The following is a 144,179-nucleotide window of genomic DNA, read 5'->3' as shown; positions in this document are numbered from 1 at the left end:
CCAAGCTATACTCTGTTGTTGTTGTTGTTTTTTTTGTTGTTGTTCTCATCTTCTCAAATCCTCTCCATCAATCTAGAATCCTTTGGATTCTCGAACCAGAATCAATTTATCACAAGCTAAAAAGAACTAAACACAAAAGGTGCATATCCCTCTTCTTAGGCATCAATTTTTCACAACTTCACAATGCAATTCATAATACATCATATGCACATTAGGTGCATATTCTGCTTCCTTACATGAATCTTTCTAAATCTCCCTCAAGAGATTTCTCTCCCTCATACATACTTATGAGTTCTTCTCCACCATTACTTAGGAAATTTTTTTAATGCAAATTCTCCCCCATTGACATCAATGTCAAAGGCCTCAAACAAATAAAAAAATACAAATTGTTACATACCAATTGTTATAACTACTTCTTCAACTCTTCAATCAGCTCAAGTGTCCAAAGACACTATTTAATGCCAAATACCAACAGTCCTTAATAACTCAATACATACCAAATACTCCCCCATACAGGAAGTATCAGCATTCAGTCCAAGCTAATAATAGTGCTCTATACCACTAGACTGATGAACTCTCTACATCATCTACTTAGAAGAAGGCAAGGGCATAACCCCAAGCATACCTCTCAAGTACTCAAATGTATCTTTAGGAAAAGGATTTGTAAAGATATCTACAATTTGATCTCCCTTTATGTCTCTTTCTCTCCTAGCACATGATACTTAATAGATATATGCTTAGTGTTAGAATGCAATACAAGATTTTGTGACATACTCATTGTACTTGTGTTATCATAGTAAATGATAATAGGTTCTTCGAACTCAAGTCTGATATCCTTCAACTTCTACTTCATCCACATAACTTGATTACAGTTATTCTCTACTACAACATATTTTTCCTCAATTGTACTTTGCGAAATATAACTTTCTTCTTACTTAGCCAAGAAACCAATCTTCCTCCAAGAAATAATGCTCCACCACTGGTGTTCTTTCTATCATCCATACTACATACCCAATCTGCATCATTATATGCACATAAAGTGAAATCACTCGATCTATCATACCAAATTCCATAATTAGATGTCCCTTTCAGGTGTCTAAATATTCTCTTTACTATTGTAAAATGATATTCCTTAGGATCAGCTTGAAATCTAGCTACAATCCCAACTGCATTTGCTATATTTGGTCTGGTGTGAGTTAGATACTGCAAACCTCCAATCATGGATTTGTACTTCTTCTGCTCTATTGTAGGTGTCTCATCTTTACTGGATAACTTGTGACCAATTAGCATAGGTGTACCAACAAGTTTACAAATTTCCAAACCAAACCTTTTCAACAAGTCTTTCAAGTACTTAGCTTGTGAAATAAAAATACCATCATTTTTCAATACAATCTACAATCCTAGCAAAAACTTCATCTCTCCTATCATGCTCATTTCAAATTCATTCTTCATCTCTTTAAAAAAATTATCACTTGCTTCATCATTACCTCCAAAAATGATTTCATCAAACAATAGTACAATAATCAACAAACCATTTTCAACTTATTTCAAATACAAGTTACTATTTTTTGTACCTTTAGCAAATCCAAGCTTTGCCAAATAACTGTCCAACCTTGCATACTAGGTTCTAGGTGCTTGCTTCAAACCATATAAAGGTTTCTTTAATCTGCATACCATGTCTTTGTCTTCTAAGAAAGGAAAACCTTTAGGTTTCTCAATACATACCTCTTCTTTAAGTTCTCCATTCAGAAAAGTTGATTTAACATCCATCTGATAAACCTTAAACTTCTTATTTGCTGCATAAGCCAAGAACATTCTTATTGCTTCCATTTTGGCTACATGCTCATATGTCTCCTCATAGTTTATGCCTTCTTCTTGTGAATATCCCTTGCATACAAGTCTAGCCTTGTTCCTCACAACTTCGATTTGTTCATTCATTTTGTTTCTGTATACCCACTTAGTTCCTATCACATTCTTGTCTTTAGGTCTAGGACCTAACTCCCATGTATAATTCTTTACTATCTGATCCAATTATTTCTTCATTGCTTGAATCTATAATCATCTTTACCTGCTTCATTTGTGCTCTTAGAGTCAACTTGAGATATCATACATATCTCCTCATTTACTCTATTCCTTGGCATCACTTCTTTGTCTCTTCTTCCAATTATCTACTTAGGAGGGTGATTCTTTGTCAGATTCCTATTAGGGGTAGGATTTGACATCTCAACTCTTATCTCTTCTCTGGGTTCGGATCTTTTTTCTCCTCTTTGCTCAACAGTTAGCACATCATTTTGAAAATCATTGTTAATCTAAATGAAAACTTTAGCATTCTGTCTAACAATTCCAAGATTATCTTCTTCTCCATTTGAATTATAATCTACCATCTTTTTCTTAGTTCTAAACTTTTCATCAATCCTTACATTTTCACATTCAACATTGTCTTAGTTCTATATTTGAAATATATATAAGCCTCACTTTTCAATGAATAGCCAAGAAACATACCTTCATCACTTCTTGGATCAAACTTACCAATGTCATCATCTCTTTTACTATAACATTTTCTCCCAAAAATTATGAAATACTTAACTAATGGTGAATGACCAAACCATAGTTCATAAGGTGTCTTGTCCATACCTTTTCTGACCTTTACTCTATCTAGAGTATTTACTGGTGTATTGACTTCTCTCCTAAATTTCTTAGAAACATCATTCTCAAACAACATCGCTCTTATTGCTTCTACTATAGACTTATTCCTTCTCTCAACAATCCTATTTTTCTTAGGTGTTCTAGGTGTAGATAGCTGCCTTTTGATTCCATTCTCTTCACAAAATATGTTAAATTCTCTAGAGGTGAATTATCCTCTTCTGTCAAATTTCAAACACTTTATCTTAACACTAGATTCATTCTCAACTTTATTCTTAAATATCGTAAACTTCTCAAAAGCTTCATACTTCTCTTTAAGAAATGCTACCCACATCATTCTAGTGAAATCATCAACAAAAATTATAAAATACCTTTCACCATAGAATCCTCTTGTTCTGGAAGGACCACTTGGATTTATATGAATGATCCCCATCTTATGTGTAGTAGTGAACTTCTTTCTAGGGAATGATACTTTCTTCTACTTGGCCAAAATACATTCCTTACAACATTAGTAGGTTTAACAATATTAGGCAAGTCTCTAACTACAAAAGTGCTACTAAACTTCACACTATTATAAAAGTTAATGTGACAAAATCTTCTATGTCACAACTAATTGTTATTTACTTTAGCTCCAAATATCTCATTTCAGTAGGATTCAAATGAAATACATTACCTCTGGATCTAGTGTCAGTTCCAATCATCTTACCATCTTTATCTTTGATAATGCAAGTCTTCTCAGTGAACTGCAATAGATAACCCTTGTCCAACACTCAACAAGTTATGCTTCAATCCATCAACAAAATAGACATCATCAGTGTTAGTTTTACCATCAAGAGGAATGGATCCAATTCCTATTATATGATAGGCTACATTGTTACCAACTCTAACAATACCTCCATCATGATTCTTGAACTTAACAAACTTATCCATATCACAAATCATGTGATTTGAACAACCATTGTCAATTATCCAATCAGACTTCTTTTCTACTTGGGTAACTAGAGCTCTTTCTTCTCTATTTTCTATATCAAGATCATCCTCCTTGATAGTCACAAATCCTAATTCATCATCACTTTCACTTTGACCTTTCTCATCAAATTCTTCATCTTCATTTGCATACAAATAATTTCTATCTCTATCTCGTCTAAGGTTAAATTTTCCCTTATACTTTTTTCTCTCTTTTAGGACATTTAGATGCATAATGACAAAATTCATTACAATTCCAACATTTAAAGATTTTCTTACCATCTTTTTCTCTTCTCACCAGAAGGGATATTCCTTCCTCGATCTTCTTGTCTTCATCAGCTCTGTTGCTACTAGAAAAATCTCCACATGTGCTTGCACTTATTGTCAAATTAGGTCGAATGTTTAGGGCACTAAAAGTTGTTTCAACTCTTGCAAGTTCGCCAAACTATCTCAAATCTACTTCTGCTAATTCTAATCTTCCGAGCAATGTTTCCTTTATGAAATCTTTAGTGCAGGGCATTATTAGCCAAACCATTTGAGCTATCGGTTTGAAAGGTGGTGTCAAACTTTTCAAGATCTTCCATATGACTTTGTCATCTTCCTTAGTTCCACCATGAGACCAAATTCCTACAACCATTTCTGATATTCTACCAATATAACTTCTTACAAATTTATCTTCCATCCTTCTAGCATCTTGAAATGCACATATCCAATTTTGTAATCTCATTCTTTTTGCATGATCATCAGCTTCAAAAGTAGATTCTAATGCTCTCCAAATTTTATAAGATGTTTCAAGTGACTTTACCTGACTGTACTCATTCTCTGGAAGAGTTGTTAGTAGTGCTTCTCTTGCTCTCATGTTATGCATCAATAGATTCTCTCTTCTTCACAACAATCTTCTAACTTTTCTTCTTCAACAATCATCTTCTTACTCTTCATCAAGATCCAATATCCTTGACCCATGCACAATAGATGAGTCTTCATCTTCTCCTTCCAACTATCATAGTTGGCTCCATCAAATCTAGGACTATCCTTTCTGAAAATATTTACCATTGATATCCTAAAGATGTTAAGCTTATACTTTAAGGACCTAATGCTCTGATACCAATTGTTAGAACATATAGTCCACTAATATAATTGAGAGGGGGGGTGAATTAGTTATCCAACTAATAACACAATTATCAACCTTAGACAATCTTAACCATATTAGTAACATAAACTAAAACCACAACAAGACACTCATACACAATAACACTGGATATGTTAACTAGGAAAAACCTTGATCAGAGGGAAAACGCCAGTGGGGATGGTACCCACAAGATGATTTACTAATATAAATATTCCTTTTTAGAGGATAGACCCTGTTAGGAGTCATTTATGACATTCAGTACATATGAGTCCTTGTTATGAGACTTTGAATCCTTGTTAAGAGATTCCAACCTTATTAGGAGTTGTGGAAGACAGCTAGACCCACTACCCAAACAGCTTCAAGAGAAAGACCAATGAACCCACTGTCCAAATGATCTATGTATTATTCCTTGTAGAATAATAGAATGGTATTGTAATGTTCCTTCCTCTTTCTCGATCCTGTCAACTAGACCTTTGCTCCTTCAAATCTTGTAACCAGATCACAAATCTCACATCCAATAATCCCTTGGATCACTTACATGCATTCAGTAAGCACTTTGCTCCTTTTCACACTTCAAACTTCTTGCAACAATAGATACACTTAACAATCAAGGAAAAGATCTTTCCTTTATACCATATCTTCATAATAATTCATTGAGTTGGTTGAGGCTTTCCCAATTAATTATAATAAGATAATTAATTAAATACAATTACAATAGCATTGTCAGATCAACTATCCTCTATCACTACCTGACTCTGCATCTCTTCATTACATCTCAGCTATAAGAAAGCCAACAACTACCAGGAACTACTTTCCCAATACACTATCTCTAGACTGCTTTCTGTAAATCAGGTACAACTGTCCTAACTCTACATCTCTTCATTACATCTCAGCTATAAGAAAGCCAACAACTACCAGGAACTACTTTCCCAATACACTATCTCTAGACTGCTTTTTGTAAATCAGGTACAACTGTCATACATCTTCGACTTAGACTCTGCACACTTGACCACATCATCAGAACATTGTGTTGGACATGTCCATAATTGTGCATCTTTAGACAGTCAAACCATTTTTTGTACCATCAAGATCTATATTTGTTACTCAACCAATCTTTATAGAAACCATGCTATGTTGACATCAATGACAAAAATAGCCATGAATGCAACATGTCAATACTCTCCAATTCTCAAGATATTCATCAGCATTCATCTTAACGAAGAATCAAGAATCTTTTACAATGATAGTGGAAGAAGTAACTCCTTGATCAATTGGAGCTTTAATTGCCCTCTATGAGTGTGTTGTGTGGATTTATGCCAACCTTGTCAACATTAATGCTTATCATCAACCTTGTAAGATCCTAAGTTTCATGCAATTCGAGACTCTAGGAATTTATATTTTTGGATATAGGTTAAAACTTTAGCTACTACATTGAATATATACATTTTCATCAATGTAGCTGCTAATAATTCTTGGTTAAGCATGGAAAATTCTAGCAAGTTGTATCCCCGCCCTTATTTGTAGTTGGGTGAAAATATCAAAGAGTTTGTCCAAGATGGTTGACCTTCCATCTTCCAAAAACTATCATGTTACAAAATGTTGTTAGCAACATTTTTGACAACATAACAACATTTTACAACCTTTTTTGTATTTTGGAATTTTATGCTACCACATGCCTACTTGGCACCTCAAATAGGTCCAAAAACTTAGAATGGACATCTTAACACTACATGTTAATCCATCTATGGCCTTACATGGCATTTTCCACCTTTAGGGTTTTTCACTCACTTTGATCAACATTGATTGAAACATAACCTTGGTCTACATGACCTTAATTGAACACATACATGAAATTGAAATAACTATTTCACTAATCCTATCATGACTTAAAACATACTAAAATGACTCAAAATTCAATGGAGATGGTTAAGGTGCTCCTACACCATACTCCCTTTTTTGAAAAAACTCAAGTCCCTTGAGTTTGTTGCAAGGACTTTGTTTGATGTTGATGTTGCCTCCTTGTTTAGTTGCTTGACACTTTGTCCAACCATTTTCCTTTGTATTCTTCATCTTCACATTGTTCAAAATGATCTAGATCTATTCTTTTCTTCTTGGAGGCTAAACAATGATATTTTTTTCAACCCTATCTTGGACTATAGAGCTAATCAAAATTGTGCCAATGTCTGATGGCTCTTTTATCTGAGATACATTAGCTCCACATGAACTAATCGTTTTCATCTTTACACAAGGTTTACCTTGCCTTGGTGAAAAAATATAATACTTCAAAAACCCTTTTCTAAGTGTCTTGGAAGATCTAATGGATCTATTTTTTCATCACTAAAACCCTATTCAATATTCTTTGTTCAACTTTGAAAGGAGGTCATAGATAACACCAAAATTGTCTCTTTTCCCCAACATGGTTCCTAGGTGTTGTTTTTCTTGAAATTGCTCTTGTCTTTGCAAGATATTAGAGGAGATTAGATTATGTTTCTAAAACTTTATTTGGATCACAAATGATCAACTATAACAATCCCAAACTCCTTTTCTTGCCCAATTTCCAAAATTGGTTGTTGCTCCTAGTAGCCCTTGGAATTAGTCCTCCAAACAAGGTTTTTGGACTTTAACTCACACAATTCCTTAACACTCTACCAATCTAACTTGCATCAAGATACCCATTTTTTATGGTTCATATTTTTTAGGAGGTTCCACATTTCAACCCTTCCCATACAACAAGAACTCAAAAATGGAGGGTTTTGAGGGTTTTTAAGCCTTTCTTGGTTGTATGCACTAAAAGGTTTTGTAATGCTCTTTAAAGGATTGAAATAAGCTTTCATTTTTCATGTAATAATATTTTAACATTTCTCTTTCCTCTTCACAAGAAAATTTTTCAAAATCTTGCTTCGTACACATTTGCCAAACACATTTCTTCAATGCTTTCTAGCCAGATTCATACTCAACCCACCTAGGGCTTGCTGGAAAAATTCACAAATAGATTTTCACTACTTCCAACCTTTTCCATCTTAATGTACATATATTCTACTCTTGTTCAACAAGGTGTCATTATTTTTCAATTGTGGAAACAGGAAAACTCCATATACTGAAAATTGTCCAATTATATAATAAAACTGGCAACACTTAGCAACTTTGATAAAATATGTACAAAAACCTATGAAAGATAATCAAACTAAATATAAAAATAGTTTTAATTGATAGATCTAATTCCTAATTACAAATAACTTGCGCCATCAATCAAGAAAAATGTGAACAACAGGCAAGAATGTAGCAAATTACTGGTGAAACTCGGTTTTCTTCAATTTAGTTTCCAACAACTTTGTTCTCTCATTTGAAAAGGTGTTCATGCAAGAGGAGATTGTATTTGGGATTTCTAATTTTAGTTGATGATTTGATAATGGATCCTGAGAAGGTTAAAGAAATTTTGGAGTGGCCTACACCTGAGAATGTGGGTGAGGTAAGATTATTTCATGCTTTGGCTAGTTTCTACACAAATTTTATTGGATCTATTTGTAATACTATAACAAAGACAATGAGAGGACATAAAAATGATTTCAAGTAGAATTATGGATCTAATAAGATTTTTGATACTTTGAAACAAAAGGTTGTTGAGTTACATGTATTAGCTTTGCCTAATTTCAATAAGGTATTTCAAGTTGAGTGTGATGCAAGTGGTAGTGCAATAGGATTTATGTTGATTCAAGAAGGTAAAATTGTTGCTATCTTTAGTGAGAAATTGAATGATACTAAAAAGATGTATTCTATGTATGATCAATATTTTTATTCTATTGTTCAATCCTTGAAGAAGTGGATACATTATTTGATTCCTAAGGAGTTTTTATTGTACACTAATCATAAAGCTTTACAATATTTGAGAAGTCAACATAAGTTGAATCGGAGACATATGAGGTGGGTTGAGTATTTGAAGAGTTTCACATTTGTGATAAAGAATAAGAGTGGAGTTACTGAGTTACACATGCATTGAGAAGAAGATGTTCTTTGTTGACTAAGATGAAGGTTAAAGTTCTTGGTTTTGATGAGATGGAGTTGTATGATACTGACCTTGATTTTTCTAAGGTTTGGAGAGAGTGCAGACCACCAAATCTATCAAATTAACCAAGTAAGTATGATGAGTATCTCATTCAAGAAGGTATGGTGTTCAACGGAAATCATTTATGTATACTAAGAAGTTCTATGAGAATTGATCTAATTAATGAAAAGCATTGTGGTGGATTGGTTGGACATTTTAGAATTGATAAGACATTGAGTTTTCTTAAGGATAAGTATTATTGGCCACAGATGTATAATGATGTTCAAAATTTTATAAGGAGTTGTAGAATTTGTGATGTTGCAAAGGGAGTAAGTCATAATACTAGATTGTATACACTTATTTTTGCTCCTAAGAAATTTTGGAGTGACATCAGTACGGATTTTCCTCTTGGATTACCTAAGATTGCAAGAGGGTATGATTCCATATTTGTTGTTGTGGATAGATTTTCTAAAATGGCACATTTCATACCATGTAAGAATTCATCAAATGTTTTGAATGTTGTTAAGATTTACTTCAAAGATATTGTTAGATTGCATGGATTTCCAAGAAAGTATTACTTCTAACAGAGACATAAATTTTCTTGGTTATTTCTAGAGGAATTTGTAGAAGAAGCTGGATACTGAGTTGAAGTTTAGTTCTACATTCCATCCACAGACATATGGACAAACAAAGGTTGTGAATAGATGCTTGGGTAATTTCTTAAGATGTTTAATAAGTAATAAACTGAGCAATTAGGATATGCTATTGGCACAAGCTAAGTTTTCATATAATAAATAATTCTGAGAATAGAAGCACTAGAAAAACACCTTTTGAGATTGTTATTGGAATGTGGCCTAAAGGTATATCAAATTTGAGGGGTATTGTTGGTGAAGAAAAGTGTTGAAGGGGAAATATTTTTTGATTTTATGAAGTCTTTGCATGAGAAAGTGAAGTTGAGATTGAAACAAAGTAATCAAAAGTATAAGGAGAATGCCAATAAGTCCAGGAGACATCATGTTTTTGAAGTTGGTGATGAAGTGATGGTTCATTTGAAGAAAGATAGATTTCCTGTTGGAACATGTAGTAAGTTGAAAATGAAAAAGTTTGTTCCTTGTAGAGTTTTGAAGAAGTATGACAGTGGTAATGCTTATGAAGTTGAGTTACCTGACGACATGGATATATCTCATATATTGAATGTTGTTGATTTACATAAGTATCATGAGTCAGATGTTGAATTTTTTATACCAAATGATTATCCTAAGAAGAAAATTGAAGAGGTTGAACAGATATTGGATCAAAGGTTGGTAAAATCACAAGAGGAAAATATTACTATGAATATTTGGTGAAGTGGAAGAATAGACCAATTGAAGATGGTACATGGATTCCTCAATTTGAGTTGGATTCAACTTAGGTTGTGAAATCTCAATGATTCAAGAGAATCATTTCTTTCAACCCTAGTTGTCTGATGCAAGAGCATCTTGGGTTGTCTTTCTATCCTACTCATCTTTGTTCATTTTACATGTTAGTGTCGAGTTTCAGTGGTTTTCGAGTTGCAGTTTCTATTGAGTTGTTTAGTGTTGATCAAGTTGTTAAATATTAGCCGATTTGGTCAGCATTGGCCAAGTGCTTTGGTGGTTGAGTGTTCATGTGCAGAGTGAACCTAATGTTTGTTGATGCTCATTTCCTTCTTTAACCGAGTTTGTCTATGATTAATTCTTAGTTTGAGCTGACTTATGTAGTTAATTTGGATTGTGAATTTAACATAAGGATCTTTTCTTGGGATGTGTCCAGACCATTTTAAGGTCAACCTTCTATTATGCAATAACCTAGAATCTTTTGTATGTCATTTTGGCAGGAATAAATAGGGGTTTTTAGGTTAGGTTAGATATGTTTAGAGCGAGAGTGAGAAGTAGAAGAGCTGGAAGTTTGAAAAGGATTTGTGAAATTCTAAGTCTAGAACTTTGTAAATATTGTTGGCCATAACTTGGAAGGAATTATGGTCGGGCATGTATACAGAGAATTCAATAAATTAATAAAGTATTTCTTGTTCATCTCCTTGGTGTTGTTCTTTGTGTTGTTTACTTTCGTTGTGTTTACTCTATAGGGTGGTTGACTAGTTAGGTGTGCCCTTAGCCCTAGCTTTTCAATCCGTCCTTGCATCAAACAAAATCATTAAAACCACTCGATCCATATAGCAACTCATCAGCAAATCAACTTAATCATTCAGCACTTAGCTCTCTGCTTAGTATATGTTGACTAATAGAAAATAAACATTGATAAATAGCATGCATCACACATTAAACATTCACACATGTTTGACACTAAGATTTAACCTAGAAACCCAATTTGGAAGAAACCACCAAGTAACATGCTACCACTTTTCACTCTTTTGAAGTGAGCTCGGTTAAGAGCCAAACCTATTAAAGGTTACAAAGCACACGATTAGGTGTGACCCTATTCAAGGATTTAATCATCCTATTAGGAGTGGCTTGGTTAGAGGACTTTGGATCATTCAATTAGAATGTCACCTTGATAAAAGGATTTACAAAATAATTGTTAGATAAACCTTGATTAAAGAATTTTGACAACCACAATGGTTAGAAAATAATATCTAGGTTTGATATGTAAAGATACAACTCACTCTGCAAATTCATATCTCCATTCGACTCATTTGTTAAGTCATTGGTTGGACTTCATTGCAATTTCCATCTCTAGTATGCTTGGAAACCCTTCAAGAAATCACACTTCACTAATCTCCTCCCTTTTCCTATACTACTTTGTTCTTACACAAGTTCTCCATAAAATTGTCAATCAACAAGGAAACAACCTTAGAAAACATCTCTTATGCCTCCTTAAATAGGTAGCTTTGATCTTTTGTCATTTAAACATCATTGTAGATCTTAGGGTTTGATTAGATTCAATGAATCTATCCATTGTTTTGTCCTTCTACTACTCCTTTGTTGATACTTCTAGAAACTTCTCTTTGTATCTTTTCCTTTGATTGCATAACAAACTTAATTCTTGCATTAAATATGTCAACTCCTCAATCCCTATCTTTTACACTTTTTGACCAAATCAAAAATTCAACTATGTTGACTTCAAACTCGATTCTTTCATAAACAGTTATTTTGTTGACACTATCATTATTGTGTTGTTCTACTTAGTCAACAATGTGTAGCTCAATCACTACTATTTTATCTCGCTTGGTTTTCACTGGCTTGTTTGATCTTCACTATGCTTGATCGCTACTACATTTTCCTTCACCACCTTTCTCAGCCATTACTACCACTCAACTTTTATTTTTTCTCCACTATCTCTTAAGTTCCTTAATCTTCTATTTCATTTCCTTCATTGACCTAGTGAAACTATCACTTGGTCAACCTTAGTGTTTTACTCAACTTGTCTTCTCTTCTACACATCAACTCAACTATCTTCTTCACTTCATTTAATGAATTAAGAAACACATTATCTTGTCAAAGACTAACTGGTCAAGTGCCCATTGTAATTCCAACATACTTTCTCCTCTTTACTTAACAGCTTCACTAGATCATCTAGTTATCTCTCTTTTCAAATATTCTTCATCAATCAATTGATATGGCAGTCTACACTGTTAGTAAATGTCTCTCCAGTAGGTTTGGCATCAATGCCAACATAGCAATTGTTCCAATTGTATTTTCCAACATATTCAATGTGACTTCTAGGAATTTTTTCAGAGAATGATTTATAAAAAAATTTGACCAAAGCGTGAAAAGTCTAAATGGACCAACCACAAATCAGGTTTCTCAGGAATCTCTGAAAGGTTGGTCATTTTTGCTTGAGTTGATTGGAGAAGGCTTCAAGTTTTATTTGAAGTAGAAATTCTTCCATGGTCATCTTCGAAACATTTTAAAATATTAGTTTTAATGATCAGAGACAAAAATTCCCGAAAGAATTTGTTCAAGTTTGAGCATATTGGATGAGAGGTGGTTTTTATGGGATGGTTAGTGAATGGTAGACTCAAGCTCCATATGTCAAGGGTAGTAGAAGTTTCAAATTCATTAAGGAAATTCCAAAATATATTTAAGGAGAAGGATATTTTAAGAATATATTTAAGGAGAAGGATATTTTAGAAGGGCAACTAGTAGCTTTGAACAATAAAATCATTCAAGATGGTATGGATGAGGTGGACTTTGAGACAAAAAAGGATTTAAAGAGAAAGTATGGTGAGATTTTGGCAAGGGGGGTGATTTACTAGAAATAGAAGTCTTGGGAGTCATAGTTGAGGGTGCATGATTGAAATACAAAGTTCATTCATTGCTCGGTCAAGACGCAAAGGTCATTGCTCGGTCAAGACGCAAAGGTCAATTAACATGTTTTTCAAGCTATATTCCCCTCAAGGGGAAAAAGCTACATATTCAGATGAGATTAGCAGTCAGGCAGTTGAGACTTTCTCTCAGCTTTGGACTGATGGGGCAAATGGCACCAGGTTGGAGAAAAATCAAATTGTAGATGTCATTAATATGATCTTAACAAATGAAGACAACAAGTTCTTATTGGCTCTTTTCAATATGCGAGAACTGAAAGAAGTAGTTTTTGGATTAGCAGGGGACAAATCATCGAGACCTTATGGTTTTCAGGCTTTCTTATATCACAAATTCTAGAAGGTAATTAGTGGGGGGCTGTTGGGTGTGGTAGAGAAATCAGGGGAATGTGGGTTTGTTTTAAGAGACTTCAATAACACCTTGGTGGATTTGATCCCAAAAAAACAAAAAGTGGAATCTCTGGAGGAGTTCAAGCCAATTTCCCTTTGTGATATTATATATAAGATCATTTTTAAGGTGGTTGTGAATAGATTGAAATAGGTTTTAGAGAAACGTATTTTTCTAGAGGAAAGTGGTTGTACTCTAGGTAAGAGCATTGCAGATGGCATCATCATGGTTCACGAGGTGATTCATTGAATTTTGACAGGCAAGAAAATTTCTATGCTCCTCAAATTAGATATTAGGAAGGCTTATGATCGGGTGGATAGGAGCTTCTTATTTAAAGCCTTAGAAAATTTTGGCTTTAGCAGTAGATGGATAGAATGGATTAAAAGCATGCTTAGTGATTATAGGGCATTGACACTATTTAATCGCATCCCTCTAGACCTCTTTCACCACTTCCAGGGGATTGTGCCAAGGTGATCGGGTTTCTCTATTTCTTTTTATTTTGCTGGAAAAGGTTCTTGGTCATTTAATCTCAAAGAAAAAGAGACAAGGAGTTTGGAAAGGAGTAAGTATAGCATATGGATTAGAATCTTCCTCTCACTCACACTTTGTTGATGACACTTTTTTTAGTTGGTGAGGCCACAATGAGGGAAGTGATAGTAATGAAGTAGGTGTTGGGCTCTTACAAAGTAGCCTCAGGTCAAGACATCAATTGGGCAAAGTCTGAAATTTATTTCTTTAATTTTGAGGAGAATTTGCAAAGGAACATTGCAAGTGTTTTTGACGTTCATAGGGGTCTCTTCTCAGTAAGCTTTTGGGAGCCCCCCTTTTGATGGTATAGGGATATCAAATCTTTGGAATTACTAAAGTGGACAGGTGCATAGGTCAATGGAGAGATGGAAGTCTCGGTGGCTAACGTTGGTATGATGATTAACATTACTAAAATCTTTGGTTGCATCAATTCTGATATATTCCATCACATGTAATTGCATTTTGTAGAAGACTATTAGACAAGTAGAACAAAGAATGCATAATTTTTATAGAATGGTAGCAATAATCAAGATAAAGTTTTGTTATTGGCTTGGGATAAAGTTTGTAAGCCAAAGGAAAATGGGGAGCAAGTTTGAGAAATTGGAGGCTAATAAATGAAGCTTTAGGGGCTAAATCAGTATGGGATATGTATTAGTGTCCTGAACAAAGATGGGTTCATATTCTAAACAAGAAATATTTGTGGGTGGTAGTAGGGAGAGTATTTTGACAATTGATGACCCTCTCAGAGGATCAATGCTTTGGAATTTATTGGAAGTTGTAGGGTGGTCATTATAGAGCATGTTTCATGGAAGATAGGTGATGGCAGGAAGACAGACTTCTAGGAAGATTTGTGGGACAATCGAGAGAAGATGGCAGCTTTGATTAATAAGGGGGAAGTGATTCAGATTGCAAAACTTCGACGGGGTGAAAAGGTAAGGGATTATATGGATATGGATTCTAAGGTGGAGGCAAAATCATTACATGAAATGATCTTTAAGGTTGGGTTCAAACAAAGTGTTGACTAGACAAATGGAAAACATGTTGGAGCAAAGGAACATCTCATGATTGATGAAGAAGCCCAAATCATTTGTTGTTCCAAGAGTGGAAATTACTTAGTTAATGAGGGGTATAAAATATTGGCAAATGAAGAGGCTAAGGAAAAGTGGGGCATTAAGGATCTATAAGCATCAAGTATGTCTTCCAAAAATTGGGGCCTTTACTTGGTCAGGGTCAGATCTTAACTGGGGACCGTCTCCAGCAGCAAGGACTTGTTGGACCCTTGAAATATTTTTTGTGTTGCAAGGAAAAGGAGAATATTGGTCATTTGCTCCTCAATTGCAAATTCTCACAAAGATGTTAAGAATTCGTACTAAACAAATTAAGGTGGGCAGATCCACTCCCATGGAGTGTTAGAGATTGGCTAGAATCTTGGCCAAAGGTAAAAGGGAAATCTACATTTGCAACTATTTGGGTGGTAACCTCGTTAACAATTGTTGGGGAGATATGGAAGGAGCCAAACCATAGAATTTTTCAACGAAAGGAAGAGGTTTGGAATCGGTTTTCTCAAAGGTTGGAAAGAGCCCTATCAGAATTGGTAAGTAATTCAACATCTTGGATCAATGTTTCTAAGATTCATGTTACTAGGAATGATTTGAGAATACAATATTGTTGGCCTTTCATCCATTTTGGGGTCGTTCATGGGCCTTTAAGGGTTAATCATTTCCTCGTTAATAATGAGCGTCTCAAGTTGGATAGAAGCTTAGGAGAGGGATGGCTAAAGGTGAACTATGATGGGGCTTCCAAAGGAAATTCGAGCTGTTGTACAGGTTGTGTAATTCGAGATGCTAAAGATAATATATTAATGCTAGGCACAGAGCAACTCTCAAATGGAACTAATAAGGTTACATAATGCTTGGTAGCCATTTTTGCTCTTCAATCGGCAAAGAAGTGTGAGGGAAGAACGATTTCTTTCTAAGGTGACTTATGGATAATGGTCAATTGGATAACTAAAAGTAAGATAGAGTCATTGTTTCTGGACAAATATATCAGAAGGATCAGAAGGCTATTAGAGGAGTTTTAAGAGTTTAAAGTCACTCGTGTCTTGAGAGAGGGAAATGTAACAGCCGACAGAATGGCCAATAAAGGTGTTAGTCTACATGATTAAGTTGAGATGATAGAGGACTTCAGAAAATTTTCAACTGAAATGGGCCCAAGTAATTGGCATGACCAACTTTGGAGGGAGTACTGATTAGAGTAATTATGAATTGGAGATGATACCCAAAAGGAGAGTGGAAAGGTGATAGATGACACGTGCGAAGACAATGGAGGCGAGGTTTGAAATAGAGTATAATTGTGTTGCGTCGTGCCTTGTGACACAAGGAAGGGAAGCAAAACTTTATAAAATGGGCAGAAAACATAAAAAGGCCCACAGTGGCGTGTCTTTATCAAGTAATAGCGACAATGTGAGCAATGGTGGGTTGCACAAAATGGAGGCCAATTTCTATTTGCAAACTTTGAAGAAGCAGACATCAGGATTTCATGACAAAATTTCTCAGAGATGATTCGTGGAGATTTTTAAGATAGACGAAGAAATATTTTATCGTCTGTTATGCAAGCTTTTTGGGACTAAATACATTAGCAAGGATTTTCATCCAAGGTTGAACGTTGACATTTCGTCTATGTTATGCACTTGGGCTTTCTATCTATAAGATTGAGGAAGAAGCAGGAGAATGATCAATATTTGTGTTGAGTTAATCTGGTGTGGGGCATCAAATTGGTGTTGGTTTTTGCACAAATGAAGGAATGTGAAGGTAGGTCGAGGGTGACAATTATGGAATCTAGTCGTTCATAGACTTCAACTACTCAGTCCTTGTTAGCTAACGCATGGGGGAAGCTCAACAGGCATGGGTGGAGTTATATTTTGTTGAGCAATGGGAAGTGGACAATTGCAGACTTGCAGATGACGGAAGAGGAAGCACTCCCTGCCCAAGGTGGGAGTGAAGAAGCAAGATGGGATCTCCTGAGAGGCAGGGCTAGTGACGATGTTGGGCAGAAAGAAAGGGAAAGTAGAGACAGCAGGAGTCATGCTAAATGAAACCGAGCAAGAGACGATGCTTCATTGGGGGCACAACACTTGATCCATCCTCTATGGCAATTTGGCAGTATTTAGATGTGCCCCTTTTCGATGTTGATGTTTGGTTTGTGGTGACGTATTTTGAATGGTTGCAATGTAAGGGCTAAAGGTTTCATATTGCTTAAAGCCTTTTTTGTAATGGAAATTGTATTCCATAAGTATTAATAAAAATATATCACCTATCAAAAATATATATATAATGATATTGTAGTATAATTATCATGAGTTTTTGTACTTTTTTGTTTTTCGAAAGTTCAATAAAAATATGAAAATAATTTGGTACCAAAAAAATTATTTATTTTAAATATAGATGATATGATAAAAGCATAGTACAATAATAAATTTAAAATGCTATTTATACATTTGAAAAATTGAAAGTGTGCATAAATCAAATCTATTTTTTTCCTAAGATCAAAAATAAAAATGGATATAAAATAAAATTAATAGCATAGCCTTTGTAGATTCTTTTCTTTCAAAAGTTTAATAAGGTATAAAATATAATAATAATGCGGTACTTATAATATTTATTTCGTAAAAGATTTAAAATATATAGAAAGAAGGGCATTAAATCCTATAACAATCTCATAGTATAATAATCAAGAGTTCATAACATTTTTCCTTTCTAAAGGAATTTTTTAATATAATAATAATTTGGTACTAAAAAATTAAATATTTTAAATAGATAATATGATAAAATAATATTAAAAATAATATCAATATGTTTGAGAAATTAAAAGTATCCTTACATCAAATTTATTTTTCCCTCAAGACCAAAAATAAGAATGAATATAAAATAAAATTAATAACATAACCTTACTAGATTTTTTTGCTTTGAAAAGTCAGTATAAAATATAATAATACTGTAGTACTAAAAATATTTTTACTTTTGTAAAGAATTTAACATATTTTAAAATACACACATTAAATCTTACTGATATTTTAATGTTAAACAATATCATAAAATAATAATAATTAAATAATTACAAAGTAATAAGTAGAATAATAAACAAATAAAATATATTTTTGAATTTTTACTTATATTCTTCTAAAAATAGGTATGCTAGTGATATCCAATAATAGATATAGTTCAATAGTTATTTTGAAAAACTTTTTAAAAAGGCCATTATTTGTTACTCCAGATAGGGTTCCATTTAACTCCCTTAATCAAAAGAGATTCCAAAAATATTCCATTTCGATTATTAGACATCAATTTCATTGAAGTTAAAGACTTTACAAACCCTGAGTGGGTCAAGGTCAGGCAGGCTAAATTTGCAATCTTGATGTTTGGTTCTGAATCTTTAATAAGCATTTTTGGATATTATTGGCTTCTATTATAATAAGGTGACAATGTGGCAGATATGCTTAGCTAGTTAATACCATACTTCATTCTTAATCTTTGATGAGCTTTTCTTTATATTAGTTGTGTCCATTACAATAATGTGAAATTGTGGTCGATATGCTAAAGAAATAAATATAACCATATCCAAAAATTCAATTAAGACACAGATGTAGATATTTATGCATACTGATTTGTTTTCATTTAGAAAAATAAATAAAAGTCAATTGAAAAGTTCAAACAAATTCATTACACCTAATTACCCCCTTCTACTTGGCACAAGTTATCATTTTCTTTTGCTTCTCAATGTATCTTTCAAAAAGGTGATTCACATGCAAAACGAACGAACGAATGAGGGAAAGTTAAACAATATAGCAAATCTAATGAACAAGAAAGATACTATAAAAGAACAGAAGTATAATCGACCTTGACAGTCAAATTTTTCAAGGTAGCAATTTCATAATAATTGTAAATATTATGCAAATTCTATTTGAACACACTAATATAAAACCTTCTTTTGTACTGGAGTTGAAGTTGATCAATTTAAAATGATGTATTTGACTATCTTAGTGAGATACAAATTCTGCAATAAATAATACATATCCTACTATATACTTGAATGAGGCAGAGGATGCTAAAGGAGCATACTTGTTCTAAGTTTTGTGCATCCTTATCCACATCCCTATCTCATATATATAGGGCACCCAAGAATGAGGTAGAGGATGCTAAAGGAGCATACTTGTTCTATGTTTTGTGTGTCCTTTATCCACATCCCTATCTCATATATATAGGGCACCCAAGAGTCATGTCCTAGGAAAGGACATAACTCTTCCTAGGTCAACCCCACAAACCAAATGGCAATTTTAACCCAGATCGTCATCTCATACATAATCAGAATTAGTTAGTAATTATACTAACATACAAAATTATATTTAGAACAAATTGTATGCTCTAAAGAGACGTCAATGAAGCAAGCGCCATAAGATATTTAAATAGGTTAAATCCTTCAAAGGATATTAATGCTCTGCTAGACCCATAAGGCCAACACTTCAGACCATTATATTATCTAAGTTATTTTAGGATTAACACTCCCTCTTAAATTGATAATCATAATGAGAGATAATCATATCTAGCAACATCAATTACAATGAATAAGCAAAGATTGATACTCTATATCTTTTGAATCTTGTAAGCATGTGGTATCACTGAACACATGATACAATGCCATATTACCATACCTATGATATGACTTATCACTTATGATAACAAAATTTGCATGAAATGCAATATACAAGATAAAATCTAGAGAGTAATAAAATTCTTCATTTATCCAAGTTGTGACTCATAGGTACTGATATTCCTATTCACAACATGACCCTGAGTAAAGATCTCCCAGACCACAGGATAAAATCCAAAGAATAATAAAGTTCTTCTTTTATCCAAATTGTTACTCAGACATAACAATGTCTACATCACAATGTGATCTTGAACTCCTCTAGATCTATCAGTAGAACTCTATTGTTTAGTACATTATCTAAGAGACCATCATCTCTCATAATGTCTTTTATACAATTGTTCATTATCTCAAAGATCGTCACCTCTTAAATAATGAATACAAATAGTGGAGCCCGTAACAGTCAATACCCTGACAATAAAATTATTTTACTAATAATTTAAAAAGTACAAAATTTATAATTCAACCATACGAAGTCTTTTTCTTAAAGTGATCTATCTTCGCTCGAGAGAGAGGCTTGGTAAGAATATCTATTGTCTGATCTGCAGTACAAATTTATTCTAATTTTACAATATTCCTATCTACCATATCTCTAACATAATGGTAAGGAATTTCAATGTGTTTGGACCTGTCATGAAAAACTAGATTTATAGAAAGCTTGATGGAACTCTGATTATCACAATGAATAATAGTAGGATTTGTGGCTTGACCAAATAGTCTCACAAGTAACTTCCTAAGCCAGACTACTTCCCGAGAGGTCATTGTTGCTGCAATGTATTCAACTTTTGTGGAACTTTGTACTATTGAAGATTGTTTTCTGCATATTCATGATATCATTGTTGATCCTAAACTGAAACAACATCCAAAAGTACTTTTTCTATCCTTAACACTTCCACCCCAATTTGAGTCTATGAATCCATGTAATCCAAATCAACTTTCTCATATTTGGGCCCAAGGTTAAGAGTGTCTTGTAAGTATTTCATAATGTGTTTGATTGCAACTAGGTGAATCTCTTTTGGCTCACACATAAACTGACTTAAGGTGTTAATAGCATAGCATATATCATGTCTTGTATTTACCAAGTACGTAAGGGACCCAATCATCTGTCTGTAAAGGGTAGAATCTATGGAAGGTTATTATGTTGTTGTTTCTTTAAGTTTATCTAGATTACTCTCCATTGGAGAAGACATAGACTTGCAATTCCACATTTCAAATCTCTTCAAAATATCTAATGTATACTTCCCTTGATTAAGTATAATGATGTCAAAAAAAATGTGTACTTCTAGTCCTAGGAAGTAATGAAGAAGTCCCAAGTCTTTCATCTCGAATTCTCTAATTAGATCTTTCTTGCATTGATCTATGAGATGATGTTAGGAACCTGTGTGTTCCTTCTGTTTATTTTGTTAGAGTAGTGTTGTTGGACGCATATGCTTTGTAAGTCGTCCCGTGAGTATATTTTATTATCCCACATGCATAGGTAGTATTACTTTTCTAGATCGTACTCAGTATATAAGAATAGGTTGAGGCCCTTGATGGGCACGGACGAATTTATTGTATTGAGCTTGCTCAAAGGAGGTTACCCCCTCGAAGTGGCCTGCGATCAGTAGATTCATTCTGAGTTCTGCTATCACTTTGTATTCTGTTATTTCGAGCATTCTCACGATATTGCTATAAGGAGTTTCCTCACATCTGGTATCAGAGCACTCTGTTGGGCTCGCTGGGTGGAAATTACATCAAATTTTTTTTTCTGTCGTGGCCTTCAGGTTCCTCTCACTTCTAATATCTCTTGTTATTGCAATAACTCTTTTCAGTTGTTCTGTCTGTGAGTGAATTTTTCTAAGTCGACTGTTCAAAAAAATTTTTTTTAAAAAAAAAAAAAAAAAGAGTAAAATTTTTTCTGTTTTTTAGTCGTAGCTTCCTTGTTTGCTTTCTGTTTCTGCTCATACTTCCGCAGAATGTCTGCAATATCATTTCGCATACTTCCTTCCTTGGCGACCCAACCCCAAATTTTACATATCAAAGCCCTAAATCCCTCATTTATCTAATTTTAGGGTTTGCCCTATCTTTTTCACCTCTCATCCAATCGCCACCAAACTGAGCCACAAGATTCAATTCCTCATTTTGCTCCCTTATCCCTCTTGGACTGTTCGCCTCATTTCGCCTCCCTACCCTTGAAACCCTCATTTTTCTTTTTCCCTTGTCCCCAGATAGTCTCCCACCACCCGTCGAACACCCATTTCCTATATGAGTTTTACCCAAATCCAAGTTTGCCGTAACTAAAAAAGTTTTTGTTTCTCATCTTCTACCCATTCCAAAAAAAAAAAAAAAAAAAAAAACCTTGCTTTATGGTTGTTACGCGTACAGGAGCAAAAATCATGGAAGAGGAAATTGCATCCCTCAAAACCAAACTTCAAGATCTGGATGACAAAATTCTGGGTCTTAACTTTCAGCAATCAGCCATGAGCCGAAACCATTCAGGAGATACTGGGTCCTCTTCTGGCAATTTCCGTGGACCAAAGCTTGATTTTCCACGCTTCGATGGTTCTGATCCGACTGGATGGATCTATAGGGCAGAGCAGTATTTCAGCTTGCATAATACTTTGGATAACCACAAAGTCCCCCTTGCATCTTTTCATTTGGAACATGAAGCTCTTCAATGGTTCCGTTGGTACATCAAGGCTAATGTAGGGCCAACGTGGAGAGAATTGTGCACCCTCATTTTGGAGCGCTTTGGCCCTAGTTCCTTTGATGATTTCACAGGAGCACTCACTAAACTGCGTCAAACAGGCACTGTAAGAGAATACCAGACAGAGTTTGAAAAATTAGCTAATTACACAGAGGGCTTGTCTGATGAATTCTTCCGTAGTTGTTTTGTCAGTGGTCTGAAGGATGCACTTCGCTCAGAAGTCAAAATGTTTCGACCTACTACAATGATGGAAGCCCTTGGGTTGGCTAAGTTAGCAGAAGACAAGATTAGTGCTCTACAACGCTCCAGATCTAATTTTGTTCCATTCAGAAATACAGGTTCTCACAACCCTCCAGTCATACCAGCTCCCAGAACTACTCCGATCAAGCACTTTTCTGAAACAGAGATGCGAGTCAGGCGAGACAAAGGGCTTTGTTATAATTGTGATGAGAAATGGTCTCGGGGCCATAGATGTGTTCAGCAAAAGCTCTATCTCTTGGATGTGGATTCTCCACCGGAACTGGAAGAATATGTAGATGCTCAGGAAACAGTGGATGATGAGGTTGAGCCTCACCAGCCTGAACCTCCTTCACCAGAAGCTCCACCAGAGATATCTGTCCATGCTTTGGCAGGAGTCACTACTCCACAAACCATGCGGGTCCAGGGTTTCTTCAAGAAGATCCCTCTTACTATACTCATTAATTCTGGTAGCACTCATAACTTCATTGATCCACGAATAGCCAAACAGGCTGATTGCTTTATCCATCCCTGCTCTAGCTTTGAAGTCATGATTGCCAATGGGGGCACTTTACCTTGTAAAGGGAAATGTCGCAATGTGCGTCTCTCTATTGGAGATTATAACATGCGCTTTGACATGTTTGCCTTACCCTTAGGTGGCTGTGATGTGGTTTTGGGTGCCCAATGGTTACGCACTCTTGGCCCCATTCTCTGGGATTTTGCTGAACTTTGGATGCAGTTTTCAGCCGAGGGGCACCAACACACTTTGAAAGGCTTACAACCAGGGTCTCTCAGCATCATCAGTTCACACCGTATGGAAAAACTTCTTAAGAAGAATTCACATGGTGTCATCGCTCAGCTCCATTCCATTCAGATGCAGCCATCAGCAGTCTCTAGCACTCCTGCCGATCTCCAACACATTTTGGACAAGTATTCTGGTGTATTTGCTGAACCTGTGGGATTACCTCCTTCTCGTCCAGAGGACCACCGTATTCAGCTCCTTCCTGGCAGTGTTCCGCCCAACATCAGGCCCTACCGCTACCCATTTCATCAGAAGACCGAAATCGAGATACTTGTCCGTGACTTACTGAAGCAAGGTATTATTCGCCCTAGTACCAGTTCCTTTTCTTCTCCAGTTCTGCTTGTTCGCAAAAAAGATGGGTCATGGCGACTCTGCATTGATTTCCGAGCACTTAATCATCTCACTATAAAGGACAAGTTTCCCATTCCAGTTGTTGATGAACTTCTTGATGAACTTCATGGGGCTCATTTTTTCTCCAAGTTAGATCTTCGTTCTGGGTATCATCAAATTCGGGTTAATGAGGAGGATATACCTAAAACTGCCTTCCGCACACATGATGGTCACTATGAATTTTTAGTCATGCCCTTTGGCCTCACGAATGCTCCTTCAACATTTCAGGCAGTGATGAATAACATATTTCGACCATACCTCCGGAAATTCATTCTGGTCTTCTTTGATGATATCCTCATATATAGCAAAACTTGGGCTGAGCATCTCCATCATCTGGAGCTTGTCTTGCAACTTCTCTCTGATCATCAACTCTGTGCAAAACTATCTAAATGTGTGTTTGGCCAGGAGGAAGTGGAGTATCTCGGGCATATTGTTGCACACCATGGAGTGCGGGTGGATCCTACAAAAATAGATGCCATGAAAACTTGGCCGCATCCTAAAACTCTCAAGAGCCTTCGGGGTTTTTTGGGGTTGACTGGCTACTACCGCAAGTTTCTCAAAGATTACGGGAAAATTGCAGCACCATTGACAGCTCTGTTAAAAAAGGATGCCTTCTCCTGGACCCCTGTTGCTGAGACTGCATTTGAACAACTGAAACAGGCTATGTGCAGTACACCTGTTCTCGCGATGCCAGATTTTTCCAAACCCTTCACTATTGAGAGTGATGCTTGTGGCAATGGATTGGGTGCTGTTCTCCTGCAAGATGACCATCCTATTGCGTTCACTAGCAAAGCCCTCTTTGGTAAGAATCTAGCCCTCTCTACTTATGAAAAAGAAATGATGGCTATTTTGCATGTTGTACAGAAGTGGCGGCCATACCTCTTAGGGAGTCATTTTTGCATCAGAACCGATCACCAAAGTCTGAAATACTTCCTGGAACAACGGGTATCCTCTCCTACACAACAGAAATGGGTCAGCAAACTCATGGGGTATGATTATGAGATCACCTACAAGAAGGGTAAGGAGAATATTGTGGCAGATGCTCTTTCTCGCACATTTGATAATCAAGCTTCCCTTTCCGCTATTTCTATGCCCATTCCCAATTGGTTAGCGTCTGTTCAGCAGGGCTATGACAGAAAGTTCTGGGTACCACTGTCAGAGCACAAACTACTCTCCCTGAAATGGATACGGAAGGATCCATTATCCTGGAGCCGGTGGCAATCATTGACCAGCGCACTCGCCAGCTTCGCTCTCGCTCCATCTCTGAGGTCTTGATTCAGTGGCATGGCATGCAACCAGAGGATGCTACCTGGGAACCCCTTCTTCAGATTCAACAACAATTTCCACACCTTAAGCTTTGAGGACAAAGCTTTTTTCTAAGGGAGAGGGGATGTTAGGAACCTGTGTGTTCCTTCTGTTTATTTTGTTAGAGTAGTGTTGTTGGACGCATATGCTTTGTAAGTCGTCCCGTGAGTATATTTTATTATCCCACATGCATAGGTAGTATTACTTTTCTAGATCGTACTCAGTATATAAGAATAGGTTGAGGCCCTTGATGGGCACGGACGAATTTATTGTATTGAGCTTGCTCAAAGGAGGTTACCCCTCGAAGTGGCCTGCGATCAGTAGATTCATTCTGAGTTCTGCTATCACTTTGTATTCTGTTATTTCGAGCATTCTCACGATATTGCTATAAGGAGGTTCCTCACAGATGATCGATGATCACCTGTTATTAGTAAATCATCAACATACAATATCAAAATTACCATATCATCTTTATCCCTTTTAGAATATAGATTTGGATCAGCTTCATTTTTTAAAAATCCTAAGCCAATGAGATACTTATCAATTCTTTCATACCAAGCCCTTGGAGCCTGTTTAAGCTCATAGAGAGTTTTCTTGAGCCTACAAACAAAAACGTTAGGATCATGAGTTTCAAATCCTTCAAGTTTGCTCAAAATATACCTCTTATGTAATCTTTCCATTCAAGAATGTTGTTTTTACATCCATTTGATGTACTTCCCATCCCTTTGATATTGTGATAGCTAGGACTTCTCTTATAGAGGTGTATCTAGCAACAGGAGCAAAAGTTTCTTCATAATCAATCCCTTCTTTTTGAGAGAATCTCCTAGCTACAAATATGGCTTTATATTTTTTAATGCTACTGTTAGCAGCGTGCTTTATTTTAAATATCCACTTGGAAGAAACAATAGATTTTCTTTCAGATTTTGGAACAATTTCTGAAACATCATTCTTCATAATAGATTGGTATTCTTATGTCATAGCTTCTTTCCAAGTTGTATGTTTAATAGCATCTAGAATATTGGTTGGTTCTGATTTAGACAAATCATTCATGTTTGTTGTATAATTAGAAAATCTATTGGGTCTTTTGCTTTCTCTGATTGTTCTAGATGGTGCAACAAAGTCTTGTGCTTCCTCTGCTTTTTTAATTTCCCAAAGTGGTCTTTTCTTAGAATTTTGAGTTTCTTCAAGATTAAGGTTTTGAATTTCATCTTCAATTTCTTACATGTTCTCCCTTTGAGACTTAGATTCAGTATTTTTTTCAGAACTAGGTAAAGGAGAGGGTTATTCAGAACTTAAGGCTCTTTTGAATGCTAAATCTTCTTCAAAAATTACATCCCTACTAAGTTCAATATCTTTTGCAGTAAGTGTGAAAATCATATATGCTTTATATGTTTCACTATACCCTACAAAAATGTCTTTCCTCCCAGAGGGTTCTAACTTAGTTCTCTTTTCTTTTGAAAGATGGATATATACAGGGCACCCAAAAATCGTAAGATGACTTATATTGGGTTCAACCTTAGTGAAGACTTCTTCAAGAGTTTTATCTCTAAGGTAGGATTGAGGACTTCTGTTTTGAATATAAACAGCAGTACAAGAGGCTTTTGCCCAAAGATAATATTTTGAATTTTGATCAAATATTATAGTTGTACCAGTTTCTATAATTGTTCTATTCTTCCTTTCTGCTACCCCGTTTTGTTGTGGGTTACAAGGAATGGCATACTCCCTCTTAATTCATGTTTCTTTACAAAACTTTTTAAACAAATCTGAAGTGTATTCCCCTTCATTATAAGTTCTAAGAGTTTTAATTTTATGTCCTGATAAGTTTTCAATTAAAATTTTAAATTCTTTAAATCTCTTCAGGATTTTTTTTTATTCTTTGAATTTTAAGAAGTAAATCCAAATTTTCCTAGAGATGTCATCTACAAAAAGTATTTAGTACCAAAATCCTCCAAGAGAAGGAACAAACATAGGTCCACATAAATCTGAGTGCATTAATTCCAAAACATTATTAGTTTTTTTAGTGCTATCATGAAATGGACTTTTGGTGTTATTACCTAGAGCACATCCTTTGCATATGCTTGAGTGATCTTTATTCATTTTAAGTAAACCAGTAATCATCTTCTCCATAGTTGATAAAGTTTTGAAATTTAAATGTCCTAACCTTCTATGTCATTTCATTTATATTTGCAACTTCATGAATTAAGGCTTGAATAGGTTGACTAGGTTCTAAATTTAATTCATACAAATACCCTTTTCTTTGACCAGTGAATTTTGATTTCTTAAACGAGTTCTTAGCCCAGGTTATTACTTTACCGTCCATGAATGCAACATTATGTCCATCATCTTCAAGTATTGTAACTGAAATTAGATTCTTTTTTATTCCTGGTACATAGAGTACTTCTTTCAGAAGAAGAGAATTTTCCAACTTTAGTTTCAAGGTGCAATTTCCAATTCTTTTAACGAAATGTGTTGAATTATCACCGATGGTGACTTTGTCATTAACCTTTTCTGATATAGAGTCTAGTGCTTCTTTGTATCATGTAATATGTCTAGAGGATCCACTATCAATCACCCATGCTTTATTTGAGACTTCATTTGATAGTGACAAATACAATACACGATTATCAGGATCATAATTATCTTCTTCTCTAGTTATGTTTGTATAGTTCACTTGTTGTTTAGAATTCTTTGAGCAATTAGATCTGTAGTGTCCAAACTTTTCACATCTGAAGCATTTTATTTTGGATAATCTTTCTTAAGTTTGTCATTCTTTTGATTACCCTTTTTCTTCTTGAAGTGCTTCTTTTTTTCTTTATAGGAATTTGTATTAAGAACATGAAATTCTTCATCTTCCGTTTTCAATTTTCTTCCTTTCTTTAGTTTTCTAGATTCTTCTTGAAGATAATCTCCCTTAAGTCTATTGAAGTCAGAAAGATTATCTCTGACACTTACTCCTTGTGCGAATGTTTCCCATGAATCCAGTAATCCATCAATAGCCATCAATGTTAGTTTTGTGTCATTAATGATGGTTTTTATACTTGCAAGTTCATCTCTTAGGCTAGCAACCCTTAGGAAGTAATTATTCATCAATTCTCCCTTCTTTATTTGTATGTGATTTAGTTATTTTTTTAGTGTGAGAACTCTAGTTGCATTGTTAACCTCATATGCATTTAGTAATGCATTCATCATAGGAAATGTTGTTTGATGTTTCATTAGTATTGGTACTATATAATTTTTCACTCCATCTAATATGATCTGAATGGCTTTCCTATTTCCTTTACTCCAGACAGTTTTATGAGGTTCAACGGTAGGTTGTCTGGATATTGAATCAACAAATTGTTTTGCATCATTTTCTTCAAGAATCATCATAATTATGAATTTTCAAGCATCAAAGTGTTCTTTCCCATCAAATTTGTCCTCAGGTCTGATTGTGTATGCCATTGAAGATAGATGAGTGATGCTAGATATATATCAAGTCTGATTATTTAATTTGCAAAGCCTAAGTTCGATTGCCAGAGCTCTGATACCATTTAAATATTCTGCAAATTCTAATTGAACAGACTAATATAAAACCTTCTAACCTTCTTTTGTACTAGAATTGAAGTTGATCAATTTAAAATGATATATTTGACCTTCTTAGTGAGATACAAATTATACAATAAATAATATATATTCTACCATATACTTGAATGAGGCAGAGGATGCTAAAGAAGCACACTTGTTTTATGTTTTGTGTGTCCTTTATCCATATCCCTATCTCATATATATATAGGGCACCCAAGAGTCATGTCCTAGAAAAGGACATAACTCTTCCTAGGTCGGCCCCACAAACCAAATGGCAATTTTAACCTAGATCGTCGTCAAATACATAATCAGAATTAGTTAGTAACTATACTAACATACAATATTATATTTAGAACAAATCGTATGCTCTAAAGAGACGCCGATCAGGCGAGTGCCATAAGATATTTAAATAGGTTAAATCCTTCAAAGGATATTAATGCTCTGCTAGACCCGTAACACCAGCAATTCAGACCATTATATTATCTGAGTTATTTTAGGATTAACAATAATACCAATGATGAGTACCTTGCCCTGCGATGCATAAAGATGAAATCAAACAATTACATAACATTCTATTAGCAAAGAAGTTCCATTATTAAGTTGTTAAATTATGAAAGCTAATATTATTTACGTTACTTTTAGATATTGATAAAGAGCACCCTTTGAGCTTTGTCCTTTTTTATGGACCCTCTTCGTAGGATAGATAATGAAAAACAATTTCCACTCCACACATTCGTTTGCCTTGGTTATGTAAAAATTTAACAAATATGCCTGTCTGTAATAACTTGTCTCATTATTTCATGGGTAAGAAATTATCCACAAGAAAATTCCTGTTTTGATTGGAGAATGGTAAACAGTTTCGTATCCAAATTAAAAGGAATTAATGGCTGGATCTTCGAGTTATTTAACAGATGCAGCTAAAATTCTTGGATCCGATGAACTGTAAATTGCATTAAAATAGCGGCAGAGTAGGGCACGTGGAAACATGGTGATCAAAGCATTAACATGAAGAACTAAGAGGAAATTATAGTTAGCGTACACACACAATTTATACGGAGGATAGACAGTATAAAAAGTGACTCCTATTCGTCGAACATAAGAACTTGCTTGACCGAACGGCCTTGATTCCCAAGTGCCTTTTGTAAAGCTGCACCAAAATCTTGAAAGGGGACTCTTTCCATTCTGCAAAATGAACAAAACTCAAGGATCAGATATTGAAATATCACAATGGAAAACATTTGTGATTGAAAATTGAGTTGGATTTCTAGTGTGAACATTTTGGTTGCTTCATTTCTAAAGTAAATTTAGTTTCACGTTATCATGCAACCTTGGGTTCAAATACAAATGTAGTATGACAATATATGCTTAAATGATGCCCTATTCTAATATGATCACTCCTTTATGCTTATTATTTAATTTGCTGATTTTTAACAGTCCACAGCCAAAGAGTATGCTCTATGCAGTGGTTAGTGCAATCATGTTTGAATTAGTAGAGTTCTATTCAGAGATCACTAAATAGTCCGGAAAACATGTCATTCCTTTCCTCACAAGCGTTCAATCACGACTATCAGGCATTTCAATGTACTTGCAAAATATGACTTTACAAAGGGCTTTAGGTGATACCCAGTCATCATTCAGTTTTTGTTGCTTTAGAACCACCGCATACAACAATAAAAGAATGCACTCTATTTATCATTGATATCATTCTTTTTCTCAATCATAAAAATGTGAAGAAGTTATCACACAACCTGTCAAAAGGGTGTTTGGTATCACCAATAATGGACACAACTTACACAAGCTTCTCCCGATCTCTCATTCTATCCTTGTAGATTCATTAGGATTTTTGCTATGCACCCCACAATAGGTTCTCTTCTTCTCACAATTCTTCCATATACCAGATATCAACTAATTACACAACTCCAAATAGTTGAAACATATTGATATTGTTGATATTTTTACTATAATGCAACTGGCTACAGCCCTAGCAATTATAACTTATCCTAGATCTTCTGATGTTGATTTAGTTCTGGACTACAGAAATGAATGACTTTCACCAGTTCTAATATTAAGTAGTAAAAAAAGTTATGCACTCTTATTTCTGAACAGTTGTCAACCTTATCAAATACTGCTAGTGACAGGTTTGTGTAAGAAGCTACACTAGTTGACTACTAGATTTTTACACTCTTTCATCACCAACTCTACAAAGAAATTTTGCCAAACAATTAGCACCATCACTGATTGTTTACCATATTTTGCATTTTGTCCACATTAGCATTTTGTCAATCATTTGTCATGAAGGTAGAGTTGCAAAGTTTCATTCGGTAGCATGCACATTGCAGGTTTGTTTCCATTTGTATTTAGTTTTGCCAAGTCTCGAGTACATTCACATTCATATCTATAAATGTGAAACAAGTATAGTCTGAACTGAGACCAATTTTAGAAATAATTCTGCATTAAGGGTTGGATTGCAAAAATAGATTACAATACTGACCTCTTATTTGCAGCAAACATTGAGCATGACATATACAGGTTTGATTAGCATCAACTCCAAAATTAGGAGTTCCACTACATATACTGGTTACATAATTAGCAACAATAGTAGCAAAATGAATCTGAAACTTCAGGTTCCAAAACTCCTGGATTTTGCAACGACAGAGATAAATATGCCTAGATTGCCTTAACACTTCGGCAGGGTAATTATTTCTTGGCAGTTAACAACCACGTCAATGCAACAAGAAGCGGATATACACCTCCAATTGGGTTGTGACTGCCATCCAACAGCTCAGACATAGCTTGTAGACCGTAATATAACTGGAACAGTCATCAACAAGGCAAATACAGTAACACTGACTGCTGCTGTCACTTTCTGTGCATGTGCAACAATGGGAGATTGCTAAAAGGCTAGTTACCAGATTCTCTACTGGACCTAGGAATTCCTGGTTCAATTCTCTAAAAAGTCCGGTCCTTATCAGATTCTGTCAGAAGTCTGCCACAGAGACAGAATTTTGTTGGGAATTCTTTCAAAGGAACCATGACAGAATTCAGACGACTTCTAAGTGACTTTGGACTCCACCATAGGAACCAGGGCAGAATTTGGTCAAAAAACACCTTTTGTTTACTTTTTCAAAAAGTTTTTAATGGCAAATTAGACTTAGAATTAGACTCAAGCACATGATTAGAATCAAATTACTAATCATATCTAATTTGAATTAAATGCTACTTGAGAAGAACTAGGATGAATAAAAGTGTCACATCTATTATGGAATGTATGTAATACACCTTAATTTGTGCATATAGGCTAATGTCTATAGAAAACTATGGATTGAAACAAATCTAAAGAGACCTTTGATGTGTTTAAATCTGGATCCAAAGCCTGCTTTCTTGGCTTCATCCAGTCTGGACTCTGATCCAAAGCTGCTTTCTTTGAATCATCGGATATCACAGTTAATGTGTGAAGCTAACAATATGGTACAATCACAACATTTGGCTTAAACAGACCTAAAGCATTACTTTTTGTACTTCTAATTTGCAACCACAGAATGATGATGATTCGCTTGATGGCTTTTTATGATATGTGATTGTGATGGCTGATTATTAAAGTTGACATTGTTGATTTTGAACTAAAACATTGATATGGTGTATTTTGCTATGTTTCTTTAATATTAGCATAGTGGTGTATGGACATATTTGCTGCTGCATATATGTACATATACATATTGTAAAACATATATTCTTGTACACATGCACACACATACCCACACACACACACTTGTACAAACGAGCCCCAAACGAATCTGAAACCAACCCAAAAAAAATTGAACAGATTTCAAACCTGAATCCAAACCAGCAACTCAGCTAAAAAGGTCATTTTACATTCCCAAACACCAAAAAAAACTGCAATTAGAACATCAAGATGGCAAAACAAGAGACCAGATATCTTCAACAAAACATAAGAACAAATAGACACAAAGATTTACCTTGGGAAAACCTTTCTATTCGAAGGAAAACCAAGCTACACTTGAAATATGATTATTTATTGAATAATAAATCTGAAAGATTGTTAATGCTTAACAATCTCACATAGAAGCCTATTACAATATAAGCAAAATCTGCTTGTTATCTAGAGTACACAGAAAGCCTTGTCTCACAGATACTAAACACAGAAATGATTCCACACAGGACATTCACAAGTGATGTCAGTAGCAGGCACAGTAAATGCTGTTGTGGATAATTTCTCATAGACACACAGAGATCGCTGTCATTCACATGCCTTATAAACATAACCTACAATCCTCAGAATTCCGTAATGCAATAATAAAAGACACAACTTCATATATCAGAATTGCGTCACACAAGAGTCCCAGACAATAGAATATTAAATGTCGAGAAAGACCAATGGTTCATACTAGACATGTAATAGAAGACTTGATGGTGGTTACACTTCATGTCATTCCATGATCCATCGATCATAAGAACCACATGGATCAAATATGAATTGAACCTTTTATCAGATATATTGAATCCCGAAGATAAAATAAGTAGTGATATTGCTATCAAGATTTTAACCGTGTGATTTTGAGTCAAACTCATTGACCCATGTTTCATGAGTAGTGATTCAACATGAATCCATCTCTCATGAGAATAAATGTAACACTCAGCACTCATTGGATCTAGGTGATGCTCACAGGGGTGAAGCACCAGGACTTCCCGGGAGGTCACCCATCCCAGTACTACTCCAGCCTGAGCATGCTTAACTATGGAGTTTCCTCCATGGTTAAACCCAAAGTTTGCAACCCCATGAGCATCACCTAGATCCAATGAGTGCTAAGTGTTTCATTTATTCTCACAGTGTTCCATTTATTCTCATGAGAGATGGATTCATATCACTACTCATGAAACATGAGTCAATGAGTTTGACTCAAAATCACACGGTTAAAATCCTGATAGTGATATCACAATTTGACTTGCTGTGGAAATTATCTCCTACTTATCATAAAATAAGTAATCCTCAATCTGTTGGCATCTAGCACACATGGCAATCTCTCGCGAGCATAATACTCGATGGCTCTTCCACTTCACTATGAATGATGATGGTTATGAGAAACAGATGATTCACTTTCGAGGCATCAAATATGAAGGCCATTTACAAGATAACGAAGAACATGGAAACATAAAAGCTTGCCAATAAATTACAGCTGCTTCCCAGAAAAATATGTGCATGATTGCAACAGTCATCTACTGTAGAATGGAAAGGCTTAACATAGCCGAAATGTGACAGCTTGAGAACAAGGTAGTCATCTACAAGGCAATCTCACACAAGCATAATACTCGACAGCTCTTCCACTTCACTATGAATGATGACGGTTATGAGAAACAGACGATTCACTTTTGAGGCATCAAATATGAAGACTGTTTACAAGATAGGAAGAACACAGAAACATAAAAGCTTGCCAATAAATTACAGCTGCTTCCCGAAAAAATACGTGCATGAATGCAACAGTCATCTACTGTAGAATGAAGAGGCTTAACATAGCCGAAATGTGACAGATTGAGAAAAATGTAGACATCAACAAGGCATTTACAAAACTGTAGCAAGAAAAATATCTCCTACAGCTACAAACATTAACACTCCCTCTTAGCAAAGGAGAGATTTCTCCAAATTCTCTAGTCATGGAGTCTCTCAACATGACAATCACACAGTGGCTACACCCCTACAACCATTGCAAGATAATAAGAAATATTATCATGGATTCACTCAACATGATGTTCACCATGGCTACTCCCATGTGTGAAATAAACATAAGCTCACATCGCGGAGTCTCTCAACATGACATCCACCTTGGCTACTCCTAGAGGGTAGATCCACCATAGCTACTCTTAGAGGGTTGAACAAGTGCTTTCACCCCAAACTCTCTCTCACAGAGAATAATGCATTAACAAGGGCTAGCACCTCAAACTTCTCTCTCACAAAGAAGAATGCATGAACAACAACTTGCACCTCAAAGGCTCAAACTTCTCTTACAGAGAAGAATGCATTGCAAGTGCTTTCACCTCAAATTTCTTCATCTAAGAGAAAAATGCAATACAAGGGCTTTCACCTCAAATTTCTCCATCTCAAAGGAAAACGCATCTAACTCGTAATAAAAGCAACTGAATGTTGAGACTCCCTCTTAGCAAGGACAACACCCTCAAAGCTTGATTATCACAATAATTTACAGATGACTTCAATGATTGACCAAACAAGGATCTTTTTCAATTGCATTGTTGCACAAGCTTGGTGATACTCTGCAAAGGGCTTGGCTCTCTACATTCGCCACTCAAACGCCCTCTAAATCTTCAAGCATTTGCATCCACCTCCTGACCGCCTCATTCAAGATTGTTTGCAAGGCTTGCAACTAAGTAATGATTTTCAAAACACACCTCTGAAATTCTAACATACTCAAGACCCGTACTATCCTAAACCTCATTCCAGATTGTTAAGATTGTAGCTTCAGTTGGATTCCTTCAATCATAAGATACATTATTGATGGTAAATCATCATTTAGACATATTATATATATATATAATGATGTTTAACCGTAGAGACATGTTCCTCCTCTCATATTTATAAGTCTTCAAATCTGCATTTGGAACACACCAATGACAATGGTAGTGTTATTACATTTGCAGAAAACGATCATTAAAACATTAACATGGTATCAGAGCCAACTGCAAGTGTAGAAGCAAACATAGTTATTGTGGCACATATATCGTAGATGATAATACATATTATGGAGGTTATTATACATACTAAGAGTGCATGCCAAACAGACTTGCCCATACGAACATCGATCAAGGTTGATCTACATCATTGAACATATAGACAAACATGAAGAAAGGTGACACACGTTCAAATAGGGTATTGGCTCGACCATAACAGAAGTCTTCAAAAACAAAAATAAAAATAAAAAAAGCCATGTCACCTTCAAAGGGAATGAAGGGACGATCATAAAATACATTTGCACGTCATCATTCGCAGAAGAAGTAAATCTTCAAATCATCATTTGAAGAATGAATACATCTGCAGAGACACCAATGAGACTGCACAGGTAACGTCCCTATTGGAAGCCATCATTACATGGGAGTTATATCTATGATAGAACAAAGACGAATACAATTTCCTTCGATATAAGCTGACGGAATCAACCAAAAGAATTAAATCATTTAAAACCATTGAATAATCCCAGCAGCACATACAAAAGAGCGACAAGCAATAGTCCATTCATCTCCACCGTGGCTAATAGATAAGGTAAAGCATAGACCAGTGTGGCAAGGTGTGTATTATGTTACATTCAAATCATAAAAGAAGGAAGAATACCTGCATAGTGACTGAAGCACTTACGAACATTGAAGGCGACCAATTTAATATTGGGTACTGGACAGAGATCTACCAATTATAATAGGCACAACCAATAGAAACCCCAAGGATAAGCATATGATTCCTAGATGTTGCAAACACCAGTAGTGCATAAGAACAGAAGTGGGATCAAGAAGTTAATCCAGGCGACTGAGATAACTTTATTAGATACTACATAGTGACTGCCCTTAGCAAAGGGAATACGCACTGAAAGGCACCAGACATATAAGAAAGAAAAATAATAAGAGAAAAAATGGAGATATCAATGTCAATGCCTCTTAACTGAGTTTGGAAAAATTGAAAAAATAGTGCACTGTTTTTATCAGGGAAATAAGTATTGAATGATATTTCAAAGGTAACGGATATACAATTGGGCATTATTTTCTGGCTGCCTTATACACTGAGTTGAATTTATGATCAAGGAGCAGAGAATATTTCTGAAATTTATTGGAAGATATTATTGACAGTGGAAATATTGGATTATTGTTCTAAGGAGACTATAGTAAAAAGTTAATATAGAACAGGGTGTAGAGTCTATAGACATCCATCGAAGCATAAAGCAAGGGAAGTTTCTATCAGATGCTGTAGCTGCAACTTCCCTGATAGGCATACATTCAAAATGCGGAAGCATTGACAAGCCATGTGAGCTGTTCAACAGAATATGTCAATGAGATGTTTACTCGCAGACTGCTATGATTGCAGGATATGCACAAATGGAATCGTTGAAAAGTTTTTAGAAGCTGTCAAGCAAATGCACTTGGAAGGTTTAAAGCCAAATTCCACAACAGTTGCCAGCATCCTTGCTGCTTGAGCCAAACTAGGAGCTTTGGAACAGGAAAGCCACAAACAGGGTTGGTCTGATTGATAGCAACGATTGCAGGATATGGACAAATGGTTTTGAAAGTCTTTCTAAAATTTCAAGCTGATGCAATTGGCAGTTGTAAGGCCAGACTTAACCTTTTCTACCATCCTCACTGTACCAGAAACCTCTTGAAACCCAGAATACTTAAAATCAGAGAACTATATACCACAAAGGCAAATCCTTGAAATCCAAACTCCATATTTCTGATATCATTCTCTCAGGATATTTCTGGCAAAATGTTTAATTAAACTAAAAAATACAATTTAAAGAATGCTATTTGCATATGAACTTACTGTGAAGTGTAAATATTTGGGCAAATACAGAGCTACGGTGGACCAGGGGAATAAGTGACTTGACAAAGGAATAATCTCACCAAACGCATTGCAGTGAGGTAGAAATAAGTCTCCAAATTATGCATATTGCTCAAACTTGATTCAATTCTTTTGTGCGGGACAGTGTATTTACTGCACTCTGCCAGTGGTATGAGCCAGCACCTTACATGTATGGTATTAAATTCTAATCAAGGTCAACATTACACACTTGAAAAGTTATTATATTATTTGATCCTGACTGTATGAGACCTTACCCTCTCCATTCCATTACCCCTCCTACAACCCCCCAGTACTTATATATAGACATAATTAATCGTACACCCATTCCTTAGTATGAGTTGTTGTTCCTGGTATGAGATAAAGGTTCAGGTACACCAGAACAGCATTATTTTATTTTCCCCTAAAGTCTATAATATGAGAAAGTTGAGTTTTTTTTCATGGTTCATATTTTGAGTTCATAGTTATGCATAGGTATTGTGAAAAAATATTGGGAGTTGCATGAATTTTACTTCAATCCATCTATCAACCAATTAACTGGGTAGGTCCCTAGATTGCTTGGGGAATAAAAATGGACCAAGAAATTTGTTTATGCATTGAAGAAACAAGTTTTCAAGGGGGATTCTTCGACAAGCGTCGGATAGAAGAAGCGTCTTCAAGAGTCAATTGAATTGAGTCAACTTTCATATTTGTTTGGAATGGGATAATTTCAATCTTTAAGTTCATTCTAAATACCACTATAACCTCTAGTATGGGATTTGCAAACAACTTCAACATACTTGGAATAAGTGGAAATTTTACATTATGCTGGGAATAATAACTAATGTTCCGTTCCCACTCGAATGGAGATGTAAGAGAAGGGACATCATCAGAGTTTCAAATCTGAATCATCTCTTGGGCAACTTGTATTAATGATGGTGATGTACAGATAAGTACTTATTTTACTTGTTATAGTCTCTTTGTCATTTGCAATTTTATATGTACTATATTAATTTTTTTTGCTTGATCTTTTCCTTTGTATCTGAAGTTGATCTTGCACGAAAAGAAGAATGGCACATTAAGTAGCTTATTATAGTAGCTTAAAAGATGTTGTCATCAGGTTGGATAAAGTGAGGCTCTTGAAGCAAATATCTTTGATGATTGAGATTATGAGTATCCTTCTACATTAAGAGGGAGTATGACACTTCTTTGAAGGCAATGCAAGAGCTTAGAAGATTGATACTCACAGGGAGTCTAGAAATACATGTGTGTGACTGCATGATTTTGATGGGCCTACTCTTATGTGCATCATGAGGAAGTATTGACTTCTCACTAGAAAATCGGAAGATCGATATTAGATTCAAAGTAAGTCTGACAAGAATCCTTGGGGGAAGAGAATCTCTAAGGAAGTAACTACTGGACTTGACTTCCCAAGATCATTATTCAAAGGGAGAATTTGAGGTGCAATCCTTTGTGAATGATATCTTCTCTATGAGGAGAAATTCTAAGTGAAATTCCTTGTAATGCATTCTTCTCTGTGAGAGAGAATTGAGGTGAAAGCCCTTGTACCACCCTCTAACTTGCTTCGTAGTGGTTACTATTTCGCATATGATGTGTAATGAAAGCTGATGATCTTTCATTGACATATATAAACAAAAGGTAACCATTGTAAGGTGACGGTCTTATAAATGGTAGACCCGTTATCCTCACAAACTTCATTAAGTTGTTGTCCAAGAGTGTTAGAAGTCGTGATAACTAACGTGTCATGATTAGACTTCATTATGTTGTCCCCGAGTGCCAGAGATCATGATACTTGTCATGATAGAGACCATGACATTGTGATTTCTTGTTATCTGATAGACTACATTAAGTTGTCCTAGAATGCCGGAAATCAAATAACGCATATCCTTCTAGGATATAACATATTCTTTTGGTAGGCGTCAAGGATTTGATGCCAGTTCACATACCAAAAGAATATACGTATGATGAAATCATATGATTGATATTTCTTGTTGAATCATACTTCGGATTATATTGAAACATAACATCTAAGTTGATGGATTTATGTTGATATCCTTAAGTATGTCATTCCAGGAATATCATATTGAGATGATATCTCTTCATATACTTGAGAGTATAATGTGAGCTATAGCAATCCTCCCTAGCTAAGAGGGAGTGTTAAGATTGTAGCTTCACTCGGATTGATTAGATCATAAGATACATTATTGATGGTAAATCATCATTTAGACAGATTTTCTTATATATATATACATATTACTGTTAATATATTATTAGTATCTAATGATGTTTTACCGTAGAGACATGTCTCCTCCTTTCATATTTATAAGTCTTCAAATCTGCATTTGGAACACACCAATAACAATGGCAATGTTATTACATTTGCTGAAAACAATCATTAAAACATTAACACAAATCACCCTATTGTGGAGCTTATAGATGTCAAGTTCAAATTGATTATTCAAAATAGATTTTTGCAGCTGAAGAGTCTCCCTCTAGAAGTCATTTCTTCCTCTTGAAATTGCATTATAGGTCCTTCCTCTTTAATGAAGTTGTGTCACCAATTCAATCCCATGGCTTCAATTCCCTATATAATCTTTCCTTGATCTGTTCGAGAAGCATTTTAGAGAGATTAATAACAGTTCATAGAATCAAACTATCTTGAGAAAATACAAACTAATGCTAGAAGAATACGTGATTCACTCTTTCCTATGTTATTGCATGAATTAATTAAATAAAAATTATGATTAATATTCGAAAATATAATCATAAAATACTTCTCTTTACTGTTGATCAATTTAGCAATGCCCTTTCATATTTCCATCTTCGTATCTTTCCTGCCAAGGAGCTTAAGTCTAATGATCCTTGAAATCTTTCAGCACCTCTTCCTTTTATCAATGACAAAAGAGTCAAACTAACTTCAACTCCTTCACTACGACGCTCAATCATAGTGAAAGAAATTATCTCTTAGCTGCTACAAAGTCCAGACACTACATCTCCTCTTTCCCATTTTTTATAGACAAGCATAATAATTTGATTCAACATATAGCTTATCTCCAATTTCAATGCATGCACACAAATCTTTGTTCAAAATCGCCCACATGTATGAAAGGAAAATGACATGCACACACCCATACAAATAAGATAATAAGCAATCAAACTTCTCTGGTAGAGAGTGTCGAAGGTGACTAAATCTTCTAGCCACGGTAACTTGATAACTCTAGCCAATACAAAGAAATGCACGCCTAATCCAATAGACTTTGATTATTTTGTGTTTGAGGGTATCGACCTTGGTTCTCCAGTTTGTGTTTGGCCTCAGCATATGATGATTAATACTCTCTTTCTCTCAGCAGAAAACACCACAGATATGAGATATGCTGACAACTAAAGACAGCCATTCACAATTAAGGATGTAACCTCATTCGTGATTGTGCCTGACCAAGCTCTGATACTATTTTAATGTTTTTAATCAGAACGGCAAAACCAGAGAGTAGATATCTTAAACAAAACACAAGATTTACCCTGGGAAGCCCTCCTACTCGATGGAAAAAACCCAACCACACTCAAAGTATGATTCTTTATTGAACACTCATCAAGTCTGAAAGACTGTTAACACTTGACAATCTCACATAGAATGCCTTTTACAATATAAGAAAAACCTGCTTCTCATCTACAATACACAAAAAACCTTGAGTATCTCACAAATACTAAACACAAAAATGATTGACACATATAATGGTTACACACAGGACATTCACAAGTAATGTCTATAGCAAACACAGTAAACATTGTTGCGGATAATTTCTCACAAACACACAAAGATCATTTTTATTCATAATACTTGTAAATAAAACGTACAATCCTCAAAATTCCATCATGCCATAATAAAAGATGACACTTCATATATCGAAATCACATCACACAAGAGTCTTGGCCAATAGAATACTAAACGCCAAGAGAAACCAGTGGTTCATACTAGCATGCAATGAAAGACTTGATGGCAATCACACTCCACGTCATTTTGTAACCCATTGATCATAATGTAATGTCTGCCTTTCTAGGTCATTAATTAATGATGTGTCATTAGCCCATTTCACCATGGTCCCATGGGTTAACCAAGACTTTAAAAGGATTGGAGTGAGAATTGGCCAAGGCAATTCCAATTTTAGGCCAATCAGAGTTGTTTCAATAGAGTGTCTAAATAATTACTATTTATACTATGCAAGGCTCAATATTCTTGGCATTTCAATGTTGAATTGGGAGCGTCTCTTTGAGACTTTCCAACGAGCTATCACACATGATTATCCAAGTCTATTTGATCAATAATTTCATGTCTAGAGATTAAGTAATTTATTAATAAAGTGACTATTAGACTAAGGTGCATTATATTATATGTCACTTTATTATTAAAAGAGCACTTTGTCCACTTATGAAAAATAACATTTTAAAGGGAAATAAACTGAGAAAGGAATATGAAGAAATGGGCAGAAGGGAAAAGAAGAGTCAAAGGGTTATGCTTTAAAAGAACAATGGGAGGCTTATTCTGATCATGATTGGATTATGATTTGGTATTGTTCTCTTGGAGAAATTGGAAGCTTTAGCTTTCAGAGGATTTGAGGACGAAAGCCCTTGAGCTTGAAGGTAGTCGACAAAAACCCATTGTTTGTTGGAGATGTCATAAAGATGTCTCACTTGTGCTTAAAATCTTTATTTCTTCTTATCCAATTTGTCTGTAATTTATGTGTCTACAATTGGATTTCTTTATTGTTCCACTGAAGATTTGAATGCAATATTATTTCTGAAAACAATTTTTATTAGGTATTTTGTATTTTTGGTTGGATATGTTGGAATTAACATGATGCAAATCTGTTGTTTATAATTTCTAAGATGTATTTTGAGAAATTTGGAAGAAATATATTTTTGAGATATTATAGTGGTATCAAAGCTAGTTTTCCTGTCAGCCTATGAGGATTTTAGGAGTGATAGAGAAATACAGTTTAAAGGCTAGAGAATGAGAGTATAAATTTGCAATACAAGGGTATTTGTAGGTATTTAGTATTTTCGGCACTAGAGAGATAGGTTATATTCTAAATAAAATTCGAGCCTCTCTAAAGTTGGGCCGATTCTTTCTAAAGCTTGGCTTTGAATTTTGTTGTCATCATAAAAGCAAGTCGTGTGACTATAAATATTGGTAGTGGATGAAAGTAAATTAATATTTTTCATGGGGTCCAAGATATTATTGCCTGGAGATTTTATGTTTATACAATCTTATTGCTTTGTTGGGCGACTTTGATATTATACTTGTGATATTGCTATCAGGATTTAACTATGTGATTTTGAGTCAAACTCATTGACTCAACATGAATCCATTTCTCATGAGAATAAATGGAACACTTAGCACTCATTGGATCTAGGTGATGCTCACAGGGGTGAAGCACCAAGACTTCCCGGGAGGTCACCCATCCCAGTACTACTCCAGCCTGAGCGCACTTAACTACGAAGTTTCCTCCATGGTTAAACCCAAAGCTTGCAATCCCATTTGCAAAACCTTCACCGAGTGCTGTGCCTTACGAACCATTCATTAAAAAGCCCCTTAAGCTCATCAATTGATAAGTAGGAGATAATTTCCACAGCAAGTCAAACTGTGTTATTGCTATCAGGTTTTAACTTTGTGATTTTGACTCAATGAGTTTGACTACTACTCTAATAGCGGCGAGTCCCCAGATTTCACTACTACTCTGATATCAGTGTAAGGACACCCCCTGTTCTGGAACTGATTAATTTTTTATTTTATTTTTACCCTTTCAGCTCATTGGCATTTTGACAAACAGTTTGCTTGCAACCCAAAAAGCGCTAAGATATCTTTTCTAACAGTATGTTGATGGTTTGTTTGTTTTACAACAAATAGATGTTGATTACTATTTTTTAATATTTTACCCTTTCGGTTCATTGGCATTTTGACAAACAGTTTGCTTGAAACCCACGTGCTGAAGTGCTAAGATTTCTTTTCTACCGGTATGTTGATGGTTTGTTTGTTTTACAATGAATAGATGTGTTTATCGCATGAACAGATTCAGGAAATGAAATAGCAACCATAAAATTTAATACAGAGAATCTGACTTGCACCGACTTATTCATCAACAATATTCAATCGTCTCCTTTTTGACACCACAGTTCCGATTACAGTAACAGCAATATATTATTCTTGGATATTTATTAACAGTACAATATAAAAAATTGCATACCAAACTTTTTCTAAGAAACAACAGAAGTTGTAGATCGTAGATGTCTCCATTCAACATGTCCTTGGTATTTGTGACTACATACTTCAGCATCTGGTTGTCTACAGTCTTGTACAGACAATCATTGACTGTCACCAGCTTGTACAACACCTTCAGATTGCTCTTTGGGATGATACAATTCTGTCCAAGAAGGTTGCAGACCACGTACTCCAATACCTTGCCTAAAACATCACCTTGCCAGATGATTTTAGGCCCCCAATCAGCATCTGGTTGTCTACAGTCTTGTACGGACAATCACTGACTGTCACCAGCTAGTACAACACCTTCAGATTGCTCTTTGAGATGATACAATTCTGTCCAAGAAGGTCGCAGACCACATACAGTGCCTTCTACTGATCTTCAGACTAAAACGTCAACTTGCCAGATGATTTTCGACCCCCAATCAGACTGCTGCAGTAATACTGCAGACTTGTAAAAACAAGTCTCTCATATGCAGTCTGCAATTGATTTTGCATAGCCCTTTCTTTCAGTGAGTATGCATTGGCAAAGCAATACAATCTTCAAATGAATCGTCCCTTGTGCTAAGAGTTTGGCATTCAAACTCAGCTCCAATCTTCCAATTCTAACCCTATGCCACAGAAAATTAAACTCTCATAAACTTTAGATTTTACCTTGAAAGAGAGCATGCCCAAGAAAGAAATCTCCGGCAGTTTGCCAATTTCATCAATATCCAAGCATAACGAAGCATGCTGAAAGAGGGCATTCCATCTCTTTTATAGCATTTTCTAAGAGCTTTTTTCACTCACCTTGACAATCTAGGATAAACAAAATCACTTTTTCTGGCCTGCACTATCACGATTGCTTTTTCCTTTAATATTTCCATGCCATTTAACTAGATTCTTCTTTACTTAAGTCCCCACTAACTTTTATTTATGATTCCAATATATTATAGAATAAAGGGGGTCATTTAATTAAATATTTGCCACATCTATAGACTATGCATTAATAAAGTTAAATAATTAAATTTAACTTCATAAAGAAATTTTATGAATGCTTAATAAATTATATCAATGATAAATAGATTGACTTATCAATACTAAACAATTGATCATCAACACTTCTGCCAATGGATGTTCAGCTATGCCCATAATGACTTACTATAAATAGTGTATCCAAAACTGTCTCAGATCACCTCAAAATGAAACATGGAGAAATAGGCTAGCAACAACATCATACAACATATGCTAGAAAAGAGGACACTACAATTGTTTAAGACAGATGAAGAATCCATCGATCATTTGATCTGGAAAGCCACAATTTAGATTAATGCTAGCCATCGTTAATGACAGATCAGATTAATGATTGAGAACAGTGATTACAAACTAATTAGTATCTATTATTAAGGATGAAAATATGTGTCTCATCAAGCATGAAGAGACGCAAACCTCAATGTGCAAGAGTATATTATGGCAATTGGATCCACTATATTAAGACAAGATTGGCATATTAAATTAAATATAATCCCTTGTGGATCGCTTTGTAGAGCGAACCCGATCACTGATAGCAATCGAAAGGTGTAAGCAATTATAAGCAATATCAGAGACGGCCTCATTAGCAATGCACATAAGATAAAGAAGGATCAGACACAGCCTGTGCATTGATATCTCTGCCATTGACATATTCTTCAGCCTGTAATGCAGCGTGGATAAACAGCATATATTAGAGACAGCCATTCAGGTTATGAAGCATGACTTATATTGCCACGTCAGAAACAACATTTATGTTTATTGTATGCAACCTTCTTATTAATATTGGAAGTGTATGCATTTGGAACTAAAACATATTCAGCGTATGCATTTGGAGTTATCAGTCATTTGCATTATAACACTGTGTGTGAATTTTGAATTATCATTCAGTATAAGCATTAATCCTTTCATTGAATAAGTCTGCAATTTTGAATTATTAATCAGAATTGTATAATTGTTTAGGTTAGGCATGTGGAAATCTCAGTGTCCCAAGACTTGTTATAAGGGACACTACAGTATGTAGCTAGAGATTGGTAAGGGAATCTAATGGCCTTCAGAGCAAAACGTTTGTGACAAAACAAACAACAAAGTCCAGGCATCATAGAATGCAGTTATCTGGCTAAAATATTGTCTGTGTCCCGACTCCATTTGGAAGCGAACTCACTTGTAATTGTTATTAAAGGTGAAATGTGAGCTTGGCATTTGAACAAGCTTGTTAGGAAATTAAATCTATGCTGATCACCTTTGTTGACTTCTAGGTGACTCATGTGAAGAGGGGATAATAAGTTGGCAGACACCCTCTCTAACACTACCATGTCATTGATGCCACATCACAGGGGGAGATATTTGAAGACTTACAAGATATCAAGGGTAAGGATTTAGAGGATTGCACGTCGTCGAAGGACAGAATTATTATGTGATGTTAAGGGTAGACAATGTGGTGACCACAGGAATGATTTACAAAAGACTGCATGAGGATTGATGCATTCATTTCTTGGCAAGTTGGAGCTGTGAAGGGGCACTAGAAGAAAAAACCATGAAGGCTAATTTTTCTCTGATAACACCCAAATAGCAATTGTGCTTCAAGGGCCAGATCGTGGAAAAACCCCTGAAAGGAGTTTTTAAGATTGAAGAGCCACCGTTTTGGCAGATTATTGACCTTAATTTGGGGGAGGAATGTATGTGAACTGGGCACCGTTATGGCTTGAATATTGATATCTCCTCAATCTTCATGGCATGGCCGGAGCCAGCTTAGAAGAAAGAGTCATTATGGGCTATGAAGAAGTGTGTGTTTCCTGAATGGTGTGGAGGAATGACTTCAATTCTAGCAATGGTCAAGCTTGGGGTAGGTCTACATGCTCAACACGGAGATTGGCAAAAGATAGTGGGTGTGGAACCTCAATTGTACTCCTCCTTGGTTTAGAGTGCAACAACAAATAGAGATGAGCTTTGAGTTGAAGCACAGATTAGGTGGACTTACTCAAAGATTTCCTGTATGCATCCTAGCTGGAGCTGGAAGAGCAGCTGGACCAAGAAAAGAAGGATGTAAAGGAGGTCAAATTTGGGCCAAAAGACTGCTGGTATAAATTCCAATGGGCAAGCCAAAACGGCAGTAAGACTGGTGCGGTCTTTTCTCAGTGTTTTTCGAGCCATTGACTTTTCTGCACTCTCTCAGGTAGGGTTTGGTTGTAGACAGTAAAATGGGAGTGCCTTTTTTGTTTAGCTCTGTTCTTTCCATGTATATGGGAAAGGCTTTTTGCAGTAGTTTTTAGTCTTTTGTAAGTAACATCTGCAGGAGTGAAAGGTGCCTGGTTTTGATGTATTTGATGGGGCAGTGGATAATGCTTTGTATTATCAACATTTAACGGTAGATGGTCTGTAATACGGAAGGCTTGGACAGAGGTTACTGATAGATAGTTTTGTATAGCCTGTCAAAGGGTGGCATCTGGTCTGTGAATATAGAAATGGCTTTTGAGGGCAGCAGAGTTTTCAGGATTGAAGTAACTCAATTTTTTGTGTACTTTTTACAAATACAATTGATAAAATCGACCTATTTACTGATTAAAAAAAAGCTAATCGTGAAAAATCTCTTTTGTTAATATCATTATGCATATCTGGAAAAATTTTGAAACCATCTTTTAGGTTAAAGGACAGAATTTGTGTTCATAATAGATATTTATCTTGATCATGGTTTAAAAACCTAGTCAGTTACAGCTAGGTCCAAGCTGCTACAATCTAAACCATTTGCTTGGGTTGACACATGTTCAAGCAAACAACTTACTCATATTTCAGCAGTCCATCCTTCACTAGTCCTAACAAGTAATCCGTCATGGTCTTGAATTCATTCGATGTATGCGAATTCACCCAATTCTGCATCCAATATCCCCTCAAATGTAGATCCTGCAAAGGCACACGTGAATATAACTCTTGATAAGTAAAACAGCAATGTCAAAGTAGCGTATCAATGTAATCAAAATACAAGTTATATGAAATCCATGATAACATTCAATGCACCAAGGCCATGAAAAAACCCATTTTTATCTATACATATGAGAGACATACCAACAGAAATTCTATAGCAGTAAAATTTGTTAATACATAAGCAAATACATTGTTTCTGCCAACATTTTTCATATTTATGTGTAAAAAACCCTGTAGCATTACTCCAATCATGAAATGGTCTTTGTATGCAAGACACATTACTCTGGAATATAACAATGAACAGTTCACAAAGACGAGGAAATATCAAATCTTTGAATAAAACTTTATTCCCCTTAACTTATTGGCTATTGATTAAAAAGGACATAAAATTATCTTAGAATTGATATGACTATGTAATGTCCCCCATCTTTTAGGCCCTCAATGGAGTTCTTAGCCTTTCATTCTCCAAAGGCTAAGTGGAGAAATAAGGAGAAATAAATTAAATTAAAGTCAATAAATAAATAAATCTAAAGGTGACTTTATATTTAATTAATTTAATTTTCTAGAAGCACAATTAATTATTGTATTGGAAAGGGGGAAGGTTCTAGAGAGTGCATTTTTTAGAAGCACAACTAATTATTGTATTGGAAAGGGGGAAGCTTCTAGAGAGTGCAATTAAATAATATTTTATTTCCTTCTAGAAGGGTGAAGGAAAAAAATAAATAAAGGTGAGAGCTTCATTGTTAGACATCCAATTATTGTCAATTGCATGTGAAATGGACTTGGGAGAAGAAACTAAGCATTTCTGATTTCAATTAGCCATTGGAGAGTGTCAATTCTTCAATGTTGCAACCATTTGAGGCGGTGAAATATCCACTGAATTTGGCATTCAGGAGAGCTTCATTTTGGAGTTCTATTTGTGCTTAAATAACCAAAGGGTTTGAAGAATATTGAAGGACTATTGAGTGCAAACCTGAAGATTCATTGTTGGCAGCCATCAGTAATTGTTTTTATCCTTGCTACTACAATACGCGTGAATAATGTCACGCTATAGTACCCGCACTATAGTGTTTACGTTTGATTCCAATTGCAACTTTCATCTCCATCCGTGGGCGGCACTATTATCAAGTTCCTCTTGCAACTATTAGTAGTTAGCATTATAATCTTAAGCATATAATTTTGTTGTTGTAAGTGATAACTCAGTATCAGATTTGGCATTGTTGTGGTCATTATTGTAAACTCATTTGTCTTGCCAAATTCATAGCAACATTGTACATGGGAATGAATTCAGTAAAGAAGATATATGTTGCATACCATTTGTTTGACGAAATGTCCATCTAATAGCATATATGATCAGCATAATAGTTGTATGCCAATTGTTTGTCAAAATGTCAGTTGGCTGTAGGTATGCATTCCATATCTAGTTTTCATGTATATGCATTGAAAATACCAAAAAGAACTGCACGTGCATATTAGTTCATTGTAAGAGGTATTGTAATATCATTTGTGAACATTCTAATTTTCTTAACATCATTCAAACTATATCAAACAATCTGAAACACAAAAGAAATCAGAAAAGAGAAAGGCAGCATAAAAGTGTTTGACAATATTCCTTGAGCTAAAATCAGTCAGTTTGGGCAAGGGATACTACAGACTAGCAGTACTCATAATGCCAATACTACAGAAATTGACGAAACATAAGTTATATTTCTTCAAAAAAGTACATGTCTATATATACATCTGTGTGACAATTACTGTTGTTGATGTAATCTATTATTCACTAATAGGTACCTTCTAAAATTTCTTTTAATACAGACCAATAGATGTATTCATTTATCCATCTTAGCAGATAAATGTAGATCCCGTAGGTCTACAATAGAAAACAATGAGAATCCTATTACCAACAGCATGAACTGCATCATGTAATATCATTTTTTAGGACGTTACCTGTTGGTTCCCAAAACCACAAATTGAAAATCCAAGAGCCTATCACTTCTCTGATAGGATACCGCAATCAGTTCCTCTGCACTTTAAGCTCCACTACACCCAGGCGAATAGACCTTCACCTCAAACGTTGATTGTTTGGTTCGAAGCTTTTCTATAGCGAAATTAAACTTTGGAGTTCTTTGGTTGGCAAAATCCTTAAACTTGATCAATTACACATTGAATGCTGAACGCTGAATGTTTGAATTGATTGAATGTTTTGTATATGGTTTTAACAATGGATATGAGGTTTGTAAGAGGAAGTTATAGATTTTCTGACTTCAAGTATAAATCCAATACTTCAATGATAAAAAGACCAGTGCTTTAGCTTATTAGGGCAACAGAGTCAACTAAAACGAAGATTATTACATACAACTTTATAATGTTCTATGCACATAAACTGTATACAGTTTAATAATCGAGATGCGACGGATCAAATATATATACACAATTCTAAACTAGTCCAGATTGCACTTTGACTCCTAAGGTAAGGGAGATAGATTGGACATAGATTTAGAAACAATCAAATATTTCACAATATCTGCGATGATCGAGTTTAGAATGCCATAGATGACCTCATCTACTTATCTGACATAAATTGTTTGTAGAATTTTTTAAAATGATTACAAAGGACAAATCAACTGCAGTTTAATTCTCCATGCCTTCAATATAAATAAACAAAACAAGACCTTTTATTTAAAATCAAATATTTGAATCCATATTACAAAATCATATTTTTAGCCCCTTCTTCCAACAAACAAATAAGTATATAAATATCGAATATCAAATGTCTTGTTACAATGTCTTTTTTAATGATAGACGTATTACTATTTATATATTCTTACATTCAAGGGCATGACTTTTCAAAACTGAAAAGTCATATCGCATACCATTTGATTAGTCCTTTTAATCGCACCCTTTTATTTTTTAAATAAGTTTCTATTAACTTTAGATTAACATGGATCATGGAGGTCTTTGTGTAAAATATTTTCTGCATTTTCCTCACCGTTCTACACATCTCCGCATGTGACATTAAATTTTCTGAGTGTGTCTTGCTATTGCTTCCAGACTTCCATTATTTTCATTGGAGTCGTCCTCTTTGAAAGAAGATTCTTGAATACATGAGGTGCTCTTCATATATCTTTAACTTGCGGAATGGTCACAAAACTCATCTACAGATTTTCATAGGTGCGAGAAAGGAGACAAGACTTTCCTATGCACAGATCAACTTTACCTCTGAGCTTTATTTCTTAGCATGCACAGATCAACTTTGTCCACGGTATACTTCTAATTTTCATAGGTACATAACAATACTTCTTAATAGCTTTTTCTTCATAGTATACTGCAGTTTTTACCCTTCATAGTTCTAATCCTTAATGCATCATTGCTTATCATCACTGTTTATATATATATATATATATATATATCACTGTGAAATCTGATGTAGAATAACTTGTATATATATTGATGTATGTGCTGAACTGTATTGCTCATATTATGCTATATTTATTTCTACATACTTGAATCTATTGAGCAAAAACACACCGATTCCTTATTACTACACATAAACTTAACTCAATACTACAACTTGATTTCCAAAAATCCCTTATCACCTTTTCAAGCCTCTTATGGTAATCTTCTTCTTTACATTCCATGATATCAATGACAACTTCATCAAAGTTTCCAACATTATTTTTCAAATGGAGGCTCAAATTTTTGCAAAAAATTAGAGCTCCATCATTACCAATAATACTTTGTAAAGTAAAAAGTAAAGCCCATGCAATTTATTACTAAAGTTTACCAAATGTACACAAAAGAGATGTTGCTCAAGTCAGGCTAAGAAGCATGCTTTAGCATGTCAATGTCATATTGCATGTGCATGTCTATGAAATACAACACCAAAATTGAACAATCATGTTCACATATATATGCACTCATGGGACAGGCTGCAATGTCACAACTAGAAACCTCTACTCAATTCCCTTTTACTAATAAATGAGCGCAGAAACTCCACATACTATCATGTCATCATTCATTTGCAGATCAGGGCAAGATAAGGATTTTCTATTTTTCTTAAAGAACATAGAAACTTTTGATATATTACCTTGAAAATAAAAGATGAGGTAGAAACTGTGATTGGCTTCTTTGACATCCCACCATATGTCACCATTGTCCCACCTTGCCTATAAAAAACTGCTTTAAAGTTAAAGGGTATATGAAAAAAGTATTCAGTTTAGAAAATTAAATGAATACAATATTTATTGAGAAATAGAGTAACAGTTTTTATAAAAAGCTCTATTTTTCATGTTTCTTGGGCTCAGAAAATTATATGCACTTAAATATGCTATTGTTAACTGGTGTTTAACAAGAACAGAAATACTACCTTAGGAATTTTAAGACCAAAGATGCAGAATTGCCACCAACACAATTAAAGCCAAGGATAGGTTCAGATAGATCACCCTAAAAAGCATTCCAAAACAAGAAAAAATCTGGCTTAGTTATTCAAGAAAACATTGAAAAGTAATCAAACTGGCTGGGATTAATAATAAGGCACAGGATGGTGACTAATTTCCGAAATGTACACAATAACAAAGTTGAGATGAGTACAAAAGTCAAACATGTTCATAATACATCACTGGAGAGCACTTGGTAAAGTAAGACAAAAGATAGGTATCAATTCAAATGAGGCTGAGAAGTTCACACCAGAAGACTCTTAACATTCTTCACTTCCAATTCGCTCTCTGAAAACACCTTCCCTGCACCCATTTCCTTGAGTCTCTGCTTAACATAGTCCAAGTCTGGCCTGTCAGAAAGAAAAACTTTATGGAATAATTATCTTCCAAAGGAAATTAGACAGAAACAGTTTTTAAGAAAATCTGATGTCACCTGGAAAAAAAGCTTTTAAGTTTTGAATTGTAATGATGGAAGATAAAACAACCTGTCTCTGATTATGTTTATTGTCTGAATGCCCCGTAGATGTGATAGTTGAATTACACATTGACCCACCATGCTTGTAGCCCCATTTTGCACAACCACATCTCCTGTCTCACAACAACGTACACATGTAGAATGGGTTCAAGCAAGTTTTAACATACCAAGCATAACAAATGTCTGTTTTTGAAACAAAGAAATCACACATTTCATCAAAATGGAAGAACTGAAGATAATTGGTTCATTAAGGCATTTCAAATTAGTCAGAATCCGAACCAGGTTTCAGTGATACAAAATCTTCAAGCATCCGAAGGGCTGTTGAGGGATTAACAGAGACAGTACAGGCGTACTCTGCTGGCACATCTTTGGGAACCTTACACCACACATTCTCCTCCTTTACAATGCATGTCTGCCAAGTTCCTGAAATTACAGATCAGATCATTGCATGGTAATGTGTGGGAATAGAATCTATCTATTAAGAAATCTTAGACCATGCCAGTTCAGTTATGTCAGAAATACCAAGGAAAACTTGTTTTGAACTTTATAACATAACAAAATATGGTAAACATATTTCTTGCTAGTATTTAATATATTATTCAAAGTTGCCAACCCAAAAAGCCTTCCAAGGATAAAGATAAGTGTTATCACGGTTGTACCAAATGATGGAGGTGATGGAATAACCCAGTCCCCAATAGATAGATATTTCACACCAGATCCCAAAGCCTTTACTTCTCCAACTCCTTCATAGCCTCCAACTGCAGGCAGTGAGGGGCGAACTGGGTAAACACCTGAAAATGTGGCGTGTTGTGTTAGTAGGAAAGAAGAAAACTTGGACAATGATATAATAAAACAAAACCATAGTTAAAAACATAATACTGATATCTAATCCATTTGTAAATTCAATAATAAGTCACTCGCGGTTGACAGTTTAAAAGGATTGTGTGAGAATAGAAGAATTAGTAGATTTATACATGATATTTGCTTGATGCCTAGTCAATAACTTGCAGCAATAATCTTAAGAGGAAAAAAGACCCAAAAATGCCTAGTCATCAATGTGTGGTGAAGCCACTGTTGAATGCTGATCCTTCTCTATTGAGTGACCCTAAGCCAGAGCCCCAAGTCTCTATTGTGCATCAATTGTGGATTCTTGCAGGCAGTTCTCTTATCATCGAGGATCCATGGGAAAATCTACAAATTGTAAAAGCTGGTAGTTAAAGAATTCAGCACCTACTACATGGAGGAATAAAAGAAAAATGGCTATGGATGCAAGCTTTGGTCATCCCAAAAAGTCTCTAAAGGTTGGATCGGCCACCATGAATGGGTGTTCAAACTTCAGACAGAAAGGAAAGTGCCAGTTTGGTTTAGGGTGGAAATAGGGTAATTTCCAAAGATCTTTGGAGCATTTTGGCTTTAAGCCATCTTTAGCTTCTAGGTGCTTTTACGGTTTCATGCACCTTGTTGATAGCTCTTATTTGGGATGCTCTTCAGTTTTAGCCTTTCAGCTGTTGTTTCCTTCTTGTTGTTTCTCCACTGTTTGTTGGGCTTTATTGCTAAATCTTATCCTGTTGTAAAGGTCCTTTCAAAACCCTCACCTTACCATGTATAAATAAAATAACAATATATTCAAGAAAGGGTATTATGGAAAACAAGAGTTTAATATGTTATAGGACCAAAAGCCAGAGAAAGAAAAGCATCCTAGTTTATTAACATTAAGGATCTAAACTGTGACACTATCATTCATAATCCTCAGTGCAAAAAATTAATGATAATTAGAATAATTTATATTGTCTATTATAGTTTCTGGATTTAATTGTGTAAAACTTTTTGTCATCAATATTTTGGATCATAATCTGTGATCCATCATCGGGATGCATTAACTTTTCTTCTCCTTATGCTCTCTTGCATAGTTGGAAAACTCGGACTCGGCAAAAACTCACCAAGCCTTGAAAACAGTTCGGAAAAATATCAGCCAGTTTTTGAAAAATCTCAGAAAAAAATTTTGGAACTTAAAAAATAGCTTAAATTTAATTAGAAATGTATTATTTTTTTTGCAAAATTCAATGAGAACGTGCATCCAATGAACTAATAAACGAGAACACAAAAGAAACAAGCTGAGTTTATACATACATACATACATAGATATATATATATATAAACACAAAGTGGGTACAAAATTGCATTCTCATGCACAATGTTGATGGCTGGAAGCAAAATAGTAAATAGTTTTTACAAAACTAGAGGTAAATAGACCATTACAATTACATCTTCCTCTTCCCAGCTCTACTAGAAAATAAGGGAGAGGATCTAGAGGATCTAGTCATAGAAATAGAAGCCTGCACTAGGCATGACTGTGCCTCCTCACTCAGTATCTCTGCTGATGTGTGCGGCTCGCTCTCCGTCCTGGATGTATCTCCTGGTACTGGCCTTAAATCCACTCAGAACCACCTCCAAAACTTTGCAATCACCTAACAAGGGCTTGGAAGCCCACTTTCCTCCTCCTCTCTTCACTCAAGTCGCTGTAAACTAAGAAATGAAAGCTAGCTGTGCTATTTTTTTCCATTTAACGCTGCCAGTAAAATGCAGGAGAGTTATTATTAAAACTCTCTGATTTTTTCTGTGATTAACTCGCTGTCTTGAAAGACTCGGCAATTAATCGGTGAATTTGACATCTATGCTCTCTTGCACCCTGATGATGGATCACAGAGCGTGATCTGAAATGTTGATGACCAAAGATCTTACACAATCAAAACCAGAAACTATAACAGGTATTCATATGGATTGTGGAAATCTAATATCTGTAATATACTTGAAGATGAACAGAATAGTCATTTCATATTGTTAAATGTGCACTTTGCATCACATTTTCAAGAATGGGAATTGGGTTTCACTTTTCTAATTCGAAACTTATTTATGGTACATTTCCTGGCCTTGATATCAGAGAGCCAAGGCAAATATCCATGTATATCAAACAAATTTGAAGTGAAAAAAAATTGTTACATTTTTCAAATTCTCCACTCAAAGCAAAAGCTAATATTCATTAACAGAAAATAAATTAGAAGAAATTGTATTTGCTGAATCTTTCCAATTCTCCATTTTATGCCACAGAAAATTTTCACACCAATGAATTAATGTTCATTATTATTTGCTGCATTTTTTCAATCCTTAAATGCTATTTGAGATCCGCATTCAATTCTCATTCCTTTAATTACTGAGTATTGAATTTTACATGGGCCTGAGAATCCTCAGAATTCTTGTAAATATCTAAGTAGAGAGAACATTTGAAGGCTTTCCAAAAGCCCCATTTCATCTGCAAGAGTTTCATTATCCCATTTTCATAGAACTGGATGGGACAGTTCAATCCGGCTAGCCGATAATATCTAATTCTCCCTTGAATAAAAGATGGCTGTGTGATTAATCTGGTACTTCTAGGACCAGCATGAGCATCTTCTTCCTCCATTTTCTTTTGATGCCCTATAATCAAGGGAAACCATTCTGTTAGTAACCTTACTCTCCTTGTAATTGGGGTCTACTTCATCAATATTGTTTTTCTGCTTTCTTTAGAAGAAGAGGTATCTGCTTCAGAAGAAAAAGCAAAGGCAGTTTCTAGCTTATGCCTAACCATGGCAGGTCAAGAGTATCATTCTTTTATATTGCAGATTATCAGTAATGTCCCAGCAAAAAGAAATCTTCAAAGTTGAATTTAGAGGCAGGTTGCTTTAAGAATCTATTTTGTATGTTCTGAAACAAACACATCTGCCAATAAATCTGCCAACAGAATTGGATTGGCAGTATCCTTAGCTAGAAAGCACAGAATTTGAACCAACATATGGAAATTTAATAGATTTTTCCTGATAATTCACTTATCACTGGAAAGTTGGGAACATAGATGTTGGTGGATTCATAAATAAAGTATAAGGTATAGATGTTGAGCCAATAAATTTATTTAATTTAAAGGAAAGCAATGCAATAATCAATAAAAAATGAGATATAACATATTAACATCATCTCGATCAAAAGCTGAGCCAACTTAAGAAATTTCTAAAAGTAGCCTCATGTCTTCAGCAAGTCAATACCAGGGTTGATGAAAACTTTAAAACTACAAAAGGGAACAATCTATCACTTAGCTGATACCTTTTGCAAACAATGAGAGCTCCTTATCAAGTAAATGAGATGTCAAATCTATGTTACCAAGGGACGCATTTCCGGCAAAAATTGACCCCGTCCCCATGTCCCCCCGTCCTGGAAACTCGGAAACTTCCAGAAACCTTTCCCTTGGCTGTCCCATAAAATTAATGTTTCAGTTTTGATTAATTTTTTGATTTCCACTCTCATGTGAACTCTAAAGTTAAATTATTTAACACGAACATTATATGTTAAGGTTCCATAATTTATATAAGCATGCATTATCCATGTTTTTATATGAATATTTAAAATTTTCCTATATATTTTAAATTTTCCCTACTTTTTATATAGCTGTTCCCACTGCTGTCCCCTGCTCCGAGGAAAAAAAATCCGTCCCGGAAACCCATTTCCCCGTCCCCACGTCCCCACGTCCCCACGTCCCGGAAACCTAGGGTAACATAGTGTCAAATAAACAAAACAAAAAAAGTTACTAAATGGTCAACAAAGCATTTTATTTCACAATAGTCCTCTGGATTGGGTGCAATGTAACAATATTGTACATAATCCTAGGTGTAATGTATATTACAATAAAATTTATATTATTATTACTTAGCTTCATTAAAAGCTAAAAACCAAAAAATGTATCTCTAATGTGAAACTAACCATGACTTGCAAATCATCAGCAGAGACATGCTGAGTTGACATGACTTGCAAATTATGTATAAATCAAAGCTCTCCCTTACTTGTTCGGATCTCTACGAAAAATGTGCCATGTTTCTAAAGAAATGCATTCTGAGGTTCAACCCGCTTGGCATGGAAACAAAAAAAACCCACATGCACATTTTATTTTTCATTTTGTTTTGACTGGAATTTTCGATATTCTGTCTCTCATTTCAATGAAGCAAAGTCGTAGGCAGCAACAAAGTGTTTGAAACAATTTTTAAAATTTCTTTGAAGCTTCAAACAAATTTTAAGTGCTTTCACAAAGGTATGTATCTATTTTTGTTTTCAACTCTGAAATGACAAATGTTGAAAACTGGGGATGACTATACCCTTTTCTTTTTGTTTTTCAGCTCCATTACTTATCCCTACCTGTAATGATCCCAGATTGTAGTAACCTGATTTTTGGCCAAAGTAACAATTCCAAAACATAATTTGTTTTGTGAGTAGTATTAAATAACTAAATTGTATAATAACTATTGAACTTTCTAAAGCAAGCAATAAATATCACATGCCTAAATGTATAGTTTCATGTTCAATAATCAACCGTGGTAGAAATTAGAGAGGAATACACGATAGAGCACCTGAAACATTTGCTGCAACTAAGCCCAAGGGTGTGAGATATCACCCCTTGGCCCACGAGTGGCAGGAATTCTTGTCCATCTAATATTGGGGTAGCCTACTTAAAGGGGGAACCCATATCTGCTCTCCTAATAGTGTATCCTTACTAACCCGTACATGATTACTTCTATTCTTTAGTCTTTTCAACAACCAACCATTATAGGTGTTGGAGAGGAATGCACAATTGGGCGCCCAAAACATTCACCACAACAAACCCCATGGGCGTGATATAACACTCCATATCCCACAAATGGCAGGAACTTCTTCTCCATCAAACATTGGGGTGGCCTACTTAGAGAGGAAACCTCTATCTGCTCTCCCAATTGTGTCTCCTTATTAATGTGTACATGATTGCTACTATTCATAAGTTTCACTTCCAAAAACCAACCATTGTAGGATTGGAGTCAAGATACAGCCTCTAGAACATTTTTCCGCAACTAAACCCAAGGGCATTATATAACACCCCTTGGCCCACAAGTGGAAGGAACTCTTGTCCATCCAATATTGGGGTGACCTACTGAAAAGGGGACCCATCTCTGCTCTTCCAACCATGTTTTCTCCCTAACCCCTGCATGATTGTTAGTGGATGAATAAATAAATTAAATCAATAATTAAAGAATCTACATAGATTAATGATTCTCCTTATTAACTAAATTTAAAAAACATTAAGAGATTATATACCAAAGGATATCATCGCATTGCCTACCATGATGCTATCAGTTGCATACTTTTTCCATGCAATGGGAATCAGATAGATTTTATTTTTCTTGCAGAGGGCTGTTTGTACGGCTTGATGTTGACTGACAGACATTAGATAAATTTGTAAGGCTTGTGAAAGTATCAATCTTTATGAAGAGGCATAGGGGAATGTTGTCAAAGATGAGAAAAGAACAATGCTTACTAATTATTGACATGTTCATGTAAAGTTTCTGCAAATTCTGTACTAAATCTCAGACTTCTATGATATCCTTCAATTGCTGAAGATAATTTTCTTAATGTTCTAAAGTTAGGAGGAGTTATCACCTTTAATTCTGATCTGAATTTTATTTATATCTGCAATATATTCGTTTAGGTATTATTGCTTGAGGGAGCAGACTTGTGTTTAGTGTGTATCCTCAAACTACAACAAAACCTAACCTTTATATCAAGACCAAAGGGCATGTCCCTTAAAGGGACATGACCCTCTCTAGGTCGGCCCAAACACTACTTGAAGAAATTGGTGCCTAAAGGAAGTTATCAAATGTTTAACTAACATTACAAATTGTTATAGTTAGTACAAGATATAATTTATGCCAGGGATCACCGCCCATCTTATTGCCAAGTCTAGTGTATATATAGGCTATCATATGATATAATGGGAGAAGACTAAGGTGCAGTCTGCACTTCTCGGACCAGCAAGATTATTAGGTTAATATTTAACACTCTCTCTTAACTTGATAATCATACTGAGAGATAACATATCTAGCATCATCAATTGCGATGAATAAGCATAGATTGATACTCTATATCTATTTGAATCTTCTGAGAAAAATGGTATCATGTAACATATGATACTGAGTCATATAACCATCTTGTGATATGACTTATAACTTGATACTAGTGACGTCAGTATTGCATGCAATACATAGGATAAAATCTAAAGAATGATTAAGTTCTTCATTTATCCAGGTTGTGATTCATAGGAACTAGCAATCCTATATCACACCTTGATCTTGAGTTAAGATCTACCAGAACACAGGATAAAGTCTGAAGAATAAACTCTTCCGTTATCCAAGTTGTGATTCATAGACATGGAAATGCTTATGTCACAAATGATCTTGAACTCACCTAACTCTAACAGTAGTTTTATACTGTTCAATACATTATTTAAGGGATCGTCATCTCTCATAATGTCTTTAACACAAGTATTCATTACCTTAAAGATCGTCACCTCTTAAATAATGAATATAGATGGTGGAGCCCATAGCAGTCAATAGCCTAACAAATAAAATTATTTTATTAAAAATTAAAGAATACAATTGAATTACAATTCAACCATACCAAGTCCTTTCATGAAGTGACTATCTTCACTCTAGAGAGAGGTTTGGTGAGAATGTCTTCTGTCTGATCTGCAATACAAATGTATTCTAATTTTACAGTATTCCTGTCTACCATACCTCTTACATAATTATAAGGAATTTCGATATGCTTGGACCTGTCATGGAAAACTGGATTCACCAAAAGCTTGATGGAACTTTGATTATCACAATGAATAATCGTAGGATTCATGGCTTGCCCAAATAATCCCACAAGTAATGTCCTCAGCCAAACTGCTTCTCGAGAGGCCATCGCTACTGCAATGTATTCGACTTTTATGGAGCTTTGTGCTACTGAAGACTATTTTCTGCATATCCAAGATATCATTGCTGATCCTAAACTAAAACAACATCCTGAAGTACTTTTTCTATCTTTAACACTTCCACCCCAATCTGAGTCAGTGAATCAATGTAAATCTAAGTCGACTTTCTCATATTTGAGCCCAAGATTAAGAGTGTCTTGTAAGTATCTCATAATGTGTTTTACTGCAACTAGGTGAATCTCCTTTGGCTCACACATAACCTGACTTAAGACATTAACAACATAGCAAATATCAGGTCTTGTATTTACCAAGTACATAAGGGACCCAATCATCTCTCTATATAGAGTAGAATCTATGGAAGGTGATTTTATTGCTGCTTCTTTAAGTTTATGTAGATTAATCTCCATTGGAAAAGACATTGACTTGCAATTCCACATTCCAAATCTCCTCAAAATATCTGATGTATACTTCCCTTCATTGAGTATAATGCTGTCAGAATTCTGTCATACTTCCAGTCCTAGGAAGTAATGAAGGAGTCTCAAGTCTTTCATCTCAAATTCTCTAATTAGATCTTTCTTGCATTGATCTATGAAATGATCATCACCTGTTATTAGTAAACCATCAACATACAGTATCAGAATTACCATGTCATCTTTATCCCTTTTATAATATAAATTTGGATCGGTTTCATTTTTGGAGAATCCTAAGCTGGTGAAATACTTATTCTTTCATACCAAGCCCTTGGAGCCTGCTTAAGCCCATAAAGAGCTTTCTTGAGCATGCAAACAAAAACGTTCGGATCATGAGCTTCAAATCCTTCAAGTTGCTCCAAATATACTTCTTCTGTAATCTTTCCATTTAGGAATGTTGTTTTTACATCCATCATATGTACTTTCCATCCTTTCGATGCTACAATAGCTAGGACTGCTCTTACAGAAGTGTATCTGGCAACAGGAGCAAAAGTTTCTTCATAATCAATCCCTTCTTTCTAAGAGAATCCTCTAGCTACAAATCTGCCTTTATATTTTTCAATGCTACCATCAGCAGCATGCTTTATTTTAAATATCCACTTGGAAAAAACAACAGATTTTCCTTTCGGCCTAGGAACAATTTCCCAAACATCATTCTTCAAAATAGATTGGCAATTTTTTATCATAGCTTCTTTCCAAGCTGTATGTTTAATAGCATCTAAAGTATTGGTTGGTTTTGATTTAGACAAGTCATTCATGTTTGTTGTATAACTAGAAAATCTTTTGAGTCTTTTGCTTTCTCTGATTGTTCCAGAAGGTGCAGCAAAGTCTTGTGCTTCCTCAACTGTTTTAATGGCCCAAAGTGGTCTTTTCTTTGAATTTTGAGTTTCTCCAAGATTAAGGTTTTGAATTTGATCTTCAATTTCTTCCATGTTCTCCCTCTAAGACTCAGACTCGGTATTTCTTTCAGAATTAAGTAAATGAGAGGGTTCTTCAAAACTTAGGACTCTTTTGAATGCTAGATCTTCAAAAATTACATCCCTACTAAGTTCAATATTTTTTTGTCCAGGTATGAAAATCCTATATGCTTCAAATGTTTCGCTATACCATACAAAAATGCCTTTCCTCCCAGAGGGTTCTAATTTAGTTCTATTTTCTTTTGGAACATGGATATATACAGGGCACCCAAAAATCCTAAGATGACTTATATTGGGTTTAACTTTAGTAAAAACTTCTTCAAGAGTTTTACCTCCAAGGTAGGAGTGAGGGCTTCTATTTTGAATATAGACAATAGTACAAGAGCTTCTACCCAAAGATAATATTCTAGATTTTGATCAAATATCATAGCTCTAGCAGCTTCTATAATTCTTCTATTCTTTCTTTCGGCTACCCCATTTTGTTGGCACTGGCTAAATAGCCACGAAAATGCACCAGCTATTAGCCAGTGCTGTGACTTACTCTGTCTCCGTCTATCAGCCCCTCTCTATCTCCGTGCATGGATATGAGGTCGCGGGTACGTACGGATACCTACACGCAAAGATGGGGACGGATTTGTTTTGGGTCGTCACAACTCGCATGGTCTTTATATGCGCCGTCAATGGATTAAGACTCCTGCGTGCCTGCACTGTGACAGTCACAGCGTACTACGGATGCAGTTGGTCACATAACATTAGAAGGATTGAAGTAATGAAAAAACACTAGGAAAAATAAAATGACAAAATGCAAGATTTGAAGATTAATTTAAGGGAGATTATTTCTAATTGCGAGTGTGTTTATATACACATGAAATTATTCTTAATAGTTGAGAGCTTTATACAGTAACATCAACTTTGGTTTTTAATATTTATATTCAATTTTAGTGTTATTGTATTTGCCTTAGTCAATATATTATTGCATTCACTAGAGATAATTATTTTTGGGTCATTTAAACATTTGTAAAGTTTTATTATTATTTATCAATTTTATAATTTATAGAAATTATTTTTCTCAAATTTAATTGGTTGATTTTGTTTGGTCTTATAGGACCCCATTTTGTGAGGCTTCCTCCGGCTTCCTTTAGGCAAAATTTTAGGTTATAGATTTATCTTTTCTACTTTAATATTATTAATTAACTATATTAAGTATTAACCTTATAATCTTATAGTTGTCATTACAATAATTATAATTTATATAATATATTAATAATTCAATAAGTTATACATATTATAGTTTTAATATTGTTAACTTATTAATAATTAATTTTAATATTATATTATAATATTTAATATTATTCATATAATCATTATTTTATTATAATATAGTTAATAATATTAAAACTATACTATTAAAACTAATTTAATAGATTTCTCTCGTTGTTTTCTCTCGTGGTGACCTTTTTGGTTCTCCTCATTTTTGTAACTCTTATATCTAATAGAAAAAATTTAATAGATTTATATATAAGTTAATATAATATAATATATTATTATTATAAATAAGATAATTTAATACTAATTTAATAAGTTGACTAATTATTAACTTTATAGTTATTAATACTAATATTAATAACTAGTAATAAACTTATATTATAAATCTATAAAGATTAATCTTTAAAATAATAAATTTATAGACTAGGAATCTTTAAGATTAATCTTATATACTAAGTTTATTAAACTTTATAATCATATTTCTCATAAATCTATATATATATATATATATATCAACTTAATAATATAATATTATTATTATCATATTATATTATATTAATAATATATTAGCTTAATATTAATATGATTAGTTATTAATATAATATTAATTAGTTAAGTTTAATTATCTATTAAATTAATTATAACTTAATTATAATTAGATAATATTATTAAACTAATAAATTAATGTATTTATTGATCTAATAATTAATAATATAATTAATTAACTATATTAAGTATTAACCTTATAATCTTATAGTTGTCATTATAATAATTATAATTTATATAATATATTAATAACTTAATACGTTATACATATTATAGTTTTAATATTATTAACTTATTAATAATTAATTTTAATATTATATTATAATATTTAATATTATTCATATAATTACAACTAGATAATATTATTAAACTAATAAATTAGTGTATTTATTGATCTAATAATTAATAATATTATTAATTAACTATATTAAGTATTAACCTTATAATCTTATAGTTGTCATTATAATAATTATAATTTATATAATATATTAATAACTTAATAAGTTATACATATTATAGTTTTAATATTATTAACTTATTAATAATTAATTTTAATATTATATTATAATATTTAATATTATTCATATAATCATTATTTTATTATAATATTAACAAATACAATAAAAATTTTAAATAATAAAAGTTTATTTATTTGTAAATATTATTTATTTATTATTTATGAATTTTAAATTCTAAATTTAAAATTATTACTATTAACTTATAATATTAATATATAAGTTAAATAAATATAAATTTTCCATATTAATATAAATGTTAATATAACTATTATTTTTATTATTAGAAGGATTGAAATAACATGAAGGTATCATTAGAACATGATCCAATTAAGATCAACAAGGCCATCATACATAGAGTAATAAGACACCCTACCCTAGATAGACCAAATTCAATAATATGTGCAACAAGAAATGAAGTCAAGAAATTGATAAAAGATAGATGAAATAGTTGAGGCTATTGGAATTACAATAGGTAAGGTAAACTTCTTGTATGGATGATATAATCTTTAGAGTTTGTTCTATAGATTTTAAAAATAATAAAAATAATAGTTATATTAACATTTATATTAATATATTATAAGTTAATAGTTATTAAATTTATTATAAATTTAGAATTTAAAATTCATAAATAATAAATAAATAATATTTACAAATAAATAAACTTTTATTATTTAAAAGTTTTATTGTATTTGTTAATCTTATAGTTATAATATTATAATAAAATAATGATTATATGAATAATATTAAATATTATAATATAATATTAAAATTAATTATTAATAAGTTAATAATATTAAAACTATAATATGTATAACTTATTAAGTTATTAACATATTACAGAAATTATAATTATTATAATGACAATTATAAGATTATAAGGTTAATACTTAATATAGTTAATTAATAATATTAAAGTAGAAAAGATAAATCTATAACCTAAAATTTTGCCTAAAGAAAAGGAAGACGGAGGAAGCCTCACAAAATGGGGTCCTATAAGACCAAACAAAATCAACCAATTAAATTTGAGAAAAATAATTTCTATAAATTATAAAATTGATAAAGAATAATAAAACTTTACAAATGTTTAAATGACCCAAAAATAATTATCTCTAGTGAATGCAATAATATATTGACTAAAGCAAATACAAATTAATCTTCAAATCTTGCATTTTATTTTTCCTAATGTTTTTTTCATTACTTCAATCCTTCTAATGTTATGTGCCCAACTGCATCCGCAGTACGCTGTGATTGTCATAGTGCAGGCACGCGGGAGTCTTAATCCACTGACGGCGCATATAAAGACCGTGCGAGCTGTGATGACCCAAAACAAATCCGTCCCCATCGCTGCCTGCAGGTATCCGTGCATACCCGCGACCTCATATCTGTGCACAAAGATAGAGAGGGGCTAATAGACGGAGACCGAGTAAGTCACGGCACTGGCTTATAGCTGGTGCATTTTCGTGGCTATTTAGCCAGTGCCCATTTTGTTCTGGGTTATAAGGAATAGTATACTCCCTCTTAATTCCTATTTCTTTACAAAATCTTTTAAACAAATCTGAGGTGTATTCCCCTCCAATTTTATGTCCTGATAAATTCTCAGTTAATCTCTTTAGGATTTCTTCTGATTCTTTGCATTTTAAGAAGTAAATCCAAATTTTCCTAGAGAAGTCATCTATGAACAAAATATAGTACTAGAATCCTCCAAGAGAAGGAACAAACATAGGACCACATAAATTTGAATGGATTAATTCCAAAACATTGTCGATTTTACTAGTGCTCTCATAAAATGGACTTTTGGTATTCTTATTCAAAGCGCACCCTTTACATATGCTTGAGTGGTCTTTATTTAGTTTAGGCAAACCAGTAACCATCTTTTCCATAGTTGATAAGGTTTTTGAAATTTAGATGTCCTAACCTTCTATGCCATATTTCATTTATGTCTGCAGCTTCATGAATTAAGGCTTGAATAGGTCAACTAGGTTCTGAATTTAATTCATACAAATACCCTTTTCTCCGACCAATCAACTTTGCTTTCTTAATTGAGGAGTTCTTAGCCCAAGTTATTACTTTACCGTCCATGAATGCAACATTATGTCCATCATCTTCAAGTGTTATAACCGAGATTAGATTTCTTTTTAATCCTGGTACATAGAGTACTCCTTTGAGAAGAAGAGAATTTCCTGATTTTAGTTTCAAGGTGCAATTTCCAATTCCTTCGATGAAGTGTGCTAAATTATCACCGATGGTGACTTCGCTATTAAATTTTTCTGATACAAAGTCTAGTGCTTCTTTGTATCTTGTAATATGTTTAGATGATCCACTATCAATCACCCATGCTTTACTTGAGACTTCATTTGATAGTCACGAATACAATACACGATTCTCAATATCACAATTATCTTCTTCCCTAGTAACATTTGTACAGTTCACTTGTTTAAAATTCTCAGGGCAATTAGATCTGTAGTGTCCAAACTTTTCACATCTGAAGCACTTATTTTTGGATAGATCTTTCTTAGATTGTTATTCTTTTGATTTCCCCTTTCTTCTTGAAATGTTTCTTCTTGCCTTTATAGGAGATTGTATTAAGAACATGAAGTTCTTCATCTTCTGTTTTCAATTTCCCTCCTTTCTTTAGTTTTCTAGATTCTTCCTGAAGACAATCTCCCTTAAGTCTATTGAAGTCAGGAAGTTTATCTCTGGCAGTTACTCCTTATGTGAAAGTTTCTCAAGAATCTAGTAATCCATCTATAGCCATCAATGTTAGTTTCATGTCACTAATGATGGTAGCTATACTTAAAAGTTCATCTCTTAGGTTGGAAACCCTTAAAAAGTAAGAATTCGTTGATTCTCCCTTCTTTATTTGAATGTGATTTAGTTGCCTTTTTAGTGCGAGAACTCTAGTTACATTGTTAACCTCATATGTATTTAGTAGTGCATTCATCATAGCAAAAGTTGTTTGATGTTTTGTTAGCATAGGTACTGTTGATCTAATATTTTACAATATAAAATTTTCTCAATCTAGGTGTAAAAAATCAGAAGTCTATTGTTGGACCTAGGGTTTCTGCTTTTTGTCTTGCATTTTTGGTACCCTTTGAAAATCTTTGTCAAACCCTAGGTCTTGTTACTTTTGAATTTATTTGGGCGCGAAATTTTTTAAGAGGGAATATCCCATACCCGCTTAAATTTTGTTGTGTTGAGTGCCTTTTTCAAAGTATTTCCCACCATCTAATCTTGACAAGATCCACGGCTGTCGTGTGGTCGCTATGAGAAAGTGCAAGGTTATTTGCTATAATGACATAGCGACTGCTAGAATTTGAAGTGCGGTGTTGTAAAATGAAAGCCAGCGCCAAAAAGGTGTTTTGTTCCAAAGGGGGTTCAATCATTAATTCATGACAAAAGTCGTCAGTGTCAGAAAAGGACGCACGTGGAACCAGTTGTAGTTGGCGTTACCAAAATTCAAACCGTCTAACGAATCGCTAAGTCGCAACTGGAAAATCTATGCGCCATGCTGGTAGCGACATAGCGCTTGGCCGAATAACATAGAAGATGATGCTCTCTTGAAATAGACGGTGACTGTGAAGAGCCCAAGGAAGATATTATGGAAAGTGTGCCTTTATTACTATGTCAGTAGTATTGATTGTTGTTATCATGCTCGAGATTTTTCCCTAGCACCGGATTTTAACTGATCACCGAAAGTCGCTATGTCGCGACTGGAAGGGTGATGGATTTCACCAGTAGCGAGATAGCGACTCATCGAAAAACGATAATGCAGCAATAGTTCCAAAAGGTGGGTCCCAATGAATGCTTTGTCAGAAATGAACCATGCAGTCCTGTGACACGGTGGCATCCTGCTGGAAGTGTGTATGTGCTGGAATTTTCAAAACCGCCAGAGGTCACTATGTCGCGACTGGGAATTTCTCGCGCATCGTCAGTAGCGATATAGCGCCCAACCTGAAAATGAGAAAAACAACAAGGCCCAAAAAGTGATGTCACAAATAATGAATAAAATATTGAGGTATATGCCAACATGACATGGCTTTCCCACGTCATCAAGAATGAGGACCCACACCTAAGTTAGATGTCAGATGAATAACCTACACCTAAGTTAGATGTCAGATGAATAACGATGATCATTGGATCAACGATCATCACCAAGTCGTTATAAGAAATTATGCTTTGTTTACCCATAGCGACTTGCCGACTGGGGGACCCACCACAGTTTGTGACTAAAGTGCAATTTCCTCACCTTGAGATCAAGTAAGATCTACGGCTATCGCATAGTCACTATGGAGAAGTGCTCGAAGTTTAAGGATAGTGACACAACGATTAAAGCAAGTGGAGAGGGGACCCACCACATTTGTATTAAATAATGAATTAAATATCCTCCTCTCGATCAAAATAAGATCAATGGTTATCGCTATCTCGCATAGGTGATATGCTCACTCTTTATGCATAGCGAGATAGCGACACAGTGACACGTGTCCTCGAAGACTAGTGGGTCTAGTTTGAAATGCCAACAGTGAAAGAAAGGTACACGTGGAGACTTTTCATTGGTTTGACTGCCAACATGTCAAGAAGAAGATGAGTCATCCTTGTTTTCACTCCTAGATCGTAGGATTTTCTTAGATCAATGACGCAAATTTGAAAAAGGAAGGTGGTGCCACTTTGTTTTCCCTTACAGTTCATTTATGAGGTATGAAGGCTTCGCGTGCAAGAAAAAACGGAGTATATTGAGAAGATTGCACCATTTTCATCTTACGCGAACAAGAATTCAAGCTTTCTGAACAGGCGAAATTACTGAGAACATTGTGTTAAGCTTGATTGGAACGTGAAGCAATTTCTCCATTGTTCGTGAGCGGTTGTAGAATTACAGAGAAGTGCAAGCAAAAGACCAAGTACATATATACTATAACCTTTGTAACATTTCAATTTCTGCAAATTATAGTCAATATGCCTCCAAAGGTGGTGTTTTCTGGGCAAGAAAACTATTTGGATAGGAATATCCATGATGACTTGCTTGAATTGCTCCTTGAATCTACCACTGAACCTGTGCAGGTTAAAAAGCTAACCTCGTTAAACCCTACGCTGAGAATCGCAAACGGGTTATATGATAAGGGGAACTGGGTCAGGATGCCAATACTTCTCAAACTGGTCTTTATTTATTCAAGAAATGGTTTTCAGAGAGAAATTTGTTTGCCCCACATGCCAATGTTTGGAACTTTGATTTAGGGAAATTAGTAGTTCCAAGTGTCTTTATGGATTATGACCTTGAAGCTATTGCAAAGAATTATGATCAAGCAGTCTGAGTAGTACGAAGAACTGATGGTGTGCCTTTGATTACAATTAGCCCTGAGGAGATTAGAGAGGTATTTGGTCTAAAGCCCTTGACAGATTATCATGTGCCCATTAATTTACAAGAATTAGAAAAGGAATATGTGTCAAAGAAGGATGTAATTAGGAGGGGTGCTTTGAGGGCCCAAATTGGCACAATCGGGAATTTGCCAGTAATTACAGCAGCTTCTAGGGAACCTTTCAAGAAAGAATATTTCACTTCCAGGGCAGTAGAAATATACAAGACTTTATGTCGAGTTTTTGGTGAGGACGAACAGAATGTCATGCCCATCAGTCTTATGTACATGATGGTTCAGATTGCTTCTTTTGGTGTGGATGTTATTTTTTACATTGCCTCCTATTTAGCAGAAGAAATTCATACTGGCCTGGTAGGAATTGCAAAAGGGAAAGTAGAGAAGACTTTTGGCCATTATTCTTTGTTGATGCATATGTTCTTGTTTAAAGGAGTAACATATTTCGGTAAGGAAATGGACTTAAATAGAGAACAGGATGGAGAAGCACTGCCAGTCCAATTATGGAGTGCAGACATGACCTGGGATGCAGACAAGGCTAGCTTTGGCAGGTTTGATAGGTACTTTGCATCAAAATTGAGGTGCCTCATATTAAGTGACAATCCCAGAGTGCCTAGGGCACTGATGAGTCTCATTAGGCCTATGGATAATCCTATTGGCTTGAAAGTTTCACATAATTGGAGAGGTATTATCCCATACTCTGTTTCTACTATCATTAGGGTTTATGGTTTTAAAGGCACCCCTCATGCACTGCCTTACCAAGTACCTCTAAAGATAGGGATGGCTGAATTTTTGTGGCAGCTAGGGAGACTAGAAGAAAGTTGTTTGATAAAAAGATCAAGAGGGTCAATATTTCCCACTTGTACTATAGCCCATCAACTTGTGATTACTAAAGGGGGTTGGCTTTTTCTACATAAAATTTTGGATCAGTACAAAATGGCTGTATCTCATCCCCGTTTTTGTGATACAGAGGGATTTTATAACTTGGCTTTTAGGCACAGGATTAAGTTTGGCAAAATTGACCATGAATTTTATTACCCTAAGGACATCATAAAAAATTAGTTTTCCCTGCAGGAGTAGGAAACTAAAAAAGAAAAATGGAAAGTTTACTCAAGGGTTTTAGAATTTAAACATTGTTTTGATAAAGCTTATAGTCCTCTAGATAATGCCATAACAAAGGCAGATGAAGATTAAAAAGTTCATGAATACTTTTTCTGCAATAATGGAGACTATGAATGAGAAGAAACAATTCTTTATTAATTCTTACCTAGATAAGGCCAGGGAGGTTATGAGGAGGTTGGCATTCACTCCTACTATAGAATCTGGACATTTGACTGTCCAAAAGAGGCCAGGTTATACTATAATTCAAAATAAAAAGGCCACTATAGATAAGGGCAAACAAATAATGGAGTCCACCAGTGTTGTCATGGAAGAGAGACCTGATGAACCTTGTCCTAAGAGGCAAACAATAATGAAGGAACAGGGTCCTCATATTGAAGAATATTCACCTACACAATCCCCTTTGCGGGATTGGAGAGGAGCAACTCACTAGAGAGCAGATTGAACAAATGGGGTCACAAGGAGATGGTTTTATTACTTGAGTAGAATTGGATGAGGGAGACCCTCAAGAGCCTCTTGTGCCAAGCCTTGAATTGACAGTGGCAGATTACAAAGGTACGGAATTGGACCCTGTCATAGAGCAAGCTAGTCATCAATTTTTATCAGATGATAGCTTTGTTAAATCTAGAGTTTTCCACCAATTTGCATGGCCGGCCAATATGGGCAAATTTGAAGAAAGATGTAATAAACTAAGAACAGAGCATCCATGAATGGATGAGATTGCCTTACAAAATTTCAAAATATAAGCCCTGAAGAAGGAAGGCAGATGGTAAAAGCATCAAACATCTTATTGCTACCCAATTGGGACATAGCTGATGCTTTGGTTTTTAATTCTGTTTCAAACAAATTGGATCTACAAGATCAAGATAAAAAGGAGTTCCAGGGTACTGCATTCAGTGAAGACCAGGCTGCCCTAGTTATTTGGTCATTAAGGAAGGGATCACGAGCTACCTCATCACAGTCAAATGAATCTAGATTGATGGGAAATATTATTGTAAGAAGAGTAGCTGATACTTCCCATCTACAAGCTGCACATATGAATGTAGGGACATCTCAGTTTGTTTTGGCCACTGCAGAGAAAGGGGAAAAAACAATGTTTGAGCTGCAAAGTAAATATGAGAGTGTTTTGGAGGCCTATAATAAAGAAGTTCAAAAGAGAATCGAACTTGAGAATCTTCTTGATGGTGACTTCCCTTGATCATTTATTTGACATTCCTCTTAGCGACACCTTCCTGCCATCCATCTTGAATGAAAAGTCCATCCTCTTGAAACTTTGGGTGTACTAGTGAAGGGTCTCCATCCACTGGATGCCCAATATAATATCAGTATCAACCAAATCTATGACAAATAAATCATCTGTCAAGGTAAAGTTTCCCATGGAAATTTTTAGTCGTGGAATCACATGAGTGCAAGGTAACAAGGTTCCTCCAGCAACCTTAACCTCAAATCCTCCATGCTCTACTGCATGCAAGCCCTTCCTTACTAGTGACCAAAGATGAATTCATGAAATTGAGTGTGGCGCCACTATCAATCATAATTGTGACTCGTTTCCCGTGAGGTGTGCCACGAACCCTGAAGATACTACTTCTACCCATTGTAGTGAGGTAGCAATGGAATCCCCTTTTTGTATCAGAGCATTTATTCTCTCTTGTTGGTTAATTGCTTCATCAGTCACTGTAGGTACCTGTCCTTCGTCGTCATTAAGAGACACCTCAATGTAATGAATCTTTCCCTTCCCAAGGCAGCGATGACCTAGTCCCCATGGTTCCTTGCATGTGAAACAGAGCTTTTTCCTCTGGAGCTCTTGTCCAGAGTCTTCATCCAACGGAGGTTTTTTCTGAATTGGCTCCTTGTCTTAGTCTTATTGTGGGGATGGTGTTGGCATAGCTGCGTGAGTCTTGGAGGAAGATGCGGCCATGTCACGCACCTTTTTAATAGCTTCGTTGAGTGCGCACAAGTTGAACCCTTTGATCTAGCCTCTCAAAGGCTCTCTCAGCCCATCCATGAATAACACGATTCGACGTCTTTCAAAGATGTCTATAACTAGTACTAACAACCTTTGGAACTCAGTGATGTAATTGGCTACCATACCTATTTGCTTTAGCTGAGCTAGATCTTTGAAGTTTAGTTCAAGGTCCTTCCCATCAAAACGGTCAATGAGTCTCTTAGTGAATTCAATGTAAGAGGTTACTTGGTCGTGGCCGAGAGTGACCAATCCATGGTGCCACCACTCTTGCGCCACTCCTTCCAGATGGAGCATTGCGCACTTGATTGCTTCCTCTTCGGGCATCGGGTTGAGTTGGAAATAGGTGTCTACCTTCAGTACCCATGTCTGTGCAGTGATGGCTCTAGATCCATCAAATGGTGATAAGTTTACTTTTCTAATTTTTCTCTTGAGATCATCATTAAAATAACCACGATTTCCCCCACCTGAATATCTCATTCTTAGATCAACATAGTCTCTGTTAGATATATCACCTTCCATATTCGCGTTCCTCCAATCTTCCTGAAGTTTTTTTTGTGTTTCCTAAAAAGTGGGCTCTCTTTCTTTGTGTGGTGCTTCCATCCTTGGAAGGAAGATGGGTATCAAGGGTCGAGAGCGAGAGGTTTTAGAGTTTGTTCTTCTCATAACAGAGTTGTCACTATGCCCATTTTGTTCTCCTGTTGTCTTTCCCTCGGCCAATTTTTGTAGTGTTTCCTGCATAAGCCTTTGAGTTTGGTTGATCTGCATTTGGTTTATGCTGAGCTCCCTTTAAAGATTCATGAGTTCTGTCATAGGATCCTAAGAATCTGCCATTCTACCAACAAGATTATTTTGCTTTCTCCTTTGGGTATAAACTTGCATTCACTTCCACAAGTTGGCAGAATCATTGGCTCTGATACCATTGTAATGTTCCTTTCCAGCAATGACCAAGAGTGTCCTTCCTGTGTGTCAAAAGGCACCTTTGGAATCAACTTTTGCTACACCGGGAGGCACTTTCCAATGTTTGTACGATTCAGGGAGGGTAGTGGTCATATAGTTGTAACCAAACAAGACCGTACGGTTGTGAATTGTAAGTCGTACAATATCAACTAGCATGGGTTGTACGGTTAGGGTGCAAGTCATACAATGTAGCAAGGTAGGGGGTTGGGTTGGCGACTGTATGGTGGTGACTAGGAGGTTGTACGATATGTGGAGATGACAAGGTTGTGCGGTAGTGCTTAGGGGTTGTACAGTGGTGAAGGGAAGATGTCGTGCAGTGATGGAGATGTACAGTGAGGTGTAAGAGGTCATACGGTGACAAAAGTGATGCAATACAGTGTTGTTTCTCCGATTCACTATTGCTAAGACCTCCAAAATGGAATTGACAACTTGAAGGAAAATGTAAAGAAGACACAAAAGTATATTGAGATAGTAACATATAGATATATTCCAGACAAAAATGGTTTTCCAGATTTGTCAGGTCTGAAGCAAAGAAATACAATGAATGGAATAGAGTGAGGGTTGATTCCCACCGAAACCGCAAGAGCCAAGTAGGGAAGATCTCTCACTTCTGAAATGGCAAACAATATAAAACTCCAACAAGAATTCGCATACAATAAAGTAATCCAAATCGCATACCTAGTACTACCTACATGTCATGCTTAAATACCCTTCGAAGAAACTTCCCAACAGTTTACAAAGATAGCCGACAACCCTACGTACGAAAAATAATTAAATAAAAATGGGTCAGAGATATACTAAATCAATCGGCCCATAAACAAAGGTTTGATTAAATATTTATTTTATGACGGGAACATTACATAGGGTAAGATTATCTATGTGTTTATTGGGAAGTGGCTTACAAAGGGGGTCAGAGCCCTAATGTGGTTGCCTGGGGAACTCTTTATAAGTAGTGTTAATAAGTGATAACATGATCATTAATGGAGTTTTAAATGAATTAACAAGATGTCATTTTGATACCTCGTCCATGCCTTGAGTGCTAGTATAGACTAGGATGGGAGTAGAGAGGATACATGGTTGCGACCTTGCTTCATCAGTATGCATTGTCTATATGAAAGGATATTGATGCCACATACAGTCACTAGGCGGCCGGGGTCCAAGAGGCTACTAGGGTAACCTTAGAGTTGACTCATGTGATGACAATTTGCCCATATACATATTAGATTTCCTACACATCTTGTTGCCTCTGGGATTAGATGTTACCACATGTACATAGTACCCTTGTCATAGACTACCTTCAAGATCTTGATACTTAGATTCTCGTTGTGATCTTGGATTGTTACCCGTTTGGGACTTGAGATTATCTCCTCTGCACGGTAGGAGTGGGGCCACTTAGGTTCCACACAGTCGGTAGGTAGTGATTCTTTACCATTGAGGCCCATCAGTTGGACACCGTTGTTAGACATATCATTCAGGCAATTGTTCCATTCTTTCTACCTGATGACTATGTTGGATGATCACACATAGTATGTTGTTCTTCAAATATTGAGATCCATACCCTACGACATGTGTTGTGGATGAGTATGCACCACTATGTACTTGTATGTTTTTTTATGAGCTTTACTTATGTGGTTAATATGATGGCATGGTTATGATTAATAGTTAAACATAGACCTAATTAACTTTCACATGTGATTCAATGTTATGGAACCCTTGAGGAATGCAACTCTTATTGCTTTACTTATATGTGATGTGTATATGATGTTAATTGCTTACGCATTGTTCTCTTACATGTTTTACTCTTGCAAAAAAAATTGTTGAGCAAACTTAGTATCTTTTAGGTTAGTTCCTCTTGGGTTCTCTAGCAAGGCGTTACAACTCCCCAAATTGATCTCCCTTAGATGTCCTTAAATGAAATATTCTCCCCTTCATATCTTTGAACCATACTTCCTTGACTCAGACTTGGCTATGACTCAATAAGGTGGACCCAACTTGTGACTCGGCAACGACTAGGCTATGACTCCATAAAATGAAAAAACCCTTGAAATTTAGAGATTTTTAACGATTTAAAAATTGTTTCATACACCCGTTATTGAATGAAACTTAAAGACACTATAACATCATCAAATAGGAGCTAATTTGATCACATACATCTATCACATAGGAACAAAAATAAATTGTAAAGAAAATAGAAAACATAGATATGCAGAATTATATATATTGCCAAATCAAAATCTATACAAAATCCATGAAATCCATGGCATCAAATGTTCTCAAACATATGCGTAAACAAAAACAAGTCTATAGCTCAAGCTCTAGCTCAGTCTCAACCTCACAGTAGTATGTTTGCCTCCTATAAAGGCATCTAAGGTAGATCTTGGATGACTGACAAGCCATAGTCTCTGTTTGTGAGGTGCCACTTTGATCAATGCCAGCTACGAGGGAGCTTGATCATGCTCTATCCTCCTCTGCCATAACTACAACCTCAACCTCTTTGTCTGCTTGGTCAACCCACTCATGGTCCTCAATGAAGACAAGATCGGTAGACTCAGTGAGTCACTCGAACTCTAGATCAATCTCAGCTAGAGTGGTCCAAGAGGATTCAATGTCCAAAATCTGTCTTGTTCCAAGACAAAGGTTATACAGAACAAAGACAAGATCATTCAACCTCTCCATAGTCAATCTATTATGCCTCTACAAAGTTTAACACTTACCTCTTTCCAATGAGTGGAGAAGTCGTGGACTAGTCGCTACGGACTCCTTGATGCTCTCAATGCAAACCTATGGCCTCGCCAATGTGATTTGTGGACTCTTTGATGCTCTTCTTCCCTATTGGTTGCAAACTTATTGCCTCTTTTTTTTCTTCCTCTCTCACTTTTCCTCTCTTTTTCTTAACAAGCAAATAGAATGTCTTTTCGGGAAAAATAGAAAACATATATTAAGAAAAATCGGCAAACATTTTATTTTGTTAATGTTTTTTGGCAAGTGCAAACCAGACTGTTGTGGCACAGGTCATGGCCTATGAGTCACCGGGTCATGGCACCAGGTCATGTAGACTCAGTGGGCACTCCACGGCCCACAACTCGTCACTACTCACACAACTCACAATGAGTTATGAATAACTGCTTTGAACATAAAGGAGAGACACACCTCTTCATCATGTCTACCCTTTGCAATGGTCACAACCTTTCATAATTACCCCCCATAGAAAGAGTCACAACCCTTCATCATTTATGCCCTTTGAGAGAGTCACAACCTTTCATAATTACCCACCCTTTGGAAAAGTCACAAACCCTCATCATTTCTGCCCTTTGAGAAAGTTACAGCCAAACATAACTACCACCCTTTCAAAGAGTCACAACCCTTCATCATTGTTGCCCTTTGAAAGTCACTTCCTTATTTTCTTCCCATTCTTTTCTTCTAGTAATCCTTATTTCATATGCTCCCTTCTTTCTTCATTCCTCCATATCCCCTTTCTAATGAAGTGTTTCTCTTCCCCCTTTTGTATCTCATGTTTGAGGGAGTCATAACTTTTCATCTTATAACTTCTGACCATTCCTTGAACTTAACTAAATTCAATTATGTTATGTTTTAACTTTATTCTTTTATATTTTTATTTAAATTTGATTTTTATTCATTTATATTTTGATTTTATTATTAAATTTAAATCCTACTTAAAAAAGGGGATATTACAGGCAAGAGCCTACAACACAACGGTATATTGTGAGCCTCTTATAAGGGAGGTCTTGAGTTCGAATCTACTCGAGGTTAATAAATAATAATAATTAATCACAACACAATAATTATAGTGAATCTTGGCATCGGCCTCTTACTGATCCAAAAAAAAGGGATATTACACTAACACATGCAATTTCATTCTATTTCATCTTATTAATATTTGCAAAAGAAAATTGTAAACCTACTGATTTCTTCTTCTATGTTAAAATCAGCATTTGTAAGGTCTAGGAAAAGTAGCAACAAGAAAGACACAACATAAAAGCATCAGACACAAATGACTTCAGGAGAAAGGCTCGCTATAATTTTTGTGAGCTTCTTGTGACAAAATTATCAATAGATTAAAATAGCACCTTGTTTGGATACCAAAACATGATGTTAGCACATGTGATGATGGACCCAAAGCATTTGTGCGAGAGATCCGTGACTCAATTGTTTGTTTTGATATTGAAAAACTGGACAAAGGAAGGACATAGTAAGCAATGGCAGCAGTGACGAGTGCCAATACCAATCATCTCCAAGTTCATTTGTTACCCCACAAGATCATCATCCACTTTCCTCTACTAGAGAATCCATAGAGTTGTATCCTACTTTCTCTGTATCACAAACCTTTGAGAAAAAAAGTAAGATACATAATCTCAGCATCATAAATGTTATAGACATGATGGTTTTTACGAGCACACTATCCTGTTGACATCGTTGGGAAGTGCACTAGAGATGTCAACATTGTTTATGACTACACTAACCACTGTCTAAGATTATGATTCCAAACTCAAGCTCTGAAATGAAGAAATTGAGAATTTGAACTTTAAACTGGATGTGAGGACTCAAGATGGTAGTTAGGGTCTACATGGCCTAAATTGCAGCAGAAAACCTTATGTAGAATTGCACTAGGGAAGGCCAGACAACCATAACTATCACAGGAAAAAAATCATCACTGAGCAAATATGATTAAAACTGTACTAGCATCAGTTGATTATGGATTAAGAATAAATAGAGACCACGTGTGCATAAGAGTTCGTGTCAATGAGCTTTGCAGATTGACCTCGGTGCCTAGAGAATTCGCTGGCTCTACCTAGAAGGAAATGTATTGACATATAATTGTAAGTGGCATACAGTGACCTATGTTTTCACTAAACACAATTGGCTGCCCTTATTGAATTAAAAATTTATCTCACTGACAGTCAGACCCTCTTGCCAAATCAGTTATAGTGAAGAACAAAATACAGCAATGCACAAAGGCAAAGCAATTTCACCTCAACTAGCATAGTACACCTCTCACATCTCTGATTGCAAGAAAATCAATAGCTCAATGAAATCAAGTTTGAAGAATCATCAAAAATGAATCTACAATGCACATATTGATAATGAACAAGGAAACCATACCACACAGGAAGAAAAATGAACCCATTAAGCTCGTATTACTGTATGAAAAATACAATTCTAATATTTTATTAGATAAGCTTAGTATTGATAAAACCTTCTATTCTATTGATGTCTGATGGATTAATAGGAGCAGCAAGCATCTTTACACACACTTCATTCTCCTTAAGATCGCTTACAGGAAGTTCAACCAACCTGCAACAATTGCAATTCAGTTTTCTTATTTTCAGGACAAGAAATCAACTTCAAGGAATTAAAACAATCTACAACCATTAGAATGCATTTTGCATATATTTGGGGCAAAAAATAAAATCCAACAATATGCTATACAATACAGGATACTCTGTATTTGTTTCTTATTCTTACAAATTAAAAAACAGTCACCACTGGTCTCTGAAACATCAAATATTCATACGCTTATCTCAGAGGTTTCCGAAGTTATCATCAATATCTACTTTCTCTCATTAGCTAATATGATAACTGTTAGTCCAGCTCAAAAACACAAGTTCTTGGTGAACAGAATAAAATAGCAACTTAGTACTCAGATGATACAATAATTCAAGTTTAGAACATATAAAATTTCTGCTGCTAGCTTAAAGGTTTAGAAATAGATTTGCTAATATAATTCGTAATTACTATTTCAATGGAAAAATAATAATCTTTCAAACATGGTCAGTATTTGCCTTTTAACTAACAACAAAAAAGCTGAAAGGCAAATGCTACAATTATAGATGTAAAGCATTGAGCCAAGTAAAGAGATGCTCTTCCGATATATCTTGCTCATTATTCCTGTTGGGCTAACTTTCATGCAACATCTCTGGGATGATTTAAATATCTAGGATTTTGTATGTTGACAGTAATCACTTGGAAAATGGTACTACACAACCATACAGAATGTTCAATCTCAGGGGGTGTCTCTACAACAGAGATGAATCAACATTAAGAAGAAGAATAGTAATCAGATCACTTGTGTATAGTCAGTACAGCTCAATTGAGTTCATTCCTCAAAGAATTGCAGTTTAGAGGATAAGGACAAGATCTAAGACAATAGGCATGGATATCTTATAAGAGGATATTTGAAAAAATTTAAAACCATCAAATGCTCTTCCATTTTTAGACTTTCTCCAGCATTAAATTTCAAATAACTTGGAATATATGCATTTAAAAAAACATGGATTTTAATCTTTAGCCACTCTTGCATAAAATAGGTTATCACCAATTAGATGTATTAGTCTTATAGCTAGGATCAATAGCTATCATTAAGTTGTTCATAAATGCATGAAAATAAGGTATTTCAAGCAATACCTCCTCTACATAATGATCCGCCAGAGGACTTACACTGAGGGGAAATATTTCCACAAATCTATAACTTCAGCTAGTCCTAAACTATTCTGTCTGATTATAAACTTTATCGTGATTGGCCCTATCATAGTCAAGGTTGATTTTTCTTTTTCATATAGTCCTCATTCTTTTAATACTGTCTGCTTTAAAAACCTATAGGCCAAATTAATTTACAAAATGGCAAAAACCTAAGTAAGTTCCACCGTTTCTAATTTACAATAGGCAGTTATAAAGGAGGCGCACATTTTTAACGGGCCAGACAACATGTTTTCTCCTCCAAGCACACAATTCAGTGGTTTAACCCTAACTAACTTGTATCATATAACAAAAAATTACACTATGTTTCAGTTTTGGGTGAATTGCTCAAGTTTATTGTACAGGGCAGTGTATGTGTACTTGAATAGCTACACGACGCACCTGCAACTTACATTTGGAAATTTGGACAACTTCAGTGAATCCCTTCTTTTATATGTCTCCCATGTAGCTATTACCAAGTATGCCTTGCTTTAGCATTCAATTTAAAATTTTGAGAATTTTATATGGTTGTTTATAGAGCTTTCTTTTCTTTGACTTTATGATATTTGAATTTTTAAATGTTAGGGTTCTGATTCAGTAAATTAGTTGTAGTTTTACTTTTTATTTATTTTAATTTAATTGTTACATTAAAAAAATTATACTTAAAATTAAGATTTAATATTTATAATTTGTTCATTTTTAATTGTAATTGTAAATTATTTGACTATAAATTCTAGTCATTACTTTTATGTAAGTTTTTTAAATTTTTTAATGTATAATATTTTATTTAAGCAGATTATAGAATATGCATACATTTAACATTTCCAAAGTACCCGTCTCCTGTTTTTATAAAATGGTGTAACGACACATGTACCCATCTCTCAAACCAATATCAATACCAATCTCCTAGAACTATTAGTTTCGTACTTAAAAAAGAGATATCAAACAGTAGGGCTTGAAATATCCAAGAGACACTTATGTCAAAAGAGAAATCAAGATTCAAGCATAGAATTGGAGGTTTTTGATATGAATGATTGTAGTTTGATAAATAAAACATATCGGGTAGTTTGATAAATAAAATATATAGGGCCAATCATATCCAAGTTGAGAGGGTGACCAACATCAGCTAATTGTACTATTTCCTGTAGGAAAGAAAGATAGGATGTGTTCCAATTTTCTATCAATCTTCTTGCACATCTTCTGTAAGAGTATATTGATTGAATTGTTGAAGCATTTGTTTGTTGTATCTTAATATTTAAAAAGCTTTGCCTCTCCCATATTCTCACACCTAAAGGATAAGTCTATGCTCCAATGGTCAACTTCGTGGGCTAAAGGAACAAGGTGGCTCCTATGCCAATCATTTACACATTCCCAATTAGTTATCTAGACCATAGTTGAAAATATCACTATCGATGTTGTTATATGGAGCCTAATCAAACTTAGAGGTTACTTTTTTCCCACTTTTATCGGCGTAGTTTCCCCCCATAGTTTTTTCAACGAGGGTTTGGGAGCAACACCCCTTGCGAGGTCCAAAGGGTTGTATCGAGAGCCAATGCCCCACAACAAAGCTCAATGTACTTTTATTATTGTACCAAGGCATTGGGATATATTTTTCTATTGATCGAAATATTCTAACCGAATCTTTGTAACCAACATAAGTCTTGTTAAAATGGCTTAGAGTTAGGGCTTCTCATATGAGAATTTGGTGGCTTCTTACAGCAATATTTCGATGCAAGCGATTGTAGATAGGAATTAGTTTGATTTAATGGATAATAATATTGGACACTTTGTTTGGTGGATGTAGCCTGAGATTGGGTGAACCGCACTAAATCTTTGTGTCTTCTTGTTCCATTTTTCTGTGTTTTTATTCCTCTACTTTATTAGATAAATCTGCATTTAACTAACAGATATCTATCTATCTAGCCCTAACAATAGGCAACTTATCACCAAGGGCAAAATAATTAGCGAAAATCAGGGATTAATTGACAACTTATCAACTAAAACATTAGCAACTAAAACAATTGCTTAAATTTAAATAGAAATGATTTTTATTTTTTTGGCAAAATTCGATGAGGAGATGCATCTAATGAGTTAGTAAATGAGTAAACAAACCAAACATGCTAAGCCTAAATTTATTAAATGCAAATAGACTACAAATGGCATCCTCGTGAAATGTTGATGGTTGGTAGCAATAGCTTGATAATCTAAACTATGAAGCAAACTAAAACTAGCAAATTGGTTTTGTAAAACTGTAAATAAATACAAGTACAACATCAAAATAGTCTACATCTTCCTCTTCCCCTTCCCATCAGCTCTAATAAAAATACTGGAAGAGTAGAGGGTCTAGTCCTCTACACAAATGGTTGCAACTCGACCTCAATCTTAGATGTAGATGGTGTTGGCACTAGCAATGACTCCTCATCATCCTCAACCTCCTCATCCTCCTGAATGTCATCCAACCCCACTGTGAATCCGCCCTACTCCATAGCCTACATCTCCAAATCATAGATCTCATTATCTTCAAACAATGGAAGTTGCTCTTGTGCTGTCCAATCACACTAAGGATCCATATCATCCAAATCAAGTGGGCCAGCTAGTGTTTTCTCTATCTTCCTTGTGCGCAATTGAAGGTTATATTGCACAAAGACAAGGTCATGCTAGGGTTTCAAAATCAAGGCTGTATATGCAACGTCACTCCAATTTTTCAGAATCAAGGCTGTATATGCAACGTCACTCCAATTTTTCAGAATCAAGGTTGTATATTGCTCTATTTTATTGTTTCATAATGACACACTTACGTTTAGCACTTATTCTTATCATCCAGTCTATCCAGATTAATTCTTCTCACACACACTTTCATTCTATGAATGAACATAATATATAGAAGTTGTGGATGCAATTGTTTTCAACTATCTCTAAAACTTCCTCCACACATAACTCCAGGAACATATTAAGTAGTCAAATAAAAGAAATTGCCGCCTTAACAAATGCACTTTGACGTGGCGAAGGATATGTTGTTTCAAACTAAACACACCAATTATCCGCTTAAGACAATCGGGCATATATTGATTATGTTTGTAATATAACATGCTTGACCGCTACCGATAAATTATTAGGACCTATTTGGGTGCTTTCCTGCCCGTAACACTTTATTAAAAACACATCATTGTTAAACGTATACACTTGATAACTCAAAATGTGATGCCACATCTCTGCTAAACAACAAGAAAAGTTCTCCTGGATTTCGAACAAAACACTTTACCTTATAAGCAAAATAACCAATGTCTCCAAGGCACCTATAACAATATACCATATCGATCCAAATCACCTATTGACAAGAAAGAATCGGTAGAACAAATATTATTAACGCATGTGTTTTCCCTTGCTCGATCTCTAAGCTTGGTGAATATCATGAAACTATTACAATAATAGATAAGATGTCTATTATTAGTTAATGGTTATCTTGTAAATATCTTAAGCTTTAGTTTGCTTTCGTTTTTTGCTTTCTCTGGAATAGAATGTTTCTATTCTTTACGATCATTTCATAAGGAAACATCGTCTTATTCTTTTGTATAAATTGACCTTTCGGTCTCTGTTAATTATAAGCAAGTATTTACCAATTACCTTGTAATATAGTATCAGAGCAAGGTTGAATTTTTTTTTGAAAATAATAATTTCTTATTGAAATTATCTGAACCTTATTTTCGAAATTATTCATTCTCTAAATTATTCAAGCTCGAATCTGCAAAAAATGCGACTTCAGCTTGCTCGCATCTGTTATGTTTTGCTCGTTTTTGACTGGAAATCGCGAGCCGTGTTTTGCAGTCTTTTTTTCCTGAATCTGCAACAAAAAATGTGTCTGTAACACCATTTTTTGGTTCGAAATCCTCATCTCTACTGCTCTATCAGTCCATCAGTCCCTATTCTGAAAAGAAAAGTCTGATTTTCACAGAAAATCGACATTTTTCTGCAAATCCGACCTTCAAATCCGCCGACTAGGGTTTTGCTCGAAATCCTAATTTTTTGGGGTCGAAAAAATATTTTGTTTGCAGATTCTTTGTGGGTTTTTCGAGAGCTCAACTGGGTTGTCGTCCATTTTCTCTGGGTGCCTCAATTTTTGTGCCTCGATTTTCGAACCAGCAGATCCAGAAAACGACAACAGATTCCTTCTGCGTTTTTCGAGCTCTCTTCTGGGTCATTCTCTGATTCTTCTGGGTCATCCGTATTTTTGCCTCGAAGAACGTGCCTTCACAAATTTTCACAATTTTCATTGAAAAACGTGCCATGGCATCTCTGACAAATATTTTGCTCGAACATAATTCCAAATTCAATGGTCGCAATTATGGAACCTAGAAGCAGCGCATCATCGCAATCTTCGAATATCGCAACACCACTCAACTTGTTCTGAGTGTTACGCAGCGTCCGACTTCTCCGGGTCCTGATCAAGATACGATCTGAACAATCGAGAGGTAGTAATGCTTCTCAAACTATCCGTAGCTGATGACCAGCTTTCTCAGATTCCATTCGGCAAGACAGCGGCCGAAATCTGGACACATCTAAAAGGTCTTCATGAGACTTCCGACAAGAGCAGAGCCTTCTTTCTGAAAAACACTCTGTTTTCTATTGTCATGGATGAGCGCACCTCACTCCAGGCACACCTGAATCGGATTCAGGAAATCCGTGATCAGTTACTTGCCATCGGTCGCAAGATGGAGGAAGAGGATATTGTGGTAATCACTCTTCGGAGTTTACTAAAATCCTATTAGCATTTTATCGAGACTCTCAACATCACATCTACTGGTGTTGATCTAAAGTTCATTGATCTCTGCACCCTGCTGCTTCAGCAAGATCGGTGGAAACAACAGTTTGGTAGCAGGTCCAGTTCCACCTCCACTGAGCAAGCCTTTGCTGCGAAATCCTTTCAGAAGGATAAGGGCAAATTTCAGCAACCATCTCAGCAGAAGTCTTCTACTCCAGCATCCGATGGTACCAGAAAGAAGAACATTCAATGCAACTACTACCACAAGTATGGTCACATGAAGGTTGAATGTTGGAAACGCTTAGCTGCCCAGTCTAAGCAATCAGGTTCGCAACCCAAAGCGAACAGTGCAGAGCACACTGAGCAGGCGGAAGCTGCCTTGTACGCCTTCATGGCTAAAAGACTCGCAGATCATGTGCAGTCATCTGCCTGGTACATTGATTCAAGTGCCTCTCGACATTTCACTCACTGCAGAGACTGGTTTACTGACTACCAGCCTTATTCAGATTCTGTTATCTTTGGTGGTGGAGAAGAGTACACGGTTGTTGGTAAAGGCAACATTCAAATTCAGTCTGTTGGGAGGAAGCTCATATTCCTTGATGTGTACTACGTTCCAGGGATGGAACTAAATCTACTTTCGGTCAGTCAGTTGTTGCGACATTCTCCACACTTGGCAGTCACTTTCAGTTCACATCAGTGCATCATCATTGATCGGGCGACTAAGTCTACTGTTGCAGTTGGTCTTGAGGATCATGGTCTTTTCAGACTTATTGATTCTAGTGATTCTCGGGACTTAGCTATGGCTGCTCGGTGATCTTCCATCAACACACTTTGGCATCAGCGGTATGGGCACTTAAATGTGCATTATCTCTCACAACTTGCTCGGGATGAGCTTGTTCTTGGTTTGCCAGAGATTCAAACCCAACACCTTGGAGTTTGTGATGCATGTCAGGCTGGGAAGCAACATCGCACACCTTTCCCCAGTGGTGATTCTTGGCGAGCTTCTCAAGTACTTCAGCTTGTTCATGCTGATATCTGCGGCCCTATGGTCACTCCTTCTGTTCTTGGGTACAGGTATTTTTTGTTGTTTGTAGATGATTTCAGTAGAAAAATGTGGGTTTATTTTCTTAAAAAGAAATCCGATGCATTTACTGTATTTCAGAAGTTTAAACCCTTGGTTGAAAATGAGTTTGGGAAATCTATTATTACTCTTAGATCAGACAATGGGGGAGAATTTTGTTCTAATGTTTTCTCCAGCTTCTTGGATACACATGGCATCCAACACCAGTTCACCACACCCCACACGCCACAACAGAACAGTGTAGTTGAACGTCGAAATAGGACAACCACCGAGATGGCTCGTTCCATGCTTGAACACAGACATGTTCCGAAGCGTTTTTGGGCAGAAGCAGTTAACACTACAATTTATCTATTGAACCGGTCACCCACAGTGGCGGTCAAAGGTAAAACTCCGGAAGAGGCCTGGTCAGGTCGCAAGCCTAGAATCAGTCACCTGAAGGTTTTTGGCTCTCTTGCTTTTGTTTGGATCCCTGATGCTTCACGCACCAAGTTAGATGCCAAAAGTCAGAAACTGATGCTTGTTGGATATAGCAGTCTTCACAAAGCCTACTGCCTTATTGATGTTGAGACATCTATCTCATATACAGCCGCGATGTAGTCTTTGATGAGCAGCGAGGACCATTCATGCCTGTTTCTCCTGTTCCTGATCCAGCAGACCAGCCTATGCAGGCTCATGATTTGGGAGTTCGGTTTCCATTAGGTCCACCTAATGGGAGGGCTCCAGTAGCTCTTGTAGCTCCAATCATGCTAGTGATACTTGTACAAACACCTTCGGCTTCTCCTACAGGATCACCTCATTTTGAAGATGCTTCACCTGAGTTTGATCCAGATTCTTCTGATGAGGATCCTGCTGATCAAGCATCTCCTAGTACTACTGTTGGTCATTCTCCTCTCCGACCTAAGTGGTGGGCTAAGACACTTGTTGATCTTCATGATGATGAGCTCATTGATGGGAGAACTGCTCGGAAAAAGAGCAAAACTACAGATTCTGTTAACTTTGCTCTTATGGCCAACATTCACAGTGTGTTTGAACCTCAAACATATTCCGAGGCTAAAGGAATTCCAGAGTGGGAACAGGCCATGACATCTGAACACCAGAGCCTGCTGAAGAACAACACTTGGGTCCTTTCCGATCTTCCACCAGGGAAGAAACCCACTGGCTACAAATGGGTCTACAAAATCAAATACAAATCAGATGGTACTTTGGATAAGTACAAAGCTCGTTTAGTGGCAAAGGGCTTTTCTCAGCGTTAGGGCATTGATTATGAGGAGACCTTTGCTCCTACTGCAAAGATGAGCACCATCAGATTAGTCCTAGCCATGGCAGCACAGTTTGGCTGGAAGGTCCATCGGATGGACGTAAAGAGTGCTTTCCTAAATGGTGATCTCCATGTAGAGGTCTACATGATGCAGCCTCCTGGTTTCAAAGTTGCTGGTAAAGACCATCAGGTTCTTAGATTGGTAAAAGCTGTCTATGGTTTGAAGCAGGCCCCTCGGGCATGGTACATCAAGATTGATACGTATCTCAGTGATCAAGGCTTCAAGAGGAGTTCTTCAGACTCAAATCTGTATATCAAGACTACTGACAATGACATCATCCTTCTGGTTATCTATGTGGATGATCTGATCATCACTGGCAGTTCAGCATCTTTGATTCAGGGAATCAAACAACACTTATGCCAATCTTTTGATATGACTGACCTTGGCCTCATTCATTATTGCTTAGGTGTTGAAGTTTGGCAACAGTCTTCTGGTATATTCATCTCTCAGTCCAAATATGCCAGGGCCCTGTTAGACAAATTCCGAATGCAAGATTGCAAACCTGCATCTACATCTATGGAGAAAGGTCTCAAGTTATCAGCCAAGTCTGATTCTCCTTCCGTTGATGATACTACGTATAGACAACTAGTAGGCAGCCTCATCTACCTATCTGCTACTAGGCCTGATATCAGCTTCGCAGTCAACTATACTTCACGCTTTATGACAGCTCCTAAGGTTGGTCATTGGATAGCAACAAAGCGTGTGCTTCGTTATGTGAAGGGCACTTCTGATTATGGACTTCTGTATTCTCGGAGTTCTAATCCTAAACTCAGTGGGTTCACAGATTCAGATTGGGCAGGCTCTGTTGATGATAAAAAGTCAACATCTGGATATGTGTTCAGTTTGGGATCTGGTGCAGTCACATGGACCAGCAAGAAGCAGCAGGCAGTTTCTCTCTCTTCTACAGAGGCTGAATACAGAGGGACTGTTAAGGCAGGATGTGAAGCTGTCTGGCTTCGTCGGATGCTTGGGGATATGCAGATGTCACCAGCAGGACCGACTACTCTGTTTGTTGATAACGAAGGCGTTATGAAGTTAGCACGGAATCCAGTCTTCCATGAACAAACCAAGCATGTGGATGTTCATTGTCATTACATACGACAGTTGGTTGAAGACGGGACTATAGATCTGCAGTATGTTCCTATCACAGATCAGACTGCAGACATTCTCACCAAGCCTCTTGGTCCTAATAAGTTTGTCAAATTCAGAGGACGGCTTGATGTGTTAGATAGATTAACCATTAAGGGAGGGTATTACAAGAATAGATAAGACGTCTATTATTAGTTAATGGTTATCTTGTAAATATCTTAAGCTTTAGTTTTCTTAAGCTTTAGTTTGCTTTCGTTTTTTGCTTTCTCTGGAATAGAATGTTTCTATTCTTTACGATCATTTCCTAAGGAAACATCATCTCATTCTTTTGTATAAATTGACCTTGCGGTCTCTGTTAATTATAAGCAAGTATTTACCAATTACCTCGTAATAGAAACACTGCCATAGAGCACAAGTAAAACTCTTGATATATCTTAAACTTCATAAATGTTAGCCACAGAAGATTATCAAAATACAGCCCACCGCGTTGGATGTCAAGATTTTCAATTTCTATGTTTACAAATATATCTATGGAGACTCTCAATGTGAAAGATCAAAAGAACCTTATAGAGTGATGTTCATACAACCATGTTGCAACAGACATATACATCTTGAGGTAAGTATGTTATTTATTAATCAATTCATTTAAATAATATCCGTGCTCAGTCCTATTATAAAATCTAGGCTAGAAGGAATATATAGGGATACAATATGGGGAAGGCCTATATAAATCCAGCCAACGAGTTATCTCGAGATGAGTAAAGGGTCTATGTCCCCAAAAATGCCTTGAGGACATGTCCAAGATGGGCTTAAGTGCTTGGATCCACAAATACTTGAGGGAGACTATTGAGTTTACTGTTAAAGTGACCTATTGTGTCTCATCAATCCTTCTAAGCCAGAGTTATAACCAAGATAGAATGACTTTTTCAATTCACATATATTTATTATTAACTTACCTTTACAGGTAGCCTCAAGAGAGAGAAGAAAGGTGTATTCAAGGAGAGGCTAGTGTAAATCCACCCAATCGGTTGTTCCGAGATGTGTAAGGAGTAGCGTCCCAAAGATGCCTTGAGGACACATCCTAGATGGTCTTAAGGGCTTGGATCTATAAAGCCTTGAGGGAAACCATTGAGTTTGGTGCCTACGCAATTGGTTTACATTCTAAGTGTTCTTCTTGACTAAGAACAATAATTAAAGCAAAGCAAAACAAGCATCTCGCTAAGTAGGCCACCTCGTATGGATGCGTAAACACCGCCACCGAGGGCAAGGGGACCAAAGTTCCACTCTTGGACTTAGTATGGAATTGGCTTGGAGTAATTATTTGAAAGTTATGCATACACATATGTACTAATAATCACTTGTAGTTGCAGGATTCTATTGAAGAAGTAAATTTTGTAAATCTTTTCTTAACCCTAGCTTATTACAAATTGTAACGCATTAATCGAAAATGCATGCCTCATATGTGTGCATCGTGTCTACTTCATGTCTTCATGCATTCATGTGTCTACTTTGTGTTTCATGCACTACATGTTTACTTTGTGTATGCTTTGCATTTTCATGCATCCAATTATATGCTTCTGAGGACAAGCAAAATTTGAGAGGGGAGGACTGTGATATCCCCGTCAAAATAGGGTATAAAATAATAATAATATAATATTAATAATCATGTTATAATATATCAAAATATTGAGAGTTCAATATTATTATAAAAAAAGATAAAACATTATATTTAAATTAATAATCATAATATATACGTAAATATATTATGCCTAATATATGTAATAATATTAATATTAATATTAATAATAAAAAATATAATTTATATATTATTAATATAATATACGTTATTAATATAATATAACTATTATTTATGAAAGGACAGGACTCTAAGAATGAAAATTATATATAGGGAGTATGAACATTAAAAAAATGACATGGAGAAAAACAGAAGAAAAAAAAGGAGATATATAAAATATGGTCTGCAAAAAGTTCAGTATGAGGAAATTGAAACAACATTACATTGGTAGTCAATTCCTACTATTTGGGGTTCTCTGATTAGTATTTGGCAACATTGAATTAAGAATCATGAAATCAAGAATGTTGTTACAATCATGCTTCATGCTCAAAATCGTATAGCAGACTGTTTGCAAGGTTTTGGGAAAGTATGAAAAGTGCACTACAAACCTGGAACGTGCATCTTTATGTCATTTGTTAGCAATGCATCAGAGCTAGGCTGGCTTTGTGTTGTTTTGGGCCATATGTGGTAGATTTGGTGCATATTGGAGGTTGTGTCAAGGTGCCATCTTGCTGTAACAGACCTATAACATTATTGGAACTGCATAGCAGTCTTGTTCATTTAACATTATCAGATTTCCACAATCCATTAATAATGAGAGCAATGTTTCTGGATTAGATTGTGTGAGTTTTTTTAGCATCAACGTTTCGGATCATATTTCATATTCCGGTTGTCTCTCATCCTGATGATGGATCATGTAGTATGATCCGAAACGTTGATGCTAAAAAAACTCACACAATCTAATCCAGAAACATTGCTCTCATTAGTCTTGTTCATATTAAGATTAGTCCACTTAACAAAGAATTGGAGCTGTAGTTTTGGGGCTGTAATGGTGTAGCCCCAATTTATAGATCATTGGTGAATGTGGTCTAGAATGAGAAGAAAATTGGGAGACATATACTTGATCCACTATCTGTAGCAGCCCTTCTAGAGTCAATGTCAAACCTGCAACAGTCAACTCCAACACACTTTCCAAGGTTTTTCATGTTACTATTTCATAGGAATGTTGTCTCATGTTTAGGCACTAATGTGCAAATGATTGTCTTTGAAAGCAATTATAACACTATGCATAATGAGTACAAAGAGAATTTATATCAGACTTAAATGATAGTAGTATGCTTCAATTTGGCAGGTGGTTTATTGTTATTGTTGCTCTTGACAACAAAATTAGAATTATGTTCTTGGGTGTATTCAATTTTGTATGCTATTATTTTAATAGTACATACATATTGACAATGAGTTCCAAATTATGAATGCATATATATTGAGTATTGAGTTTGACTATTGAAGTGTTGTATGTTAACGTTCTATAATGTTTAAATGGCATGCTTTATCCATGCTTTCATATGAATGTAATCTATCTATGCCGATTTCCCTATATATTTTATAGTTTTCCTATATTTATATAGCCGTCCCCTTTGTTATCCCCTTGCTATACCCCAAACTTGGCAAAACAAAATTGTCGCCCTGGAAACTCGTCCCCCCATCCCCTGTCACCCTTGTCTCGAAAACTTGGGGTGAGATTAAAAAAATTAAAATTGAAAAATAAAATTGAAAACTTAACTTAAATCTGATTTTGCTTTGAAAACCTCTTCAAGTCCACTAAAACTTGCTCTTGATCCCTGCAAATCACATTTCAAGAGCTTGAAAGCTTTTTTTGGGCCCAAATAGCAACATACAACCAAGGTAACACCAGTACTAGGGTATGTCGAGACAGGGGGATGCCGGGACGAGTTTCCAAGATGGGGGGAAATGGGCCTCATTTTTGGAACGGCTAGGGGACGACGGCAGGTGGTGGACAGGGTAGGTCCCGTATTGTACAGTATACATATAGAACTTGAAATGCTAGTTATGAAATAATTTTTCAGCATAACTTAACAATTTAAGTACTCAAATATGGCAAAACTGCAATATGAACTAGAGCCATTGAACATTCAACATAGTAACATATTACATACCCAATACTAACAATCAAAAATCAAAATTCAAATAGAAATTCAAGTACTCGTCCCAGCGGCATCATGGTTGTGGAATGGTGAAGGTGAGGGTACTTGGATACTCAAGTACCCAGTGCAGGGATGTCTCGAGGACAGGTACTTCGAGGTTTGGGAGGGGGGTGCGAGTCCCCATGTTACACAGCATACAACTCACACATGCTTAATGGGCTTTTGTTTTGCCATCAACGGCCTATTAACTGTGGGCAATGTTTTAAGTGTTTACCACCAATTTATCGGTCATAAGTCAGCAACTTATCGGCGATGAAGTGTTGGGATATATCATCATCTGGAATTTATCACAATAAGTGACACTATGATCTGGACCATGCTAACCCGCGGGTCTACTTGGCACCGCAAGCTTGCTAAATGATTACTTCAAATTTTATCTGGCTCAACTTGAAGCTAATGCCTCAACTTGAAGCTAATGCCTATTTGAAACCATAAGTTGCAAGAGCAATAAAAAAAACTAAGCAGGCCTTTTAAAACGACGTCAATTATGAGCAACCTTGAAACATTACCATGCAAGATATCTCTGTAGGTTGAATAATCTAGAAGCTAGATAACAAATGAAGTGAATTTGGTAGCTAGTACTGACAGCCATGTTACCTGGCTACTACTAGTTTCCCGTACTTCATTTTTTGTAAAAATGTTACCACGTGGACGCAATTTAATACACAATGAGTTTTCAGAAGAAAGAAGATCGACATTGTAGTGTCCATTGAGTGTTACAAAATCATAGTCAAAATAAGAAGAGATAACTTCTATCTACAGTATTACATAAGCCTAGGTGCAGTGGGTAGAAGCAAGTGAGAGACAAAGGCAACAAGAGCATCAATTTCCTACACGCGTCAGATGCTTATGCCTTGGTAACGTTGTTTTATTTGTTAGATTATCAAATCTTCTAGTCAAAATTTTCCCTATTCCATGGCATGCCTATTATCGCTCATGCATATAAAAAATATCCTCCAAGCTGAGCTCTAATTCAGTCTTGTTTATACAGATGAAAGTGAAACAAATTCTGCAAGCTCACTCATAGAAGCGTTATGTGTGAAGACTTTGTCAGTGACAAAATCAAGAAACTTTCTTCACCAATTTAAGGATTACTGCAACACATATAGCCCTCTTACTGCTGCATAATTTGCATGGCTTGATTATTATATAGAAAAATTGCCTGGAAGTAACTCAACTATTGCGTTCATAGGGTCACTAATCCCGTTCTGAGAAGACAGAATAGGAACTTACTGTGTCGAAAACATAACATGAACAAACAGTTTTATAGCTTGAGTTAGTTATAGTGTTGAGTAATCTAACATTTATATTGGAAGGGGACCTACTTCAAAAATTTCCTGGTCACTAAGAAAACGAAGTGGTAATTGGATATGGTAGAATAAAAGAATGGTAAATAGATTCTTACGGTTAAAAACAGCAACCATTTTCATCGGCTTGACGAAGGCTTCCATCACACTGATCCCAAAAATTGGATAGCTACTCTTAAAATAAAAATTTTACAGGCAGACCAACAATTAATAAAATACAGAATCAACTCATTCAATTTTATTTTATTTACAATATTTTCTTCGAAAAATCCCAATTTTTGAAGTGGAAAACGTACGATCAAAAAAGTTTCGGGCATCAGAGAGCCCCAGTGAAAATTTCGGGCCATACCATAAATTGAAAGATAAATGATCCCCACTCAGTTGCCCTACACTGAGTAACGAAAATAAAGAAATTTGAGACATAATGTAGGAAAATGAAACCTGGTCACTTTGTCGGGAGGACCGTGTTCCTCGTAAATAATAGCCCTCGAAGATTGGCATACAGAGGAAGCAAAGGTGCGCAATGAAGTCGTAGCAAACCGTCTATAAGAACCCCTTCCACGTCCTACAAGCTCTGCTACAGACAGTGCTTTCAAAGCTACTCTGAAATTAGTCATCGATTCGGCCCTGCTCATCAACATCAGTTGCATAATGTCTTGCTCGAAGGGAGGGGGCTTAATTAAGACAGCAGAGAAGCTCATTTCACTAAGAACTCAAAACATTTCATAAATGAAAATACATAAACCATTTACATCATAATGTGAATATTATTCCATAATTTGGCATGGTATACCATGATCCCACATAGTCAAAATAAGGACAACCATATTCTAAACATAGGTCAAAGCATTCATATCATCTCATGGATGCATCAATAAAATCTAGGAAATAACAAATAACATCCTACCCATATGCTTGTTCTTGACAACATCACAAATATGGAAAACAAATTGTCACTCAATAAATTTCAAATGGAAAAGTATTTATTATGGTTCATAGCTAAGATCAATCTATACATAAAATGGTAGAGTCATATAAGACAATCACTACTTGAAATGACATATATTTTAGGTATATGTAGTATTAATCAAAATCTAAAAGGCAAAGTAATTAATAATTAATTTTGCAGGTATGATATCTCAGAATAAAATGAAAAGAAAATAGTCTTGTTGGTAAAATAATCAATCTCTCGCTAAGTACTCAAAATCTGACCCTCTGAAAAGAAAAACATTTGCCCTCTTAAAGAACCTACTACAAGCAAGGCTCAGTAATGTTGTAAGGGCAAGTTTAAAACAAAAAGAATATTTGAATAAAGGTGTAGACTTTGTTAGTTTACAAATTTGTCACATAATCTATGACAATTGAAACTACCACTTAGATCAAATATAATGATATTTTATACTAACCCTCCACCTATTTTGCAAGGTGTAACTATTTGGTTGTGAAATGGAATCACTCAAATAGGGCAAATGCCTCCACTTCATGTGCAAAAGAATTAAATATGTATGTAGGGAGAAGGAATATTCCTAAGCACAATCCCTTGTGAATTTGAATTAGATTAGCAACACCCAAATAGAGGAAGAGATGCCAATACTAAATTTGAATTACTAAAAGGAATGTGATGCAAAGAATTACTCTTTGTCCTATCTGTAATATGTGTAAATGCAAATACAAAATTGAACTAATTGATTAAGTAAGACATGAAATGGAAATCTAGATGTTAGATATATGCAAACAACTCAATTTAGATATGCAATTATGCTTATAATAAAAGTTGAAATGGAAGATAGAAGAATAACCTTGAAATGTGTAGGAGAAAGTGTGTTTGTGCTCTAAAAAGTGAAGATCTAGCCAATTTTTGTAATTTTGTCCATGGATTCTAGAATAAAACAGAAAACCTAGAAAATATTTTTCCTACCAAAGCCTTTGGAATAGGTTGACTTGGAGGAAAATTGTCTAGACGTCATTACATGAGGTCATTGTGTTCCCAGGGCCCTGTAACTAGGTCAACTCATATTTTTTCGAAGCTTTTAGGGAGTTAGTTCTAGGTTTGCAATGAAAAATTCACTATAATGTTCCTATGCACACCAAATTTAGATTTTTATTTTTGGGTGGATGAGGGCTTACCTTGGTCAAGCTCTAAATTGAGGAGTCAACCTAAATTGAAATGCATATGCATGTAAAGAAAATAAAGATAAATGTAGGAATTCACCTTGCTTGAAAAACCCTTGTCAATAAGGTTTTTGCACTGTTGTATATTATAGATGTTGAATTCGTTATGTAGAAAGTAGGATATATCCATAATTGCAATGGATCTACCAAAACTGCATCATAGAAACATGGATGCAAATGTGCATCAATGAAGAATATGATCAATGCCTCAATTTAGATCTCCTCCCTTGGTGACCAACATATTCTCACTGGTATATTTGGGGGTAAATTCTGATGACCAACTGCCAAAATCCCAACAATTATCCATCAAAATTTTGACACAAGTCGACATTAAAGTTATTCCACCAAAAAATGTGACAGAAGGGGTTGTCATCATTATTATAACGACAAAAATCATCAAAAATTATGAACCAGTCAGAAGAAATATCATCATATAAACATTAAAAAAATGGTCAAAAAAATTGTACCACCATCATAATTCTTATGACATTGTCCACTTCACTACTAACTGGTTTCTGATGGGGTGGTCATCAAGAGTACAACAACAATGCTATAAGAATCTTTTCTCACAAATAATAAGTTGTCATCAAAATTCTAATAGCTAGTGAGCATGATTTCTAATGGGGAGACAGTCGAGACTATAACATCCCCTTTAGAAGTCTTTGTGGCAAATATTACTTGGCCATCAAAATTCTAATGGGATCATATTTTTAAAAAATATAACTAATGAAGTTGATAACCTGATATAATAATAAGTTGATAACCTGATAAGACTTGTATACTTCAATAACCTATAATGTATCATCAATTTTTTCATTATCCAAATCAAGATGCAAATATAAATTATACATGCACATTTTTAGGATTAAATCAAGACTAAAATACACCATTTTCTACATACTTTGTTAACGATGATTTTTCTACAAATTGCACAACCTATTGTACATAAGCAAAATCTTAGGCAATAAAATAAAATAAAATAATATGAGAAACCCAAAACTAACACAATCATATTATAAATGACATTGTTTTTTTTCTTATTCTAAAGGTTGGCATTGATATATTTATAGCAGTGATAAATCTAGAGATTCAAAAATTTTGCATTAAAATAGATCTAGCCCTGTTAATTTCAAAACCTCAATATCATCATCAAACAATGCACCTTGAATTCATTTCACACTGTGTTCTAATTACCATAATTTTGATATGTTGCATTTCTAACATAATGGAAATGGAAAAACTATTTAAAACAAGGACATCCATCATATACCCTTGGTGGATATTGCTAGCTCATTCAAGGATTTAAGAAATTTTAATCTAATCTTCCTTGGATCATCTCATTTTCATCAAATAATTTAATAGGATAAGGAATACTTACATCTTTTGTTGCTCTAGTTGTAATGTTTATGAAAGATGACTCTTTTGTCCTGGAATATTCAAGGGTGAATTGATTAGAAATGTATAATAACATTTACCAATAAAACCCTTCTAAATATAATCATTAATGCTTTCAATTTCCATGCAAATCAGTTGATTGTGAAGTATGACATCATAATAGCCTTTGGAAGATATTGAAGGATGAATGAAGTAAATTCCATATTCATAGTTAGTCAAATAATTAAATATTTTCCTTCTCCATCATATCCAAAAAAAGAAAAATGATAAGTTATAAAACCTTTGAAAACATAATAAGATAAATTGTTAAATAAAATTGCAAAACTAAAAGTAGGCAAAACTAACTAATGAGGTAAAAACTTAATTCGTGTTTAGAGCAACTTTCCATAGACTTGGTACAAGATTAGCCTACACAATAGATCACTAGTTGCAACACAACATATACAAACTTCTAAGGAACTAAAAAGGGTTAAACAAGGTCAACGATGAGCTCACATAATATGGATTTGGAAAACCGGTTCAAGAGAGATGATTGGAGTACATGAAAATCCAAAACCAAATTATCTATGGAATTCAAACCATGTTAAGATAGATCTTGATTGAATAGCAAAATTGAAAACATCACTTACTCCAATCTAAACTTGACAACAATGAAATACATAAGAAGAAGATGCAAGGGTGACAAAGAGAATCAATATCACAATACAATCAATGACAAATGAAAATAAAATTATAAGTAACTTATTACATAATTAATTATTATAGAAGTCCTAAATTTAGTTGTGTTACAAAAATCTAAATGGAAGTTGTGTGCTTATTAATACTTCATTTTAGTCTATCTTATTTTCTCTTTGTTCTAGCCCAATTTGTACATTTGACCCTATTTACTCTGATAATCAATCTAAGAAATTTCTATGTGGGTCCCCCTTTGTAATGTGTTACAAAGGGTGTTCATTTAAACTATTTCTATCAAAAATTCCTAGTGTGATATGTTGAAAGGCACTTTAAGGGTCAATAGCCACTTTTAAATGTGCAAAACAACATTAGGAGCCATTAAAATTATTTTCTTAGGTAATTTTTTGGGCAAGACATCAAATTTATTAGGTTTAGTAACTTTTGTAACCAATCCAAAATATATATGTAAAGTGACAACTTGAATAGGGGTATACTATGCATTAAGTATGGATTGTATCAAGTTGATTCTCTATTTCATGCAATTATATCATACCCAACACCTTAAGAAATCCCCTCTTCATTTAATGAAGCCAAAAGTTAAAGAATTTTCATTCATCTAAATAAATCGGTCCACCTTTTCCCAAATTGAACATAAATTTGTGGTTTTCTTCCTAAATTTGACATCCCTAGCTCTTGGAAGAAAAATTAGCTTTAAGGATTTGGGGCCCACAACTTTGGGAACTAACATGTTCTTTTGTACACCATCCCACAATAAGAGATTTGGCTCCTAAACAACTACAAAGATAATAACTCCTCATTTACAATATGATTTAAAAAACATCCACACCTTATTTGTAAGATTAAATGGCATCGGGACAAGTCCTTAAGTTAAGGTAGCAATGAACAAGTAGATATCTTCCTACTAGAATATGATGAAAGAAGTATAGATGCAGATAAAAAGGTGTACTAAATTTACTTAACTTTGAGTTCCAATTTTTTAAAATTTTCATAATCATCCTTAAGTTTGATCTTTTTTTTATTTGTGTTGTTAGAAAGGCTTCAAAGCTATAAGTCTTCCTCAATAACTATCTTACCCATATTCTATGATTTTTCCAAACGGTTCTCAATGTAATTTTCATGCAAATCATACACCCAATTCCTAAAGGTGCAACCTCGTAATGTTTCTACTTTGATATAAGACACATCATGGTAAAACTTAGAAATGTATTCATGAGTTGGACCACATCATACAACATACTGAAGTTATGTAAACTGGTAACAAGATAGCAATCCTCCCTAAAGTTAAACATTACCTCACCTAGGAATTCACATCATTTTCTAAACATAGATTCTTCAAATAATTTTGGGTTTACCTCTGTCAATCTAAAGAGGGTGCAATTAGTTACATGTTGCACTAGGGGATGGGTTATCTAGACTAAATATGAATTTCTTAGATTTACTAGTATGAATGTGGTTTATTTCTACTAATCATCACAACAAAGTTAAATAACAATTAGGTTCCTTATATTACCAAATAGCTATGCAAGAATAACTCTTTGAGGGCTGATATCCACATACACATTTGGCCTTGTGTCTACTAACTTTGAAGAGTCTTCATTTTCTTTAGACAATGTAGTTCTTTATATATATTATGTTTAAAGTTAAAGACTCTTTCAATCTTAATATGCTCAACCATAAGAAATAATAGAGATCACAACAATAGACAATGTGGAATATCTTTGCATATAAGCATATATATCAACATGATGCATATAGCTCCTACAACTACCTAACTTTAACATTTTGCATAACACATAATTAGAGCATAACACAAGCACTACATAACCAAGGAAAACCTCAAAAAACTTGCGTACCAATTGATTATGACATCAAAATGATGGTTCCATAAATTCCTTTCATAGATACAAGACTTGTCAAAAAAATTCTACTTGATGAGGCATGACAAGATTTGAGGTTAGTAGGGCTAAATAAGTTATTCTTTGTGTGCCTAATTAAAATCATTAAATCCAAAACTCCCAAAAGGACTCCATCACTTTTAAATGTTATTCATTTATTTGTACACACAAACAAAGAGAAATCAAGAGTACTTAAAGCTAAAATACAATCTATTTAAGAAAAAGCTAGAAAACATAGTTAGAATCCACTTATTGTTGCATGTCTGTGACACTCATATTTTTTGAAGAGTTTGGAGTCTCAACTCTTGGCACTTGGTTATAAGTGATAAAATTATGAAAAATGATATTATTGGGAAGGTTTTTGTGGTCTTATATACTTGAAGTTGGGCTTGGTGGTAGGGATTTCAACTGGTAATCTAGTCTTGTATTATAACAAGGAATAATGCACAAAGGTACCTAACTTTTGGTGTTGTAATAGTTTTTTTTGCCATCATTTTTTCTCACCAGGGCCCAATCTATAGAAATCAACTTCTCCCTATTAAAAAAAATACCCATAATTATTACTGACCATGATAAGAAAAAGAAAATATTGAATTTCAAAGAATAAACGAAAATACTTTACTATATATGATTATTGAAACGTTTCAACCATCCACAAACTCAACAATAATGACTATTCATAGGAAGTTTATAAGAAAGCTTAATATTTTATTGATTAAACTTCATTACATTGACCAACTAGGAATTTCCCTAACACTTACTCCCTATACAGACTCCCCTAGATCTTCTAAAACCAACAACCCATTCAAATCTATCAAGGAAATTGAGCAATGCCAGTTATAACTAATTGTTATGCCTAATTTTGTAATTTTAAAGATGTAAGAATGTTGTCAAGTTGACAACAATTTGTCAACTTTGACAACTAATCACTTGATGAACTTATTACAATTATGGATGGTTTCAAATGACCTTATAGATGAAGCAAATTCTATGATTCAGTTCCTAGGTTATTTAAAGAGAATAGAGAATGTGGAAGGGCATTTTTGGTCCAAGATAATATCAGAGGAAAATTTAAAGAGAAGAAATAACAAATGGAAAAAAGTAAATTAACTAGTGGATATATAAATTGTTAGAATATTTATAATAACACAAGGGGGGTGGGAATCAGTTATCCTTAGGTCCAAATGTACCAATTCAACTTTTACTAACTTCAAAAACTTAAACAATTTCATTAAATCAGTTAGTCCATATAATATATCATCAACAACTTAATATTTTATTCACTATTTAATTATTTCTTCAATATGTGTCAACCAACAGGAAATATTCACTAGTAAATAACATGCATCACACATATAACATTCACACATATAACGGGTCAGCTGATTAATTGGAACAAAAGCTCGCTCTTTTTCATCAACACCTCTGAGTTTAGACAAAGAAAAATCGCCAGGATTCTGGGTTGTGGGGTAGGCTCTTTCCCCTCTACCTATCTTGGTCTCCCTTTGGGATCCTCACCCCCGGAGTCTTTTTGGAATGGTATTTTGGACAGATTCAACAGGAAGATGGCTGGTTGGAAAGGGGTCTCTCTTAGTCAAGCGGGGAAATGCCTCTTAGTCAAATCTTCTCTTCAAAATCTGCCAATCTACGCCCTGAGCCTCTTTGGAATTCCGGGGAAAATAGCTGAAAGAATGGAGAAAATCCAGAGAGACTTCCTTTGGAATGGTAATGAAGGGAAGAAAAGATACCCTCTTGTTGCTTGGGAGAAGTTTTGCCTCCCTAAGAGGTACGGAGGTCTGGGCATTAGAAAGATCACCCACCTCAATAAGGCTCTCCTAGCTAAACAAATATGGCGGATCTTCAGTAGCACCGGTGAATGGAGGGACACCCTGGTAAACAAGTACCTTAGAAGACCCACTCTTCTTTTCACCCTTTTTAATGAAGATATCCCAAAAGGATCGAACATTTGGAATGGGATCATGAAAGCCAGGGACCTGGCTAAGGCCAGGATATCATGGAAATTGGGAAATGGGAAGGACATCCAGTTCTGGTCGGATAGATGGCTTTTCCAAGATCCACTTATCAATAACCCTATTTTTGAGAGATGGATGCAAGCTTGTACTAATCAAATTGGGTCCAAAGTTTGTGATTATTGGAATGGCCAGGAATGGAGTGACCTATCCCTCATCTCTGAGGACTTGACTCCTATAATGCTTATGCTCAATTCCATGATTCTTATCAATTTGGGGGATGAGTTGGTCTGGAGGGATAATCCCAATGGAAGATACTCTGTTGCCTCAGGCTATAATTCCCTTTGGAGCTTAAAAGAGAAGGCCCCTTGGGCGGAGGCTTGGATTCCGGGTCTCACTCCAAAGATCAACATTTTTTACTGGCTAGCTCTTCAAAACAAAATCCTTACTCATGACAATCTCATGAAGCGAGGACATGTTATGCCCAGTAGATGTCCCTTGTGTAAGAATCAGGCTAAGACCGAAAATCACATTTTCATCTTATGTGACTATGCCAGGGAGGTGTGGAATGTCATCACACATGATAATGAAACCCTCTGGTGCAAACCGGATAATCTCATGGATTTTTTCCATCAGTGGAAAGGTCTTTGTAAGATTGTTGGTCGGTAGGATCACTCGGACTGGATTTTACCCCATTTTTGCTGGGGAATTTGGAAGGAAAGGAATAATAGAATATTTAGAGACAGAGAGGAGCCGACTATAATCCTTGGCAGGAAGGTCTCGAAGAATATAAAGGAAAATCTCCAAGTGCTGAAGGAGGAAGAAGAAGAAGAAGGGGACAGAAAGATAGCTAAAGAAAAAGACAAGAACCTCAAAAGGCAGGATGCTAGCTGGCTTCTCCCCCCAGATGGTTGGTCAAAAGCCAACTTTGATGGGTCTTCTAAGGGTAACCCAAGACCTTCAGGTTGCGGTGGAATCATAAGAAATAGCTATGGGGAGGGAATAACTGCCTTTGCTTCCCCGCTGGGAATCCAGACTATTCATCTGGCTGAAGCAAGAGCTGCGAGTAAGGTGGTCAAGTTGGCTTTTGAAGCCGGGATTACTAAACTCTGGCTTGAGGGGGACTCCAAAAACATTATTAATACCATTAATGGTATTTCCCCTCCCTCGTGGACGATTGCGAACATAATTGCTGAGACTTGCGCCACTCTCACAAAGTTCGATAAGGTCCACGTCACTCATGTTTACAGAGAGGCAAACCTAGTCGCTGATTGGTTTGCTAATAAAGGGGTTAACGCCACCAATAACCTGACCTGGCATGCCGGAAAAGATTTTTCGGCGGAGGCAAAGTTGCTTATCGACCAAGATAAAATCTTGGGAAGGACGACTCAAATCCAATGCAATTATGGATAATAAAGATTGCTTAATAAATGGTAAGTGCCATTATTGGCATCGTGATTTTCACCAGCAAAAGGGGTTTCCTCTGACATTTTGACACGTTCGAAAGGACGATACCATTATTTTCAGAAAGGGGTATATTCACGGGTATCATAAAAGTAACATCACCATTTTTTCGAATGCAAATAACTTGCACAGTTCAGAGTTCATGAGAATTGTGGAAGTTGGTCAGGTAAACATGACGGGTGAGAGGAGCAGAAAGGAGCCGGTGGGGGAAGTTCAGAAGTGGAAGAACAAGGCCAAAGTTTGGAGAGAGCTGGAAAAGGGTGGGGTTACTAATTTCTTCGAGAAACTTCATGGCTCGGATCCTGAGATCACTAACAGCATGGTGAATTCGTGGAATAATGGTAAGGTTAAGGTGAACGGGGTCTACTTTCAAATTACTGAGGATGTGGTTGCTGAAGTCATGGGGATTCCGATGGAGGGGCATAAATTCTTCAGAGACAAGAAGATGTCTTCTAATGCAATCAAGGATTTTGTGAAAAACACTGAAGAGCTGAACAAGCTGGGCAAGAAAGAGACGTTTTTTGTAACGGATACTATAAAGAAGCTCTGGAGGTATGTTCTCTACGTTGTCATTGAATATATAACCCTAGACCCCAGGTTTGATAGGGTTAGGACTCACCATTTTGTGATTCTAAATCATTTTCGCCATGGTAGTAAGATCTCCTTCCCGTATTATCTTTTTAACTCGATGAACAAGGCCATTTCTAGTTTTAAAAAGAAAGCTACCGTCAACCCGGCCCTGCATGAGGGTCTTCTGCTTCTGATTCATGAGCATTTCCACGCTCAAACCATTAGCAAAAACCCTATCCAGGGGGCGGATATTGACAAGAGCAGCTCCAGTTTTTCCTCAGATTCCGACGATGTCAAGAGCATCAGCTCTGATGAGGTTTTTGAGCATTCAGGTAAGAAGACTAAAAGCCATAAGAAGGATTACCCCTCTATCAAATTACCCAGCAGAAAGAGCCCTAGAGGTCATACCCCAGCTAAAACTGGCTCTGCTGAGGTGGAGGAGGAAATGGATACTGATGATTCTGACAAGGTTTCAAAGGAGGAGCTGGATGAGGAGAAACTGAGAAAAAGACAGAAGAGGGAGGGAGAGAGCATGGAGCGCTCCAGTAGTCAGGGAAAGGATTCTCTGCCCATTCCCCTCTCCCCTATACATCCTCAGCCTCCTTTGGAGGAAAATGACAACTCTGGACAGATTGAAGGGGAAGTGCAAGTTAATAACAGAAGGAAGGCTTGGAAGAACTTCAATGTGAGAACGGCCACTATGGGAATCTACAGAGAGGCGATGAACCCCCAACTCCTGGTGGACAACCTCGAGAAGCCTAGACTCAATGAGCTAATTAACCCGGCTATGGTGGCTATTTCTGATAATGCAAGAGAAACGGGCATGAATCTGTTGAACAATGCCCGCAATAGCATGATCGACAACTTCAGATCAATTAAATGGCTTTTCCATGAGCTCGAGGATGTCAGAGATAGGGTTTCCCAAATGGAAAAAATCAAGAGCAAGACAGGTGCAGAAAGCCAAGGCGACCAGAACAGCTGGGAGACTCTGATGGAGAGGAGAGTAAAAAATATTGAGAACTACAATCACAACCTGGCAAGTCAAATGATCTCCCTCCTCGCTTCGATCAACGACAACATCCTCTCTCTCCTGGAAAATCTCAAAGACAGGAACCAGATGGAGGAAGATGATAAACAGAACAGAGACAAAGATAGGCTGGATGTGGATAAAGCCAAGGACAACACTATGGAGCAGGATTTGACGAACGCCCAGGATCATAAGGCAGAAGAGCAACAAGAGTGCGCCGAAGCTGCCCAGACCATGCTTGAGATGGAGAAGTAGTTTGCTAGATTGGGTCTCTGTCCTTTGGTTTTTGTTTCTCCTGGCTTTGGCTTTTTGTCTGGTCTCTGTTTTTCTGGTTGGTTCTCTGGCCTTTTAGTGGGCAGTTGTTTCGGGCTGGGCCTTTGGGCTTATTTTCAGCCGTAAGGCTTATGTTTTGGCTGGGCATTTTTTTGCTTATTTTCAGCCTTTCTTGTTGTTAAACTTATGGGTTTCAGGACCCCTTAAAACCTGTTTACCTTATCAAAAACATTCACACATATATGACACCAGGATTTAATGTGAAAACCCAATTCTGGAAAAAATGCTAAGTGAGCCAACCCTATTAAAGGTTACAAAACACATTTTTAGGGGTGACCCTATTAAATGATGTAATCACCTTGTTAGGACTAGCCTGGTTAGAGGACTTTGGATCATTCTATTATAATGCCACCTTGATTAAAGGATTTACAAAATGATTGTTAGGTCAGCCTTGATTAAAGGATTTTGACTACCATAATGGTTAGAAAGTAATAGCATGTTTGATCTATAAAACACAACTCACTTTGTAAATTCAAATCTTCGTTCAACTCATTTCCTAATTCATTGAATGGACTCTATTAACATCTCCATCATTGATATGCTTGGCAACCTTTCAAGAAATCACACTTCACCAATCTCTTCACTTCTTATCTGCTACTTTGATCTTCATAGGTTCTCCTTAAGATCGCTAATGAACAACTAACCAACCTTAGAAAACATCTCTTATGCCTCCTTAAATAGGAAATTTTGATCTTTTTCCACTTGAATATATACCATAGATCTCAGGGTTAGGTTAGATTCAAGGAATCCATCCATCTTTTTGTCATTCTATTCCTTTCTTGGTACTTCTAGAAACTTCTCTTTAAATCCTTGCCTTTGATAGCATAACAAACTCAATTTGTGCATTTAATATGTCAGCTCATTAACCCTTATCATCCACACATTTTAACTAATTCAAAAAAATTAACTATGTCGGCCTTAAACTTGATTCTTTCACAAACTATTATTTTACTGAGACTTGGTCAACATTGTGTTCTTTTGCTAGGTTGTTATTGTGTAGCTTTTTCTCTATTATTATGTCTTTCTTAGCTTCTACTGGCTTGCTCAGTCTTCATTGTGCTTAGTTGCTACCATATTTTGCTTCTTCATCTTACTTGACCATAACTTTCACTTGGCTAATATTGTTTGCTCAGCTATCTCTTCGGTTCCTTAATCTTTTGTTCCAACTTCATTGTCCAGCCACATTTTAGTAAGCTTTACTTGTGTTTAACTCAACACTTCTAAACTTCATACACTAAGTAAACAATGCATTATCTTGTCAAAGGCTAAATGATCAAGTGCCCATTGTAATTCCACCATACTTGCTCCTCCTCACTCAACAACTTCACTAGTTCATCTAGGTATCTCTCTTTTCAAATCATCTTCATCAATCAAAAAATATGGCACTCTACACTATTATTAAATTTCTCTGTAGTAGGTTTGACACCAATAACAACACAACAATTGTAGTTTCCAACAATCTCTCTTGTTGGCATTGATGGCAACACCTCTAGTTACTATGCAAATGCAAAAGACATTCTCATGATTTGTCAGTAACAACTTCCTCTACAATTTGACACAGATCTTCATTGATATCCTTAGTTTCATTTTGATTCTCATCTTGCACTCACTTACACTTCTCCCTCTATGATATCAATTGCAAGCTCTTCAATGCTAACACCAATTATAATACCAACTATATTGGCTTCCTCTTTCATATCTCTTCTTGTGATTTAACTTCTCCATCTACTAATGGATGGAAACTCCTCTAGTTATATTCTCCCTGGTATATGCATCTAGCTTCATATGTCTCCCTCTTATGTCTCATCACATACTCTTCATATGAATGGTAACTTGGTAACATACTCTCCCTCTTTCATTCAAATATAGGATGGTAACTACATAACTTCTCCCTCTTTGACAATAATGCCAAAGACATCAACCATTCACATATATCATCTTCACTTTGTCACTATCTGCATGATATAGAAATATTACTTTCTTTTTCATCTTTACCTTGACTCCTTATAGTCTCATATACTCATGCTTCAATCCGCATCTTCATAATCTTGAGGCAGCTCCTAAAGTGAGACCTCTTGCATCATTGTGTAAGATATTCTGATCATAACATTTGATACAATGCAACATCTCTTCTCAGCTCTCTTGACATAGGGGAATCACCCCTAACTTACCTCTTATACACTCAAAAGCATCCTTAGGTAATGTCTTCGTGAATATTGTTGGAAATATAAGAGGAGTAACTGAGAGGGGAGGGGTGAATCATTTACTACTAAAATAAATCCAAAATCCCTTAGATGTGAATATAAAATGCAACTTGAAAAACTGAATACTGTTGAAGCTCGGTAAACACACATAGAGTGTTGTAACTCGCTAATAACTAAATTAGCTCGGTAAATGCTTAACATATAAACCTTTAGATGTTGCATGTGATTAACATTACTTTAACTAAGTTGCAAACACATAATAAAAAATACCATGAGCATAGTAGACACCAGGATTTAATGTGGAAACCCAATTTTGGAAAAACCACCAATTGCAACTAGTTACTATTTTTCACTCTTCTAAAGTGAGCCATGTTAGGAGCTAACCCTATTAAAGGTTATAAAACACATTGTTAGGTGTGATCCTATTAAAGGATTTAATTGCCTTGTTAGGAGTGGCTTGGTTAGAGGTCTTAAGACAATTCAATAGAACTGTCACCTTGTCAGAGGATTTGCAAATGGCTATTAAGCCAACTTTGTTAAGAGATTTAGATCACCACTACAATGGCTAGAGAGTAACAATGAGATGACCTAATTTAAATGCAAATGATTTGTTGATTATAGATCTCTATTCTATCTTGTACTTGATCCTTCCTAATCGAATATATCTTTGCTACTCCATAAGGATATTCTGCTTATCCTTCAAATTCACTTCCTCTTCTCATCACGAGCTCTTCAATGACATCATCATGAAAAATACACACTTTGAAATCACAACTTTACCTTATACTTATATCTTCCACTTTGTCAAGTCAGCTCAAATACAACTTAGAATAATCAATATTCATCACATTAGTCAGTTGGAATCAATAGATAAAACAATTAAGCTTAGTACAATAAAATAAGAGAGTCCTTCGTTAGTTAACCCAACTTGGTAGAAAATGACTCAGAAATAATTTCCTTTGTTAACCAACAGAAGCTCAGTTAACATTGCAAACTTGCAAAAATCCTTTGGCAACTGAGTGCTCAGCTAGTCTTGGTTCCATCCAACTTTCCTTCATTAATCAACTGAGCTCGGTTAACACTCACTTTCTGCAACTTTTCCTTTGATGCCCAAGTGAACTCGGTAGACACTACCTTTTGAACTAGGCAAACAGTGGAACACTTGGTAGACAATGAGAACTATCTTCACTACCTGAGTGACCTCGGCATATACTGACTAATAATGATTTGACATTTTTGTAAAATCAAAGACAACACACAATTAATCAATTATATCTAACAATCTCCCTCTTTGGCATTGATGGCAAAACAACATGTCATAGCACAATGAAATTTTGGATTTAGACTTGACCCTCTGTCAATATGAGCTCTTCTTTTTACTGGATTCTAGCTTCTATCTGTTACCGAGTTCATTCTTAACATTCTCTCTCTTACAACAAACTTCTTCTTTAGAAAACTTCTCCCTCTCTAGTTCCTTACTTTATTCTAGTTCCAAAATTTTCTCAGAGATATGGTAGTAAAGTTCTCCCTCTTTGACAACACATGCCAAAGACAATAATTCTAAAAATACCAATGTACCTTAATTACTAATTTAGCTGCAATATGCCCTTGCTAATTCCGCACCAACTGATTGATCTTCAATAGGTTTTGGTTGATGCATTCACTAAACTTCATTTAGTGAATTTCAAATAGGGGAATGACCCCTAGCTTACCTCTTAGATACATAAATGCATCCTTAGGTAATGGCTTGGTGAAATATGTCTACAATCTATTCCTTTGTATTCACATATTCCAATCCAACTTCTTTATCTTACACTAACTCTCTAGAAATGATATTTTATAGCAATATGCTTTATTTTGGAATGCATTACTAGATTTTTTGATATGTTGATTGTACTGGTATTATCACAATATATGACTTCTTGATCTTTGATCTCTACCTTCATTCCTTCCAATAATTGTTTGAACCAAACAATGTTAGAACAATTGACTGTTGCTGCTACATATTCTACCTCTGTTGTGGATTGAGATGTACAATTTTGCTTCTTATTTGTCCAAGATACTAGTCTTTTACCAAGAAAGAATGCTCCACCACTAGTGCTTTTCTATCATCAAAACTTCCTGCCTAATCAGCATCAGTAAATACTCTCAAGTCTAAATTACCTCCTAGTTTATACCGTAAACCATAGTCTTTAGTACCTTTCAGATATCTCATGATTCTTTTGATTGTCATCATGTGATTTTCCTAAGGATTTGTTGAGAATCTTGCCACTATTCCAACTGCTAGAGCAATATTAGGCTTTGTGTGTACTACATACTATAATTTTTCAATCATTGATTTGTATGTGGTCTTATCTACTTGTTTGGAATCATCATTTTTGGAAAATTTATGTCCAGTAGACATAGGGGTTCCAACTGGTCTTGAATCTTCCATTCCAAATTTCTTCAGTATTTCCTTGATATACTTAGGTTCAGTGATGTAGATACCATTTTTGTTCTGTTGTATCTGCAGTCCAGCAAAGAATTTTATTTAACCAAACATGGACATCTCAAATTCTTTACTCATTTCTTCTAAAAATGCTTTGCACAAGTCATCATTTCCTGTGAATAGAGTATCATCAACAAATATTTCTGCCAACACAATCTTCTTGTCTAGTCCCTCCTTGATATATAGACTATTGTTATCATTTGTCCTTTGAAAACCAATTTGTACCAAGTAATTATGGAGTCTTTCATACCAAGCTCTAGGAGCTTGTTTAAGACCATATAATGCCTTGTATAACTTGTAAATCATTTCTCTTTTGCTAGGATCTACAAAACCTTCTGGTTGTTCAATGTAAACTTCTTCATTAGGAATTCCATTCAAAAATGTAGATTTGACATCCTTTTGATATACTTTAAATCCTCTATGTGTTGCATATGCTAGTAAGGTTCTAGCATCTTCTAGTCAAAGTCTCACCATAGTCAATACCTTCTTCTTGAGAATAACATTTGCACGCCAATATTTCTTTGTTTCTTGGAACTTTCCCATCTTCATTTAGCTTATTTCTAGATACCCACTTTGTTCCAATTACATTTTTATCCTTCAGTCTAGGAGCAAGAGTCCAAGTTTTTTTCTTTTATATCTATTATATCTCTTCATTCATTGCTTCAATCCAACTTTCATTTTTCAGAGCATCCTTAACACTTATAGGTTCAAATTTAGCAAGTAAACATGTACCTTTTAATTTTCCTCTTGTCATTGTTCCATTTGATTTGTCTCTAATGATCTAATCAAGTGCATGATGTCTTCTGACATATCTTGCTAACATAGGCTCTTTGGTCTTTGAATGAGTTCCACCATCTTCTTCTTGAATTTTAGTTTCAAGCTCAAGTTCTTCTATCTATGACTCGGGTCCATCAAGCTCAGTTTGAACTAGCTCGGTAGCCTCTGATTGTGACTTGGGTCCTTGTAGCTTGGGTTGCACTGTTTGTAACTTGGTAACTATTGGTGTTTCTAGGGACTCGAGAGATGAGGCTTCTTTTCTCTCAGTTAGATTTGGTAGGGTATTAGGTTCATAGTAAACAAATCTCATGTAATCTTCTGGCTCCTTGTTACTTTCTTCTCCACTCTTTTTTGCAAACTCATCAATTTTGACATGTGCACTTTCTATGATTTTGTGAGTAGACAAATTCAAATATCTGTATGCTTTACTTCTACAACATTATCCTAGAAATATGCCTTCATCACATTTTACATCAAATTTTCCTTTTCTAGATTCTTTCAATATATAACATTTGCTACCAAACACTTTCTAGTAACTTACATTTGGTTTGTAGCCATACCATAGCTGATAAGGTGTTTTGTTTCAATCTTTCTTCAACTAAACTCTATTCAAGGTATGAACTGTAGTGCTAATAGCTTCCTTCCAGTATTTGAGAGCAACATTCTTTTCAATCATCAGGGTTATTGCACAATCCATGATAGATCTATTTCTTCTTTCAGCTATACCATTCTGTTGTGGTGTACCAAGGGTTGATACTTGTCTTTTGATTCCTCTTTCAATGCAAAAATTATCGAATTCATGGGAGATGAATTCACCACCTCTGTCTAATCTTAAGCACTTCAACCATTTTCTAATTTCCTTTTCCACTCTTGCTAGATACCACTTGAATTTTTGAAGGGCTTCTGATTTTTCTTTTAGATACATTATTGTCATCATTCTAGAATAGTCATCAACAAAAAGAATGAAAAAAATTTCTCCACTGTAGCTTTCTATTCCAATAGGTCCACATAAGTCTATATGAACAATTTCTAAGACTTTTTCTAACTGATAGTCTTTGCTTTTGAAGCTAGTCTTTCTTATCTTACCAATTTGGCAATTCTTGCATAAACCCATGTCAAGCTTTTTCAAGCTAGGAATACCTCTTACTCTTCTATGTTTGCTTATCTTAACCAAATTATCAAAGTTCACATGACATAATCTTTTGTGCCATAACCAACTTTCCTCTACTTAAGAAATAAAACATGAACAATCACTAAGATCAAGATAAAATAGATTACCTTTTGTTTGCTTACTAGATCCAACCAGATTTCATTTTCCATCCAGTAGTTTGTCCTATTCAGTCATGAATTCTACTTTGAATCCAATTTTATTCAGCTATGCCACACTCAGTAGATTATTCTTTAGTCCTTCAACCCAATAGACATTGTCACATACAAGTTCTTTAGTCAATAAAATACATCCTTTTCCTTTTATGTTACAAGGTTCATTGTTTCCAAATCTTAGACTACCTCCATCATAATATTCCATGTGCTCAAATTTTGTTTTCTCTCTAGTCATATGATGTGAGCAGCCACTATTAGTAATCCATATATCATTTTTGCTAACATGAGAGATAAGTGCCATCTTATCTCCTTCATCATCAGATTCATCTTTCACAATAATATATATCATTTCATCTTCATTGTTATCAAAATCTTTAGCTATAAAACAAGATTTCTTCCCTTTATCAGTGTAGTTCTTGTAGTTCTTGGAGTTCTTCTTAACATTATGCTTATTTCTTTTCTTCTCATCCTTGATTTTCTTGTTTGGACACCTAGCAGCAATGTGACCAACTTCTTCACAAGAAAAGTAGATCAAAGGAATTTTACCTTTGTATTTTCCTCTACCTTTAGAATACTATCTTGCAAGTAGGGCTTCAACAACTTCAAGATCACTATCTGAACTTTCTTCTAATGTCCCATCTTCTTCAATTCTTAATTGATTGGACTTTGACTTTTTACCCTTTTCTTTGAGTGCGAGTTTAGCTTTAAATGTAGATTCAATATTCTTTGAAGTAGGAACATAGTTATCATAGTTATCTAATTCAAAAGCTATCAATCTTCCAACTAGTGCATCCAAGCCTAAATTGTTATTTGGATTAGATCTCTTTTCTTGAATAATAGACACTCTAATTGCATAAATAGGAAGAAGAGTTCTGAGCACTTTACTTACAATAGTCTCCTCCTTAATGTCTCCTCCAAATGCTTTGATTGCACTTACACAGGCCTTGATCCTGTCCACATATTTTGCAATATTTTCATATTCTCTCATTCTCATTTGATTAAATTTTTCTCTAAGGCTTTCTACTTTGGCTCTCCTTACATTGTCATCTCCTCCATAGATATATTTTAGTTTGTTCCATAATTCATAAGAAGTTTTGCAATCTTTTACCTTATCAAATTCAACATAACTGAGAGTAGATGCAATATCTATCATCATGATATTATGATTCTTCTTTTTAACAATATCTCCAATTGATAAAGTTTCAGTTGTACACTCGAAAGTGTCCCACTCTAAACCCTTCTATCCAAACGATTCAATGAGTTTGAAATGCTTGGATGCCAGCTTAGAGCTCCCTATCCATGGAGTGCAAGAGAGTGTATTTAAAGTTTAAGGGCTCTTAGATGAGCTTTAGAGATACTCTTCTTGCTAGTAAACCATGCAATGGGAGGTTCCAAAGACAAGATGCAAGAATGCAAATGTCCCAAAGAGTTCCTCAAGGATGCAATGCAAATAAAAATTAAGCTAAGATGAGAATGCAAAATGCAGCTATTCTAAGCATGGATGAGAGTGTTACAATACCATTATTAAGCTATGTGAGATTAAGCTACATGTAAAAATGAAAGCTATGCTAAGCTAGAATGCCATGATGCCATGGATGAGAGAATGTAGACAAGAAATAGAAGTTCTCCATAAAGCTCCAAAGAAACCTGTTAGAAAACCTGCAACATAACAATATTCAAAATGAGGATGGATCCTTTGAGGGGGAAAGCTCTCTCCCTTTTAAAGTCATACGGACGGTAGAGATCAAGATGAAGATGATGGATGATCAACGGTGGAATTCGAAAAGAGGAGTGATCCATGTGCACACACAAGTCAACCAATAGAATATAAGTTGACTTGTCACATAAGACAAATGTCTCACAAGCCTTTTCTTTTAATTGTAAAATAGAAAAAGGAATTTATGTGTGCACTTTAAGTGGGTTAGAAGAATGGGGTGTTTTATTTAATTAAAAGGGAACATGTTCTTTTAATCAAATAATGAACTTAGGATAGCATAGTCAAACTATAGGTTATAATCAAATAAATTGATTATTAGCAATTTGGTCTAGATAAATGATTAAATTAATTTAGCCAAAATGCTAAGAAGGGGGATAATAGTCTAGATGACTATTTTTAGGTGATTACATTTGCCCCTCTTTGACTAATGTGTGATCGATCTGGAAACACATTATGTCAAAGAAAATCGAAGCCAAGTAGGCAGTGGTAGATATAGATGTCTGATTTCGAAGAGTGAAATGCAGAAATAGATAGCAAGTCCTGATGCACAGCCTAATAGCGGTAGTACTGAACACTAGGAAGATGATGTTAGGATCTGAAAAGAATTCTATCACCTAGCAAAGCGAATAGATCGAGAGCAAGTGATAAGGTCAAACAAATGCTCCTAAGAAATAGATAGCTGTAACAATCAGCAATAGAGCATTTCTACCCCCTTGGGATCGAAATTGAAATGAGGTAAGAGGATGTAGAAACTAGCTAGACATGAGAAAATTAGAATATAGCAATGTCCAAGATGATAGATAGATGATTAGAGCCCAAGAATGACTATAAGAAAGTGATTAAATGCCCCAGTTTGACTAAGAGTTGACCATGAAGGACACAATGTAAAATTAGGTCAAATCTAGTAGAAAGATGATTTAGATGTGAAAAGGTGACCAGAAGTAGATATGAAGTATGGAAATGAAGATGCCCCATTGATGATTTGGAGATTAGACCTCAAAAGGTCAGCTAACTGCTTGGAAGAAAGTAGAAATTCAAAAGACAATTTTGACCATCAAGATGAACTTGAATTTGGATTTTGATCCTGAAAATGAATCTAGGATGTCGAAATTATTTAAGAGGTCAAAACTTTATATAATGTGATGATAAGATAGAAAAGAGATGAAGCGAAAGATTAAGAAGGTGAAAAGACATGAACAAGAAGAAAGTAAAGAAATATATAAAAGGAGTTAGCCGATATGTTTGCGAAAAGATGAAGAGAGAGCTTTCCCCATATGCAATAATGCAAGACTAAGCTAGAAAATGAACCTAAAATGCAAGCTAATATGCAAAGTGGTTTACCAGTAAGAAGTGCATAACATTTAGACTATTAATTTCATCATTGAGTATTTATTAGGGACATCATGAGATCATACAACCATCACTAGTATAATTATGAGGATATGAATATGATCGATATCGGATAGGTATGTGGAAATCCAATCTAAGCATCAAAGACATGTAAGTCAAGATAACTACGCGATTAGATTCCCTAAGTTTAATTTAGCAATATTACACTTGTATCAAGGCATAAGTGCTAGGATAAACCCCAAGTGTGGTCTTGCAAAATAGTCAAGGATGATACATTTATAAGTCAAAGTGTTGAATAGGACAAGCACGAACGCTTACAACACTATAGACAAACAAAGTATACCCACAAGCAGAAATCAAGAAAACATGCCCCATGCCCCTAGTCTTCTAGTCAATGACATCCTTGAAAGACTATTAGGGATGAAACATAAAGAAATCATCATAGACAACACACAAAGTAGATAAAGATCAGCATAGCTGAGTTGTTTAAGTGTTAAAGTGCGTGTGTGTAAGTCACTTGGCCATTTCTTCAAGACTTGATTCTGATAGTGAGAAATATTGCGACATCAGAGATCGTAGGTAAACTATCTGAAAAGTGTTGAAAAACACTTGATGTCAAGGTGGGGGAAGTGTTGAGAAACACTATTTTGTGATTTGTCAAAGAAACCCTAATGCACAAGAATACCTCAATAGGCTAAGTAACTATGCCCTTGAGAAAAAGACAAGAAACAATTCCAAGCCAGGAAATGTGTAGCGAAGTGGATGATTGAGACTGATAGACATAGGTGCAAGGGTTTCAAGTAGTGCCTGTTTCCAGGTTTTCACCACTTGATAGATATTTTTATTTTTTTAGGGCTTTTTTCAATTTTTTTGTATTTTTCAATTTTTCAATTTTTTTTGGTGATACATCAAAGCACCTATTACTAGGTTTTCACTAAGATGATCTTTTTTTAGGACATTTTTTGATTTTTAGGATTTTTTCAACATCATATATGATTTTTTGGATTTTTTAGAAGGTTTTTAGAGATTACTAGTTCTCAACCAAGAACACATCATTTTCTCCCAATGTCTAGCAAGGTATAGGACACGATGGAGAAACAAGCCAGTGGATAAGCAAAGATGGATAAGAAAGGAGTATGAAGCAAGTAAAAGTGATCCTCAAGGATTGACTCCTTAAGAGTACCCAAGCTAGGGAAAGAGATGAAATAGTCATATGAAGCATGTTTTGGATAAGCAATGGAAGTAATCAGAAAGATAGTGTGTAGGATAAGCAATGAAGCCAACAAGTGCGATAGCATGAAGTGTGTAGTCCAAAAGAGTAGCCATGTCAAGAGACCTATGAGAACCATGTTTCATTTATTATGATCAAGACCAAGGGGTCAACTAGATAGTATAGAAATGGGATAGAGAAATAAGAATAAAGCTCAAGATAGAGGCTATGAGTGAATGGGAGAGCACAATAGAAAATCTCGTGGATAAGATAGCCAATATGCAAAGATAGCTCAACATTGTCAAGATCAAAGAGAGAAGAGGGGATAGATGGATGATGGAAGAATTACACATGATGCCTATTTTCCAGGTTTTTATCATGGTACTTATCCAAGGTACCACAAGATGTAGTTTTCACCATAGGATGCATTTATTTCTCTTTACTTTTGCTACCAAGGTGCCACAAGAAGTAGTTTTCACCAAGGCACATTTTCTTTTCTTTTTTTATTTGCTTTTTTTTTTTTTTTTTTTTCTTTTTTTTTGAATTTTTAGAAAGAGTTGAAGCTGTTTGAATGTAGATAATGCTCCTATAGAAAAGATAAGTCATGATAAGCCAAGACCATAGAAAGGTATGCTCAAAGATGTTGATAGGGTGATGAAAGAGAAATGGTAGTAGGAAGAGTATATGGAGGATAATAGTTCATGTATAGAAAGTTAGTGTAAGCTTTACAGGATTTCATGAGGGTAGTTGAAATATTGTACAAGATCAATATTGACACACACCTTGAAGGGTATTGGAATGATGGAGGAATCATGGATGAAGTAGCTTGAGGTTTAGATGTATGAGGTGGTAGAAGAGATTTGGAAAAAAGTGGAGTGGAAGGCTTTGGAATAATTTTAGGAAGATTTTTGGAAGAAGATGGAATGGAAGCCTTTGGAAGCTTGAATGTCAACTTTGAAATATTTTCAATATTCAAGTCTTTTAAAAGAGACTTGGGAATCCACATAGCTTTAGATTTTCCTCGTTCTTTGGGTGCTTGAGAGTGCATTTGTATAATGATGGATTTAGGAACGCATATTTTCTTTGGTTTAGCTCTTTGAGTAGTGGACCTTTGCGGTCTCTTTTGTGCATTCTCCTTCTTAGCATTCACATGTCAGTTAGATGGGACATAGTGATATTTCTTTTTCAATGGATTCTTATGTTTATTCTCACTTCCAAAGGACTTGGGATTTGTGGATGAATAAGGATGATATGACTGGTTTAGAAGTATAGATGGGTGAAAAGTCATCAAGGATGAGTGTCTTTGTTGAATTTGAGGCATTATAGGAGAGCTAGGGAATGAGCTATGAGTGAATGTAGGAGATGAAGGAACATAAGGCCCCAATATGGATGGAAGGTTTGAATGCTTTAGCTTAGATGGATAAGGACCGAGGATAGATTTAGAAGATGCAAAGGGATAGTGGGAAGGGATATCAACATATTTAGAATGAGCAACATGGTCAAAGCCATAAATAGACTCATAAGTACCTTTGATAGGAACAACATTTTTAATAGAAGCACTTGAAGCTTGAGCACAATTTTGAAGTGGATGTGGAGAAGTAGAACATGAGGGGATGATTTGATCTTGACAAATAGCTTTGGATAGCATATGAAGAGAACTTTTCTCATAATTTTTAGTAAGTTCAAGGGAGATAATGGAAGTGGTATCTTCATCATACTGGGGGGGTGGACAAGATATAGGATATGGAGAGGGAAAATATTGAAAGAGATGAAAGGGTGCTTGATCTTGATCTTTCTTGAAATTTATAGCTTTCTCTTTTTGAGAGTCCTCTTGACATGGAGCCACTTCCAAGGACAAGGGAGAATGAAGAGTGAATGGAGTAGTGTTTGGATTAGGCATAGTATTGCATGAAGGTTGAGGATGTTTAGGATTAGTAGCATGGAAAAGGTTTGCAGCCAAGTGAAGGTTAGCTTGAGTTTCTTTTAGAGATAGCCCTTAAGGATACACGTAGTCAATGTGGAAAGCATTAGATTCTTTATTTGATGGAGGCATGTTGGAAAGATTTGAAGTGTTGGGAGATGCACGAGTGTTGGAAGAAGTGGAAGATGTAATAGAGCCACTACTAGACATAGGTTCTTTAATGTAACCTTGCTCAAGAAAAGTATCCTCATCGCATGAATCATTAGAGGTATCAATAATTCCATTATCAATAAGATCTTGGATTTTATGTTTTAGCTCAATGCAATCTGAAGTACTATGCTCATTATGTTGATGATAAGAACAATAGATATCCAAGAATGGGTTTCCATATGAGCTAGACTTTGGTAACATGATGATCTTATTGCTAAGAAGTTTTTGCAAAGTGTCATCATAAGAATCTTCCAAGGGAGCAAAAGTTCTATTAGAAGTATGTCTAGGATATTCTTGTTGTTTCTCAAGTGAATAGAATGCATTCATGTCTTCATCATTATCTTGGTCAAAGATAGGTCCATCATGAAATTTTGGCATAGGCTTAAAGAAGGTATCACTTGCTTGTTCTCTAAAGAGGTCTTTAGATCTAGAAGATGAAGACATTTGATGTCTTGAAGTAGAGCATATAGACCTAGAAGAAGATGATGGCCTCAAAGAAGGTGACTCACATGCATGTAAAGACCTTAAGGAAGATTCATGTAATGATGCAATCTTCTCCTCCAACCTTTTCTCAAGTTTAGACTTCATTTCGGTCATGCGCTTAGAGAGATGAAGGTAAGAAAGATCATTTGTCTCTTCTAGTTCTTTGTATTGTGCATATAGATCTTGAAACTCTTTAGTGACATGGAGGATATCATGATCATCTAGATTTGGTTGAAGTTTGGTAGCACAAGGTTTAGATCTCATAGTTTTAGATGCAAAGCCAAGCATAAAAGAGCCTAGAAGATAACTTGATGTTGAAACTATAGGAGGTAGAGTGTTTACTTGCCAAGATAGTAGAGAGAGATTAAAGTGACTTGTCAAACAATATGTCCAAGAAACTTACGACATGAATGACTCAAGTCAATAGCTAGGCAAGATGCCCAAATAGGCAAATAGATAGAGCAAGCAAGGTGGCAAGTGACCAACTCTCTAACCCAAGAGTGTAGTCAAGAAATCAAGGCAACCATTTCAGCAAAAATATAACTAGCAAGTGGACATAGACCATGAAGATAGAAAGACCAAGAGTACCAAGACCAAAGAGTTACTTTAAGCATGTTCAAGAACTAGAGACATAAAAAATAAAAATAAAATGATGAGAATCCCCTTAGCAAGCAACACAAGAAAATGTTTGCATTTGATGTTTTGACTTGGTTGACAAAGTTTGACAATAGTTGATAGCATAGAAAGTTTGATGTTCAAAAGCAATTTATTTCCAAGCAAGATAGTGTGACACATGGAGTAGTCTTCAAACAATCAAGCAAGGGACAAAGCAACCTTGCATGATACAAGCATATGTGAGGTCTTAAAAGAAAACCGTCTAACTATCATCATGTGTATGTTCCAAAGATTTCCACAGGTATACCACATTCGAGAACACATCAAGCAATATCTACCTAAAGGACATGGTTCATTACTCAACAACTTGGCCCATGCTTGATTCTCCTTTGCCTCAAACCAAGTGGTTGCCCACAAGAGATATTGGCTTTGTCATGGAAATGCCATAAGCATAACCAAGGGAACATAGATGGTGAGTGTAAAATCTTGGGGTGATCCGGGTAGTCCACTAGGATCGATCCTTGCACCAAGAAGTTGAGCAGCTAAAAAAGGGTAGTTACTAACTTAGGGTGTTTAGATAGGGATTTCGTTCATAGTGTTCCTCTTGCTCCCAATTACGGGACACCTCACCTTGCGATGAGTAACTGATCTCGCGATCACAAGAGTACCTTAAGCATTCTTGCCTAGTGATCTCCCTATGGTCAAAATCCCATAAGTGATCACACTAGGCAAAGACAAACACTACATCTACCAAGATTTTGTGTCCTTGATAGCCTTGAGTTTATAGTGGGTTGGAAGAACTGGGTAATCTGCTTGTCCCCACTTGGGTCATTCCTCTCAAGTTGTTCGAGAGCAGGCCCTCTAAAGGATTCTAACTACACAAAGAGTAGATCAACTTTTGGAAGTCAAGATTTCTGATTCACCACAAGAGTGAAGAGCACACTCTCCTATTCCAATCATTTTCTCCCAAACATGCCAGGAAGATTCAGTTACCCCTTGCTTTTGAAACCAAATGGCAAGTCAAGATTTCTGATTTACCACAAGGATGAAGAGCATACTCTCCTATTACCAAAAAACTCCAATCAAAAGTTTTATGTGCCTATGAAAAATGAACAATTAGTCAATGCCTCACATGAAAACAAAAAATAAGCAAGTTTGGGTTTTTATGCTTTTGGCAGCCTTGCAAACAATGTTAGTAGCCCTTGCACATTTGAAGCTTTGACATGCGTTCTTTTTATGCAATGTTTCAATTTTTTTCATAAGGATGGCAACCTATAATCAAGTATGAAATAACATAAAAATCTGCAATAAAAAGTGGTTAGTTGCCTCAAAAATTCGATTTATCTTCCAACCAAGTGCATGCAAAGAAAGTGCAAGTTAATCACAAATGCTCTCATTTTTACTCTTTGATTTTGACCTAGTCAACAAGATTGGACTTGTTTGCTATGATTTCGGATCCAAAAATAGAAACAAAAAGAAGAGACCCCTACTAAAAATCAGAGAGCTTTTCAAAAATGTAAGAAATTCAAAAAAATCTCTTCATTTGCGCCCTAAAGATCGATTTTGTCAAAACAGGCCAGATTTATCAAATTGAGTTTTTGATCCCTAATACGACCTCAAAAGTCAAAACACAAAAAGAGTACCCCTCTTAGAATTCAAAAAACTTTATGAAAATGTAGGTTTTTTTGAAAAATTTGCTAATTTGCGATCAGAAACAACTTTTTATGAAAAATAAATAAAAAATCATAACTCCTGAAAGTCACATCAAAATGCTCTAAAAATTGGAGTGAGACATTTCGAACACATACCCAACTTGCAAAAAACATTTCAGAACCAAACTCCAAGCAGTTTAAAAGATATGATCAAATCTTTAAACCAACTAAGTTTTTGGCCTTCAAACCAATCTACTTATGGGTTAGCCTTAAAACCAAAGTGATAATTGTACAAAAGCATTTGATTAGATCCAATATTCTGCTTTAAAAAATCAGAGATAATAAATAAAAGCAAATGGAGCTAAAAACTTGATTCAAGCCCCACAGTGGGTGCCAAAAATGTACACTCGAAAGTGTCCCACTCTAAACCCTTCTATCCAAATAATTCCATGAGTTCAGAATGCTTGGATGCCGGCTTAGAGCTCCCTATCCACAGAGTGCAAGAGAGTGTATTTCAAGTTTAAGGGCTCTCAGATGAGCTTTAGAGATACTCTTCTTGCTAGTAAACCATGCAATGGGAGGTTCCAAAGACAAGATGCAAGAATGCAAATGTCCCAAAGAGTTCCTCAAGGATGCAATGCAAATGAAAATTAAGCTAAGATGAGAATGCAAAATGTAGCTATTCTAAGCATGGATGAGAGTGTTAAAATACCATTATTAAGCTATGTGAGATTAAGCTACATGTAAAAATGAAAGCTATGCTAAGCTAGAATGCCATGATGCCATGGATGAGAGAATGTAGACAAGAAATAGAAGTTCTCCACAAAGCTCCAAAGAAATCTATTAGAAAACTTGCAGCATAACAATATTCAAAATGAGGATGGATCCTTTGAGGGAGAAGTCTCTCTCCCTTTTAAAGTCATACGGACGGTAGAGATCAAGATGAAGATGGTGGATGATCAACAATGGAATTCGAAAAGAGGAGTGATCCATATGCACACACAAGTCAACCAATAGAATATAAGTTGACTTGTCACATAAGACAAATGTCTCACAAGCCTTTTCTTTTAATTGTAAAATAGAAAAAGGACTTTATGTGTGCACTTTAAGTGGGTTAGAAGAATGGGGTGTTTTATTTGATTAAAAGGGGACATGTTCTTTTAATCAAATAATGAACTTAGGATAACATAGTCAAACTATAGGTTATAATCAAATAAATTGATTATTAGCAATTTGGTTTAGATAAATGATTAAATTAGTTTAGCCAAAATGCTAAGAAGGGGGCTAATAGTCTAGATGACTATTTTTAGGTGATTACACCAGTGAGAGTCTTGTATTCAGCGAAAAGATACTTGCAACTTGAATCACTGATGATAGCCAGATGTAACCTCATAAGTCCTTGCCATGCTGCAAAATTATCTCTGTTTAGCTTGGGAATTTCTCTTTTGTAAGACATCCTAATCTTTAGCTTAGGTCCTTGAAACCTTCTCTACAAGCACCAAATGCTCTGATACCAATTGTTGGAAATATAAGAGGAGTAATTGAGAGGGGAGGGGTGAATCATTTACTGCTAAAATAAATACCAGATCCCTTAGATGTTAGTACAAAATGAAAACTGAAAAACTAAATAATATTGAAGCTCGGTAAACACACAGAATGTTGTAACTCGGTAATAACTGAATTAGCTTGGTAAATGCTTAACATATAAACCTTTAGATGTTGTCTATGATTAACATTACTTTATTAAGTTGCAAACACATAACAGAAAATACCATGAACACAGTAAACACTAGGATTTAATGTGGAAACCCAATTTCAGAAAAACTACCAATTGCAACTAGTTACTATTTTTCACTCTTCTAAAGTGAGCCCTGTTAGGAGCCAACCCTGTTAAAGGTTAGAAAGCACACTATTAGGTGTGATCCTATTAAAAGATTTAATCACCCTATTAGGAGTTGCCTGGTTAGAGGTCTTGAGATAATTCAATAGAATTGCCACCTTGTTAGAGGATTTGCAAATGGCTATTAAGCCAACTCTATTAAGAGATTTAGATCATTGCTACAATGGTTAGAGAGTAACAATGAGATGACCTAATTTAAATGCAACTGATTTGCTAATTATAGATCTCTATTTTGGCTTGTACTTGATCCTTCTTGATCAAATATATCTTTGCTTCTCCGTAAGGATATTCTACTTATCCTTCAAATTCTCTTCCTCTTCCTATCACTAGCTCTTCAATCACATCATCATGAAAAATAAAAACTTTGAAATCACAACTTAACCTTATACTTATATCTTCCACTTTGTCAAGTTGGCTCAAATACAAGTTAGAATAATCAATATTCATCACCTTAGCTGGTTGGAATCAATAGATAAAACAATTAAGCTTAGTACAATAAAATAAGAAAATCCTTTGTTAGCCGACCCAGCTCAGTAGAAACTAACTCGAAAACAATTTCCTTTGTTAACCAACAGAAGCTCAGTTAACACTGCAAACTTGCAAAAATCCTTTGGCAACTGAGTGAGCTTGGTTAGCACTGGTTCCATTCAAGTTTCCTTCATTAATCGAGTGAGCTCAGTTAACACTCACTTTCTGCAACTTTTCCTTTAACGATCGAGTGAACTTGGTAGTGACTACGTTCTGAACTAGGCAAGCACTAGAACACTCGATAGACACTGAGAATTGTCTTCACTATCCAAGTGAGCTTGACATATACTGACTGATAATGATATGATATTTGTGTAACATCAAAGACAACAAACAATTAATCAATTGTATCCAACAAATCAACTATTTTCTCCTTTGTGTTCACATACTCTAGTCTTACTTCTTTGTCTTGTGCCAACTCTCTCCTGTAATAACACTTGATAGCAATATGTTTGGTATTTGTGTGCATCAAATGACTCTTTGATATGTCTATGACACTTAAGCTATCACAATAGGTTCAGTAATTTCTTCCTTCACACCTTTCAACAATTGCTTGATCCACATAATATTAGGACAATTGACTATTGTAGCAACATACTCAACCTCTACTGTGGATTGAAAAATATAGTTTTCCTTCTTTCTTGTCCATGAAATTAGTCTCCTACCTAGAAAGAAAGTGCCCCCACTTGCACTCTTTTTCTCATCAATGTTTCCATCCCAATCAGCATCTGTATAAACTTTTAGCTCAAAGTTGTCACTCTTTTTGTACCATAATCCATAGTCTTCCGCTCCTTTAAATATCTTAGTATTCTTTTCATGACTATCATGTAATTTTCTCTAGGATTAACCAAAAATCTAGCAACACTACTAACTGCTAATGCAATGTTAGGTATGCTATTTACAACATATTGCAGTTTTCCAATCATTAACCTGTATAGTGTTTGATTCACTTCAATAGAATCATCATTCGTTTATATTTTATGACTAGTAACCATAGGTGTTCCAATTGGTATTGACTCCTCCATTCCAAAAGTCTTCAATATCTCCTTGATATACTTTGATTGTGTAATGTAAATAACCTTCTTCATCTAATAAACTTGCAATCCAACAAATAACTTTATCTCTCCAAACATTGACATTTCAAATTATTTCTTTATCTCATTAGGAAATTGCTTACAAAACAAGTCATGTCCTCCAAATATGATATCACCAACAAAATTTTTAGCTAGCAATATCTTGTTCCCAATTCACTTTTCAAGTACATATTGCTATTGTCATTAGTTCTTGCAAAACCAATTTTCACTAAATAAGTGTGTAACCTTTCATATTGAGTTCTAGGATCTTGCTTCAAACCATATAATACTTTGTGTAGTTTACATACCATATTCCTCTTGCTATGATCGAGAATTCCTTTAGGTTGATCAACGATGACTTCTTCTTCTAAGATTCTATTAAAAAATGCAGTTTTGACATCCATTTGATATACCTTGAATCCTTTGTAAGCAATATATGCAAGAAAATTTCTCACTCTTCCAATCTTGCAACTGGGGCAAATGTCCCACCGTAGCCAATTCCTTCCTCTTATGCATATCCCTTACAAACTAGTCTTTCCTTATTCATTGTGACTTCACCTTTCTCATTCATCTTGTTTCTAAATACCCACTTTGTTCCAAATACATTCTTATCCTTTGGTTTGGGTACCAATGACCATGTCTTGTTCTACTCTATTTGATCAATTTATTGATTCAATTCTTTAATCCAATCTTCACTCTCCAAAGCATCTTTAATTGATTTAGGTTTAACTTTGCATAATAAACATGTATCATTCTTCAACTTACTTCTTGTCATGACTCCTCAATCTTTGCTTCTAATGATTTAGTTTGGTGTATGATTCCTCTTTACATAGTTTGTTAAGACAAGTTTAGATCTTCTTTCCTCTTCTTGTATTTCACTTATTTTTTCTTGCTCTTCTATTACAGGTATCTCTGGATGCAACTTGTCTTGGTTTGATTGGTGTCTAGTTTCATCTCTCTAATGTTCAACTCCTTCTCTCTATGACTTGGCTACTACAACTTGATGCTCAGTAGCTTGTTGATACTCGACGAAGCTCTTTTGCTAAACCTTGATAGTGCCTGGCTGTTAATGCTCAACAACCTCTTTCTATGGTTTAGGTAAGGTTCTAGGTTCACCTTCATAGATGTAGACAAAAATTTAGTAGTCTTCAGGTTCTTTCTTACATTCATTCTCATTCTTTTATGCAAATTCATCAACTCTAACATTTTCACTTTCCACAAATTTTGTTAATGTTAGAATTCAAACACTTATATGCCTTACTTCTAGTGGAATATCCTAAGAATATACCTTCATCACTTTTTGCATCAAGTTTTACTTTGCTTGCATCCTTCAATATGCAACATTTGCTTCCCAAAACTTTGAAAAAATTGAGATTAGGTGCATATCCATACTAAAGATCAAAAGGTGTTTTGTTTGTACCTTTCTTCACTTGAACTCAGTTCAGAGTGTAAACTGTAGTACTTACAACTTCTCTCCAGTACTTTTTTGAAACATTCTTCTCCATCATCAATGTCCTTACACAGTCCATGATTGATATATTCCTTCTTTCTACTATAACATTTTGTGGTGGAGTCCTTGGTGCACTCATTTGTCTTTTGATTCCTTTGACATTGCAAAATATGTTGAACCTATATGATATGAATATCTCAATCAATTTAGATTCTTTCCTATTTCTTTCTCAAATCTAGCCAAATACCACTCAAAAATTTGAAATGCATCATATTTTTCTTTAAGAAACATCACAGTCATCATTCTAGAAAAGTCACCAATAAATAGAATGAAATATTTGTCACCATAATAGCTTTGCACTCCAATAGGACCACACAAATCAATATGAACCAATTCCAAAATATCATCAAAAGAATAAGTCTTTCTCTTGAAATTAAACTTTGTCATTTTTCCCATTTGACATTGTTTACAAATCACCTTATTAGGTTTTCTTAATCTTGGTAAATCTCTTACTCTTTTTATCTTATTAATGCTTACCAAATTATCAAAGTTCACATAACATATCCTCTTATGCCATAACAAAATATCTTCAAACTATGCAAATAGAAAAGTATCTTTAGATAGGTCTAGATAGAACAAGTTACATCTTGTTTGATCACCAATTTCAATTAGTTCACTAGTAGCATCATAAATCTTTTCCATTATGTATGAAAATTCAAATTAGTAGCCTAAACTATTCAACTGTACCACTCTCAACAAGTTATATTTTATACTATCAACCCAATATGTATTGTCACATCTGATCTTATCATTTAGTATAATTGATCCTTTACCTTTCACATAACATGGTACATCATTTCTAAACTTAACACTACTTCTATTATAATGCTTTAGCTTTTCAAACTTACTTGTATCACCAGTCATATGATGTGAACAACTACTTTCAATTATCCATCTATCATTCTTATTCACATGTGAAATCAATGCAATTTCATCATCTTCATCAAATTCATCTTTCATTGCAACATAAACAACTTCTTCATCATTTTCATCAGTATTAGTATCAGAACCATCTTCTTCAACAATATAAAAAAAATTCTTACATTTGCCTTTGTAGTATTTGTTACCTTGGATATCTTTGTTTTCTCTTCTTCCTCTTTATTTTCTATCCTTCCTTCTCATCTCTGTCAGGACATCTTGCAACAATATGACCAACTTTATTACATGTAAAACAAATAATAGTGATTTTACCTTTGTATTTACCTTTTCCTCTTGGTATCCTTCTTGTCAATAATGCTTCAAGATCATCAAGATCATTATCTGATTCACTATTGATGTCCACATGTATGCTTTTGTTCTTTCTTTTAGATCCATCAAGGGTTAGTTGAGACTTGAAATCACATTCAACACTAGTAGGGGAAAAATTATCAAAATTTGACAACTCAAATGCAGTGAGTCTACCAATTAGACTATCCAAGGTTAGATCATTACTAGGAGTACATCTTAGTTCTTGAATTGTAGATACTCTAATTGCATAAATAGCAAGTAAAGTCCTCAATAACTTACTTATCACAATCTCATCAGATATGATACCTCCAACTCCTCTTATAGCATTCACAACCTCCTTGATTTGACCATAGTATTGTGCAACAAACAAATTTCACCTTCTTTCATTCTCATGTCATCAAACTTGCCTCTCAGATGTTTTGCTTTATCTCTCAACACATTTTTGTCTCCTCCATGGATTTGTGCCAACTTGTCCCACATTTTCTTTGTACTAGTGCATTACCTCACATCGTCAAATTGAATATAACTCATGGAAGATGCTAGGTCTATCATCATTTGATTGTGTTCCTATTTCAACTTCATTTGTTCAACAATCATAGGTCTAGGAACTTCAATGTATTCATTCTACATGTAGCACAATTCATAATCTCCAACTCCAGATAGATGTAGTTTCATTAGTCATTGCCATGTTGGGAAGTTCTCCTTGTTAAACTTAGGTACCTCTCTCTTGTACATCTTGATCTCTGGCTTAAGTCCTTCAAAATTTTCTTACAAGCACTAGGTCTCTAATACCAATTGTTAGAATACTTATAATAATTAATGGGGTCGGGGGGGCATGAAACAGTTATCCTTAGGTCCAAATGTACCAATTAAACTTTTACTAACTTTAAACAACTTTAAAAAATTCATTAAATCACTTAGTCAACTTATTATTTTGTTCACTATTTAACTCTTTGTTCAGTATATGTCAACCAACAATAAATAGCATGCATCACACATATAACATTCACACATATATGAAACCTGGATTTAATGTGGAAACCCAATTTGGGAAAAACCACTAAGTAACATGCTACCACTTTTTACTCTTCTAAAGTGAGCTAAGTTAAGAGTCAACCCTGTTAAAGGTTAAAAAATACACTATTAGGTGTGACCCTATTAAATAATTTAATCACCTTGTTAGGAGTGACCTGGTTAGAGGACTTTGGATCATTCCATTAGAATATCACGTTGATTAAATGATTTATAAAATGACTGTTAGGTCAACCTTGATTAAAGGATTCTGACTGCCACAATGGTTAGAAAGTACAACAGGTTTGATCTATAAAACACAATTGACTTTGTAAATTCAGATCTCCATTCGGCTAATTTGTTGGTTCATTGATTGGACTCCATTAACATCTCCATCACTAATCTTCTTGACAACCCTTCAAGCAATCACACTTCACCAATCTCTCCACTTCTCCTCTACTAATTTGTTCATCATAGGTTCTCCTTAAGATCACCAATCAACAATGATCCAACCTTAGAAAATATCTCTTATGCCTCCTTAAATTGGTGGTTTTGATCTTTTATTGCTTAAATATCATTGTAGTCTTAGTGTTAGGTTAGATTCAATGAATGCATCCATATTTTTATCCTTATACTCATTTCTCGATACTTCTAGAAACTTCTCTTTAAATCCTTTCATTTGATCACATAACAAACTCAATTCATGCATTTAATATGCTAGCTCATCAGTCCTTATCATCCACGTGTTTTAAAAATTCAACTATGTCAGCCTCAAACTTGACTCTTTCACAAATTTTTGTTTTGCTAACACTTGGTCAACACTGTGATCTTCTACTCAGTTGTCATTGTGTAGCCTAGTCTTTACTATTATGTCTCACTCGGCTTCTACTAGCTCACTTGGACTTCACTACACTCGGTCGCTACCATATTTTGCTTCTTCGTCCTACTTGGCCATAACTATCACTCAACTTATACTATGTGCTTGACTATCTCTTAAGTTCCTTAATCTTCTATTTCAACTCCTTCACCGACTGACCACATTTTACTAAGCTTTACTCATGTTTAACTCAACACTTCTAAAATTCAGACAATGAGTAAATAATACATTATCTTTTAAAAGACTAACTAATCAAGTGCCCATCGCAATTCCATCATACTTGCTTCTCTTCACTCAAAAATTCACTAGTTCATCTAGTTATCTCTCTTTTCAAATCCTCTTCATCAATCAATAGATTTGGTGCAGTTGTCTCTTTAGTAGATTTAACATCAATGACAACACAAAACTTGTACCAATTGTAGTTTCCAATATAAATTTTAGGAATTAACATGAAGGAATGCCCAAATGTAGATGCAAAAATCAAACCTTGAATATGAACAATATAACTTAGGCAAAAAGTGAATATTATGTCAAGTGATTCACAACTAATTGTAGCATTTTCATTCTTCTAGTATGGTGACCTTGAGATTAGATACGGTGATTGATAGATGGACAACTATTTAGGTACATTTGAGACCCTAGATAAGAAACAAACATATTGAGCTTCACTTTGTTTTGAGAATGCTTTAATATTCTTTACTAAAAATGACCAACCATTTAAATTCACTCTAAATTCCCCAAATGGGCTTCCACCTTTACAAGGTTGGTCATTTTTAGTAAATAATATTAAAGCATGCTTGAAACAAAGTGAAGCTCAATATGGTTGTTTCTTATCTAGGGTCTCAAATGCACCTAAATAGTTGTCCATCTATCAATCACCATATCTTATCTAAGGTCACCATACTAGAAGAATTAAAATGCTACAATTAGTTATGAATCACTTGACAACATATTATAATTATCTCAAGTATTTAAGTACTTTAAAGAACATAACCTTGGTGCTCCTTACCTAATCTAGCCACATCATCTTCCATATCTTTTTGTCTAGCCTCAACCTCAATGTGCTCATGAACACCAACCCCTACATCCTCTAGAGATGCAATAAAAAATGTTACATTAATCCAAAAACCTATTGCAATTAAATTTGTATTACTAAACCAATTTCAATTTAAAATGTTTACCTATATAAACAATTACATATAAAAATTTCAATAACAAATGTATACCTCCACCACTATGATGCACATCCAAACTAGCTTTTGTACACTCGAATTGTGTCCCGCTCTAAACCCTTCTATCCAAATGATTCCATGAGTTTGGAATGCTTGGATGCCGGCTTAGAGCTCCCTATCCATGGAGTGCAAGAGAGTATATTTCAAGAATAAGAAGGCTCTTAGATGAGCCTTAGAGATACTCTTCTTGCTAGTAAACCATGCAATGGGAGGTTCCAAAGACAAGATGCAAGAATGCAAATGTCCCAAGGAGTTCCTCAAGGATGCAATGCAGCTAAAGATTAAGCTAGCATGAATATGAAAAGTGTAGCTATTCTAAGCATGGATGAGAGTGTTACAATCCAAATATTAAGCTATGTGAGATTAAGCTACATGTAAAAATGAAAGCTAAGCTAAGCTAGAAAGCCATGATGCCATGGATGAGAGAATGTAGACAAGAAATAAAAGTACTCCACAAAGCTCCAAAGAAACCTGTTAGAAAACTTGCAGCATAAAAATATTCAAAAATGAAGATTTGAGGGGGAAAGCTCTCTCCCTTTTAAAGATGTATGGACGGTAGAGATCAAGATGACGATGGTGGATGATCAACGGTGGAATTCAAAAAGAGGAGTGATCCATGTGCACACACAATTCAACCAATAGAATATAAGTTGACTTGTCATATAAGACAAAAGTCACAAAGCCTTTTCTTTTAATTGCAAAATAGAAAAAGGACTTTATGTGTGCACTTTAAGTGGGTTAGAAGAATGGGGTCTTTTATTTAATTAAAAGGGTACATATTCTTTTAATCAAATAATGAACTTAGGATAGCATAGTCAAACTATAGGTTATAATCAAATAAATTGATTATTAGCAATTTGGTCTAGGTAAATGATTAAATTAATTTAGCCAAACTATTGAAAAAGGGGCTAATAGTCTAGATGACCATTTTTAGGTGATTACATTTGCCCCTCTTTGACTAATGCGTGATCGATCTGGAAACACATTATGTCAAAGAAAATAGAAAGCCAAGTAGGCAGTGATAGATATAGATATCTAATTTCAAAGAATGAAATGCAGAAATAGATAACAAGTCCTAAATGCACAGCCTAATAGTGATAGTACTGAACACTAGGAAGATGATGTTAGGATCTAAAAAGAATTCTAACACCTAGCAAAGAAAATAGATCGAGAGCAAGTGATAAGGTCAAACAAATGCTCCTAAGAAATAGATAGCTGTAACAATCAGCAATAAAGAATTTCTGCCCCCTCGGGATCAAAATTGAAATGAGGTAAGGGGATGCAAAAACTAGCTAGACATGAGAAAATTAGAATATAGCAATGTCCAAGATGATTAATAGATGATTAGAACCCAAGAATGACTATAAAAAAATTTGATAAAATGCCCCAGTTTGACTAGAGTTGACCTTGAAGGATATGGCATAAAAATTAGGTCAAAATGAGCAGAAAGGTGATTTTAGACATGAAACAATGAATTGAAGTAGATATGAAGTATAGAAATGATGAAGACATGAAGAAATGAAGATGCCCCAGTGATGATTCAGAGATTAGACCTCAAAAGGTCAGCTAACTGCTCAGAAGAAAGTAGAATTTCAAAAGACAATTTTGACCATAAGATGAACTCGGATTTGGATTTTGATCCCAAAAATGAATCTAGGACGTTGAAATTATTTAAGAGGTCAAAACTTTATATAATGTGATGATAAGATAGAAAAGAGATGAAGTGAAAGATTAAGAAGGTAAAGGACATGAACAAGAAGAAAGTAAAGAAATATATGAAAGGAGTTAGCCGATATGTCTATGAAAAGATGAAGAGAGAGCTCTCCCCATATGCAAGAATGCAAGACTAAGCTAGAAAATGAACCTAAAATGCAAGCTAATATGAAAAGTGGTTTACCAGCAAGAAGTGCATAACATTTAGACTCTTAATTTCATCATTGAGCATTTATTAGGGACATCATGAGATCATACAACCATCACTAGTATAACTATGAGGATATGAATATGATCAATATTAGATAGGTATGTGGAAATCCAATCTAAGCATCAGAGACATGTAAGTCAAGATAACTACAGGATTAGATTCCCTAAGTTTAATTTAGCAAGATTACACCTGTATCAAGGCATAAGCGCTAGGATAAACCTTGAGTGCGGTCTTGCAAAACAGTCAAGGATGATACATTTGTAAGTCAACGTGTTGAATAGGACCAGCATAAATGCTTACAACACTATAGAAAAACAAAAGTATACCCACAAGCAGAAATCAAGAAAATATGTCCCATGCCTCCAGTCTTCTAGTCAATGACATCCTTGAAAGACTATTAGGGAGGGAACACATGGCAAAGAAATCATCATAGATAGCACACAAAGTAGATAAAGATCGGCATAGCTCAGTCGTTTAAGTGTTAAAGTGCATGTGTGCAAGTCACTTGGCCATTTCTTCAAGACTTGATTCTGATAGTAAGAAATATCGCGACATCGGAGACTGTAGGTAAACTATCTGAAAGGTGTTGAAAAACACTTGATGTCAAGGTGGGGGAAGTGTTGAGAAACACTATTTTATGAGTTGTCCAAGAAACCCTAATGCACAAGAATACCTCAATAGGCTAAGTAGTTGTGCCCCCAAGATGAGGACAAGAAATAATTCCAAGCTAGGAAATGTGTAGCAAAATAGGTGGTTGATACTGATAGACATAGGTGCAAGGGTTTCAAGTAGTGCCTGTTTCCAAGTTTTCACCACTTGACAGATTTTTTCAGGACTTTTTTCAATTTTTTTTGTATTTTTGTATTTTTGATTTTTTTGGTGATACATCAAAGTGCCTATTGCTAGGTTTTCACTAAGATGATCTTTTTTCAAGACATTTTTTGATTTTTAGGATTTTTTTCAGGATCATATATGATTTTTTTTGGAATTTTTTAGAAGGTTTTGGATATCACTAGTTCTCAAGCAAGATCACATCATTTTCTCCCAATGTCTAGCAAGGTATAGGATATGATGGAGTAACAAGCCAGTGGATAAGCAAAGATGGATTAAAAAAGAGTATGAAGCAAGTGAAAGTGATCCTCAAGGACTGACTCCTTAAGAGTAACCAAGCTAGGGAAAGAGGTGAAATAGTCATATGAAGCATATTTTGGATAAGCAATGGAAGTAATGAGAAAGATAGCATGTAGGATAAGCAATGAAGCCAACAAGTGAGATAGCATGAAGTGTGTAGTCCAAAAGAGTAGCCATATCAAGAGACCTATGAGAGCCATGTTTCATTTATTATGATCAAGACCAAGGGGTCAACTAGATAGTATAGCAATGGGATAGAGCAAGAATAAAGCTCAAGATAGAGGCTATGAGTGAATGGGAGAGCACAATAGAAAATCTCGTGGATAAGATAGCCAATATGAAAAGATAGCTCAACATTGTCAAGATCAAAGAGAGAAGAGGGGATAGATGGATGATGGAAGAATTATGCATGATGCCTGTTTGCTAGGTTTTCATCATGGTACTTATCTAAGGTGCCACAAGAAGTAGTTTTCACCATAGGATGGATTTATTTCTCTTTAATTTTGCTACCAAGGTGCCACAAGAAGTGGTTTTCACCATAGGATAAATTTTTTTTTCTTTACTTTTGCTACCAAGGTGCCACAATAAGTGGTTTTCACCAAGGCACATTTTCAATTTTTTTCTTTTTTAAATTTTTTTTTTTTGAATTTTTAGAAAGAGCTCAAGTTGTTTGAATGTAGATAATGCTCCTATAGAAAAGATAAGTCATGATAAGCCAAGACCATAGAAAGGTATTCTCAAAGATGTTGATAGGGTGATGAAAGAGAAATGGTAGTAGGAAGAGTATATGGAGGATAATAGTTCATGTATAGAAAGTAAGTGTAAGCTTTAGAGGATTTCATGAGGGTAGTTGAAATATTGTACAAGATCAACATTGACACACACCTTGAAGGGTATTGGAATGATGGAGGAATCATGGATGAAATAGCTTGAGATTTAGATGTATGAGCTGGTAGAAGAGATTTGGAAAAAAGTGGAGTGGAAGGCTTTGGAATATTTTTGGAAGAAGATGGAATGGAAGCCTTTGGAAGCTTGCATGTCAACTTTGAGGTATTTTCAATATTCAAGTCTTTTAAAAGAGACTTGGGAATCCACATAGCTTTAGATTTTCCTTGTTCTTTGGGTGATTGAGAGTGCATTTCTTCAATGATGGATTTAGGAACCCACATTTACTTTGATTTAGCTCTCTTAATAGTGGACCTTTGTAGTCTCTTTTGTGCATTTTTCTTCTTAGCATTCACATGTCGATTAGATGGGACATAGTGATCTTCATTTTTCAATGGATTCTTATGTTTGTTATCACTTCCAAAGGACTTGGGATTTGTGGATGAATAAGGATGATATGACTGGTTTAGATGTATAGATGGGTGAAAATTCATCAAGGATGAGTGTCTTTGTTGATCTTGAGGTATGATGGGGGAGCTAGGAGTGGAAAGTGTCGAAGATGAAGGAACATAAGGTCCCAATATAGATGGAAGGTTTGAAGAATTTAGCTTTGATGGATGAGGACCAATGATAGACTTAGGAGATGCAAATGGATAGTGAAAAGGGATATTAACATCTTTATATTGAGCAACATAGTCAAAGCCATCAATAGACTCATGAGTAGCTTTGATAGGAACAACATTTTTAATAGGAGCACTTGAAGCTTGAGCACATTTTTGAAGTGGATATGGAGAAGTAGAACATGAGGGGATGCTTTGATCTTGACAAGTAGCTTTGGATAGCATAGGAAGAGAACTTTTCTCATAATTTTTAGTAAGCTCAAGGGAGATAATGGAAGTGCTATATTCGTCATACTTAGGAGGTGGACAAGATATAGGATATGGAGGGAAAAAATCTTGAAAGAGATGAACGGGTGCTTGATCTTGATCTTTCTTGACATTTATAGCTTTTTCTTTTTGAGAGTCCTCTTGACATGGAGCCACTTTTAAGGACAAGGGATAATGAAGAGTGAATGTAGTGCTTGGATTAGGCATAGTAATGCATGAAGGTTGAGGATGTTTAGGATTGGTAGCATGGAAAAGGTTTGCAACCAAGTGAAGGTTAGCTTGAGTTTCTTTTAGAGGTAGCCCTTGAGGATACACGTAGTCAATGTGGAAAGTATTAGGTTCTTTATTTGATGGAGGCATGTTGGAAAGATTTGAAGTGTTGGGAGATGCATGAGTGTTGGAAGAAGTGGAACATGTAATAGAGCTGCTACTAGACATAGGTTCATTAATGTAATCTTGCTCAAGAAAAGTATCCTCATTGCATGAATCATTAGAGGTATCAATAATTCCATTATCAATAAGATCTTGGATTTTATGTTTTAGCTCAATGCAATCTGAAGTACTATGCTCATTATGTTGATGATAAGCACAATAGATATCCAAGAATGGGTTTCCATATGAGCTAGACTTTGGTAACATGATGATCTTATTGCTAAGAAGTTTTTGCAAAGTGTCATCATAAGAATCTTCCAAGGGAGCAAAAGTTCTATTAGAAGTATGTCTAGGATCTTCTTGTTGTTTCTCAAGTGAATAGAATGCATTCATGTCTTCATCATTATCTTGGTCAAAGATAGGTCCATCATGAAATTTTGGAATAGGCTCAAAGTAGGTATCACTTGCTTGTCCTCTAAAGAGGTCTTTAGATCTAGAAGATGAAGACATTTGATGTCTTGAAGTAGAGCATGTAGACCTAGAAGAAGAGGATGACCTCAAAGAAGGTAACTCGCATGCATGTAAAGACCTTAAGGAAGATTCATGTAATGATGCAATCTTATCCTCTAACCTTTTCTCAAGTTTAGACTTCATTTCTGTCATGCGCTTAGAGAGATGAAGGTAAGAAAGATCATTTGTCTCTTCTAGTTCTTTGTATTGCACATATAGATCTTGAAACTCTTTAGTGACATGGAGGATATCATGATCATCTAGATTTGGTTGAAGTTTGGTAGCACAAGATTTAGATCCCATAGTTTTAGATGCAAATCCAAGCATAAAATAGTCTAGAAGATAACTTGATGTTGAAACTATAGGAGGTAGAGTGTTCACTTGCCAAGATATTAGAGAGAGATTAAAGTGACTTGTCAAACAATATGTCCAAGAAACTTACGACATGAATGACTCAAGTCAATAGCTAGGCAAGATGCCCAAATAGCCAAATAGATAGAGTAAGTAGGGTGACAAGTGAACAACTCTCCAACCCAAGAGTGTAGTCAAGAAATCAAGGCAACCATTTCAGCAAAAGGATAACTAGCAAGCGGACATAGACCATGAAGACAAAAAGACCAAGAGCACTAAGACCAAAGAGCCACTTTAAGCATGTTCAAGAACTAGAGACATAGCAAATCAAAGTCAAATGATGAGACTCCCCTTAGCAAGCAACACAAGAAAAAATGTTTAGATTTGATGCTTTGACTTGGTTGACAAAGTTTGACAATAATTGATAGCATAGCAAATTTGATGTTCAAAAGAAATTTCTTTCCAAGAAAGATAGTGACACATGGAGTATTCTTAAAACAATCAAGCAAGGGACAGAGCAACCTTGCATGATACAAGCATATGTGAGGTCCCAAAAGAAATCCCTAGAATTATCGTCATGTGTATGTTCAAAAGATTTTCACAGGTATACCACATTCGAGAACACATCAAACAATATCTACCTAAAGGACATGGTTCATTACTCAACAACTTGGCCCACGCTTGATGCTCCTTTGCCTCACACCAAGTGGTTTCCCACAAGAGATATTGGCTTTGTCATGGAAATGCCATAAGAATAACCAAGGGAACATAGATGGTGAGTGTAAAATCTTGGGGTGATCCGGGTAGTCCACTAGGATCGATCGATCCTTGCACCAAGAAGTTGAGCGGCTAAAAAAGGTAGTTACTAACTTAGGGTGTTTAGATAGGGCTTCCTTTCATAGTGTTCCTCTTGCTCCCAATTACGGGACACCTCACCTTGCGATGAGTAACCGATCTCGCGACCACAAGAGTACCTTAAGCATTCTTGCCTAGTGATCTCCCTATGGTCGAAATTCCATAAGCGATCACACTAGGAAAAGATAAACACTACATCTACCAAGGTTTTGTTTCCTTGATAGCCTTGAGTTTATAGTGGGTTGGAAGAGCTGGGTAATTTGCTTGTCCCCACTTGGGTCGTTCCTCTCAGGTTGTTCGAGAGCAGGCCCTCTAAAGGATTCTAACTACACAAAGAGTGGATCAACTTTCGAAAGTTAAGATTTCTGATTCACCACAAGGGTGAAGAGAATATTCTTTTATTCCAATCATTTTCTCCCAAACACACCAGAAAGATTCAGTTGCCTCTTACCCTTGAAACCAAATGGTAAGTCAAGATTTCTGATTCACCACAAGGGTGAAGAGCATACTCTCCTATCACCAAAAGATCCTAATTGTAAGTTTTAATGTGCCTAAAAATAAACTAGTATATGTTGCACATGTAAAAGTAAAGAATAAGAAAAATTGAGTTTTTATGCGTTGGGCAACCCTGCAAACAATCGTTAGTAGCCCTTGTGCATTTGAAGCTTTGACATGCGTTCTTTTTATGCAATGTTTCAATTTTTTTTCACAAGGATGGCAACCTGTAATCACAACTTGTTAGCACCAAAAGTTAGTGTAAAATAACATAAAAGTTTGCAATAAAAAGTGGTTAGTTGCCTCAAAAATCCAATTTATCTTCCAACCAAGTGCATGCAAAGAAAGTGCAAGTTAATCACAAATGCTCTCATTTTTACTCTTTGTTTTTGATCTAGTCAACAAGATTAGACTTTTTTGCTATTATTTTGGATCCAAAAATAGAAATGAAAAGAAAAGACCCTTGCTAAAAATTAGAGAGCTTTCCAAAAATGCAAGAAATTCAAAAAAATCTCTTTATTTGCTCCCTAGAGACTAATTTTGTCAAAACATACCAAATTTATCAAATCAAGTTTTTGATCCCTAATACGATCTCAAAAGTCAAAAGAAAAAGAGAGTACCCCTCTTAGAATTCAAAAACCTTTCTAAAAATGTAAGTTTTTTTGAAAAATTCGCTGATTTGCGATCAGAAATGACTTTTTATGAAAAATAAAGAAAAAATCACAACTCTCGAAATCATGTCAAAATTCTTGGAAAATTGGACTGCAACATTTTGAACACATAAGAAACTTGCAAAAAAAATTTCAGAATCAAACTCCAAGCAGTTTAAAAGATATGATCAAATCTTTAAACCAACTAAGCTTTTGGCTTTCAAACCAATCTACTTATGGGTTGGCCTTAAAACCAAAGTGATAATTCTACAAAAGCACTTGATTAGATCCAATATGCTTCTGTAAAAAAATAGAGATAAGAAATCAAAGCAAATAGAGCTAGAAACTTGATTCAAGCCCCACGGTGGGCGCCAAAAATGTACACTCGAATTGTGTCCCACTCTAAACCCTTCTATCCAAACAATTCCATGAGTTTGGAATGCTTGGATGCCGGATTAGAGCTCCCTATCCACGGAGTGCAAGAGAGTATATTTCAAGAATAAAAAGGCTCTCAGATGAGCCTTAGAGATACTCTTCTTGCTAGTAAACCATGCAATGGGAGGTTCCAAAGACAAGATGCAAGAATGCAAATGTCCCAAGGAGTTCTTCAAGGATGCAATGCAACTAAAGATTAAGCTAGCATGAATATGAAAAGTGCAGCTATTCTAAGCATGGATGAGAGTGTTACAATCCAAATATTAAGCTATATGAGATTAAGCTACATGTAAAAATGAAAGCTAAGCTAAGCTAGAATGCCATGATGCCATGGATGAGAGAATGTAGACAAGAAATAGTTCTCCACAAAGCTCCAAAGAAACCTGTTAGAAAACTTGCAGCATAACAATATTCAAAAATGAGGATTTGAGGGGGAAAGCTCTCTCCCTTTTAAAGATGTATGGACGGTAGAGATCAAGATGAAGATGGTGGATGATCAATGGTGGAATTCAAAAAGAGGAGTGATCCATGTGCACACACAAGTCAACCAATAGAATATAAGTTGACTTGTCATATAAGACAAAAGTCACAAAGCCTTTTCTTTTAATTGCAAAATAGAAAAAGGACTTTATGTGTGCACTTTAAGTGGGTTAGAAGAATGGGGTCTTTTATTTAATTAAAAGAGGACATATTCTTTTAATCAAATAATGAACTTAGGATAGCATAGTCAAACTATAGGTTATAATCAAATAAATTGATTATTAGCAATTTGGTCTAGGTAAATGATTAAATTAATTTAGCCAAAATATTGAAAAAGGGGCTAATAGTCTAGATGACCATTTTTAGGTGATTACAGCTTCATCATGTGCAAGTGGTGTACCATAATTGGTAGACTACATTCCAATGTCATGCACCTTGTTATCATTGCTTGCTTACTTTAAAAAAATATTCTCACTTTATGTTTGAACTTAACATCAAGTATACTAATTGTTAAAGTATTCAATTTGAAATAGTAACTATTTAGCTTATTTATTGCAATGGATCCATTAGTAGAGCCTTGCATACTCATTTCTTGTATCCATAATTCCATGACTCTATAGCCTTATTGGAATCCACTTTTCTTGTCCTCTTGTAAGAGACTTCTATTAAACTTCGAGCCTTGCATTTTTTCTTGGTATCATGCATATTTCTTGCATTGTTTCATAAAAACAAATAAATTACAATTTATAAATATTTTGATATAGTTTTTCAGTTACTAATGCTTACAACTCATGCAACGAGTTTTGAATAACCAAAAAAGTTGAGCTTGTGTTGCCCATTCCTTTCTAGTATTGGCTTTTTTTTTCTTTGATGTGTTAGACAATCTATGAAAAGTTTGAAATATATTAGATTATATAAATATAAAGAGTAATTACTACATTACTACATTCTTAACAATATCATTGTATGGTAGGAAATGTGAATCAAGGACACAAAACCTAAGTTCATCACATAACCTACTTACATATGTGCATATAAGGGGAGAGAAGATAAGGAAAAGGATCCTTCAAACTGTAATTCTAAAGAACTAGGTCTAGGAAGATTAGAGCTAACAAAATGAACAAAGAGCACTAATATAAACTAGATCTAGGAAGAATAAGGGGAAGGTATCTAATTCCTTAAATGTTCTCTGTGTATGTGTGTGATAGAAATTAGATCTATATGGATATATCAAAAGGACAAATAAGGTAAGGAAACACACCTTTGAAGTGTATTTTTTTGCTGGTTGTATTGATAAAAATGAAGGGAATTCTTCAGATCCAGGCCTAAAATTATGCAACAAACGAAACCCATAAATCTTTCAATGATCGGTCAGGAGAAAATTGGTGCTTTAGGGAAAAAATAGATCATCTAGGTTGAAGTGTGAGCCGACTAATAATGTATGATGTTGATTCTAATTTCACATATTTGAAGAAAATAAAAAAGGTTACTTTAATTTGCAACCTGTTTGTCAATTTGAGATTCACAACCTGTAAAAAAAGGATTTTTTTGATGTTTATGAGGGGTTTACCGTAGTCAAACCCTAGTTTAGGAATTAATATTGAAATGAAATAATTAAAATAGCATGAATGTAAAGTAAATGTACAAATTCATCTTAGAAAGCTAGATCTATTGAATTGAATGCAATGTGCTTGACTTAACAACATATTTGGACTGAGAAGATGAAGATGAATGGATATAGAAGATGTAACAAAAGATCTTGAATGGATAGAAGAAGATATTGAAGATAAACTCTTTCAATTTCTTATACACTTGAATCATTGATCTTTAATGGACAAATTCTTGAATGGATGCTTGAAGGATTGAACTTGAATGCTTGAGCACTTGAGAGCTTGAACTTGTGGATTCTTGAGCACTTGAGAGTAAGATGTTGTGATATGTTTTTGTATGGTTGTGAAAATGGAGAAAATGGAAGGGTTTATATAGAGCTTAGAATTAACTAACCCTTGTAGGCCGACTGACCTAGAAGTTAACACATAAACATTCTGGAACATGGGACCCAAAGAGGGGAGTCAAAATAGAGCTTTATCAAGGGTGAAATATGTCCCTGTTTGGCCCATAAGGGGAAAATCGCACGCCTGATTGGTCAGGGGCTAACCACACCCCAGATGATTAGGTGCACAAACCCCAAAATCAAATCCAAATTATGAGGGAATCCCATTTTAGGGAGAGGAGCAAATTTTAGATGGATGGAAGGAAGGACCTAGGGGAAATAAATCCTACCTTAATCTTTAAACCTTGAAATAAGAGTTTTAAGGAGGATTTTTTAGGTATTTACCCAATTCTACTTAGGAAAAAGGAAAAAAAGGGGAAGAAGAGATAAAAGAGAGGAGGATATTGATGATCTCACATTAAATAGGTGCTAAACCTTCATTAAATTACGGTGCTTCCAATTTAAGATGATACATTTAGCCCCCACTTTAGCAAGAGTGTGGACTCTATCCAAACTCTTGGTAAAGTGGAGCACAAGGCATATGAAGCTCTCATTCAAATCTAGGAGACAAAGAATCAAGCCCCTAAGGGATTTGAAACCTTTTCTAACTTCCAAATCATAATGAAAGAGAGATCACTAACTAAAAGGAAAGAGTGATTATCTTTCCTAGTAGAGTGCCCACTCTACTTTGATTCATCGAAAGAGATGCTACAAAAAATGGTATTGAAATAGTCTAATGGGGTAGTAACACACTAGTCAACCCATCAGAAGACTCGTCCATAGATCAACGTTATTCATATCACCATGGTAAGGCTTAATAAATATGGGTTACCCATATATGGGACTTTAGAAAAATGTTATGTGTAGCCCATATATGTGATTTAGCATATGTGCATGTAAAGGAAAGAGAGATCTAATCGTGATGAAGAGTTGACTTTTGTCCCCCATGTGGGACACAAATGTCTTTGCTTTTATTTTTAAATAAGGAAAAATGCTTTATGTGTGTTAAACTTAGGATAAGAGATGAGTGGGAAATTTTATTTAATTAAAAGGGGGACATGTTCTTTTAATTGAATATGAACTTAGGATAGAGTGGTCAAACCATAGGATACAATCAAATAAATGGATTTTTGGAGATTTGATCAAGGATAAGCATTAATAAATTATGCAAAAATGCTAAAAGGGGGCTTATAGTCTAAATGACCATTTTTGGGTGATTACATTTTCCCCTATTTGACTAATGTGTGAATAGTCTATGAATACATTACGTTAAAGAAAATAGAAGCCAAGCAGGTAGTAATAGATAGTGATACTTGATTCTAAAGAAAAAAATGTAGAAAGAGATAGCAAATCCTAAATGTATAACCTGGTAGTGGTAGTACTAAGCACTAAGAAAGAGATGATGTTTGAACTCAAGAAGAATGCTAGCACCAAGAAAAGTAGATAGGTCAAGAGAAAATAGATAGTTGTAGTAGAAAAGTAATTTGTAACAATGATAGAATATTCCTGCCCCCTTGGTATTGAAATCAAAATGAGATAGAGGAGATGCATAAATAAGCTAGATTTGATCACATCAAAACAAAGAAAAGTTCATAATGGTAGATAAGAGATCAAGACCAAAGAGTGACCACCAAGCAATGAAGACATGCTCTAGTTTAACTAAGTTTGACCAAGAAAGATAAAACACAAGAATTAGGTCAAAGAAAGAAGAAAAATGAAATGAGATGAAAGAGAAATGAAAGAGAAGAGTGGAAGAGAGTAGAAATGATGAAGAAATGAAGATTTCCCCAACAAGATTCAAAGATTAAGCCTCAATAGGTCAGCCAACTACATAGAAGAAGGAAGAAATTTTGACTAGCAAGATGAACCTAAATTTTGATTTTGATCTGAAAAATGGATCCATGATGTCAATATTAGAAAAGATAGGTCAAAATAATAGATGAGATGGTAAGATAGAAAAGAAGGGAGATATAGGAAAGAAGAGATAATATAAGATTGATAAGAGGAAAGAGAAGGATGAACACAGTTAGTTGACACATCCATAAAAGATAAAGAAGAGAGCTCTCTCAACATGCAAAATGAAAAGATAAGCTATAATGAACCCTAGAATGCAAGCTAGTATGAAAAGGTGCAATTGCAAGGGTTACATAAGTAGGTCTTAGTTTTTATCATTGAGCCTTATTAGGGACATTAGAAGATCATAAAATCATCACTAGTATAAATTATGAGGACATGAATATGATCTATATCAGATAAAAAATGGGAATCCACCCTATGCATCAAAGATATGAGTCAAGATGACTAATGCAGTTAGATTCCCTAAATTTTTTATAGAAAGATTACACTTGTATCAAGGTATAAGCACCACAATAACCCCCAAGTGGAGTCTTGCAAAAACATTCAAGGATGATATGTTGTGAGTCAAAGTGTTAAGTAGGACAAGCATAAAGGCTCTTAACACCTTAGATTAAGAAAGTATACCCGCAAGTAGAAAAAAATAAAACATGCCCCATGCCCCTAGTCTTCTAGTCCATGACATCCTTGAAAAACTATTAGGGAGGGAACACTTAGAAAAGAAATCATTATAAACAACACATAAGGAAGGTAAAGTTCATCATAGCTCAATGAGTTTAACTATTTAAGTCTATGTGTGTGTGAATGTCACCTGGCCATTTCTTCAAGATTTTAATTTGATAGCGAGAAATATCATAACATCCTAGACTATAGGTAATATATCCAAAAAGTGTTGACAAACACTCGATGTCAAGGTGAGAGTGTTGAGCAACACTGTTTTACATGAGTTGCTAAAGAAACTCTAACACATAAGGAGACCCTGATAAGCTAAGCAACCATGCCCCCAAGCTGAGGACAAGAGACAATTCCAAGCTAGGAAATGTGTTGTAGAGTGAATGAGTGAGACTAATAAATATAGGTGGAAGGGTCTAAAGTAGCACTTGTTTCTAGGTTTTCACCTCTTGGTAGATTTTTTCATGGTTTTTTTCAATTTTTTTTGTATTTTTCGTATTTTTGATTTTTTTGATGGCACATCATAGCACCTATTGCTAGGTTTTCACTAAAATGATCATTTTTTTTTTCATAATTTTTTCTATTTTAAAGGATTTTTTCAGCATCATATATGATTTTTTTTGGATTTTTTTAGAATGATTTAGAGATTACTAGTTCTCAAGAAAGATCACATCATTTTTTATAATACCTAGCAAGGTGTAGAACATGATGGAGTAGCAAGATAGTGGATAA

The 144,179-nt window shown here is 35.2% G+C and overlaps 1 protein-coding gene across 2 annotated transcripts; it reads right to left on the bottom strand.

Annotated features, from left to right (window-relative positions):
* Window positions 1–29,455: 29,455 nt before the first annotated feature.
* On the bottom strand, window positions 29,456–94,552 carry LOC149530341 (Polyketide synthase, enoylreductase family protein). Of its 2 annotated transcripts, none has more exons than XM_089808900.1 (10): window positions 93,565–94,552; window positions 78,509–78,606; window positions 53,027–53,158; window positions 52,647–52,790; window positions 52,378–52,480; window positions 52,143–52,242; window positions 51,823–51,899; window positions 51,544–51,622; window positions 47,317–47,435; window positions 29,456–29,865 (listed from the first exon to the last, which is right to left on the bottom strand). In XM_089808900.1, the coding sequence occupies exons 1-10, from the start codon at window positions 93,822–93,824 to the stop codon at window positions 29,766–29,768; spliced, it is 1,212 nt and encodes a 403-aa protein (XP_089665026.1). In that variant the 5' UTR covers window positions 93,825–94,552; the 3' UTR covers window positions 29,456–29,765. The 2 variants fall into 2 exon arrangements, with proteins under 2 accessions (XP_089665026.1, XP_089665025.1); XM_089808899.1 differs by lacking the exon at window positions 29,456–29,865 and adding an exon at window positions 44,807–45,198 and having other exon boundaries at window positions 93,565–93,773.
* Between the last annotated feature and the right edge of the window lie 49,627 nt (window positions 94,553–144,179).

This window comes from Cupressus sempervirens, chromosome 11, assembly GCF_028749045.1.
Source record: "Cupressus sempervirens isolate cs-2001-9-10 chromosome 11, ASM2874904v1, whole genome shotgun sequence".
Taxonomy (NCBI): domain Eukaryota; kingdom Viridiplantae; phylum Streptophyta; class Pinopsida; order Cupressales; family Cupressaceae; genus Cupressus; species Cupressus sempervirens.
The sequence above is the reverse complement of the archived record's forward strand: the minus strand, read 5'-3'. Positions and strand labels throughout refer to the sequence as shown.

Coding starts and splice junctions, on each gene's coding strand:
- LOC149530341 (XM_089808899.1), bottom strand. CDS start 93,773: ATGCAACTGATGTTGATGAGCAGGGCCGAATCGATGACTAATTTCAGA. Junction 78,607..93,564: donor CCTCCCGACAAAGTGACCAG/GTTTCATTTTCC, acceptor CAATTGTTGCAG/GTTGGTTGAACTTCCTGTAA. Junction 53,159..78,508: donor AGACATCAATAGAATAGAAG/GTTTTATCAATA, acceptor CCACATTTTCAG/GTGTTTACCCAGTTCGCCCC.